The sequence below is a fragment of the Macaca fascicularis genome, chromosome 2 (assembly GCF_037993035.2).
Source record: "Macaca fascicularis isolate 582-1 chromosome 2, T2T-MFA8v1.1".
Classification (NCBI taxonomy): domain Eukaryota; kingdom Metazoa; phylum Chordata; class Mammalia; order Primates; family Cercopithecidae; genus Macaca; species Macaca fascicularis.
The window spans coordinates 191,416,269-191,560,447 of NC_088376.1; positions in this window are offsets into that span (position 1 = coordinate 191,416,269).

Below are 144,179 nucleotides of genomic sequence, written 5' to 3' on the forward strand. Positions count from 1 at the left end.
GGGATATTGGTCTAAAATTCTCTTTTTTTGTGGTGTCTCTGCCAGGCTTTGGTATCAGGATGATGTTGGCCTCATAAAATGAGTTAGGGAGGATTCCCTCTTTTTCTGTTGATTGGAATAGTTTCAGAAGGAATGGTACCAGCTCCTCCTTGTACCTCTGGTAGAATTCAGCTGTGAATCCATCTGGTCCTGGACTTTTTTTGGTTGGTAGGCTATTAATTATTGCCTCAATTTCAGAGCCTGCTATTGGTCTATTCAGGGATTCAGCTTCTTCCTGGTTTAGTCTTGGGAGAGTGTAAGTGTCCAGGAAATTATCCATTTCTTCTAGATTTTCTAGTTTATTTGTGTAGAGGTGTTTATAGTATTCTCTGATGGTAGTTTGTATTTCTGTGGGGTCGATGGTGATATCCCCTTTATCATTTTTAATTGCGTCCATTTGATTCTTCTCTCTTTTCTTCTTTATTAGTCTTGCTAGCGGTCTATCAATTTTGTTGATCTTTTCAAAAAACCAACTCCTGGATTCATTGATTTTTTGGAGGGTTTTTTGTGTCTCTATCTCCTTCAGTTCTGCTCTGATCTTAGTTATTTCTTGCCTTCTGCTAGCTTTTGAATGTGTTTGCTCTTGCTTCTCTAGTTCTTTTAATCGTGATGTTAGAGTGTCAATTTTAGATCTTTCCAGCTTTCTCTTGTGGGCATTTAGTGCTATAAATTTCCCTCTACATACTACTTTAAATGTGTCCCAGAGATTCCGGTATGTCGTATCTTTGTTCTCATTGGTTTCAAAGAACATCTTTATTTCTGCCTTCATTTCGTTGTGTACCCAGTAGTCATTCAGGAGCAGGTTATTCAGTTTCCATGTAGTTGAGCAGTTTTGACTGAGTTTCTTAGTCCTGAGTTCTAGTTTGATTGCACTGTGGTCTGAGAGACAGTTTGTTATAATTTCTGTTCTTATACATTTGCTGAGGAGTGCTTTACTTCCAATTACGTGGTCACTTTTGGAATAAGTGTGATGTGGTGCTGAGAAGAATGTATATTCTGTTGTTTTGAGGTGGAGAGTTCTGTAGATGTCTATTAGGTCTGCTTGCTGCAGAGATGAGTTCAATTCCTGGATATCCTTGTTAACTTTCTGTCTCGTTGATCTGTCTAATGTTGACAGTGGGGTGTTGAAGTCTCTCATTATTATTGTATGGGAGTCTATGTCTCTTTGTAAGTCTCTAAGGACTTGCTTTATGAATCTGGGTGCTCCTGTATTGGGTGCATATATATTTAGGATAGTTAGCTCTTCCTGTTGAATTGATCCCTTTACCATTATGTAATGGCCTTCTTTGTCTCTTGTGATCTTTGATGGTTTAAAGTCTGTTTTATCAGAGACTAGGATTGCAACCCCTGCTTTTTTTTGTTCTCCATTTGCTTGGTAGATCTTCCTCCATCCCTTTATTTTGAGACTATGTATGTCTCTGCATGTGAGATGGGTCTCCTGAATACAGCAGACTGATGGGTCTTGACTCTTTATCCAGTTTGCCAGTCTGTGTCTTTTTTTGGAGCATTTAGTCCATTTACATTTAAGGTTAAGATTGTTATGTGTGAACTTGATCCTGCCATTATGATATTAACTGGTTATTTTGCTCGTTAGTTGATGCAGTTTCTTCCTAGCCTCGATGGTCTTTACATTTTGGCATGTTTTTGCAATGGCTGGTACTGGTTGTTCCTTTCCACGTTTAGTGCTTCCTTCAGGGTCTCTTGTAAGGCAGGCCTGGTGGTGACATAATCTCTAAGCATTTGCTTATCTGTAAAGGATTTTATTTCTCCTTCACTTATGAAACTTAGTTTGGCTGGATATGAAATTCTGGGTTTAAAATTCTTTTCTTTAAGAATGTTGAATATTGGCCCCCACTCTCTTCTGGCTTGGAGAGTTTCTGCCGAGAGATCTGCTGTTAGTCTGATGGGCTTCCCTTTGTGGGTAACCTGACCTTTCTCTCTGGCTGCCCTTAAGATTTTTTCCTTCATTTCAACTTTGTTGAATCTGGCAATTATGTGTCTTGGAGTTGCTCTTCTTGAGGAGTATCTTTGTGGTATTTTCTGTATTTCCTGAATTTGAATGTTGGCCTGCCCTACTAGGTTGGGGAAGTTCTCCTGGATGATATCCTGAAGGGTGTTTTCCAACTTGGTTCCATTTTCCCCCTCACTTTCAGGCACCACAATCAGATGTAGATTTGGTCTTTTTACATAATCCCATACTTCTTGCAGGCTTTGTTCATTTCTTTTTCTTCTTTTTTCTTTAGATTTCTCTTCTCGCTTCATTTCATTCATTTGATCCTCAATCGCAGATACTCTTTCTTCCAGTTGATGGAGTCGGTTACTGAAGCTTGTACATTTGTCACGTAGTTCTCGTGTCATGGTTTTCATCTCCGTTCGTTTATGGCCTTCTCTGCATTAATTATTCTGGTTATCAATTCTTCCACTCTTTTTTCAAGATTTTTAGTTTCTTTGTGCTGGGTACGTAATTCCTCCTTTAGCGCTGAGAAGTTTGATGGACTGAAGCCTTCTTCTCTCATCTCGTCAAAGTCATCCTCCGTCCAGCTTTGATCCATTGCTGGCGATGAGCTGCATTCCTTTGGAGGGGGAGATGCACTCTTATTTTTTGAATTTCCAGCTTTTCTGCCCTGCTTTTTCCCCATCTTTGTGGTTTTATCTGCCTCTGGTTTTTGATGATGGTGACGTACTGATGGGGTTTTGGTGTGGGTGTCCTTCCTGTTTGTTAGTTTTTCTTCTAACAGTCAGGACCCTCAGCTGTAGGTCTGTTGGAGATTGCTTAAGGTCCACTGCAGACCCTGTTTGCCTGGGTGTCAGCAGCAGAGGCTGCAGAAGATAGAATACTGCTGAACAGCGAGTGTACCTGTCTGATTCTTGCTTTGGAAGCTTCCTCTCAGGGGTGTACTCCACCGTGTGTGTTGTGGGATGTCGGTCTGCCCCTAGTAGGGGATGTCTCCCAGTTAGGCTACTCAGGGGTCAGGGACCCACTTGAGCAGGCAGTCTGTCCCTTCTCAGATCTCAACCTCCATGTTGGGAGATCCACTATTCTCTTCAGAGCTGTCAGACAGAGTCGTTTGTGTCTGCAGAGGTTTCTGCTGCTTTTTTGTTGTTGTTGTTGCTGTTGTTGTTTAGCTGTGCCCTGTCCCCAGAGGTGGAGTCTACAGAGACTGGCAGGCCTCCTTGAACTGCTGTGAGCTCCACCTAGTTCGATCTTCCCAGGGCTTTGTTTACCTACTTAAGCCTCAGCAATGGTGGGTGCCCCTCCCCCAGCCTCACTGCTGCCTTGCGGTTAGATCACAGACTGCTGTGCTAGCAATGAGGAAGGCTCCGTGGGCGTGGGACCCTCCTGGCCAGGTGTGGGATATAATCTTCTGGTGTGCCCATTTGCTTAAAGCGCAGTATTGGGGTGGGAGTTACCCGATTTTCCAGGTGTTGTGTGTCTCAGTTCCCCTGGCTAGGAAAAGGGATTCCCTTCCCCCTTGCACTTCCCAGGTGAGGCGATGCCTCACCCTACTTCAGCTCTGGCTGGTCGGGCTGCAACAGCTGACCAGCACCGATTGTCTGGCACTCCCCAGTAAGATGAACCCAGTACCTCAGTTGATAATGCAGAAATCACCTGTCTTCTGTGTTGCTTGCGCTGGGAGCTGGAGACTGGAGCTGTTCTTATTTGGTCATCTTGCTCCGCCCCCCCCCAGAATCTCTAGGTTTTCATCAAACTACTCAATGTCTCATAAAATCTGAACCATCAGAACAGCCTGATTTTTCTTTAATTGCAATAACGCTTCTCAAACATAGAGTTTATTTTCTGTATTAAGGTTTACCTTTGTGTATTAGATTTTCTTCTGTGTACTTTTTCCTCAACTATCTAAATGCCTATAGTGGTTAAGGATCAGGATAGATCATATGTTAGGCCACAAAACAAGTCTTAACAAACTTAAAAAAATTGAAATCATATCAAGTCTCTGTTTAATCAACCACAATGGCATGAAACTAGAAATGAATAACAGTACAAATTTTAGAAAATGAATAGATACATGGAAATTAAATAACTGTTCCTGAACAATCAATGGGTCAATGAAGAAATTAAAAAGAAAATTTAAAAAAAAATTTGAGACAAATGAAAATGGAAAAAAATATACAAAAACTAAAGGTACGCAAAAATGGTTCTAAGAGAAAAATTTATAGCAATAAACATCTACATTATAAAAAAGGAAGATCTTAAATAAACATTCTAACATTATACACTTCAAGTAACTAAAAAATAGGAACAAATGATGCCCAATGTTAGCAGCAGAAAGGAAATAATAAAGATCAGAGCAGAAATAAATAAAATAGACACTAAAGAAATAATAGAAAAGATCAACAAAATGTTGTTTTCTAGAAAAGATAAATAAAAGTAATAAACATTTAGCTAGACTAGGAAAAAAGAGAGAAAACTCAAGTAACTAAAATCAGAAGTGAAGAGGAGACATTATAACTGATACTACAGAAATACAAAGAATCATTAGAGATCAAAATTGTATGCAAACAGAATCATTAGAGATCAAAATTATATGCAAAAAAAATGGGTACCCTAAAGAAATGGATAGATTCCTAGATACATATAAACTACAGGGTGAATCAGGAAGAAATAGAAAATCTGAATGACCAATAATAGGTAAGTAGATTGAATCTCTGATAAAAAGCCTTCCATCAGAGAAGTCCAGGACCTGATGTCTTCACTGCTCAATTCTTCCAAACATTTAAGAGTAATGAATACTAATAATCCTCAAACTCTTCCAAAAAGAATGAAGATAAGGGAATACTTTCAAACTCATTTTACAAGGCCAGCGTGATCCTGATACCAGATGAGGACATTACAAAAAAAAAATTACAGGCCAATAGCCCTTATGAACATAAATGCAGTTATTCTCTCAACAAAATACTATCAAACTGAATTTAACATTACATCAAAAGGAATATTCACCATGATCATGTGGAATTTATCACAGTAGTGCAAGGATGGTTTAACATATGAAATCTATAAACGTGATACACCACATTAACAGATGAAGAACAAAAACCATATGATCATCTCAATACAAACCATATGATCAACTCAATGTAGGAAAAAAGCATTTGATGAAATTCAACATACCTTTATGATAAAACCTCTCAATTAATTAGATATAGAAGAAATGTAACTCAACACGATAGAGGCCATATATACCAAACCTACAGCTAACATTATATTCAATAATGAAAAGGTGAAATCTCTTTTTTCCATGATTAGGAACAAGACAAGGATGTCTATCCTTGCCATTTCTATTTAGTATAGTACTGGAAATCCTAGACAAGCAATTACATGATGGAAAAAATAAAAGGCATCCAAATCAGAAGGGAAGAATTAAATTGTCCCTCTTTGCAGGTGACATAATCTTCCGTACTGAAAGCCCTAAAGACTACACAAAAACTATTACAAATAATAAACAAATACAGTGAATTTGCAGGGTACAAAATCATATAATGATCAGTAACATTTATATATACTACATATAAACTGTGTGAAAAAGATATTTAAAAATCTAAATAAATAAATAAATGAAAGGCTCTGGAATAAATTTAACCAAAGTTGTGAAAATATCTGTACACTGAAAATACAGATGAAAAAATTAAGAAGATAACAAATAAATGGAAAGATATCCTGTTTTCATAGACTGGAAGAATTATTGTTCTTAAAATGTTCATACTATGCAAAGTCATCTACAGAATCAATGCAAACCCTATCCAAATTCCAATGACATATTTCATAGAAATAGAAAAAGAATTCTAAAATGTATATAGAACAATGCATATTCTTTGAATAGCCAAAGAAATCTTGAGCAAAAAGAATGAAACTGGAGACATTATACTACCTAACTTCAAAATATACTACAAAGTTATAGTAATCAAAATAGCATGATACTACCATAAAAACAGACTCATAAACCAATGGAACAGAATAGAGAACCTAGAATAAACTCACACGTTTACATTCAATTGACTTTTGACAAAGATGCCAAGAACACACAATGGGGAAAGGATACCCTCTTCAATAAATGATGCTGGAAAAACTGAATATTCAGTTGCTGATGAATGAAATTGAACATTTATCTCATACTATTTACAAAAATCAACACCAAATGGATTAAAGACATAAATGCAAGACCTGAAGCTATAAAACTAACAAGAAAATAGGGAAAAAACTCCATGACTTTGGTCTGAGCAATAATTTTTTGGAAATGTACCCAGAAGTGAAGGCAAGAAATGCAAAAATAGACAAATGAGTTTGTATCAAACTAAAAAGCTTCTACAAAGGGGAAAAAATAGAGTGAAGAGATAATCTACATAATTGGAGAAAATATTTATAAACCATACTCGTGATAAGGGTTTATACCTAAAGTATATGAGAAACTCAAACAATCAATGACAATACAATAAATATCTTTATTACAAAAGGAGCCAAGGATCTGAATAGATATTTCTCAAAAGAAGGCAAACAAATATCCAGTAGGTATATAAAAATGCTCAAATCACTAATTATCAGATAAATGCAAACTAAAACCATATCACCTCATACACATTTGTTACAATGTCTACTGTATTAGTCCATTCTCACACTGCTATGAAGAAATATGCAAGGCTGGGTAATTTATGAAGAAAAGAGGTTTAATTGACTCACAGTTCTGCACAGCTGGGGAAGCCTAAGGACATCTACAATTATGGCATAAGGTGAAGGGGAAGAAAGAAGGAGAAGTGTTGAGCAAAGGTGGAAAGAGCCCCTTATAAAACCATCAGATCACCTGGGCACAGTGGCTCACATTTTTAATCCCAGCATTTTGGGATGCCAAGACAGGTGGATCACCTGAGGTCAGGAGTTCAAGAACAGACTGGCCAACGTGGTGAAACCCCATCTCTACTGAAAATGCAAAAATTAGCCAGGTGTGGTGGCAGGCACCTGTAATCCCAGCTTCCTGGGAGGCTGAGGCATGACAATTGCTTGAACCTGGGAGACAGAGGTTGCAGTAAGCCTAGATCAGCTACTGCACTCCAACCTGGTGACAGAGCAAGACTCTGTCTTAACAAACCAACCAACTAACAGACAAAAACCATCAGATCTCATGAGAACTCATTCACTGTCACAAGAACAGCATGGGGGTAACTGCTGCCATGATTCAATTAACTCCCATTGGGTCCCTCCCATGACATGTGGGGATTAAGGGCACTACAATTCAAGATGAGATTTGAGTGGGGACACAAAGCCTGACCATATCATTCCACCCCTGGTTCCTCCCAAGTCTCGTGTCCTCACATTTCAAAACACAATCATGCCTTTCCAACAGTCTCCCAAAATCTTAGCTCATTCCAGCATTAACCAAAAAATCCAAGTCCAAATTCTCATCTGAAACAAGGCAAGTCCCTTCCACCTATGAGCCTATAAAATCAAAAGCAAGTTAGTTACCTCCTAGATACAATGGGGGTTTACAAGCATTTAGTAAACACACCCATTCCAAATGGGAGAAATTGGCCAAAACAAAGAGGCTACAGGCCCCATGCAAATCCAGAATCCAACAGGGAAGCCATTAAACCATGAGTTCCCAAATATTCTCCTTTGACTCCATGTCTCACATACAAGTCACACTGATGCAAGAGATGGGCTCCCACAGCCATGGGATGCTCTACCCTTGTGGCTTTGCAAGGTACAGCCCCCATTCCTGGCTGCTTTCACAGGGTGACATTGAGTGTCTGTGGCTTTTCCAGGCACACAGTGCAAGTTGTTGGTGGGTCTACCATTCTAGGGGCTGGAGGATGGTGGTCGTCTTCTCACAGTTCCATTAGGCAGTACCCCAGTGGGGACTTTGTGTGGGGTCTTCAATCCTACATTTCCCTTCCACATTGCCCTAGCAGAGGTTCTCCATGAGGGCGCCACCCCTGCAACAAACTTCTGCCTGGACATCCAGGTATTTCCATACATCCTTGGAAATCTAGGTGGGGGTTCCCAAACTTTATTTCTTGAATTCTGTGAACTAGCAGACCCAACAGCACATGTAAGCTGCCAAGTCTTGGGGCTTGTACCCTCTGAAGCAATGGCCAGAGCTGTACCTTGCCCCTTTTAGCCACAGCTGGAGCTGAAGCAGCTTGGATTCAGGAAACATGTCCCAAGGCTGCACAGAGCAGGTGGGCCTGAGTCCCACCCACAATATTATTTTTCCCTTTTAGGCCTCCAGGCCTGTGATGGGAGTGGCAGGTGTGAAGGTCTCTGACATGCCCTAGAGCCATTTTCCCCCTTGTCTTGGCTATTAACATTTGGCTCCTGGTTACTTACTCAAATTTCTGCAGCCAGCTTGAATTTCTCCCTAGAAAATGGGTCTTTGCTTTCTATGGCATTAGCAGGCTGCAAAGTTTTCAGTTTATCCTCTGCTTCCTCTTGAATGCTTTGCCACTTAGAAATTTCTTCCACCAGATATCCTAACTCAGGATCTATCTCAATTTCAAAGTTTTAGAGATCTCTAAGGCAGGGGCAAAATGCCGCCAGTCTCTTTGCTAAACTATAGCAAGAGTCACCTTTATTCTAGTTCCCAATAAGTTTCTCATCTTCATCTGAGACCACCTCAGTCTGGACTTCATTATCCATATCATTATCAGAATTTTGGTAAAAGCCATTCAACAAGTCTCTAGGAAGTTCCAAACTTTCTCACATTTTCCTGTCTTCTTCTGAGCCCTCCAAACTGTTTCAACCTCTGCCTCTTACGCAGTTCCAAAGTCACTTCCACATTTTTGGGCACCTACAACAGTGCCTCACTACTCCTGTTACCAGTTTACCATATTAGTCCATTCTCATGCTGCTATGAAGAAATACCCAAGACTGGGTAATTTATTTAAAAAAAAAAAAAAAAAGCAATTTAATTGACTCATAGTTCAGCCTGGCTAGGAAGGCCTCAAGAAACTAGCAATCATGGCAGAAGGCAAAGGAGAATAAAAGAACTTTCTTCACAGGGCAGTAGGAAGGAGAAGTGCTCAGTGAAGTGGGAAAGAGTCCCTTATAAACCATCAAATCTCATGAGAACTCACTCACTATCACAAGAACAGTATGGGGGTAACTGCCCCCATGATTCAATTACCTCCCACTGGGTCCCTCCCATGTTATGTAGGGATTATGGGAACAACAATTCAAGATGAGATTTGGGTGGGGACACAAAGCCTAACTGTATCAGCTACTATAAACAAAATATATATGTAAATGTTGGATAGGATGTAGAGAAAGGGAACTTTTGCACACTGTAGCTGGGAATATAAATTTATACAGCCATTATGGAATACAGTGTGGAAGTTTCTAAAAAAATTAAAAATAGAGCTACTGTCCCAATTCTGTAATATATCCAAAGGAAATGAAGTCAGTAGGTCAATGAGATATCTGCACTTTCATGTTCATTGCAGCATTATTTGTAGTAGCCAATCTATGGAATAAACCTAAGTGTCTAACAACAGTTGAATGATAAATAAATGTGGCATACATAATCAATGGAATACTGTTTAGTCATAACAAAGAAGGAAATTCTGCCAAGTGTGACAGTGTGAATGACCCTGGAGGCCATTATGCTAAGTGAAATAAACCAGGCACAGGAAGACAAATACTTCATGATCTCCCTTACATATAGAATTTGAAAATGTGGAACTCATGTAAATAAGGAGCAGAATGCAGGTTACTAGGGGCTGGAGGAGTAGGGAGTTGGTGAGATGTTGGACAAAGGATATAAAATTTCAGTTAGATAGAAGGAATAAGTTTGCAAGACCTATTGTACAACATGGTGCCTATAGTTAACAAAATGTATTATATTCTTGAAAATTGCTAAGCAAGTAGATTTTAAGTGTTCTCACCATACCAAAACAAAATGATAGGCATGCAAGCTAATGCATATATTACTTAGATTGATTTAGCCATTTCACAATGTAAAAATATTTCATAACAAAATTTTCTACATAATAAGTATATAATTTTTGTCAGTTTAAATAAATGTTTATTGGAGAGCAAACAATTTCACAGGCATGAATTATGTGCAATCAAAAAGAAAAATCAATGGAAATTAGCAAAACAGTAAGGCTAAAGAATGAATGGAACTAGAGGATTTAGCAGTAAGATAATCAAGAAAATCAAGAATGCTAAAAAAAAAAAAAAAGAGAGAGAGAGAGAATATGAATGCAGCCCTTAGAAGTATACTCCTATAGCTATTAGGAAGGAAGCAAGTAATAGTGTATGACTCTGGCAGAACCAGACCAAAGTTTCCAGATATGCTTGGTGTTATGTTGGCGTAAAGTCATTGTGGGTAGAACATTGAATGCAGTTAAAATTTTAAAAGTACATAGCAATAATGTCTGTCTGATTGGCTTCAATGAAGTTTGACCAGAGCTTTTGCCCTCTGGAGCACTCGAGTTATTTCATGAGTCCAGAGACGGTGGGTGGATGCTTGAGCTAGGCAAAACTCTAGTAAGTAAGAATGCCATTATTACCAAGCAAAACTGTTGTTAATTCACTTATTTATTTATAACCCATCTAGTCCTAAAAGGCTGATTTAAGATACATTGATTATTCCTTTATTTACTGTGCTATATTCATTGTTTTACCTTTATTATAATTGTAAAAATTATAACTTTCTAATAGTTTCACTCACTTGTCAGATTCCCAATCTTATCTTTTTTACAAGATTTGAAGTATTTCAATTGCCTGAGAATTTTAGAAATATATCCAAAGTTAGCAGTAGAATACTATATCTGGCAATGTCTTTCATAAAGTACCAAACACATCAAATACTGTGAAGTACTGTCATTTATTAGAAATAAAAATAGAAATTCCAACATAAAAGCTATGTTTATTGAGAAGATCTCTAACTGCTTTCAGCTATACAATTCATGGAGAGTTCCAGTGTGGGGAATATTTGGAGATGCCCTTCTTTACTTTCAATGGGTAGCACAGCACTATGACATGAACATAGATGCTGGGCTTGGAGGCAGAAGTCCAGTGACACACTACATAATATGGCAGATAATAGTACCTGAAATAGGCATATGGTAATTCCAAAGCTTTCAAATATCTATTTTTATATCAATTTGGAAGCTAAATATAAAATGAGAAGGAAAGAAGTCTATTATGGGAGTTGGTCAATTTCTTAGATGACAATGCTCTTTAGAATTTTATTATATTTCTTCTTTACTCTGATATTGTCTGAGCCCCTAACAAGAAAATTTGTTTGATATAGCTTTGGTTGTTGATCCAAGAGCATTGATGTAAAGCAAACATTTTTCATTGGCTCAAATTTCTTGTTGAAGAAGCAGCACCTATTTTACAATAATGAAAAACAATGCCATTAAGGGTCCAGTTATGCCTAAATATAATTTCCCAGTAAAAGAGACTATGACTTTTTTAGATAAATGGCTGATTTTAGGGCTGGAGCAGGAAATATGCAAGATGAGACTGTAAAATACCATTTCAGAGAGCAAGAGATTATGCCCAAAGGATTCATATGAAGAGGCTTTCACTAAACACAAAGCAGACAATTAGATCATCAATAAAGTTAATTGCCAGAATAGATTGCATTGCATCAGATATGCTTAGATCTGTAGGTATGTAGTGATACTAAAATATTAACTAATAGTTCACTGTTAAACCAAGCGAGCAAACTGACCCATTAACTTCAAAAATGTAAAGAGAGAAAGAATCAAGCATATACAAATTGCTGTTAACATCACAAAAAGAGAGACAAACCAAATCTGTGTCCCTGGGTAGTAGAAGAGAACACTGCTTCTGAAGTAGTCGTTTTAAAAACGAAGAAAATTTAAACTGGGCATGAATTTAACATATTCAATAAACCCTAGATGATGAACAATTTCAAATGACTTATTACTCTATTTTTTAACAAATAAATTTCACAGGGAGAAAAGGAGACAGGGGACGTGCCACTAGACTAAAGAGGCTTAATCAGTTGCAATATGTGCACCTTTCAGGCTTGTGTAGGTTACATGATGTAGCACAGGTGAGGATGCTTCCTATTGTTCCTAGCACATAGAAAGGAGTCTACAATTATTATTTCTTCAGAGAGAAGAAGGGAAACTCTATTTTCAGCTTTTGAAGGATTGGAAGGTAACTGAATATTGTAAAATATTATTAACTAATTTTGTAGAAAGTATTTTTTAGAGTGTGTGAATATTGTTTGACTTTTCTCTAAAATTTGTTTTTAGTTCCTAACATTTTTGGGGTGTTGAAAATATTTTAGATAGACAGTATCCTGAATTCAGCAAAAGAGGTCACTTTTGTCTCAACAAACTGGAAGGAGTATGAAAATGGATTGCATCAGACTTTTCCTGAAGAAACTGTCTACAGATTCAAAGGTTAATCTCATTCAGAAACAGCTTCACAGACATACCCAGAATAATGTTTTAGCCAAATATCTGGATACTCCATGGTCCAATGAGGTTGACACATAAAATTAACCATCACATCTTCCTTGTTCTTTCCCATTTTCTTACACCTGGTGCTCCAGTGCCTCTTGAGCTACCTCATGTCTTTCCAATAAATGTAATTTTGGTTTAACATCATCACAAACACTTCCTTCATTACATTATTATTATTTATCTTATTATTTATCATCACCACAAGCTATGGGTCTAGGAGTTATTTCCAACTTTCAGTGGTTTATTGATGCCTAAGACATATATAAATCCTCCTGAGTAGTTTCTGCTGTCCATCACACAAAGATTTCTTGGTATGTGCAGATTTCAGATATGTGGCATCATTAAATAATTCACTTTAATTAGTCTACACATGAAAGTTGTAAGAAAGTGAGTCTTCAGTCAAGAGTTCATTCCCTTTATTTGCCCTGTGAAGGCCTGTTTTGAGAGGCTGTGTGTATATGATGCTGATAAAGACATACCTGAGACTGGGAAGAAAAAGAGGTTTAATTGGACTTACAGTTCCACATGGCTGGGGAAGCCTCAGAATCATGGTGGTAGATGAAAGACACTTCTTACATGGTGGCAGGCAAGAGAAAAATGAGAAAGAAGCAAAAGCAGAAACCCCTGATCAACTCATTAGCTCTTATGAGACTTATTCATAATAACAAAAATAGCATGGGAAAGACTGGCCGCTGTGATTCAATTACCTCCCCCTGGGTCCCTCCCACAAAACTTGGGAATTCTACGAGATACAATTCAAGTTGAGATTTGGCTGGGGACACAGCCAAACCATATCATACCACCCCTGGCCCCTCCAACTCTCATGTCCTCACATTTCAACTCCAATCATGTCTTCCCAAAAGTTCCCCAAAGTCCACAGTCCAAAGTCTCATCTGAGACAAGGCAAGTCCCTTCTGCCTATGAGCCTGCAACATCAAAAACAAGCTAGTTACTTCCTAGATACAATGGGGGTACAGGTTTTGAGTAAATACAGCCATTCCAAATGGGAGAAATTGGCCAAAACAAAGAGGTTACAGGGCCCATGCAACTCTGATATCCAGTGGGGCAGTCAAATTTTAAAACTCCAAAATGATCTCCTTTGACTACAGGTCTCATATCTAGGTTATGCTGATACAAAAGGTGGGTTTCTATGGTCTTGGGCAGCTTGACCCCAGTGGCTTTGCAGGGTACAGCCTTCCTACTGACTGCTATCAAGGGCTGGTGTTGAGTGCCTGCTGCTTTTCCAAGTGTGTAATGCAAGCTCTCAGTGGGTCTACCATTCTGGGGTCTGGAGGACAGTGGCCATCTTCTCACAGCTCCACTAGGCAGTGCCCCAGTAGGGACTCTCTGTGGGGGCTCCAGCCCTACATTTGCCTTCTGCAATGCCCCAGCAAAGATTCTCCATGAGGGCCCCGCCCCAGCAGCCAACTTTTGCCTGGGCATCCAGGCATTTCCATACATCTTCTGAAATCTAGATGGAGGTTCCCAAACCTCAATTCTTGACTTCTGTGCACCTGCAGCCTCAACACCACATGGAAGCTGCCAAGACTTGGGACTTCCACCCTCTGAAACCACAGCCCCGGCTCTATGTTGGCCCCTTTCAGCCATGGCTAGATCAACTGGGTCATAGGGCACCAAGTCCCTAGGCTGCACACAGCACAGGGACCCTGAGTCTGGCCCACTAAACCACTTTTTCCTCCTGGGTTTCTGGGCCTGTGATGGGAGGGGCTTCTGTGAAGTTCTCTGACGTAGCCTGGAGACGTTTTCCCCATGGTCTTGCAGATTAACATTAGGTTTCTTGCTACTTATGCAAATCGCTGCATCCAGTTTGAATTTCTCCCCAGAAAATGAATCTTTCTTTTCTATCACAAAGTCAGGCTGCAACTTTTCTGAACTTTTATGCTCTGTTTCCCTTTTTAAATGTAATGTTTTTAACAGTGCCCAAGTCACCTTTTGAATGCTTTGCTGCTTAGAAATTTCTTCTGCCAGATACCCTAAATTATCTATTTCAAGTTCAAAGTTCCACAAATCTCTAGGGCAAGGGCAAAATGCTGCCAGCCTCTTTGCTAAAGCATAACAATAGTCAACTTTGCTCCAGTTCTCAACAAATTCCTCATCTCCATTTGAGACTACCTCAGGCTGGACCTTATTATTCATATCACTATCAGCATTTTTGTCAAAGCCATTCAACAAATCTCTAGGAAGTTCCAAACTTTCCCACATTCCCCTGTCTTCTTCTGAGCCCTCTAAACTGTTCCAACCTCTGCCTTTTACCTAGTTCCAAAGTCACTTCCACATTTTTGGATATCTTTTTCGCAACACCCCACTCTACTATTACCAGCTTACTGTGTTAGTCTGTTTTCACATTGCTGATGAAGAATACCTGAGACTGGGAAGCAAAAGAGGTTCAATTGGACTTATAGTTCCACATGGCTGGGGAGGCCTCAGAATCATGGTGGGAGACAAGAAGCACTTCTTACATGGTGGCAGCAAGAGAAAAATGAGGAAGAAGCAAAAGTGTAAACTCCTGATAAACCCATTAGATCTCATGATACTTATTCACTATCATGAGAATAGCATGGGAAATACCAGTCTCCATCATTCAATTACCTTCCCATGGGTCCTTCCCACAACATGTGGGAATTCAGGGAGATACAGTTCAAGTTGAGATTTGGTTGGACACACAACCAAACAATATCACTGTGGCTTCATACCAACTCTCCAGAAGCATCTCATGTGAATACATAGCTAACCATGTATACTATGAAGCCATGGCCATCTCTGCAATACACAATCTTGTATTTATTTTCCCACTTTTTCTCTTTTTTACCCCATGTATCCTTATTTTGATGCTCTGTGACTATACTCTTCATCCTAATAAAGCATTTGCATGTAGGCTGTGCTTCAAGCTTGATTTCTCGGGAGCCAAAATTTAAAATATAGTGAATTGTTGTCTTTGCAAGATTATATTGGTAGTATCCATAGTTTACTTTAAACATATTTATATATCCAGGAATTTAGACCTCATAATGAGGTTGCATAATGAAACTCTTTGTGTATAAGAACTTTGATGTCTCAGCTTTAATTGAATAGCATTCTTGGGAAGAAAGGTGACATATTGGTCTTAAAATGAATTTTTATGTTAATTTAATAAAGAACTTTACCAAATTGGTAACATTAATGAAATACATACTGAATAAATATTAAATAAATATTTGTTTATTTTTAAATGTTTAGTTTCCAGTGTAATTTTGCACACCCTGCCTACAGAATTCTCTAGGATTCTTATTAGCTTGTATTGGTAACAGCAGGTGATATGCCAGTAAAAAGCTTAGTTCAAACATAATAAAACATTTCTCTCATTAGAACCATCATCTACAAATGAGAAGTAGGTTGGTTTATTTTATCTTAACATACCTGTTGCCAGTACTAGTATTTACTTCTATTAATAGTGTAAGTAAACAAATAAATATGTAGAAGCCCTAGACTTCATTAGATAGATAGGCCAAGGCTATGCACAATGGTGGAGGACCTATGATTTAACATAAAATTATACTACTAAAGAGAACAAACACAGTATAACCTTTCTGCAAAGCAATTTGGCTGTGTGTAGTAAGAGCTTAAACCTATTTATCTAATTTTTACTTTAAAATATTTGTCTACATTTCACTTCCAATGAAATAGCAAAATACTATAATAAAAATTATGTTCAAGTTTTATTTATAACTAAATGTCCTTGAAAATATTCTACACTTTCTATATATATATATTTTTTTGCAATAAGCCCACTATGGATTGAACTGTGTCTCCCCAAAAAGATATGTTGAAATCCTAACCTCCAGAACCTGTGATTGTGACTGTTTGGAAATGGGGTTTTGTGGAGGTAATCAGGTTGTGATGAAGATATGAAAGTGGGCCTTAATCTAATCTGACTGGTGTCCTTGTAAGAAGAGAAGTCAAAGAGGGTCCGAGGGGAGAGTGCCATGCGAAGACATGGCAGAGATTGGAGTTAGGCTGCCACAAGCCCAGAAATGTCCGAGGTTACCAGAAGCTGGGAGGGAGAAAGACTCATTCTCCCCCAGATGTTTCTGAGGGAGCCTGGCCCTCCATTGATTGATTGTGGACTTCCATAGTCTAGAACTGTGAGAAAATAAATTTCTATTGTTTTAAGCTACCCAGTTTGTGATAATTTTTATAGTAGGGAAAAAAAGAACCTTTAATAGTTTTTAAAAATCTGTTAACAAAAACTGTATCTGGGTTCCTTTGGTATGGTAGTTCTAGGTCTACGCCTATAAAAAGAGAATCTCAGTCAGATTCTTTTTTAATAACAAGTATTTTATAACTTCCTTTTTACTGCCCTAAAATGAGAATCATAAATAATGTAACTTACCTATGTAATTTCCAAAATACCGATAGTATATCATGATTGTAATCTAATCAGTATACAATATTAATTTTTAATAAAACTATATATATTTCAATCTAAATGTTTTGACAAGACTTCATTAGAAGACACGGTGCAAGAGTCCACTGTTTGCACCTACACATAGAATCACCTTAAGTGAAGCACGTAGGTTCACACAGGTTTCTTTTGATTGTTTTGTACAAACGAATCTAATACCCCAAGCTGTGTTACTGTTTGTATTATAATTTTCTGAAATAATTAACAACTTCTGTTGATTTCCAACAAAGTGCAATCATTCCTTAATTTTTTTTTTTTTTTTTTTTGGTAATTGCATCTTTTACTTGATGAAACCAGCAAAAGTATTAAACCTCTGATTAGTTGTCACCTTCTCCCTTGAAATCATTAACATTGAGTCACAATTATTCCTTTCTTATATTCCCTTATGTGTGAGTCTGTCCATTTTTATACGTGGGTACATATGTAAAGGTACAGGCTGATGCTGAAAGTGCTCTGGTAAAAAGGTATCCAGGGCATTTTGTTCAGTAATAGTGAGATCCCACTTTTGCAAATATGGCAGACCCCTGTTAGGTATGGGAGATGCGTAGGAATCAGGCCTCTGCCCTGGGGAGCTTTAAATTGATACAATTGACAAGGGGGTATTTTGTGAATTTGCATTATAAGTCTAGGGGTCTTCTGGGAAGAAAATAACCAATCTTCCTTGACATCATCTCCCTAGGACTTAGCATGAGAGTGATTCATGAGAAATGGGTGATTGGATTGTCCTAGCCAAAGCCCATTGGTAGGAAAAGGCCACGGAACATTAAAGATTAAGTAACCACAAACACAGAGAAAAACAAAATCAGTATGTTAAACATGGCATTGAATTAGAGAGAAAGAGAGCTGAATAGTATTTCGAATGGAGCAAATACCTCACATTACTCTCCTTCAGCCCTCCCAAGTTCATTTTATGCCCTGGGAAATAGCCGTGTTTTTGAACTCCAAAGTGATTTAGTAATTTAGCAGTCTCCAAAAGCTGTGATACATGAGGCCCCTTGTGTAAAAGGATTGCCCTGATGTCTAGGAGGATGTGTCTATCACAGCCTGAATCTCAGTGAAGGAACTGAGAAAATCTTAACTTTACGAATCCAGAACCTGGATCCATTTTCAGGGATCACTTTTCATCAGAGTAAGCCGAACCCTTTTGAAAAATTGTCAGCACCATTGTATTATGCTACTGGTAACACCAGTGGTCAGGATTTGAGCAATGAGTCAAGAACAACTTCTGTACAGGATACAGTCAACTCTCTGTAGTAAAACAAAATGAGACAGACGTTTCTCCCTATCCTGATTATTGATAACTACACAGGCAGGGGTGGGTGGAGGTTTCAGTACATATAAAGAGGATAAGAAATAAACTCTGGAGAGGTTAAGATTTCCAGCTAGTATCAAATGGTGGGATCCCTGGGACTTGATCAGTCCCTGTTTTTGTCAGTAAATTATCAATATCCCTATTTGTTTAGATCTTTAAATTCTAGTTCCCTTCTTTTGCCTTTTGTTTATTCCCACTTCCGTTTTTTACATTCTTTTGTATAAAAAAGGATGTTTAATTTTGTTTTAGTCTACGTAGTACTCAAACTTCCCCATTCCTCTCTTTTTAATTATTGTAACATCTGCATAACTTTAACGTTTTAGCAGCCAACAACAGTGTGCCAAACTTTGAAGTAATAGTAATAATACCTAGTATTTACTGAGCACTTAGTATGGAAAGGTGCTATGGTGAGTCCTTCACATAAGCCATCTCATTTCATCCTCATAAAAATGAAGAAGATGAGACTTAGAATGTTATACTTGCTCTTAGCAACAGTTGGTAGTGAAACCAGTATTAAACTCAGATATTTTCAATTCTGAAACCATACTTCCAATCATTTATATTGTACTGCTGACTTAAACTTAAAAATCTAATAGAAAGAATGAGAATGAAGTTGGAGAACAGAGTTCTAGTCCCAAACCTACTATTATTTAACACTGCTTCTTTAATGTTTTCATCGAAAGATGGGATGCCATGATTTTCACACCATGTTCATGAAAATCCTAGAATTTGTACAGTTCTCTGGAACTGGGGCTTTGGTGATGGAGAATGAAACAGACTGACACAGTGAAGTTCCGGGACTTTAAACTACTTTGCATATTAGGATTTCAAATAAGATTTTCTTCTATTCCTTAAAAGAGATTTGAAATCACTAGAAAAGCTGGAAATCCACATCGAGGTTAAATTATGAATTATGACTGCACAGTGGTTCTAGGTGGCCTTAGATAAATATTGCCGAACTAATACTTTATTTCCTTTAATGTTCTGGCTCCTCTCTTAAAAGCTTGTGATACTTAATTGCTTTCAAAAAGTTAGTTGGATTTAACTTTGGATGAGATAAAAGATTGTTTTTAATTAAGATGTTTAATCCTTACTAAGGGAAGCCAAGGCACTCACTTATCATTTCATACATTCAAAACTTTAATCACAGTTCCTTTTTTCTTTGTAAACATTTGCTAGAAGAGGTCAATGACTAATTGTCCTTGGGCATTTTACTTTTATTAACTTTCTGGTTAAACCATTAAGAAAACATAAGTATCGCCGGGCGCGGTGGCTCAAGCCTGTAATCCCAGCACTTTGGGAGGCCGAGACGGGCGGATCACGAGGTCAGGAGTTCGAGACCATCCTGGCTAACACGGTGAAACCCCGTCTCTACTAAAAAATACAAAAAACTAGCCGGGCGAGGTGGCGGGCGCCTGTAGTCCCAGCTACTCGGGAGGCTGAGGCAGGAGAATGGCGTAAAAACCCGGGAGGCAGAGCTTGCAGTGAGCTGAGATCCGGCCACTGCACTCCAACCTGGGCGACACAGCGAGACTCCGTCTCAAAAAAAAAAAAAAAAAAAAAGAAAGAAAACATAAGTATCAATTAAAAATTATGTTTGACTATTACCAGTTTCCAAAAATTTATTTAAAAATGTTTAAAGTGATTTGGTATTTTAAGACATCTTAATTTCTGATAAATTAATTAACAATTTACTATATTGTTTTATTTGACCAATCATTAGATCAATACTATTAGACTAATTCAGCAATAACCAAACTAATAATAAAAGAGTCAAACCTTGCTATTAACATGATTTCAATTTCTAACTAAGATGAGTAAACATTCATGATTTTTAAAAATGTAGTTTGGACATTTTACCATGTTCTGTTTTGTGGATCACCAAGTTTCCGTTTTCTTTAAAGAGTGAAAATAAATCTATACAGACACTACTTGATTTTTGCCAGAATTCCAGCTCTAATATAAATTAGGAACAGCTACATAATCGAAGTGTTCAGTATTTTAAGAGAGACTAAGAATCTTCAAATTATAAACTATCGCATTAGAAAAATCATACATTTTATGAGGCTTATATGATTTTGGAAGGATATCTAACATCTCCAGTTTATGAAACATAAGCCAGGAAAGAATATATTCTATTTAGGTCAATGGTTATAAAACTCAATAGCCTACAATAGTTTTGCAAGTCTTTTATTCCTATTTTCAATTTAAAAATAAGAAATTAAAAGAGTAAAGACACAGCAATAAATTTAACTTATAGAAAATTTACTAATTTGAAAAGCAATACCTCTATGAATCCATTTCCCTATATTAGAAACATATTTTTATTTTCAAGAAAGGAACACAGATGATGTAGAATAACTATCACATAAAATTTATTTTATAATTCATCATGCCAATAAAAAATAATGAAATGATGCTTAAGAAATCTGTGCTTTAAATCAGTAAGAGTTATTGGATTTAAAAAAATATATTACAGTTTTATTACTTGGTACTTAACATTATTAGAAGAACTGAGCAGGGCTGGGTAGTAATATTGTTATTTATTTTATTCACGCATTTTTAAATTTTAGTGTGCTTTGGGTCTGGAAATTATTTTTGAATTGTATTCTCAAGTTGATTTAACTGATTTAAAATATTATAGTATAATTTATGACTTTACTATTACCAGACTGTCTTTTGTCAATATATTTTGTTTTAACCAGTAGTAGGAATTATTTATAACTGAAAATTGAAATAATTAAAATACATTGGTGTGAAACTTAGAAATCTCAGATTTTAATAAAAAATAACATTTTCAGACTCTCTTTTGTCAATATATTTGGTTTTAACTAGTACTGAGAATTATAATTGGAATTTGAAATAATTAAAATACATTGGTGTGAAACTTAGAGATTTCAGTTTTCAATTTAAAAAATAACATTTTCAAATTTGTTATAAAATAAAGCTCTGAAAGTAATATGATTAAAAATATGATAATATATGTGAAATAATTAGTGTCATAGAAAGACTAAGGACAAAAACAAAATGGTACTATTAACAAGATTTTCAGCTATAACTTTTTGTTGTTGTTGTTGAGATAGGGCCTTGCTCTGTTGCCCAGGCTTGAGTGTAGAGGCACAATCACGGCTCACTGCAGCCTCAACCTCCTGGGTTCAAGCAATCCTCCCACCTCAGCCTCCTGAGCAGCTGGGATTACAGGTACACAACACCACACTGACTAATTTTTTATTATTTGTAGATATGGCATCTCACTATATTGTCCAGGCTGGTCTTTAATTCCTGGGCTCAGGGCCTCCTCCCACCTCACCCTCCCAAAGTGCTGGGATAGCAAGTGTGAGCCATCACATCTGGCCAGAGCTATAACTTTTATTCTTTAATTTTTGCCATTAAACTTGTATTATTTCAGCTATCTTAAAATATTTATTCCAAAATATTTACTGATATACTCCAGCCTGGGCAACACAGTGAGATTCTGTCTCTCTCTCTCTAGAGAGAGAAATTTGAAAGCAATTAGAAATTAAACATTTCCTTACTATTCCCCTAAAATTAAACAAAGATGCATGCGCTCTCTCTCTCTCTCTGTCTCTCGAGAGAGCATCTGCTCTGTGCTAGACATTGTTCTAATAATATTTAAGGAAATTGAAAATTCACTATCATTTATTTATACTAGAATTTATTTTTAAATTTATGAAAGTCAAATTTCATGCTACTTATGTTTGATTGAGTGATGTCATTTAAATGATGCCAAACCAAGTTACTATCTTCATTTCTTTTAATATCTTACATGTACTTATTTTATTGAAGTTTGGTAAGCTTCAAGAAAAAAGTAATTTTATTGTTTTTCACAATGTCCCCTTAAACTGACTGTTACCTCATTTTTGTCATGTATTGCAAGCAAATTAGTCTTTTTCCCTATTCTGAAAGATAAACAGTCTCACTTTCAGATAATGAGAAATGCACCTCATAAAAATATAAAAACTTCAGACTCTTATTCACCTCCAAATTTCTGCATCCCCCAGCTGCTGTAGGATACAGGCTAGAAAGGGTCAAACTTGGAAGGTTCTCCACCTTTTTCTGACCCCTTCTTCCCCGTCACAGGCCTGCTTCTGGTTCCACCACGTCTGCCTCAGAAAGTATGAGGAGGAAGAAGGGGAGAGGGCAAAATCCCATGAGGTTTTCATAGTCATCAGCTACTCTTGTTCCGTTCTGGGCTGTTGTTGATCGAAGCTCCCATGGAAGTACTCTTGTGGGTTTGTTTTGAAATGTTCTATAGTGTCCAGCATGAGGATAGGAGCTTCTCTGGGAATGCAGCTGCTTGCACAATGTGCCCTAATTCTTGCTTCTGGGTTGACCCCTATTTTGTGGTCACCCCTGGCATGCAGTTTTCATAGTTAACGTTTCTTTAAAATGATCTTAAGTCAACTTCTGTCCAGAAGATGCAAATATTACTTATAAACAACATGCCTATGCTTTTGCCCTATCAATCCCCAAAGTTGAGTCTTTTGCAAGAAAAGTCTTCATTTCTGTCACCAAGCAGGGAACTCCAGACAATCCTTCCTTTTATTTTGTTTTCAATGTTAGTGATTTATTAGTTCCCACATTTCGAACATTCCTAGAGACTAGAATGTTCGAGCTCTCTAAGAGATTCTCTTGAAAGCTCCACGTCCCTCCATTTGTTTAATTTTAGGGGAAGAGTAAGGACATGTTTAATTTCTAATTGCTTTCAAACTTCTAGAGAGTTCTTTACTTTTTCTTACGTAGTTGGAAATTACTGGCAGAATCAGTTACAAATTCCTGGATCTGGATAATGGAAGTTGTTAGTAAGTATTGGTTTTGTCCTGGTATCTTAACCAAACTGATATTAGAAAACTCTTTTTGTCATGTATCATACAGACACATACCACACGTGGACACAAAGAATCCCCATAACTTTACAGTAAAGTAGATAATTTTTAAATGAATAAATTAATAATAGACAGATGGTGACTTCACAGATTAATATATTAAAAGGTGGTTTTCATTCAGGCAAATGAATTGATTGTGAGGATGTGTAAATGCAGCATTTGGACTGCTAAGAAATTAGTGCAACCATATTTAGATCTGCTAGATAATAGTCATAAAGCAATAATTTAAAAAATTTAATAACTATGCTTAGCATATTCAAGACAGAGTTTGTAAAGTTGTTGGATAAACAAAAACTATACAAAACCCCTAATAATAGTGGAAGCCTTTGCATAACCTAAAATTTCTCAAAACATATTTTATTGGAGGTATCGGGAAGTGGTGAGTGGCATTGGGTACTGCGATATAGCAGTGGGAAATCACTTTTCTAATGAAGGCTATTAATCCACAGAAGAGAAGAATAGTGGAATATAAAGTTAAATTACACTTTGAGATTCACTGCCTTTTAGATACCAGAAATTACTTTCAACTACTCCCTTGTCACACTTACAGGAGTGCAAACCCAACATATTCATTAGATGAGAAATTCTTAAGATAAGGATAAAATATTGTCTGAGAATCTCATGTTTGTACAGAATACTTTTTTGTTCTATCACACTAATATACTTAAGTATATATAAACTTTATCTTATTTATTTTGTTTTTTTACATTTCATAAAGTCCATTGCACATAATAGATGCTGCATAAGTTCTCAGATTTGTCCACTGTCTAGTTCAGCCATCCATCCTGATAGAGCAGGAGCACCGTCATCTCGGACAAATACCGCCACTTTCAGTTCCAGCTCCCTTTCTAGCCTCATGCATTTCAACGAAATCACTTCTCTTCTGACTACAAGGAGCCCGAAGGAGCAGACCATAAATCACAGACAAGACAGCTCGGGCACCGAGAGAGGTGAGGGGAAAGTCTCTTGGGTAACTGCCAAATTTCACCCTCACGCAATGGGCCCCAGTAAAACAGTGGGCCGTAAGAAGCACATTCCTTTCCCTTCAGGTGCACTAACTCAGGGAAACTAAAAGCAGACTCCGGGGATATGCCTGTAGCTGCGGAAACATGTATGGGAACAGACACACAACTCTCCCGCCCAGATAAGCACAGCAAAGAGACGCAGAAGCAGTCCAAGCCTCTGATAAACTTTCCCACCCTAAAGTCTTAAAAACAGTCTGTTAAGAGGGTGTGGCTCTGACCTAACTCCACCAGCTGCCCGTCTCAGGTTTATTTAAAATAAACCTGTCTCTGTTGACTGAAAAGTCATCTTTCCTGTTTCTCTCCCCTTTAATTCTTACACATCCTTTGTTCAAATTCTATTCATTCCCTGACAAGTAATCCTCAAGTTTCATAAGCCTCAATCTATGTTCTGTGGGAAAACTTCCAAAGACATCACAAACACACAGCAAAGCCTCATGATCAATTAATTCTGCACATTCCATATGTTCTGCTTTTTTCTTGAAAATTCACAATATATAGCACATCAAAAACTGAGATCTCTTGAACAATACAATGTATTATATCTGCTTAGCCAAAGTTTTTCCAATTTATTTGGCCATGCGATCCTTTTTCAGATAATACTTTAAAAATCATATAAAACTGGTGTCTGCAGGAACACACTAGGGAAACATTGCTTTAGCCTGGTCAACATTTCAAGTCACAGGACATTCAGTAACTTCTTTTCCTTTTTCTTTTTTAGACAGGGTCTCGCTCTGCCACCCAGGCTAGAGTGTAGTGGCATGATCACGGCTCACTGTAGCCTCGACCTCCTGGGCTCAAGCCATCCTCCCACCTCAGCCTCCCAAGTAGCTGGAACCACATGCACATGCCGTCACGCCTGGCTTTTTTTGTTGTTGTTGTTGTTATTTTTTAAAAATTTATTTTTATTTTTTAAAGCAGCTTTATTGAGGAATAGTCTACATATTATAAAATTCATCCATAATTTCATGTATACAAGTCAATGGTTTTTATTAACTTTATTGAGTGGTACAGACATCACCATAACTAAATTTTAGAACATTTTTATCCTTTAATAAGATCCCTCATGCCTATTAACATTCAATCTTTCTTCTCATGCCCATTCCAAGGCAACCATTAATCTACATTCTGTCTTGATTAGCATGCTTTTTATGGACATTTTATATAGATGGAATCATACAATATGTGGTCTCTTGTATCTGGCTTATTTTACTTGGCATGAATTGAGATTCATCTACAATGTATCATATGTCAGAAGTTCAATCTTTTTTGTTGCTGAATAGTATCCTATCATATGTATATACCACAACTTTTTATCTATTCGTCAGTTGATGGATAAATAGATTTGGGTTGTTTCCACTTTTTGGATATTATAAATAACATTTCTATATTTGTATACAATTATCGTGTGTACATATGTTTTTAATTATATTGGGTATATATCTAGGAGTGATATTACTGGATCATACTCTCGCTTTAGCTTTTAGAGAAACTGCCAGACTGTTTTCAAAAGTGGCTATATTTAGAGATGTGGTTTCAACTTTGCCTAGGTTGGTCTGAAACTCCTGAGCTCAAGTGATCCACCAGCATCCACCTCCCAGATGTGAGCCACTGTGCCCAGCCAATAACTTTTCAGTCAGCTCAAATCATTCATATAAGGTTGTGTAGTGGCATGATCACTACACAACACAAAGTGGCATGATTGAAAATCTTCCTTAGGAAGGCCAAAAATTTAATTCCCAGTAAAGTTTGACTATCTTTCCATATATATCTCTTGAGCACATCCAATATAACTTATTATTTCAGGAAATTATGAAATATTGCAAACATCTAAAGAGTTTAGATAATAAGACTTTCTTATCATGAAAATGTAATGTACATTACTGTTTTGTCATTGTTTTCTTTAGATCAGTTTCAGGGTAGAAATTAAGAGAAGTAAAATTTTACTAATCTAGTTAAAAGCCACACTTAATCCAATCATTATTGCCAATCTCTTTACAGAAAGACCTAATATCTTGCAAAATATGTGTATTTGTATATAAGAGCATGCATTATTATTTGCATATTTTTGTATTAAAAATTCATATACATAGCGTCTTACTGTGCATATCACTTTTTTCCTTTCAGTATTATCTTTCCAAGTTGATACATTCAGATCATACATTTCAAAGGCTTCATTTATTCTATTTTATGTATCTAGCATAATTTATTTATTCATTTCTCAAATTTGGCTACTATAAACTGGCAATGTATATTCTTGGTTGTATCTCATTATGTGTATATATGGTAAATAATTTAAGGACTGGATGGACCCTAGAGGTATAGATAAGAAATGGTAAAATTTTACTAGGAGTCACATTTTCTGGGTATTTAAGAAAACAAAATATTTATTTATTTATTTATTTTAATTTATATAAAAGGTATATATTTATCATATACAACACATTTTCAAATATGTATACATTGTGGAATGGCTCAATTGAGATAATTAATGTGTAAGTTACTTCACATACTTATACTTTTTCATGATGAGAACACCTAAAATATACTCTCTTAACAATTTTCAAGAAAAAGTTATTAATAACCGTAGTCACCATATTGAAACCCCCATTTAATTGTAAGGAGTAGAGCAATAGAAGCCATAAATATAAGTAATAATTTCAAGAAATGGTTATATTAGCCAAAATGGTTCAATTAATACCTTTTTGCACATATAATGCTGAAGAATTTTTGTTCAGCCATAATGTGTTATTCTTTAGCAAAAACCTTGACACATGTAGTTACAGCCATAATTAGTAACAGCCTATTAAAATACCTTAAGCTAAGAAAGCAAGATAGTTATTTTTTTAATTTTAATCTTCTGCTTAGTATTTTCCTTTAACATTGATACTTCATTATAGACACAAGTGCTCTCCAAACATTAACAATGTATATAGTATGTTAGATCTACCATTCCTTTTCATAAAGAAGTATGGTCATTTAAATCAGAGTATTCACATACAGTTGAGTTTTAAAAAATAAAAATAAATTGCATTCTGGTAAATATAAACTTTCTTAGCATTTCTAATTTTACATTAAAAAGCCAAATAAGGAATTCTGTAATTTTTCAGGTAATAGGGATGCCTAATCAAGTTTTCTTAAATTATGTATACTGCGTATCTTAGCCCTTAATTTTCCATTAGCTGTTTTTAAACTATTTGCAATTACCATTAATCTAGCTTATGCGAAGTTAAAAAGACTTGTCAAAAATAAAAAGAAAATTCTGATATGGAAATCATAGTCCTTGAGTATACTGACTAAAAAACAAACTAAAACTATAATAAAATGTTAACAGAATATATCAATTTAAAAAATAACTGCCTTCAGAGAACATAGTGAGCCTTAGGCTCTCCAAGAATTGTTTGTGTCACCATCCATGGACCAATTTTAACTGCCAAATTAGGCCAAAATAAAGTGCAAATGATCTTTGCTGATTATTATCGGGCTTTGACTGTGATTATAATAGTGTTATATATGATAACAGAGCCAAAAATCTCACAGAGAGAACAGAAGTCTCCTGCATGAGACTATCAAAGTAATTTTAGATATTTTTTGACTTTGGGTTCTGATCTCCTAGAATTAGATCTTCACCTGTTTTGAATCCCGGTATCTGTACTACTAAATTTAATATGTGGCAGTGTGAAAATTGTGAAATCAAGTTCAAGGTCACCAATAGACAATACTGCTTATAAAACATAGTAAGTTAGCTTGTTCTGACCAAGGAATAGTCAAATGAAACAAAATGTTATCTTCACAACTTTTCTGTAAGTTGGAGCAGAACTTTATAAAGAATACCAATCTTCATCTGAGGCCTGAAAATTCCGAAACTGCTGTGTTTTTAATAAAATTGTCCCCATGTGATATTACTCTTTGGAAATCGCAAAACTAAGAATGATCTTGTTTTTCCTATCTGCCATGAATCACCAGAGATCTGTTTCATCTTAAAAATTTCACTCTCCAAAGTGAACATCCTTCCGTAACACACAAACTTGATTTGGAAAACAAACTTAATTGCAAAGCACCAATTTGTCTTCAGTATTCATTATCTGTGAGTGTTTATTACTGTCCTAGAAAATTATATAACAATTTTCTTTTAATTATCTTCCTGAGGATACACTTCATTTTCTGATGACAATTGGAAAACGTCCAAATGGCGACCAGCCATAATTATGATATGTTACTTAATCAGAAGCTTCAGTAGCTATTCACAGTCACTATGTTTATTAACTTCAGATTCAAATCATAACATTTTTCTAAACTTGTTCATAAAGTATTAAGGTATGCCATAGATATGTAAAATTTGATGAATTTAAGTGGTTTTGTAAAAAATTCTTTTGTAAAATTGTCTTTCATTGACTCCTGCGATGTGGAATAATTAATATATACATAAATTATACACATAGATATAAGGAAGGAGTCAGGTATTTTTATTCTTATAAAACATATTATGGTAAACAAACATGTAATTGGATCAAGAAGAAAGGCTTCCACCAGACACTGAAGATTTCTTTGACAGAAAAGAAATACAAAAGAAATGATAGAGAAGAAAAGCAATAGGACATTAAGAAAAAGAAAAGAAGGATTTCTCCTCTTTGAGAACCTGGAGATTCTGCATGTGATTGCGGTTTTGCAAGAAGGGAAAGAAGCCAACAAGCACTTTTCAAGTGTTAGAGCATCAAACCACGTTGTTTCTTAGGTTTGTGTATTAGTACATGTGGCGTGGTCAAGGAGAAGCCTAGACAGAATTATACTCACATCTCCGGGAGTCATAAGAAATATTTCATCGTGCACAAGAGAAAAGGGACATTTTATTATCATTTTCTTATACCAAACCCATTTATTGAGTAAGCACTTAATAAATGTGAGCGAGTGGTTCTATTAATGGTGATGTTACTGAAAAGATTGCTGGATTAAGTGCAGCTACTGGATGCTTCCAGCAGGGGGAAGCAGACCTCTTCATAGTTGGAGTGACTGATTTCAAAGGTGGCCCATCTGCAACTAACAATGACCAAGGAAATGGTTTGTTGATATTCCAGAGTTGAAATCACCAAAACATTGACGATGCTAGTCTATCTCCTTAATCATCCTTCATCTGTAAACATTTATTCCTTCAAACTGCATTTTTTAAAGTAAATCTGATGAAGGCAATAAATATTTTAGAATTAGCACATGAAGATACACAAAGTATTTTATATATTATATACACTGGTAAATGGATTTCTCTCCTCTAGTCCGTAACACAACTTCAATTAATAATTTATATTCTGGACTCCATATTGAATCTGGAGCCTAGAATCATAGACTACTAGGCAGGAATCTTCAAAATTTGAGCATAGTTGCAGACAGGTTGGAGGTGCAAGCCACGACTTCACAACTTTGCCATTCCTACTTAGTTAGCTATGACTATGCCCTTGATTTTTCTATGTCCTGTCCAGCTGCAATGAAGAGAGCTAGCAAAGGTTTCCTAATAATATTTAATCAGAATTCTAAGCTTATCAACATGCCCACTCAGACAATTGAAACTGCTCCTACGCACATGCCCTTGTCTTGCTCTGCTTGTCTGAGTTTCTTGCAAGGTAAACTGAGAGCAGCCAGAATTGCTGGGTTTCTCCCAGAAACTCAGTTTCTTTGCTTCCAAGTCTGACATCCCAGCTTGAAGTTAGAATTATGAATAAATAAATATTAGTAGCACCTTTTGGAGTCATGATGAACTCATAATACAAAACTTGAGCCCTCAAAATTCATTACTTTGTAGTTTCCCAGGTACCTTTCTGTGAACAACGCCTATCATAAATCATTTATATTACAGAAAATGTTTGTCATTATAACTGTTTTGCTTGCTAATTTGTCCTTTTTGGTCTATAAGGCTGAACGTTTGGACTCTATTTGAAGAGCAAACAAAAACAGTGAACAACTCTTTAGGAATAGTGGATATGCTATTGATATGGAATTTTAAGTTTTATGTGTGTGTGTAAGAGACACACACAGAGAGAGAATGTGATATATGGATATACATATATGTATAGTGGTGTGTGTGTGTATATATGTGTGTGTGTATATATACATATATATAATCTTTTGATACCACCAAGTTCAGAGCAAAAACTTTTAGACTGCAGTCAATGGTTTAGGTGTCTAAAGGGAGGTAGCATGTCCATATTTGGATGGGAGGTGAGATAGACATGCTTGAAGATGCAGGGATGATGCATAGCAATACAGGAGAGGGGATCACACAAAAGCTGAGAGAGGAGGTTTGAGATGAAAGCTGCTGCACCACTATGTACAGATATGCACAATGTCCATTGTACAATTCTGGGAGGAAAGTAAATACCAATTCCAGTGGAATCTTTGTGAGTCGTGCCCTTGGAATTGTGCAGTAGACAATACACAAATCTATTGACCGTGTATGGTAGTCTTACACATGACAAGTGACAAAGAACACAAGAAACTCCTTACAAATATTTACGTGGTTGCTGGATTATGTAACATTATGCCTAATAAGAAGCTGAAATATTTAGTTTAGATAAAAACAGAAAGGATGACCACAGAATACTGGAAATTTCAGAGTGGAGAGATACCATTATAGTTTAAACAAATATTTGCTAAAAACCACCCAAAACTTACTTTGCTTATTGTCCTATCAACTAAGCTTTTCCCTTTGTATGCTACTTTGCAATTCTGTGATCAGAACTAATCTTAATTTTCCATTCCCTTGATGAAAAAAATAACCTATTAGTTTCATATGTATCTGTTCCTATTGTCTTTGGATTTCTATGCCATATTCATTTTGCTGTTCACTTGAAATAATTTTACATTTTTTATCTTGTCGCCTCACAGCTGAGCTTCTTTCAAGCTATCCCTGTTCTCCATCCTAGAGTTTAATCCCATTAAACGTAGATCTATTGTTACAAATAGTGCATAGAGAGATGTATACTCTCAATAAGCACTCTTCCCTGAGTGGTCATGGCTTCGATACAAGTTTTTTATCTCTCTTTTATATTGAACAAGAAAATCAGGGCTATTTTTTTCTCATTGAACTAATTTAAGAGTATTATGCTTCAGCTGCTGAATGACGAGATCAGTCTATGAGATATGATTTAAAAGGAGCCAGAATCACTCAAATCTATGTAAAATGATTAATATATACACCAGTAGTTGGCAGGTTATCTGGTTTTACAAAGTCTCCTAGGTTTCGCGACCGAGAAGGGACAATTCATTGGGAAAATTGATTTTACTAATGTATCACATGTTCCTGGATTATTGAATTCCTACTTATCTGTCAAGACATCGCTGAGACACCACCTATTCTTTGAAGGAAAACACGTTAATTACTTCCTTCTTTCATATGTGAACTTCTGTACATATGGATGTCTTCTCAGGGCTCACACCACCTGTTTTGGAAATAAATGTTTACGACACTGTCTGTAAATGACTGGAGGGCAGCAAACTGAGGTTACTCACCACAAGGCTCAGCAAACTCCCAGCAGGTAGAAGATAGGCAATCACTGTTTTCTGAATCAGACTGAGAAGGGACTAAAGAGAAAAGTTGAAGGGAGAAGCAATTACTGACTATTTTCTGCATGACACTCCTCTGCCAGGTTTTCTTTTGTGGTTATCTTTTAAACTTTCCTGTAATTTTCCAACAATTCTGCTAAGAGAATGCCATCCAGAATGGTTCAGAGAGAGAACAATTGGAAACAGTCTTTTTCATTACCCAACATGTCTTGTTTTCCAGTATTGTTCAAAATTAGGTCACTGGTGAAATAAGCTAATATTTGCATCTCAGCTGACTCACTTAAAACAAATGTTACTGCAAGTAGAAAGGAGAAGAGGAGTAGTAAAGGAATTTTAGAGCACATCATGAAAAGATTATGAACACTTTATATCCTTCACAAGAAAAGCTAACACTGGCAATATTTACATAGACATTTTCTTATTGGACTTAAAATTATACAAGTGGTTACTTTAAAAAAAAATACTTTGTAACTTTCTCTATTAGAAATATTTAGTTTAGGCTATTTTAAAGCACCATTAGCACGAGTTGATGGGAGAAAGACTGTGTAATATATACTATAGCTAAACTTAAAGATAACACTATTTAAGACTTAATAATAGAAAAAGTATTTTATGACTTTCCCTAGAGGAGATCTCATTACCGCAGTTCCCTGGCACCTCAAATGTGTTATACTTTATAAGAACCAGCATTCATGATTTTCATATAAGTGTAGGTAGATGTTTGTATATTATAAACAGTGAATATATTTCAAAAATAAAATCTGGCAATGCTAATGAAGTTTGAGTTGTTACATAGAAATAGACACTTGCCATTTGTGGCTACCCAAAACATTTTAAATTATTTTCCCCCTTGTTGTAACATAGTTCCCCACATTCTCAGGTCGTTAATTATCTTTCCCAAGATAAAATAAAATAAAAATTTTTATTGCCAGTGTATGCACATGTAACTTAAGTCCCACCCAATAAACATACCCATGCAAGAGTTTGAATTGGAGGTGAGTTTTATGGGGAATCAGTGAGATCTTGCTTCTTGCTCCTGGTGTGGGCGGAGGTGGAACTGGGTACCTCTGCGCTCAGTGGCTGCAGCAGCAGCAGCAGTTTCCTTATCGGGCCAGCTCTGCAATGTTGTTTGAGGACTATTTCTGCAATCTCACCCTTCAGTGTTCCTATAATACTGTGAAGTTTCAAACATCGTTTAATAAATCTATTTGAGCTCAAACTAGGTACAGTAAATTATTCTGTTGTCTGCAAATAAAAATGCATATCTTATTTTAAAGATTCTACACCTGATGCCCTCATAAACCCAAAAATTCATTTTTAACTTAACTCATGGAAGATCCTTGAAAAACATTTGTTGATGATGACGGTGGTAGCAAGCATTTGCCAAAACATAATTTAATGGGATATATTTTACTCACAATTTGTACTCACTTTCTCTTTTCCTCAATAAGAATGTCCATGTTATGTACTTGAATGGCATAAATCTCTATATTGTCAAGAAAGAAGATGCATGAATTATGAAGGCCATTTCTTAAAATTCTGATTTGAAATCCTAACTTAGATATGCTAAGAAACATGTTTTCTGAAACCTCTGTAAAAATAATAATTACACACTCACACACATACACACACATACATATATGAGAAACTTTCATTTTCCTATATATCTTTTGGAACTAGTTCAGAGACATTTCTGCAGCCAAATACATCTGTCAGTTTCTTTACCATAAAAAGCAAAATTGCTGAATTTCAGCAAATCATCACCAGTTAAATGAAAGAAAATAGAGTAACGTGAAGCAGTATAAAAAATATTTCTTATCATCTGTGAATGCTCCAAGTGTTTTCAGTTTTGCACATCTACCCTTAAAAATTACTGTTTAAAGTTTTCTTTTTTCTATAATATCTGAGAGGGAGATGTATGACAAAATCAATATTTAATATAACTTTATTCATGTCCTAACAAACTAAACTGCTTAAATCGTATTCTTTGATGTTCTGCAATATTAGAATCATAAAGGGTTTAGATTTTATTGGTTTATGAGCAAGCTTGAAATACTTTCCTAACCTTTTTCCCCTTTATACCTCAAGGGCACATAATTAAATTGATTACAACCCTTGCTCATGACTCGTTCTCATCACAGATCCATGTTCAACCCTCTTTTAAATATTGCTTCCTCTTTTGGTTTTCTAATTATATAACGCATATCTGTGGCACTTTTTGCCTATGGTTTCTGTTTTCCATATTTTTCCAGCATGCACTCTTTGCGGAATACCAAACTACTACAGAAGATACAACAGAAATGGGAAACCTAGCCTCAATCCTTTAGTAAATGACTCAAAATCTTTTATGGGGAAAAAACACACTCATCATTAAACAGCAATTTGTAATAAAAATAAGAGTTAGCATATGACTTCTAGGTAAAGTTATTGCTTTCACAAATTAGAACTGCTGGAAGCTTCGAAGAACATTAAATGAACAGATACACTATTTGAAACCAAGGCTCAATTAACTTGTACAACTCATGGCTGTCCTATTAGCTATATGTTAACATGTTGTGCTTTTTATAGATGCCACATCAAATCCAAACTAGCAGATGAATGAGAGATGAATACCATGTTGCTCATTTATTTCCAAGTATGATTTAGTTGTAGGTCACTCTCTGGACTTCTTAAGTGACATTTAGTAAATAAGGAAACCTGAACTCTGTAACAAAAACCAAACTAAATATTCTTCTAGCAAATACATTATGTGGAATTAAAATAAACTCACACTTTACCTTCTAGGATTCAGCACTGTGACATATTCTACAATTATATTGGTCGTATGCATATTTTTCATATATGCCCCATTGACTCATCTTCTTTACATATAGATAGTTATGAACTATTCTTAAGCTAGAAGATTTTTTTATGGGAGAGCTCATGTGGTTGAAGAAATGCCAGATTTCGATGACTAACATTTGGAGTCCTGTTACGGAGGTAAAAAATGGAGTGACGGAAGAACAGATAAAGCAAAGATTAAATATGAGGGATCCTCATGTTAATAACCAGCTGAAATTAAAAGTAGTTAAATGTTTTAAAAGAAAGTGTGTATATGTGTGATGGCTTTCAAAGACTAACCAAAGGCAAATAGGCATCATTTTTTATTATTCCAGTATTTGTCTTCTAGGGCTGCCAAAACGTAATACCTCAGACTGGGTGGCTTCAACTGCAGAAATTGATTTTCTCACAGTCCAGAGGCTAAAATCCAACACAAAGTGTCTTCAGATTTGGTTTCTTCTGAGGCCACTCTCCTTAGCTTGCAGATGGCTGTCTTATTGCTATGTCCTCACATAGCATCTGTGTGGGCGCATGTGCACTCCTGCTTTCTCTCTGCATCAGGTTGGATTAGGATATACCCTCATAATGGCTTCATTTTAATATAATTATCTTTTTCTTTTTTCTTCTCTTTTTTTTTTTTTTTTTTTTCTGAGACAGAGTTTTGCTCTTTTTGCCTGGGCTGGAGTGCAACAGCGCAATCTCGGCTCACCGGAACCTCCACCTCCCGGGTTCTAGCGATTCTCCTGCCTCAGCCTCCCAAGTAGCTGGGATTACAGGCATGTGCCACCATGCCCAGCTAATTTTGTATTTTTAGTAGAGACGGGATTTCACCATGTCCCTCAGTCTGTCTTGAACTCCCGACCTCAAGTGATTTGCCCACCTTGGCTTCCCAAAGTGCTGGGATTACAGATGTGAGCCACCGCACCCAGCCTAATCAACTCTTTTAAGGACCTATATCACAAAATAGTCACATTCTGAAGTACTAGGAGTTAAGCTTCAACACATACATTGTTTTTCCTGGTGTCGGGGGAAGCAATTCAGCTCATATTAAACACCCTACCTTGAATATCACCCAGATATGTTATGAGACCTATATTTTAATAGAATTGGAAAAACTCAATTTTCCTAAACAAGCCAGTATTTTATTGCCTTCTCACTTTTGGAAAATATATTCTTTCTCCGTTTTTCTTTGTCATAATTTTACTCATCCTTTAAGAGTCCATTGCTTCATCTGAGGGCATTTTTTACCTACTTGTCTAGAAGTAACCACTTCCCTTGACTTCCATTAGTCTTTTGTTTGTTCCACTCTTTTAGAACTTTTATCAAATGACATCTTCCATCAAAATTGATGTACACCTTATTTGCACATTCATGCTGGAAGGTATTTTACAGAACTATTGTCTTATTTTTTTAATGCCTGGCATACAGTGGATACAAATATGGTTTGTTGACTGGTTAAAATTGAATGATGTAAACATATTAGTTATATTTTTTCTCCAGTCTGTTAACAGTTTTTCCTAATGTTTTCAATTTTATCCAAGTATGATTTGCCATAAAACTCCCCAAGAATTCACAGTTCACTTTTAAAAATTGCTTTGTTTATAATATTTTAGGAATATCCAAAAATATTTCTCTCAGTATTTGTTAGAGAGACCAAAAAAGCAACAATGACAGGCAAGATTGTAAGAACCAATTAGCAAGCTCGATCTAATTCGTTTACATGAAACACATCACCTCAACATATAGGTACACATTCTTTTGAATCACAAACATAGACCACACGCTGGCCTATAAAGCAAATCCCAACAGATTTCACAGGATTGGTAGCATGCAACTAATTTTTCTAGCCACAAATAAATTAAGTCTGATATAAATAATAAAAATAAATGTAATACCTAAATTGCTAGAAAATTATAATTTATCAAAACAGATCATAGAAGAAATGCAAGGTTAAATAGTTTTTAAAGCATTATAAAATTTTTAAATGTCATCTATTCTTATTTTTTATAACTTGAAGTGTTCTTCTTGCTCCCAAACACAGTATCTCTAATTCAGCCTCTAGAATAGAGGGTCATAAATACCTTAAAGGCTCATTACACATAGTACTCTATGGAAGAATTGTCAACACTATGAAAAAGAATGCTAACAGAACATCATGAAAGTCTGGAAGAATTACATCACTGAAGATGATGTCATTGTTACAGAAAAAGCCTTGAAAGCTTTTCATCATGCCTGAAACAATAAATTCCTGCTGGAGAAAACTGTGTTTAGATGTGCATGACTTCATAGAATGATGACAGAGCAAATCAAAGAAATTAGGAAAGAGGTTGTGAATATGCAAAAAAAAAAAGAAAAAAAAAGTGGGGGTTGGTGGGTTAAAAGATATGAATCTTAGAAGAACATCAAGTGCTGATAGACACTATACCAAAGGAATAAACAGAAGACAGTTTCATGTAAATCAGTACTTCTGAACCAGTGTCAGACAATGAGGATGAAGGCATCGAAGAATCAGTGCCAGAAGACAAACCGACTTGAGTCAATCTGGGAAGGGTTCTAATTATTTATGGATTATTTACAATTATTTTATGACATGTACCCTTCAGTAAATGGTGGGAGAAGGATTGGTATTGTATAGAGGCATTTTTAGAGAAATGAAAACACAAAAAAGCCAGACAGAAATTACAATGTATTTCTGTACATTTTCACTCTGGGTGCCTGCCTCTCCTGCCTCCTTTTCCGCCTCCTTCACTTTGCCCACCTCTGCCACCCCTGAGACAGCAAGACCAACTCCTCCTTTTCCTCCTCCTACTCAATGTGAAGACGGCAAGGATGAAAACCTTTATGATGATCCAGTTCCACTCAATCAATAGTAAATATCTTTTCACTTTCTTATGATTTTCTTAGTAACATTTTCTTACAGTATATCATACATATAACATATAAACTATGTATTAAAAGACTATGTTATCAGTAAGGCTTCTGGTCAACAGTAGACTATTAGTAGTTATCAGTAAGGCTTCTGGTCAACAGTAGACTATTAGTAGTTAACTCTTTGGTGAGTCAAAATTTATATGTAAATTTTCAACTACCCAGGGAGTCAGCACTGCTAACTCCTGCATTGTTTAAGGTTCAACTGTATTTTTACTGTTTTATAAAAAACTATTTTTACTGTTTTATAAAAAACTATAGAAGTTTTTAATAGTTTTGTAGTGATGTAATATTGTAGTTTTAATCTTTATTTCCCTACTAGGTAATGATGTTGAACATCTTTTCACGTGTTCATTTTCCATTTGTATATCCTAGTCTGTGAAATATCTCTTTATGTCTTTTGTTCATGTTCCAATTAGATTTTTTATTGTTGAGTTTTGAAAATTTTGTTTTTCTTTTCTAGATACCAATCATTTGTTAGATATGTTGCTTGCATTATTTTACAGCTTTTCATATCATCACCTTAAGTAGATCTTTCACAGATAATTTATAAATTTTTGATGAAATGCAATTTATTAATTTTTTCTTTTATGGATTATGCTCTTGGTATAAAGTCTTAAAAACTCTCACCTAGCCCTAAATCCCAAATATTTTCTCATGGTTTTTTTCTAGAAGTTTTGTATTTTACAACTAAGCCTGTGATCCAGTTTGTATTGACTCTTGTGTAAGATCAAAGTTCTTAGGTCAAAGTTCTCTTTCTTTTTCTTTCTCTTCCCTCTTCTCCCTCTATCTTCCCTTCCTTTTTTCTTCCTTCTTTCTCTCTCTCCATCCTCCCTTCTTTCCCCCCTCCCCATTCTTCTTTCCTTTCTTTCTTTCTTCTTTCTCTTTTCTTTCTTTCTTTCTTTCTTTTTCTTTCTTTCTTTTTCTTTCTTTCTTTCTTTTCTCTTTATTTTTCTCTTTCTTTCTTTCTGTCTCTTTCTCTCTTTCTTTCTCTCTCTCTCTTTCTTTCTCTCTCTCTCTTTCTCTTTCTTTCTTTCTTTCTTTCTTTCTTTTTCTTTCTTTCTTTCTTTCTTTCTTTCTTTCTTTCTTTCTTTCTTTCTTTCTTTCTTTCTTTCTTTCTTTCTTTCTTTCTTTCTTTCCCTCCCTCCCTCCTTCCCTCCCTCCTTCCTTCCTTCCTTCCTTTCTTCTTCTCTTTCCTTCCTTCTTCTCTTTCCTAGATATGTCCAGCTACTCCAGTTGCACGTATTGAAAAGGCCATCTTTCCTCCATTAAATGGCTTCTGTATCTTTATTTAAAAACCAGTTGGTAACATTTGTACAGGCCTATTTCTGTGTTTCATATTGTGTTCTATTGATCTATGTTTATATCCTCCTGTCAATATCACATAGCTTTATAATAAGTCTTAAAATCATGTAAACAGATTCTTCCAAATTTATTTTTCTTTGTCATGATCATTTATATCTATTTTGTTTCCTTTGTCTCTCTTCATATAAATTTGTGTATAACATTATCTATATCTATAAGAAATCGTACGGACTTCAAAAACAATTGTGCTAAACATTTTTCCATCTGGGGAAAAGTAAAATCTTTATTATTTTGACTTTTTCAATCTATAAGCATAGTCTGTCTCTGCATTTATTTAGATTTCTTTGATTTGTGTTTCACAATTTTCAGCATATAAGTCCTATCTATGTTGTTGACAGCTATTGCATTTTTTTAGATATTGAAAATGGTATTTTATTTTAAATTTTGTCTTTCACAGGGTCATTGCTAACATATAAAAATAAAAATAATTTGTATATTTTTTCTTATATCTTGTGACTTGGCTGAACTCACATATTTTGAGGATTTTTTTTTTGGTAGATTCATTTCAATTTTCTATGTAGGCAGTCTTGTCACCTACAAATAAAGACAGTTTTACTTATATTCCAGTTTGTATGCCTTTTATTTCATTTTCTTGCATTATTGTACTCACTAGACTTTTCAGAGATGTGTTAAGAATGCTGAGAGTACACATCCTTGTCTTTTTCCATAACTTAGGAGGAAAACTTTCAGTTTTTTGAAGTGTTTTACTTGTCCCCAAACACAAATAACTTCATAAATCAATAAATTTGACATTGAAATTGGAAGTGTGATTCATCTAAAAGCACTATAAATAAAGTAGAAAGTCAAAACACAAACTGGAAACAAATACATCTCTATAACTGGGAAACAATAAATAAACAATGCTTGGTATCAATCAAATCAGCAAAAAGGAGAGCAAGCAACTCAAAAGGAAAAACATAAACAAGCACTTCATTAAAGAGGAAAACTAAAAGATGAATAAAAAATGAAAAACCAAACAACATAACACCCCTAATCTTATTAGTAATAAAGGGTAAAGCAAAATAAAAATCATTAATTCTTCACTCATGAGATTTGTAAAATTTTGAAAGTTGGATAGTACCAAGTATTTCTAAAGATACAGTACAGCCGGCATGTGTATTGAAAGTGGGTGTATCCATTGTTTCAACAACTATGGAAAATAATTTGGAATGTTTTAGTGTAGTAGGTTTGTCATTCTGAGAAATAAATGCAGAGATTAACAAATAGAAGTGGAAGTGCAGTAGAGCAGAGAGGCAGCTGTCGTCTTGCAATAGAGACATGACAAAGTCTCTGCAAGTGCAACAGAAACTCTGAAGCAAGGATTGCCCATTAAAAGTTTTGCTGCTGGTGGAAATGTCGGGAACCTTTTCCGTACTCTGCTCAGTTATTATCCAGCAGCCACTCTGAGAAAACCTTAACTCAAAGACTAGAAAAGACGTTGAAATTAGTAAATCACATTACTCAAAGTTGGATAGCAAGTCTTTTCTCAAGGAGAATCTGAGTAGTCCTTCTCCATGTTGGCCACATCTAGGAAAGTGGATGATGTGTATACTCTATGACTCAACAACTTTGCTCCCAAGATATACAGGTTGAGTACCCCTTGTCTGAAATGCTTAGAAGTGTTTTACATTTCAGATTATTTTGGGGGGATTTTGGAATATTTGCATATATATAATGAGATATCTTGGGGATGGGACCCAAGTCTAAACACAAAATTCATTTATGTTTCACATATTCCTTATACACATAGTCAAAAGGTAATTTTATACAATATTTTAAATGATTTTATGCATGAAACAAAGTTTGTGTTGAGTATTTATGTGTGAAATTTTCCATTTGTGTTGCCATGTCAGCACTTGAAAAGATTTGAGTTTTGGAGCAATATGAATTTCAGATTTTTAGATCAAAGATGGCCAATTGCGTATTTTAGAAACACGTTTGCACATGTGCACCAGGAACAAGTTCTTGGCAGTACCGTTTTAATTCCAAAATATTGGAAACAACTGAAAATGCTCATAAATAATAGAATGGATTGGTAAATTTTGTTATACTGATGCATTGCTGTTGGACATTAGTAAAAATAAGTGTCACAGCTAGACACACTGTTATATACAATAGCATAAATAGGTCTCCAGAACATAATATAAAAAATAATGTTTCTGAAGACCACACACAGTTTTGTCCAATTCATGTAAAGCTCAAATACTTGCAAAACTAAACAGGATATTCTTTATGGACGCAATTGTGTTAAAAAATATGACGAGGCCAGGTGCTGTGGCTCATGCCTGTAATCCCAACACTTTAGGAGGCTGAAGTTCCAGACCAGTTTGGCCAACATGGTGAAATCCCATCTCTACTACAAATATAAAAGTTAGCCAGGCTTGGTGGGGCACGTCAGTAATCCCAGCTGAGGCATGAGAATTGCTTGAACCCAGGAGGCAGAGGTTGCAGCAAGCCGAGATTGCACCACTGCGCTACAACTTGGGTGACAGAGCAAGACTCTGTCTCAAAAAAAAAATTAAAAGACAAAACAAAATAAAATAAAAAGACCAAACCAAACCAAAAAAAAAAACACACACACACACACACACAAAAAAAACAAAAAACAAACAAACAAACAAACAAACAAAAACTGATGCTAAGCAAGTAAATAGCAACCACACAAACCTTTGTGGAGAAGAGAGAAAAGGGGATCAAGGAGGACCACACAAATAATTTCAAAGATAAGTCCACATTATAATGTCTTCAACTAAAGGCAGGTACATAGGGTTTTGTTGTTTATGCACTGGTTTTATTTATGTTTTAAACATAATTTTTAAATATTATTTTATATTAATGCCACATTTAATCAAAGCAATTAGTTGAAATGTCTCAATGGTATTGCTCTAACTGAAGAAGCTGGACTTAACTATGACTGTTTTTACTGGAGGTAGTTTGGAAGTTAATGTAGCTGGACATCTAAATAGTTGGGCAATTTACTGACCACAGGCATCTTTGTGTTTCTATCTATGTAAAAATGGGTACAAGATGCAAACTAGTAAAATACACTGTACATGTCAGGATTCCTGCGCTACACACACCTCTTTTTAAAATAATTTGTCTCACCCACACCTTATTCTGGGAAGCTGATGTTTTTTTGTTTGTTTGGTTTTTGTTTCATTTTTAAATTTAATTTCTACCTTCTTTTCCATGATTAAATGAGGAGTGGGGTTTTGTTGTTTTTGTTTGTTTTATGTCAAACTAGCCCACTTATGGGCCAGCTAGTGCTATATGGTCATTAGCTGGTATAAAAAGACACATTCTTTCAGTGATCTGATTTTCTGGAAAACGCACAAAGACCATGGCAGCTGACAGCAGGATGGTAGGAAATGAAGGGGTAGAAGAAGCCCAAAAGTTTTATCAGATGAAATCGGGTAGAGAGACCAAGTGACACAACAGTAATAAGATAGCAACATCTATAACTCAGGAGAGGAATTAATACGCGAGGCAATGAAAATAAACTCAGAGAAACAACCACCATAGTAAAAACAACCTGAGATGTCATGAGAAAGTACAAAAGTGTGTTATGACCGAGTGCAGAGTAGCAGTCCTTGGTGCCTGACAATTTTCCAGTCCACATTAATTCCTCTTTTCCTTGAAATAGCTCCAATGAGACACTGTTCCTTGCAAAGAAAAAAAAGCCAGATAAAATTAAAGGTTGTTATGCATGGAATGTAATTTTGTATGACTTTTACTGACACTTTCATTTTATTTTGCTTCCCCCCCCCCAATTTTCCCTTCCTATTTTCTTACAAATGTGAAATTGTGTTTTCTTGCTGTATTTAAGGTTTCCTTCTAAGCCACCTGTAACCGTTCAGCATATTGTTTTGTACAAAAATAAACTTCCTTAGGCAGAACAAAGGTGTAATGAAATCTCTACAAAACGGTCTGGAAACTCACGATTAATTACTTATTGGAAATAGTGCAAAAAATATGTTTTGAAGGCACTTTTGGAACAGAAAGAGAGTACTATGAAGGAAACACACAGAGAAGAGGAACATTTATAGCATGTCTACCTCAGGAAGATAAAAGTAGGGGACAAATGTGGCTTTCCTTTTCTGTTTGGAGAGAGTAAAAAACTATAGGGCAAGAGCCTTAAAAAATGTGTAACATTCTCCTACTTTTTATTTGTAATCTTCTATTTTCCCGAAGAGATCTGAGGCAAAACCAATAAAGTAAAAAATCCTACGATTTTGTCTTTGGGAAGAGCAAGGCAAGGAGCTGGGGTTTGATGGTGTCAGTGCTTTGTGAAGTGTGACCATTTTCCCAGGTGGGTTTTGGGAGAAATGGATGGTCTCAGCTCTTGAGAAATAAGAAAGATCCTCTATTTTGGGGGCTAACTCTGAGAAACAGAGAAGACAAGTTTGAGTCCTGGAGGGGTATGGTACTTTTTAATGCCACATTAGGTGGGGTTCCCACAGACAGACACACAGGTTTTTTGTTTTTTTTTTTCTTTCCCTGATGGTAAGAAAAGGAGCTTTTCTACATGTTTTAGTCTTTGGCAACCCACCCAGGAGGCTGGTCTTTGAACTCCTCCACATCCATTCCCACAGACACTAAATTTATCTAGAGCAGACTTTGGCTCTAAACTCAGAACAGATGGAGAGAAAGATGCTGTCTAAGAAAAGCAGAAATGACGAAATTGCATTCTGGTTTGAATGTTCTTCATTAAGAGTGTTTATTGTGTTAATGCTGTGACTACATCATCCTACTCTAAGGGTAAGCGGCCACTGGTCTGAGTATGGCCAGAATGATGAGTAATATGATTCCAGTTTTGTGTGTGTGTGTGTGTGAGCCAACAATAAAGTGAAGGATAAAATGAAGAGAGGAAAATAAGACAGAAAAGAAAGATCAGTCTTTCCCTAGAGAGTCGTGCTCATTAGGTCTACGTAGTGGCAGGCACTGGTCTGGAGAAGTGCATGTGGAAATCTGTATATGTAAACTTAGGTCAGTCTTATTAGCAGATAAATAGGAAGAGCATTGCCCAAATTCTCTTTCCTTCCTGTGAGGTCATGGAGACTAAAACCCAAAATCTGCCAAAAATCACATGAAGAAGTATAGGAAAAATAAATGGACCTGTATTAAATTTCTAAAAACAATTTAAGAAAATATATGATTTTCAAGGATGTAGCTCTGAGAGATCTAGGTTAGATCAGAGTTTATTTCTGCAATTAAAACTGAACAGTGATAAATCCAATTGGTGGGTCAATTCTGACGATTTCAAGGATGTTCCTAAGACCTTCATGAATGAGTAGGTTTCTTGATGGCCCAGAATACATTCCAAATATCCAGAATATCCCGCACATTCTCTGACATTACTTCTCAGTATTTGTGGAAATGGTATACTGAGCTGGTAAAAATTAAGAACCTATTTTTCATGAAAATTATGGCAAAATAAAGTGTAATTCTCACTTCCTATATTTTGCATCATGCATGAAACCTTTTACACCATGTGATGAGACTGGATACAGCCAATCCAGTTCTTGTCTTAAGTCAGTGAGTGTTTTTTAAATTTGAATGTGATACTTATTCACTTGGGAAACATCTATACAATTCTGATTTGATTCACTAAATCTGGGCTGGGTTTCTGAATTTCTACCAAGTTCCCAGGTTATGCTGTTGTTGCTGGCTCCAAAACTACACTTTAAGCGGCAAGGAACAGGTGACAAAAAGATGCACTTCTTGTACCAAATAGTTCCCTAATGAATTTTTATACAATTCTATATTTTCAGTAATTACTCTTGGAGAACATTTAAAACAATTAAAATTCTTAAGTTAGGAGAGAAATACTGGATGTAATACCTGTGCTGTATTTTAATTTTTATTGGTAGAGATGGCAATGGTATATCAGAAGAAAACTCATGTGAAGACACCAAGCATATGTAAATAAAAATATTTTTGTACATAAATATGTAATTAGTTTGATTTAATGTTAATCATTTAAGTCAGTCTCAATAGTCTTTTCCTCAGACATCAACTTATTTACGAATATGTAACAGAGCTCCTGTCCTATTTTGGCACTCATTAAATATTTGCTAAATGAATGAGTAAGTGAGGATTGTGTTTAGAAGTTTTATGCTTTATGGCAATTATATATCATAAGTAATCCTTATAAATATCTGTAAATGATAAACTCATCTTTGGGAAGAGAACTAACCCTTTCCTTTTGTCTATTTTCCCAGGACCCCTTTTATGCACATTTACACACATTTATACATCTTGCACACCACATACTATGATCTGATGGAAAGTACTCTGTCCTATTCTTTGTCCCCAACACTACTTTAGAAGCTACCATATAGATTCACTGATATAAAACAGTTGGAAGTATTGTAGGAGATCTGATCAACCTTTGTGCCTAAGATAAGAAATTTTGATTTTTATGGGAAAAGAAAAAACCTAATAATTGAGAGACGGAAGGAGGAGAAGCAGGGAAATATTGACAAAAGAAGAAACAGGAATACTTGATATGATTTGACTATGTCCCCACTTAAATCTCATCTTGAATTGTAGCTCCTATAATCCTCATGTGTTGTGGGAGGGACCCAGTGGGAGGTAATTGAATCATGGAGGCAGTTTCCCTCATGCTATTCTCATGATAGTGAGTAAGCTTTCCCTAGATCTGACGGTTTTATAAGGGGCTTTCCCCTTCACTCGGCTCTCATTCTTCTCCTTCCTGCCACCATATGAAGAAGGATGTGCTTGCTTCCCCTTCCGCCATGATTGTAAGTTTCCTGAGGCCTCCCCAGTCCTGCAGAACTGTGAGTCAATTAATCTCTGTCCTTTATAAATTACCCAGTCTTAGGTATGTCTTATATAGCAGTGTGAGAACAGACTAATACAATAGTGTACATCAGTTGTGGGCTAGATTAATAACATAGCAGCAAAAGCGTCAAGGTGAGACATCACGGAATATATGGATAAATTATGGGATGTAAGAAATTTAATTCCTTAATTTAAATTGGATATGAATTATGCTTACTTTGAAATGTTACCTAAGGCAGCCCTAAATTTTTCCCTCTTCAAAAAGCAAAAACTTAACAAAATCTGTTACACCTGCCCATCACAAGTCAGCAACAGGTGGTTCTCATTCTGAAACCAAGAAATATTGGTCTCTCATGTAGCCATTTTGCATCCATGCCCAAATGCTAGAACATAAATCTCCTCTATGTCAAAGTCAACCTCTCTTGTCTTCCAGGTTTCAGAGAACACTTCCCATTTTCTCTACCTCCTAAAGCTTCTTGACCACAATGTGCTGCTTAATTTTAGTTCTAATGCCACAATTTATCCCTATACTTACCATATTGATTATTAGTTGTCTCATCAGTAAAGTGTGTGTGTTAATAAGATAATTTATGTGTTAACAAAGGGACACCTGATTGAAAGCTAGACAACTCAGGTTCTCCTCTCAGCTTTTCCATTCTTTCCGTGTGTCACCTTGAGGAAGCCACTTGATATTTCTTGGTTTCAGAATGGCAGTGGGTGGACTCCATCAGTCTCTCCGAACCTGAATCTCTAAATTTGAACCCCTTGAAGATTTTTTTTTTTATAAAGTCGTCTCATTTAAAGTAACCAAAGTAACTGTACTACAGAGTAAAAGTCACAGACATTTGGCATCTCTAATTTCTGTTGAAAAAATCTTTACAGGACCCTTTCATTTGATGGTGCTAATATATACTTGGCATAATCAAAGTTGAGTTTGAATATAATGTCGTTGAAAAGAGTGAGAGTTTCTGTAAAGAGGAATCTGACTTTGTATCATGTTTTAACACAATTTTTTAAAGAACTATGAGTTATACGCAGGATGTATTTTATTAAATTCTTGGGCACTGAAGTAAAAATTAAGGCAGAGGTAAATTGTATTGTATGGTGTTAACATTTTCTACAATAGATGTATCTTTAAAGTAATCTTAAAATTCTATGAGACACGTATTCGATATGCCTATATTTGTTTGACATTTGTTTTAATATAAATACCCAAGTCTTTAAGAGAAAATTCAAACTCAAATTATCTTCTTTTATGATTTTTCAACCTTTGGCTGAAAATTTATTATGTAACACTAAATTCTAGTCACATGTACAGTTTAGAAGGGTGGGCAACTGTAAAACAAAGGGAACTAGAATTAGATTTCATCGTGGATTTTGGTTTGTTTGGAGTGATAGCAGATATGTGCACAGAGGGAATCAGTGTCAGTTGAGTACAGAAAATCCTAGATCAGGCTTATGTTTTTTAAGATAGGGTCTCACTCTGTCGCCCAGGCTGGAGAGCAGTGTCACGATCATAGCTCACTCCCGTCTCAAAATGCTGACCAAGTTCATTAATACGTTACCTTTGGGAATGGAAGAAGAAAAAAATGTGGATAGTTTTGAACCTCATATAAGAAGTATTTGACAACCTTTCTTTCAGAGAAAACTTTATTTATTTTAATATTTTTAACTACTTTACTGGTGTTTATGTATTATTCATCTTTTTTCCAACAATTCTGAAATATTGGGATATTTCTGAAGGGTTTGTATGTTTTGAATCACTTCAATATAAACAAAGGTCAGAAGAAAATTTGGGTTTAATGTATAACAGTTAAAATATGATAGAGCAATTAGTGTATGTGAAAGTATATGTGTATGTGCATTTGTTTATTTATATTTATTTCTCTGACTATAAAAGCCAAAACTAAATCAGTACAATTTTCAAGTACCTCTATGAAGACCATATTTTTGCCACTTAGAAAACTTAGCCCTATAAACTCTGGGAAAAAAATCCAAGAGCCTCAAGTACTGTGAAGTAAAAGAGAAGTAAACTCACACATAACTAGAATTGCCTTGAACGATCTTTGAGTCTTCATATATCTGAAGATGACACTAAGAAGGACGTATTTCTTTAAAAATCTTCTTGAGGATTATTTTCACTGTTCATTGTAAAACAATCTCAAATTTTTGAAATACGGATTATAAAAGATTTTCATAGCACTGCATCAATTGAAGGAATAATTGGCCTTAAATCTCAATGACAAGTCACTTTAGTGAAAAAATTATAATCTAATTTGTAGATATGTTTTGGAAATAAAATTAATCCCAGTTAATGTTAACTAACTGAATATGTAGCATTAGTGATCATAACATTTTTGTGTATTAATTCAAAAAATTATTAGTGCATAAACAAATTAATAAAGTTATTTCAAGAGTCTCTACAAAAATTAGCAAAGGAAATTAGTGAGATGATCGAACATACGATTTTGTCAAAAGCTATTTAAACTACTTGGGAGGCTGAGGCAGAAAGATTGTTTGAGGCCAGGAGTATGAGACCAGCCTGGGTAGATAGTGAGACCTCATCTCTACAAAGATTTAAAAGGCCTTAGTCAGGCATGGTTACTCATGCCTGTACAGCTACATGGCAGACTGAGGCAGGAGGATCATTTGAGCCCAGGAGTTCCAGGCTGCAGTGGGTTATGATCATGCCACTGCACTCCAGCTTGGGAAACAGGACAAGACTCCATCTCTCTAAAAAAGAAAAAACAGCTATTTATAAAACGTGATACAATATGTAATTTTTACTGATTAATTGGTATTTCCTGAAACATGAAGAATAACAGCTGTTAAAATTTACTACTAATCTAAATATTATAACTTTTATAATATAATCATCAATATAATTAGTGATAGTCTAACATTTCCCATTTTATTCTTCCTTTGTAGTGAAACTCCTTCACAGTTATTTGTAGAAATTCAATGTAACTCCTAATACTTATAGCAGATTATTACCAGTTATGCAAATCAAGCACTTTTCTCTGCAGCTCCCAGTAATTTTTAATGTCAAAAGTGCTTTGATTTTGTTCAGCAAAGGTAGGCCCAGTTTTGCTCTGGATCTTTTTTTCAAGAAGTTCCATGGAGTCCCAGACATTTAGCTATTTACTATCTAATTTAGTTGACTGTTTTTGATGTCTGGCCTTTAGCAAAAATGTAACAACAGTTATCTTGTTCGTAAAATTAGGTATACAAGGGAGTCTAGAAGTTCTTGCATAATGGAGGTAATTAAAAATATTCTGAAAATCAAGATTAATAAAGTTTACAAGGACATAAAATGGATTATCTAAATGATCTACTTGAACATTTCAAGAACAAATGAGAACTTTAATTGGTGTTTGTAAAGACTTTTGCCATCTATTTGACTAAAACCCATTCTGTTTCTAATTTCATTTTTTGTTGTTGTTTGTTTCACCTTGAGAATGATTTAAAAACTTTAGTAATAGGATTTTGCTTTATCAAAATTTAAATTCAAATTTCCTTTTGGATTTAATTCATCTACACATAAAAAATGGAGAAATTCTTTTTTTTTTTTTTTTTTTTTTTTTTTAATTTATTTATTATTATTATACTTTAAGTTGTAGGGTACATGTGCATAACGTGCAGGTTTGTTACATATGTATACTTGTGCCATGTTGCTGTACTGCACCCATCAACTCGTTATTTACATCAGGTATAACTTCCAATGCAATCCCTCCCCCCTCCCCCCTCCCCATGATAGGCCCCCGTGTGTGATGTTCCCCTTCCTGAGTCCGAGTGATCTCACTGTTCAGTTCCCACCTATGAGTGAGAACATGCGGTGTTTGGTTTTCTGTTCTTGCGATAGTTTGCTAAGAATGATGGATTCCAGCTGCATCCAAGTCCCTACAAAGGACTCAAACTCATCCTTTTTTATGGCTGCATAGTATTCCATGGTGTATATGTGCCACATTTTCTTAATCCAATCTGTCACTGACACATGAAAAAATGCTCATCATCACTGGCCATCAGAGAAATGCAAATCAAAACCACAATGAGATACCATCTCACACCAGTTAGAATGGCAATCATTAAAAAGTCAGGAAACAACAGGTGCTGGAGAGGATGTGGAGAAATAGGAACACTTTTACACTGTTGGTGGGATTGTAAACTAGTTCAACCATTATGGAAAACAGTATGGCGATTCCTCAAGGATCTAGAACTAGAGAAATTCTTTAGAATACACTGATGATCAGATTTCCATTGTCTTTGTACCTTGGCAACATGTATATTTTGATTATGAAAGTTAAATCATATAACTTTTTATCTCCTTTTCTATTTCAAATGCAGGAAGAAAAGTAGTGCAAACATAAGACCTTTTACAATGAACATGCTATACTTCTTTTGGATGTTTGATTTATAAAATAATCAGCCGTGTCTAAGAGAACTGTTAATTTTTCCTCTTTTTCCTAGAAGAGAAGAATTTCCCAAGGGAAGAAAAGGCAAGAAAGCACACTTCCCTTCCAAAGAGTTAGCTTCACACAACTAGAGTCATTGAGAAATGGGATTGCAAGTGAAGTGGTGGGAGTCGGAATTCCTAAATGTCAACATTACTCACTTTTTTGGGAAAGGCACAATATAGGTTGCAGGATAACTGGTGTTCCTACTGAAAATTCTAACCCCACTCAGTGGAGATGGCATCTTGCTGGTGGATTCTGGTAAATCTTACATGGGGTTCTCAGATCAAATAATACTCTGGAAGTCTAACTTCTCTTCCCAGACAGTGTCAACTTCGTATCCACACATCATTAAGGGACTGATTGATTAAATTGAGTTAGTGTGACATTAATAATAAGCTGTTGAAAAGAATCCTTTAAGAAGTAGAATAGAAAGGTTTATTTGTTTCTTATCCTACATATATGATTCTATCAAAAGAATTGTGTATCTCATTGATATCTAGTGCCATGTAAAGTAGGCATGGGTACATTCCATTTCATGATTCAAATAACATTTTTTTTAGTGATACTACCTCAAAAAGAGCACACTATGTTTAATTCATACTATGTTGTAACTGATCAGTGTCAAATCCTTTCCTTAGAGCAGCTTTAGCTTTGACAAGAATGGAAGGGAGAGAGCAAGGCTGCTCTGTGTCTGGGAAGAGGAGGAATAGGAAAACATTGCCTAAATGTTTTATTAAACAGAACTTCTGCCCCTACATAACTAAAATGTGACAACACTCCTACAGATGGTCTTTACTTCACTCCAAACCACTCAGTTACTCTACTCACTATCCTAAACATATTTAACATTACAACACATTAGCAAATAATGATATTTTAATGAGATTTTATATAGACGGAGAATAGCAATATTATACTATGTATCCAAGTGCAAAACTTAATCTGCTTTCTCAGGATTATGGATTTTTTTGGCTCAAGTTCTCTAGACATCTCATTTCTCCTTCTTCCTCCCTCATGTGTAATCTAAACTTATTTCTCTGGCTTTGAATAATTCTCCTTTCATTTCACCTTATAGTATCCATTCAAGTGATGGATTGGCTTATCAATTGTCACTTCATCTGGGGGCATCAATGGTCACTTAAGAGTGCCTCTTGGATCTCTGATATACTACGCACATGGCTTATCCAAATTTCTGTTTAGCAGAAATACCTTCTTCCTGTGTGGAGGATGGGGACTTAGATTGGCTGAGAAAAAGTTATCGGTAAGCAAAAAAGTTTTATATACTTTTCTACATATGTTTTGCATATGTTTGTGTGTATATGTGTGTGTACACACAAGTGATAAAGATTTAACAATAAAGATGTGTGTGTATATATGTATACATGTACACTATACACATGTATACTATATACAGTTTTTATATAGCTATACACATACACACACATATATAACTGTGTGTGTATATACACACACACACACACACGCATATATCTTTATTGTTAAACCTTCATCACTTTCTTTCCCAGTCTGGTGAGCAGGATTGGACAACTTAAATCCATAGGGCTCCTTTATCTCATTCCCTTGACATAGGATAAATATATATCAACTGTATTAGTCCATTCTCACAGTGCCATAAAGGACTACTTGAGACTGGGTAATTCATGAAGAAAAGAGGTTTACTTGACTAATACTTCTGCATGGCTGAAGAAGCCTCAGGAAACTGATAATCATGGTGGAAGACAAAGGGGAAGCAGGTACATTTTTACATGGTGATGGGAGAGAGAGAAAGCAAAGGCGGAAGTATTACACACTTTGAAACAAGTAGATCTGGTAGTAATTCACTATCACGATAACAACAGGGGAAATTTGCCTCCATAATCTAATCACCTCCCTCCAGGTCCCTCCCCCAGTATTGGGGATTACATTTTTTTTTTTTTTTTTTTTTTTTTTTTTGAGACGGAGTCTCGCTCTGTGGCCCAGGCTGGAGTGAGCGGCGCGATCTCGGCTCACTGCAAGCTCCGCCTCCCGGGTTCCCGCCATTCTCCTGCCTCAGCCTCCTGAGTAGCTGGGACTACAGGCGCCCGCCACCACGCCCGGCTAATTTTTTGTATTTTTCAGTAGAGACGGGGTTTCACCGTGTTAGCCAGGATGGTCTCGATCCCCTGACCTTGTGATCCGCCCGTCTCGGCCTCCCAAAGTGCTGGGATTACAGGCTTGAGCCACCGCGCCCGGCCGGGGATTACATTCTAACATGAGATTTGGGTGGGGACACAGGGCCAAACCATATCAGCAACTTACTTTCTTCTTCTATTGTACCCCGACATTTGCTAAATGAAAGCAACTGCCTAAATTCAAAGTCTCACCACAAAATATCCCTCATACCATGTTCTTTGGCTCTCCATCATTTTTAGTTCCTTTTTCCTTCATTCAGGGTTTCATCCCGAGTTCCAAAATGACTAACTTTAAAATGGTGAAGAGCAGAAGGAAAAGGATCTGTGTTCCTCTATCAATGGAGTAGAATGGCATTACATGTCCTCCTTATCTTTTTCTGTCAGTGTTTAAATACAGTAGATTTTGGTGTGCACAGAGGCTCATGCCCATAATCCCAGCACTTTGGGAAGCCACGGTGAGTGGATCACTTGAGGCCAGGAGTTTGAGACCAGCTTGGCCTACATGGTGAAACCAGATCTCTACTAAAAACACAAAAAATAGCCAGGCAAGCTGACACATGCCTGCAATTCCAGCTGCTCGGTAGGCTGAATCATGAGAATCACTTGAGCCTGTGAGGCAGAGTTTGCAGTGACCCAAGATTATACTACTGCACTTCAGACTGAGTGACAAAGTGAGACTCTCTAAATAATAAATACATTTAGTAGATTGAAGTTCAGAAGCATCACAGTTTTTCCTGATTGTGGTAGTTATCTTTAAGGCATGGAATACACAGATTTTGTTTTTGTTTTTGTTTTGACTTTTTTTTTTTTTTTACTCTTTTGGAAATATATTGATGTTACACAGTAACATCACAGAAAAAAAATAGACCTAAAAAGACTCCATAATTTCTTAAGTATGTTTACTGTATCTTCAATTTTAATTTTCTATCATATTTCCACTGGCGATATTTTCTTTTCTTTCTTTAGGGTATTCAAAATGTGAATGTAGGGGGCACATTGTATTAAATGTAAAGCAAGTTTTTACCTGAAGTCTTTTTTTCTTGTGTAACACTTAAATCACTGATCAAATGAAAGAAAATGCTGTTTAATACCTAGTTGACTACATCCAGTTCTGACCCTAAGGAAACAGCATAATTTCATGGTCTATTAAATTTTTAAGAGCTCCAAATTTTCTTCTTTTTCGAGATGTTTTAATGTTACATTAGGTTATAGTAGGTTATAATGCAGGAAGATATAAAGACAAGATCTCACGCCAAGACTACACTTACTCAGTGAAACATTCATTATTGCCAGTTGCTCTTGTGGGCTCATGTTTGATTTCTAGAAAACAAGCAGTGCATATCAAAGATGGCCATTCCTCCATATGCTGCTACACAGTGAAACTTTGACACTAAACTGAACAGTTATTTGAAGGTTGGGAAAAGTCTCCAGCTACTTGTTTTTTCAGGCCAGTTTACTGTGGTCCATCACATTTCTCTTGAATAAGCCCCACTCATGAGTGAAGTACCACTTTAGTTGTATCCACATCATATTCCAGTACTACTGAGGATATCTTTAATATTATCTCGTCACACTATCCAGCAAATAACTCCAAAGTGATACAAAATTTAATATGCCCTTTGCATTTTCTATTCATCTTTCTTTTTATTGAAATTATTATTTTCAAAGTGACATATTTTTAAAAAATACAAAAGCATTTAAAATGAAGAACAAAAAAAAAAAATTTTACTCATTTTTTAAGAAATTTTCCCGCAGCCTGAATTTCACTACCAAAAAGTAAAGACCTTCAGCAGTTTCCTGTATATCCTTCCAGAAAACTTACATAAATATATTTATATTACACATATTGATTGTACCTTGCTTTTTGTTTTACTTCATTTTTATTACAGCCCTACTTTCCTTTGTTTTTCCTGCTATATCTATAGTAATCTATGCCTTCAATGAGTTACATTATAAAAAATTTCCCAATGTATAATATTTCTAGTTTCTGTAGGCTTCCCAAATAATGCCACTTTGAATATAACATCCATTACTTAGATATTATATAGTGGCCAATTATTTCAGTAAAAAGACAGTCAAGGTATTTTATTTTTATTATTTAACGTATAGATTTTATTAAATATGCTTAATGCCATTTTATTTTAAACATTTGCTAGTTTTTAAGTATTTTTATGTTGTAAAACTGATTTTCTTCTCTTTTGCCTGATTTACAAATAATTATTTTTTTTAAATGTAAATGAGTATTTTTATGATAATAAATGTTAAGTATTTTCTCAAAAGAATGTTTTACCTTTCCATTTGTCTAAATATTATGATCTTTGAAATGACTTGTATAGAAGGTCATGGCATTTTAAAAAATGTCTTTAAAATGGGCGCGGTGGCTCAAGCCTGTAATCCCAGCACTTTGGGAGGCCGAGATGGGCGGATCACGAGGTCAGAAGATCGAGACCATCCTGGCTAACACGGTGAAACCCCGTCTCTGCTAAACATACAAAAACTAGCCGGGCGTGGTGGCGGCGCCTGTGGTCCCAGCTACTCGGGAGGCTGAGGCAGGAGAATGGCCTAAACCCGGAGGCGGAGCTTGCAGTGAGCTGAGATCGCGCCACTGCACTTCAGCCCGGGCGACAGAGCCAGACTCTGTCTCAAAAAAAAAAAAAAAAATCTCATTTTCATTTTGTTGTTAATGTGATTAAAACACTTATTTCTTTGTTATAGAATGTATGTATATATTTATTTACTCAGTTCCACAAATTTCTCATTCTCTTTATCTTTATTCTTTCCTGTATTCTACTTTTCCATCAGAATAATTTTCCTTTTGCAATAACAGCTCCTTGTAACGTTGCTCTCAGTACAGGTCTGATGATAATGAAGTCTCTCAGCTTTTTGTTTGCCTAAAAATATCACTTTGGAGGAAATTTCTCTTTACTCTGCTTAGAGAATGGAGGTATTTTCTGTCAATCTGCAGTTAACTAACACTGTCTTCTAGAGTAACCCATCTATAAATTCTCAATTTGAGATACCGTATTTTTGGAAGGAAGACTGATGATAATTCATTCCTTTCATCTATTTCATTACACGATTCGCTCATAGTTATTTCAAAGCTTTTGTCTGCTAATGTCAATGTCTAAATCATCCATGCCTTCGTTTCTTTTCCTTTTTTGGTTTTTGGTCATATGGCACTGTCTCTTAACATGCCCAGTAATTTTTGAATGCATGTGAGAAGTAGTGTCTGAAAATTATAGAAGCTCAAGAAGATGTTATTTTCTGCAAGAGAGGGTTTCTTCTCCTTTCTTCTCCTAGACAGAGTGGAGGCTGAATATCTCAAAACGAAGGATATCTGAATTGGGTTGAGTTACTGTTTAGACAAAGGTCAGTCAACCTCTGCCCTCCATTTCTGAAATGCAGTCTGCTTCTTTGGGTTTTTAGTTGAGAGGCTAAAGTATTCTACAGGGTGTGTTCTCATTGGAGGTCTTGAATTTGATCCATTTTCTCAGCAGAAAACTGTTCTGATTTTCAGAGGTTATGATAAGCCAAAATACTGTACCCCCAAAGATGTCCATATTCTAATCACCAGAACTCATTAATATGTTATGTTATGTGGCAAGAAGGAATTGTGTTTGTTAATCAGCTGAATTTAAGATAAGGAGATTATCCTGGATTGTTCAAATGGGCCCAATATAATCACAAGCGTCCTCAATTAGAAAAGAGGAAGGCAGAAGAGTCAGAACCTGAGTGATACCATTGTGAGACTCAAGCAGTCATTGCTGGGTTTTGAGACGGAAGGGCTTTATGAGCCAAAAAATGTAGATAGCCCCTAGAAACTGGATAGAAATGAAAACACATTCTCTTCTGAATCTGCAAGGAATGTATGCATCCCTGCTACTTTGAATTTAATCTAGTGAGACCCCTTTATAAACTTCTGAGCTCCAAAACTGTAAGATAATAAATTTGTATTGTTTTAACACACTAAATTTGTGCTGGTTTTATAGCATCAATAGTAAATGAACACAGAGGTTTGTGGTTTATTTCTTTAGTTTCACACACACACACACCTTCAGCATTTATAAATTATTTTGATAAGAAAACAGACATGGGTATGAAGCACCTGAAGTCTCATATTCCCATTTTGCAAGACTATGTTTTGCTGGTTTCTTTCCTCCTTATGGGGAACCTTCTACTCATTAAAAGCCCACATTCTTGATCTCTTGCCAGTGTTCAGAACAAGAAGATATCCTGAGAGAAAGCAGATAGCAAAGGTCATTTCATTTGGAATCAGCACTTTTAGTCTTCCTTGCCTCATTAGCTGTCCAGTAACTTTACATATGTGATGTTTGTATTGTATTGACTTCTAAATTGTTTCAGTTGAGTATTTGTTGCAATCTACTCCATTGTATTAGTTCATTTTCACACTGCTATGAAGAAATACCCAGGACAGGGTAAATTACAAAGGAAAGAGGTTTGATTGATTCACAGTTCTGCATTCCTTCGGAGGCTTCAGGAAACTTACAATCATGGTGGAAGGCAAAGGAGAAACAGGCACCTTCTTCACAGGGTGGTAAAATGGAGTGAATGCAAGCAAGGGAAATGCACGATGCTTATAAAACCATCAGACCTTGTGAGACTCACTTATTATCACAAGAACAACATGGGGAAAACTGATCCAATTACCTCCACCTGGCCCTGCACTTGACACTTGGGTATTCTGGGGATTACAATTCAAGGTGAGATTTGAGTGGGGACACAGGGCTAAACCATATCATTCTGCCCCTGGAGCCTCCCAAATCTCATATCCTTACATTTCAAAACCAATCATGCTCTTCCAATAGTTCCCCAAAGTCTTAACTCATTCCAGCATTAACTCAAAAGTTCAGAGTCAAAAGTCTCATCTGAGACAAGGCAAGTCCCTTCAATCTATGGGCCTATATAATCAAAAGCAAGTTAGTTACTTCCAAGATATGATGGGGGTACAGGCATTGGATAAATTACAAATGGGATAAATTGGCCAAAACAAAGGGGACATAGGCCACATGCAAGTCCAAAATCTAATAGGGCCATCATTAAACCTTAAAGTTCCAATATGATCTCCTTTGACTCTCTGTCTCACATTCAGGGCATGCAAATGCAAGGGGTGGGCTCCCATGGCGTTGGGAAGCTCTGCATTGCTTTCACAGGCTGGTGTTAAGTGTCTGTGGCTTTTCCAGGCACATGGTGCAAGCTTTTGGTGGATCAGCCATTCTGGGGTCTGGAGGATGGTGGCCCTTTTTCACATAGCTCCACTAGGGCAGTACCCTAGTGGGGACTCTATGTGAGGCTCCAACCTCACATTTCCCTTCTCCACTGCGCTGGTAGGGGTTCTCCATGAGGGCTCAGTTCCTGCAGAAAACTTCTTATCCTCTGAAATCTAGGCAGAGTTTCTCAAACCTCAATTGTTGACTTACATGCACCCACAGGTCTAATACCATGTGGAAACTGCCAAGGCTTGGGGCTTGCACCCTCTGAGGCAATGGCTTGAGCTATACATTGGCACCTTTTGGCCATGGCTGGAGCTGAAGCAGCTGGGGTGCAGGGCACCATGTCCCAATGCTGCACAGAGCTTGGGGGCCCTGGACACAGCCCATTAAATCATTTTCCCCTCCTAGTCCTCTGGGCCTGTGATGGGAGGGGCTATTACAAATGTCTCTACATGCCCTGGAGACATTTTCCCCCTTGTACTGGTGATTAGCATTCAGCTCCTCGTTACTTATGCAAGTTTCTATAGCCAGCTTGAATGTCTCTTTTCTACAGTATTGTCTGACTGCAAATTTTCCAAACTTTTATGCTCTGTCACCTCTTGAACAGTTTGCTGCTTAGACATTTCTTCCACCAGATGTCCTAAATCATCCCTCTCAAGTTCAACGTTTTACAGATCTCTAGGGCAGGGGCAAAATGCCACCAATCTCTTTGCTAAAGCACAGCAAGAGTCACATTTGTCCTGGTTCTCAAGAAGTTCCTCATCTCCATCTGAGACCACCTCAGCCTGGACTTCATTATCCATATCACTATCAGCATTTTGGTGAAAACCATTCAACGAATCTCTGAGACGTTCCAAACTTTCCCACATTATTCTGTCTTCTTCTGAGCCCTCCAAACTGTTCCAACCTCTGTCTGTTAGACAGTTCCAAAGTTGCTTCTACATTGTGAGGTATCTTTATAGCAACGGCCCACTACCTCGGTACCAATTTACTGTATTAGTCTGCTCTCACACTGCTATGAGGAAATACCTGAGACTGGATAATTTATAAAGGAAAGAGGTTTAATTGACTCACAGTTCCTCACTGCTGGGGAGGCCTCAGGGAACTTATAATCATGGCAGAAAGCAAAGGAGAAGCAGGCACCCTCTTCACAGGGTGGTTGGACAGAGTGAACACAAGCAGGGAAAATGATCAGGTCTTGTGAGATTCACTCATTATCATGAGAACACATGGGGGAAACCACCCCCATGACCCAATTACCCCCACCTGCTCTTGTGGGGATTATAAGGATTACAATTTAAGGTGAGATTTTGGTGGAGACACAGAGCCAAACCATATCATCCATTTACTGTCTGGAGGCAAAAATTCCCGTCTGAGCCTTTTTGTCTCATATTTTCACCTTAAATGTGTTTTCCTCTATTATATCTTAGAATATACTTCTATTTTTTCTTGTTATTTCATCAAAAGCATTATTTTCTTCATCATTGGCATATTTTATACCATTTATCATTGTTTTTTAATTCTAGAAGAATTTCTAACTTTGTCCCCTACAACACTGTTAGTTTCTTCAATAGCATCATTTTCTTTTTATTGTTTAAAGTGTAAAATTTAAATCTTCTATTGCACTATTATGTTTCTTCAAAAGAAGTGTAAAATTTGGGATAAGTATGGAGTGTGAGTGCAATGCTGGACATTAGAGGATTGTTAGATTATGGACATGTCTTGTACTATCGTCAAGTAGGGGATTGAAGTTGAAATGGTTGTAATATTTATGTATCTTTTTCTTATTTGGCTTCAGCATTCTACTTTCAAGGACCCATGTCTACTTTGCTTGATAAATTATTTTAAGCATTTAGCAATCTTATAGCATCAATTTACTTAAACAATGATTATTATGTAACCATAAACCCAGATTTTGTAATCACATTGATTTACCTACCTAGTGATTCTTATAAAGCTATGAACAAGCTAAAATTCTCAATTCAATTGTTAGGCATGTTCATTTGAATGTTTTACCCCACACCACTCCATTCTATAAGCTTCTCTTCCCCAGATTTATTTAGAATTTTAGGTAGAGTAGGAAAGGTCACAGGAATTATTTCAGTAAGCATTGAACATTCTGACAAAGTTCTGAAAGTGCTAGTATGTTTTGTTTTTTTTTTCAGATGGAGTTTCACTCTGTCACCCAGGCTGGAGTTCAGTGGCATAATCTTGGCTCACTGCAACCTCCGCGTCCTGGGTTCAAGTGATTCTCCTGCCTCAGCCTCCTGAGCAGATGGAATTACAGGCACGTACTACCACGCATGGATAATTGTTTTTGTAATTTTAGTAGAGATGGGGTTTCACCATATTGGTCAGGCTAGATTCGACTCATATTTTTTTTGAATATTGTATGATACAACTTAGACAAGGTTTTTTGGTCTTTAATGCACATTAAACAAGATGTACCCTAAAATTGCTTTGACAGGCACAACTCACATTAATTGAAAATGGTTAAAGTTATTGTAGGGTGAAATAATACTGAATAGGAAAATAGCTATAATTTCCATTGTAAGTCTTCTAATTTGGCTGCATCATCTTTTAAAACCACACCCAAAGTGCCCTTTTATTGTAGTTTATAATCTCTCGGATATGTTTTTGGTGCTTGGTTTTAGAGTAATTTACTGAAGTTTAATTATTTCTCACAGCAGAGGATTAATGTTACCACCTAACTGTAGCAGGCTTAGGTGTTCCATACAAGGTTTTATTAGTTGGTAGAGAGGATTATGCATATTTTCATTCAAGGTGAACACAGTACAAGTGATTTAATTATTTTGGCCACAACTTCATAGCGTTGCATTGCCTACAGTGCTTTTTTCTTTCTTTCTTTCTTTTAAAATTATAAAACTCTGTTGTGTAATTCAGTCAGCTGACTTAGTTTGTAAATATGCATCAGTCTTCTGGCACTAAAATAGCAAAATAATATCATAATTTGACTACATGATAGATTTTACACTGGTGAAGATAAAGACTCACAAAGTCCAGAGATCCAGCTGAGAGAGTTTGCCACTCATTGCTTTGACGGAAAAGACTGTCAGGTCACCTCTGTAAAATTCTCTGCACCATAGAAATCTAACAGGTATCCTCCCCCCACCAAAAAAAAAGATACCTTTATTCCTGGAGTCCTATACCAAATTCCGACTTTATCTCTTAACACCTTTCATTTTTTCAGCAACTTCAAGAATAGCTAATGGCATAACGTCATCAGTTATAGTCATTTTTTGCTAAATATTATAGTACTAAATCTCTTGGATAACAATGAATATTTTTTAAGTTATAGATATTTGTGTGGTGTTCAGATTTTTTTTTACAAAATGAAGGATTGTAATGAAATAATAATTTATAAAATCTCACTGTAAGTAAAAACGTGATTATTCCTTAAAGCTGTATTAAAAACATTCCTCATTTTACTTTCAATGTTTTATGGTAATTTTCCAAAACTGTTTTTTTTTTTCCTCACTCTCCTCTACAGAATAACTTTAAACTCCCAGCTATGTTAAGATTTTCTGCCACATTTTATTCTTCCAAGTTATTTTGATTAATTCTGTTATCTATGCATTTTTATTTCAGTGTGGTAGATCTATTTAAATTCTAAAGTAAAATCAAATACCATAAAAATAAAATTCCTTTACTAGAAGAAAAATAATAATGGGAAGATTTTAGCCTAAGTGTCCCATTATCATTTCAATCCCAAAATACAGTAGGGAAGCCTCATTCACAATGAGACAAATGACCAGTAGTAGCATCTTAGGATATTGAAGAGGAGAAAATGTTTTTCCAATAGATTATTATCTCCTTTTCACATGAGTAGAAACTTATTGGGCTTCATTGAAAGTCTTCCCAACATAGTTGTGTTATCGGCTTAAGATGTGAGTCCTCTTTTTGGGCTCTTCTCATACTTCCCCTTAGTATAACCAATGACAGTCTTTATTCTAAATTATGAAGACTCCCTTTCTTGGATGGGAAGAGAGAGGGAGAGGCTTTTGCAAGAGTATGCACATTTCTCTCCTGAGATTGATCCCACTTGCCTACTTCCAGGGTTCCAAAATAAAACAACCAAAGTAAAAACAAAACAAACAACAAAAAAAAACAGAAATTGCTGTATGTGATCCCTTCACCTTTCTCTAAATAGATGTTGTAAATTGGTCTTCATAGAAACATAGGAAATCATTCTCTTTAACGTTTTCCAATGTCATGGTGTGGCAGCTTTTTTGCTCCTGTTGTTCAGTGGGTGGGAGGGAGTGTTACAGCTCTTTTACTCACACTGCAGGCGAGCTCTAATTCCTGTCCCATGACCAAGAAGAATAAGGCACACAGATACCAGAAAGTGAGTAAGTAATATTTGAATTTATTAAGCAACAAAAAAGCTCTCAGCAAAGAGAGGGGGGCTAAAAGAGGGTTGCTAGCTGTGGGGCTAAGTTCAGAAATTTTGTGCACTCTGAAGGGGCAGGAGTGTGCTGACTGGTCTGTGGGCTGTCTTGAAGAAAGCAGTGTAAAGGACCTTTTGGGGGCTGAAGTGAAGGCATGGCCTGGGACACTGGCCTGGGAGTAATCAAGGGCTGAGGTGAAGGCTTGCCCCAGACCTTGACCCAGGGCCAGTCAGGGTCTGAAGTGAAGGAGCTGAAGTGAAGTAGTTTTGCTGGTGTGGGCCCTTTCTTATCTGGGGTCTACAGCTTGATTTTCAGGCTGTTCTTGGTTTGAAAGTGTTTTAATGAGGGCCTACCCTGCCTGTCTGGTTTCTTCCTTCCTTCTCTGTCAATGAGTTACTTATACTCCTAATACAATTCATTAAACTATTAGTATGGGCTCCCTGAATCTGTCAATAGAGACACTACACACCAGTAACTGAACAAACTATTGACCTGCGAGAAGTTTAACTAACTCAATCTGATACCATTGTGGCTGTAAAACTCTCCCATAAATAGGCAGATGAAAGTCACAGGACACTGAATGTAAGGGCAGCAGCTTTACATAATTTTCCATAAGAGTGTTGATAGAGCAGAGAAAATAGCAAGGTTTGTCAATAACTAAGATTAACTGTAGATACCTGACTTTTATATCCTTGTGACCTTTCATTTAGTCTCTTTAAATCTACCTTCTTTAAAAAAGAAAAAAAAAAACTCAGAAGACTGGCTGGTTGTTTTCCTTTTTTGGAATTCTAGGTGAAAATTAGAACTTCTTGTCTTCATGGAAAGGGCTGAAATCCCAGTCCTTAGCAACCATGAGTCAGGGATAGAAGAACTTGTACTCACAAGATTTAGTGCCTTCGTCATAAATAAGGAGTCAGAGTCTGTATTTAACTTCTGGGTAGTCAGCCCAGTGTATCCGTGACAAAGACCTCTGATATACCTAAGAACATAAACTGGTCTCACTCAAGCTGGGACTTAGCTATTCCCCTCTTAGGATTTTGGTAAATCATTACACTTCTTTTCAGCAGAGACCCTGTAACTGCCTGAGCAGAGCCACATTCCAGCATAGACACTATCAGAATCTGCTCAGAAGGGGTCACAGCCAACCTCCTCCACCTACCAGGAAAACTATGGATGTGGATGACCAGCACCCAAGGGACAGCAAGGGACATTGACAAGTCTCCTATCAAAGTTCACAGTAACTGTCTACTACCTACAGACATGCCATCCATAAAACTGGCTCCTCTCTATGGCAACTACTTGATAAGGTTGTAGTGAAAATTATATGGCAATACACTTTGGAAATCATTTAGTGTCAGGTACATGAAAAATGAAGGTAAACTCATTATTCCTGTGCCTGGTATATATTAAATATTCACAAACTGTTTCCATGTGTTTGTTGGTCGTGATATTACTCTTGCACACAACTGGTGAAAATGTATTATCTCTTTCCCTAGAATATCTTCTTCCCAGAATCCTTTTCCATTTCTTATGCAAGTAGATCACTGAAAATAACATTCACTGGACAATTGAACCTTGGGATGAAATCAACTTACATTCTCAAATGAAAACACCTGTTAGGTCAGTCAACTTCTGAGTGTCCTCACTTCCTCTTTATAGAGTGGAAATAAAAATAGCTGCCTTCTGGCGGGATATTGTGCTGGAAAGTCATTTCTTGTCCTATTCATTCTTTTACATACTTTAAGCAAACATTTTCTGAAAGAATATAATGGGCCAAATTCTAGGCTGGGAAGCAGGAAGAAAAAAAACTAGACTCAGTGCTTCCCCTCCAATGGGCAACAGGTATGAATGCAACATGAAAGTCATAATAATCTGCAAATATGAGGCACAAAGTAGTATCGTAGTGAGGTACTTTGGTAGTGATGACCTCAAATATCTTGAATATGGTGGTTAATTTTCAATTCTTATGTAAAAATGGGTTAATAATATGTTGTTCAAATAATCCGAATTTCCTATGAACACATGTCATTTTAAGTATAGGAGTATGTAGAATAGGATTTTATGTTATACCTAAGTGTTTTTTGTACAATTTACATATTTTAATAATAATAAAATTCATCTAAAAGTAATTTGCATTTGGTATAATATATATTTAAAGAAACTGTGGATGCAAATATTTTGAATTATTTCTTTTTAACTTTTAAGTTAAGGGGTACTTGTGCAGTTTTGTTATATAGATAAATCCATGTCATGGGGATTTGTTGTACATATTGTTTCATCACCGGATATTAAGCCCAGTTTCCCATTAGTTATATTTCCTGATTCTTTCCCTCCTCCCAACCTCCAACCTGTACTATCTGGGAGGCCCCAGCATCTGTTGTTCCCCTCTGTGTCCATGTATTCTCATCATTTATCTCTCACAAGTGAGAACATGCAGTATTTGGTTTTCTGTTTCTTCATTAAATTCCTTATAGCACATTGACTAGCATTCACTGCATGAGAAAGCATAATTAAAAAAAAAATTTAATTGTTATGGGTACATAATAAGTGTGCATACTTATGGAGTACATGTGATATTTTGATATAAGCATACAATGTGTAATAATTATATCAGGGTAGTTGGGATATCCATCGCTTCAAGTATTTATCATTTATTTGTGGTAGAAACATTCAAATCATACTGTTTAGTTATTTTAAAGTTACAATAAATGTTGACTATCATCACCCTGTTGTGATATGAAATACTAGATCTTATTCATTCTATCTAACTATATTTTTTTACCCACTAACCATCTCTACTTTATCCCCCACCACATTACTCTATCTCCATGAATTCAGTCATTTTAAATATAGTTACCACATATGTGAAATTTGTCTTTCAGTACTTGGCTTACCTCACTTAATGTAATGTCCTCCATTTCCATCCATGTTGTTGCAAATGATGGGATTTCATTCTTTTTTATGTCTCACTAACACTCCATTCTACATTTTCTTTATCTGTTTTTCTGTTGATGAACACTAAGATTGATTTCAAATCTTGACTATTGTGACTAGCGCTGCAATATACATGGGCATGCAGACAATCTCTTCAATATATGATTTCCTCTTAAAATAGATATCTATCTATCTAACAGTGAGATTGCTGGATCATATGGTAATTCTGTTTTTAGTTTCTTGAGGAACCTCATGTTGTTCTCATACCTTACACTTCATACTGTAAACTAGTACATAGTGGCAGTACTAATTTTTATCCCCGTCAACAGTGTATGAGGGTTCCACTTACTCCACATCCTCATCAGTATTCATTATTGCTTGTCTTTTGGATAATAAGCCATTTTAACAGGGGTGAGAGGATATCTCATTGTAATTTTGATTTTCATTTCTCTGACAATGAATGATGTTGAGCACCTTTTCATATACCTGTTTGCCATTTGTATGTCTTCTTTTGAAAAATGTCTATTCAGATATTTTGCCCATTTTAAAATTGGATTATGAGATCCTTTTCTATTGAGTTGTCTGAGCTATTTATATATTCTTGTTATTAATCCATTGCCAGAGGGGTAGTTTGCAAATATTTTCTCCCATTATATGGGTTGTCTCTTCACTTTGTTGATTGTATCCTTTGCTGTACAGAGCTTTTCAAATTGATGTGGCCCCATTTGTTCATTTTTGCTTTATTTGCCTATGCTTTTGGAGTATTACTCAAGAAACCCTTGCCTAGGCTAATGTCCTAAAGAGTTTCCCCAATATGTTTTTAGTCATTTCATAGTTCTAGGTATTAGATTTAAGTCTTTAATCCATTTTGAATAGATTTTTGTATATAGTAAGAGAAAGAGATAGGGGTCTATTCAGCTGCACATGGATATATAGTTTTCCCAGCACCATTTATTGAAGAGATCATCCTTTTCCTAATGTATGTACTTGGCACTTCAATCAAAAATGAGTTCACTGTAGATGTTTGAAAGTAATTTCTGGGTTCTCTATTCTGTTTCATTAGTCTGTCTGTTTTTATGCTATTACCATGCTGTTTTGATAACAATAATTTTGTAGTATAATCAGAAGTCAGGTAATGCAATTCCTCTGGTTTTCTTCTTCTTATTCAGAATAACTTTGGATATTCTCAGTCTTTTGTGGTTCTACATAAATTTTAGGATTTTTTTGGTATTTCCACGAAGAATGTCATTGATATTTTGGTGGGGATTACATTGAATCTACAGATTCCTTTGGGTAGTATGGACATTTTAACAACATAGAATCTTCCAATGCATAAACACAAAATATCTTTCCATTTCTTTTGTGTTCCCTTGAATTTCTTGCATCAATGTTTTATAGCTTTAATTTTAGAAATCTTTCACTTCTTTGGTTAGGTTCATTCTGAGGTATTTTATTTTATTTGTAGCTATTGTTAATGGAATTACTTTTTTTCTTTATTTTTCCTATTGCTTGCCATTAACATATAGAAATGCTACTGATTTTTGTACATTGATTTTGTATCCTGCAACTTTACTGAATTTGCTAGTCAGTTCTGATAGTTTTTTTGGTGGAGGCTTTAGGTTTCAATAAGTATGTAACATTATGTTGTCTGCCAACAAGGATAATTTGACTTCTTCCTTTCTAATTTGGGCGCCCTTTATATCTTTCTCTTGTCTGGGTCCATCAGTTAGGACTTCCAGTAATATGCTGAATAACAGTGGTGAAAGTGGGCAACATTGTCTCTTTCTAAATCCTAGAGAAAATGTTTTCGAGTTTTATCCTTTCAGTATAATACTTGCTGTGGGTCTGTTGTATATGGCTTTTATCATGTTGAGGCAAACTCCTTCTATACCCAGTTTTTTGAGAGTTTGTATCATGAAGAGATGTTGAATTATATCAAACAAATTTTCAGTATCAATTTAAATAATCATATAGTTTTTATCCTTCATTCTGTTGTTATCATGTATCACATTGATGGATTTGCATATGTTGCACCATCCTCATATCCCTAGGATGAATCTAATCTGATCATGATGAATAATCTTTTTAATGTGATGCTGAATTCAGTTTCCCAGTATTTTGTTTAGAATTTTTGCCTCTATATTCATCACCTATATTGACCTGTCATGTTCTTTTTTTATGTTATTGTTGTGTCTTTTTATGTGGTATCAGAGTAATATTGGCCTATTAGAATCAATTTGAAAGTATTCCATCCTCCTTAATCTTTTGGAACAGTGTGAATAGGTTTAGTAATATTTCTTTAAATGTTTGATAGAATTCAGTAGTGAAGCCATCAGGTCCTGGGTTCTTCATTGATGGAAGACTTTTTATTAGTACTTCTATCCCATTACTTGTTATTTGTCTATTTAGGTTTTGGATTTCTTCATGCTTCAATCTCAGTAGGTTGTATGTGTTTAAGAATTTGTCTATTACTTCCAAATTTCCAATTTATTGGCACACACTTGTTCCATAATGCCTCTAATGATCTTTTGAGTTTCTATGGTATCAGTTTTAATGTCTTCTTTTGGGTTTCTGGTTTTATCTATTTGCATCTTCTCTCTTTTGTTCTTAGTCAATTTTTTAAAATCTTTTCAAACACCAACCTTTCATCCTGTTATTTTGTATTTTTTGTTTCGATTTCATTTATTTCTGTTCTGATCTTTGTAATTTTTTTTCTTCTACCAATTTTGGGTTGATTTCCTCCTGCTTTTGTAGTTCCTTAAAATGCATCACTAGGTTGTTATTTGAAGTTTTTCTACTTTTTTGATGTAGGCAATTATTGCTGTAAACTTTCCTCTTAATATTTCTTTTCCTATATACTATAAGTTTGGATATGTTGCATTTCCATTTCCATTTGTTTCAATAAATTATTCAATTTTCTTATTAATTTCTTAATTGACTCACTGGTCATTCAGGATCATATTGTTTAATTTCCATTTGTTTGTATAGTTTCTAAAGTTCCTCTTGTTTTTGATTTCTAGTTTCATTGCATTGTAGTCAGAGAAATACTTCAGAGAATTTCAATTAAAAAAAAAATTAAGTCTTGTTTTTTTGACCTAACATCTGATCTATCCTTGAGGGTGATCCATGTGCTGAGGAGAAGAATTTATATTCTGCAGAATCAGATGAAATGTTCTATAAATGTCTATTATATTTGGCCTATAGTGTAGATTTAGTCCAACTTTTTTTGTTGATTTTCTGTCTTGATGATCTGCCCAGTGCAGAAAATGGAGTTTTGTGGTCTCAAGCTATTATTTTATTGGGGTCTATCTCTCTCTTGTGTTATGTACCTGGGTGATCCCATGTTTGGTGCATATTTATTTGTAAATGTTATATATTATTGCTTAATTGACCTCTTTATCATTGTATAATGATTTTCTCTGCCTCTTTTTATATTTTCATCTTGTAATAGATTTTATCTGATATAAGTATGGCTACTCCTGCTCTTTTGTGATTTCTATTTTGATGAAATATCACCTTCCATTCCTTTATTTTCAGCCTATGTGTGTGTTTATAGGTGAGGTAAATATCTTGCAGACAACATATAGGCGGGAATTCTTTCTTATCCATTCAGCCGCTCTATATGTTTTGATTGCAGTGTTTAGGCCAATGACATACAAGGTTATTATTGATAGGTAAGGATGTACTCTTGCCATTTTCTTACTTGTTTTCCAGTTGTTTTGTAATCCTTCTTCTTTCTTTTTTCCTTCTTATCTTCCTTTGTGTAAAAGTGATTTTTTACTGGTAGTACCTTATTATATCTTGCTTTTTTTTTCTGTGTATCTATTGTAGGCTTCTTGTATTGAAGTTGCCATAGGCTTGTAAATAACATTTTATAATCAATTGGTTTAAATTGATGACAGTTTAACTCTGATTAAAAAACAACCACAACAACATACAAACAAATCAGCAAGGAGAAAACTAAAAAAAAACCTCTACATTTTAACTCTATTCCACATTTTGACTTCTTGGGGTTTCCATCTTTTTACACTATCTATCTCTTGATAATTTGTTGTGGTTATTATTTTTGTAGATTTGTCTTTTTGTCTTTCTATTCAAGATATGAGTGGTTTATATACCACATTTATACCATTTAAGTATTCTGTATTTGTCTTCATACTAACTGTTACCAGTGAATTTTATACTTTCAGGAGATTCTTTATTGTTTATTAACAACATTTTCTTTCAGACTGAAAAAGCTCCATTTAGCATTTCTTGTAGGATAGGTTTGGCATTGACAAATCCTTCAAGTTTCATTTGTCTTGGAAAGTCTTTCGATCACCATCATGTTTGAAGGATATTTTTGCCAGATACGATATTTTTTGGTTGTAATTCTTTTTCCCTCAACACTGTGAATATATCATGCCACTATCTCCTGGCCTGTGAGGTTTCCTCTGAGAAGTCTGCTGCCAGACATATTGTAACTCTTTTATGTGTCATTTATTTTATCTTTCTGCTTTAAGGATCCTTTCTTTATGTTTGACCTTTGGGAGTTGGGTTATTAAATGCCTTGAGGCAGTCTTATTTAGGTGAAATCTGCTTGGTGCTCTATAACTTCTTGTACTTGAATATGCATGTCTTTCTCTAAGTTTTGAAAGGTCTCCGTTATTATCTTTTGGAATAAACTTTCTATCCTGGTCCCTGTCTCTCTAGTTCCTCTTTAAGGCCAATATTTCATATATGCCCTTTGCAGGCTGTTTTCTAGAACTTGTAAGCATACTTCCCTCTTTTGCATTCTTCTTTCTTTTGATTCTTCTGACCAAGTATTTTCTGATACACTGTCTTTAAGCTCATTAATTCTTTCTTCTGCTTGATCAATTATGTTGTTGGGGGGTCTAATAAACTCGTCACATTGTCAATTAAATTTTTCAGCTCTAGAATTTCTGCTTGATTCTTTGTAATTATTATTTTTTCTTCCATTTGTATTTTAAGTTCAGGGGTACATGTACAGGATATGCGGGTTTGTTAAACATGTAAGCATGTATCAATTGCTAAATTTCTCTAATCAGAGTCTGCATTCCTTCTCTGTGTTATCTTGGACTTCATTAAGCTTCCTCATAACAGTTATCTTAAATTATCTATCTGAAAAACCACATATCTCTCTCATTTGAATTGCTCACTGGTTCCTTATTTAGGTCATTTGGTGAGGTCATGTTTCCATGAATGATTTTGATGTTTGTAGATGTTCATTGATGTCTGGGCATTGAAGAGTTAGGTCTGTTCTAATCTTCGCAATCTAGGCTTGTTTGTACTGTCTTTTTGAGAAGGCATTCCAAGTATTCATAGGGAATTGAGTGTGGTGATCTAAGTCTCTGGTCACTGCAACCATATGTTCATTTCAGGGACACCCCAAGCCTGGAAATGCTGTGACCCTTGACGACTCATTGAGATACTGCCGTGGTAGTCTTCGGTGAAGTCCCAGAGAATTCCCCCTGAATTGCCAGGCACAGTCTCTTGTTCTCTTTCCTTATTTTCCCCCAAACAAATGGAGTCTCTCTGTCTGGCTGAGCTGCCTGGAGTAGGGGAGGGGTGATGCAAGCACTCCTGTGGCACCGCTGCTGGGACTGTTCTGGGTTACACCTGAAGCCAGCACCACACTGCGTCTCACCCAAGGCCTGTGGCAACTATTTCCTAGATACCACTGCTGTTTTTTCAAGGTCCAAGAGCTCATTAGTCATCAGCTGATGAATCCTGCCAGAATTGTGCCTTTCTATTCAGAACATCAGGTTCCCCTCTGGCCCAGGATGGGACCAGAAATGTTGTCCAGGAGTTAGGACCTGGAAACAGGGCCTCAGGAATTTCTGTGATCCTTTATTTTACTCTGGCTAAGCTGCTACTTCAGTCTCAAGCCAATGTTCTCTGTCCTCTTCCCTCTGTTTTCCTCAATCAGAAGGAGTCTGTATCTGCGCTGCTTTAAGTTGCAAGAGGAGTGACACAGGCACTCCCTTGGCTGCCACCACAGCTTGGTGTCCCACTGCTCTTTAAGTCCACTGGCTCTGAGCTCATTGCAGCACCAGGTGTTGCTCAAAGACTGCAGCCATTGTTGCCTGTCTTCCAGATTCATTCAGGACCCTAGGCCACTTTAGTCAGCCAATCATAAAACTAGTCAAATCTCTAGTTTTCTCCACGGAGGCAGAGGATTTCTCTCTACCCAGGATAAGTCTAAATGCTCCCCCCATGTGCACAGTCAGAATAGTGCCCTGGGTTGTGTCCTGCTGTGAGAAAGCAACACTGAGTTCCAATTCAAAGTCCTACAATTACTTTTCTCTCCCTTTCCTAAGCACACAGATGATCTCTCCTCACCAAATGGCACTGTTGGGGCATGGGAGAGGGTGTTGTAGACAATGCAAGAATGTCTTCATTGCCCCTTCAATGCCCTCTCAATGCAGCATAAATTGAGTTTGTGATGAGAAAAAACTAGTCAAAACTAGTTACTGTGATCACTCAGTTGATTTCTGACTCTTATGAAGGTGCTTTCTTGTATGAATAGTTGTTCAATTTAGCGCTCATGTAAGGGAACAATTGCTGGAGCATTCTCTTTGGTCATCTTGCTCTACCTCCTCTCCCAGAAAGCATGATCATTAGGGTGTATTTTTAGGGTATTTGACCTGAAGTATTTGAAATAAGTTTTTCAACCATGCAATTACATACTTGCCTAAACAAAGGCCCCCCCAATAAAATCTTGCATTGTAATGCCTGATAATTTAATATCAATATTAAAATTATCTTTAATATGCATCTAATCAAAAATTGAATTCCCATCACAAAGTCAAGTTAACTATTCCAGTAAGTATATAGAGTAGTGTATGACCTCCCTCGAAATTGTTAAGTGTATGGTTCCTATAAGTTGTAACTGCTTATAAAATGACTTCAAGACACTCTTGTTTGTATATCTTGGACCTTTACATGAACAGGAAAACATAACCTATATTTAGACTTAATGGTACTTAAAAGATAACGTTTTGAAATATATGTTAGGCACATAGACTATATGTTCATTAATTTAATAAATAGTAATCAAATTTCAAATGTGAATAGCAAACATTAATTTAGTGACTTGATTTTTAAATTTTAGAGTGAAATATATTGGTCTGAAATAATTGATTATTTCAAAATCAGTACTTTTACTAAAATGCTGAAACTTCGGTAGATCAATGATTTTCTCAGATGTGTCCATAAAGTGCTTTTTAGGAATTTAAGCAGTCATCTTGTCCAACTTCCATTTCTGTATCTTCCTTCAACTTCAGAGCCCTCTCAATGCAGCATAAATTGAGTTTGTGATGAGAAAAAAATAAGCAATAATAACTTACACTTTGAAATATTTTAAAACTGCCAACATATTTTTCTAATTAAAGATGATTAAACTTACATTTTAAAATGTTATTGTTTTAGTTAAATCCAATTCATCAAGAATTTGTTGAGACCACACTAAATTCTCAGAATTGTGTTGGCTGTTGTTAGAAGGAAAATGACATATGAAGTAAAACACCAGTAATGGGGAATAATCATTCCTTTATACAATTTTAAGTTTTGCACCAGTCTTGAACTTGAGATAGATACTTATGAACCACTCTTTCCTTTTGCCTTGAATTATTTCATCCTTCAAGAGACCCAGTCTTTTCTCCAGCTCTCACTTTAACAGTCGTTAATGGAGCCACTCTTGGCTTTGTATTTCATAGCCATTGTTTGATTTGTTGGCCCTAATGATCTCATCTACTTTTCATTGTTCATGTGTTTCTCGTTTTCTCATTGGGTACTTTACTTGTCATACTAGGTCGGATTGGAGAGACATCAAGAATATGTGATTTCAAAAATATGTAAAAGAAAGACTATTATCACATCACTTTTGGTGGGTTAGATATCTCTATAAAGATTCATCACTACGAAAGCACTTCTTCAAAACATAATATATCTGGATACTTTGTGGTTTATGCTCACACCACTGAAAAAAATAGATATGCTGCTAAACACCTTTGTTTCCAAGTCATACTATACTGACTTAAATCACAAAGAAAGGGACTCACTAAAACACTTTGGCTAAGCATTCTTTTTCTTAAAAAACTCTTAAAAAAACCCTTCAAAATTTAATCATTAAAGTTCAGTCTAGCAATCATGTGTTTGAATTCTCTTTTACCATAATTTGAAATTGGCCTAAATAAATACAGATTTTATTTATTTATTTATTTTAGACTGGGTCTCACTGTCACCTAGGTTGAAGTGCAAAGACATGATCATTGCTCACTGCAGTCTTGATCTCCCAGGCTCAAGTGATCCTTCCACCTCAGCCTCCTAAGCAGTTGGGACTACAGGCACATGCCACTATGCCTGGCTAATTTTTAAATTTTTTTGTAGAGACAAGGTCTCACTGTGTTGCCCATACTGGTCTCAAACCCCAAAACTTAAGTGATCCTCCTGCCTCATCTTCTCAAAGTGCTGAGGTTGCAAGTATGAGCCACTGTGCCTGGATACATATAGATACTTCTAAAATGAAAATCACATGATGCAGAGTGGCTGTTTTACAGAATTTCTCTTAGCTCTTTGTAGGTAATTTAGAAATGAATCTATATCAGCTCTTATTAATATCAAAATGTTTCTTATGTTTGTATTAAACCATCTCCATTACTTCACTCTATGGAAAATAAGCTCTGATAAGGTGAGCAAGTCTTCCAAAAAATTAAATTGTGATTGCTGATAATTAAATTTTTTTGATAATTTACTTTTTCATGTGTGAAATAGTTTTCACTTTTGCCTGAGTAGATTCTGCAAATTATTGTTTTGCTCTATTAATATAGAAAATATAAGATTATTATAAGTCTAAAAGGAAGACAGCATTAAGTTAAAAATTTAAAATATTCAGTAAATATGAACCCTTTGCCAACTAATTTGAAGCATTACTTTTGTAATTCATTGTGCAATCATTGAACACCTTGCTACATGGCTGATATCATTTATCCTTAGTTGCTATACTTCCTGCCAACCTAACATGGTAAACTCTAAAATTCACAGATATTACTCAGGGGCAACATTTGCACTGAGGTTTTCCTCTATTCTGTGTGGCCTCTCTGAATTTAGAAAGAACTATTACTATTTTTCACACAAATTCCCATCCACAAATCTCAGTTCTCCTGCTAACAATAAGTGTCCTGGAACATAAATGAAGAAGGGGAGGTCGTGGTGCTGTCCAACCAGGCTTTCCAATACTTTTTATAATTATATGGAAATAATTTCAAGTAATATTAGTTACCTATTGGCTTTTCTAACCTCAAAAAATACAACTTGTTTTTGAGTCCCTGTTCTACGTACAGTACAGCGATAAGATCTGTGAGGTGTATATGTATCCTACTAGAAGCATTATATCAGTCTTCAGCAAACTTAAGCTGGTAATTCAGAGGAATAAAGAATACGTGTTAAATAAGTGAATATAGAGGAGGACCTTTAGGCAGTGCTATAAGAATTTAAACATGATTTGAAAATATTAATTTGGTAATGGCAGTAGTAATTTTGCTGGATTATTCAAGGAAAAGTTCATATAGGAGACTAGATTAATAAAATATTAGAAGTAGGACCAAAGACAGATGCAGTCTAATCTGAGCATACCTTTTTTTTTTCTTTTTTTGAGAGAGTCTTGCTCTGTCACCCAGGCTGGAATACAGTGGCACAATCTCGGCTCACTGCAACCTCCACCTCCCAAGTTCAAGAGATTCTCCTGCCTCAGCCTCCCAAGCGGCTGGGGATATGCCACCATGCCCAGCTAACTTTTGTATTTTTAGGAGAGATGGGGTTTCACCATGTTGGCAAGGCTGGTCTCTAACTCTTGACCTCAGGTGATCCACTCGCCTCAACCTCCCATAGTGTTGGAATTACAGGTGTGAGCCACCACGCCTGACTAGAGTATACCATTTTTAAAATGAGGAAACAAGACCGAGTAAAATAATGTACTAAGATGGCACAGAAGAGAACATTGACTTTGTCTTTGAGGATATATTCTTTTGTTTTTGTAGTTTGTAATGTTTCTTAAAATGTCTTTAATGCCAACAATACACAAAGATGGCCTCATTCCTGAACCAGTGCCATTTTATTTGCATATTTTGACTAATAACTATTGTTTAAACATAAGAAAAGGAAAAGGATATGAAAGAAAAGGTTGAGGACTTTGGTAAAATCAAAGATGGAAATAGGAAAGTGCCTGATGTTTGTAGTAACATGTAAAGAAAAAAATATATTGGAGCACAGAAAAATGTGTCCTGCAAAGTTGACGGAAAAGAGAAAGATCTGTCATCATAAATTGTGAAAGATTATAAGATAAAACACAAAATCTGTCTTACGGGCACTAAGACAAAAATTTTTCAAGTGGGAGAAGGAGGAGGAAAATGTGATTTGTGAATAATAACTTGATAATGGAAGTCAGGAAGTTGAAGAAATTAAAAAATGAAGACAAGGAGTATTGTTAGCATAGGTTACTGGGTAATCCAAGCCTCAAACAATAAAAGCTCTGCAACAGTATGTTTTAAAAAAACAATCCATGGAAATGTAATGGATGTGTGAAGGAAGAGCAAGAGCAAAGTGTCAACAATGCTGCTGAGCTTTAAATCACAAATTAAACTACACTTAAAAACACATACACACATACATAAAATCAGAAAAAAATATTGTTGTTTTTGCTTTTTTACTTCCCTTGGATGGAGTGAAGGCTCAGAGCATTACATTACCTCTAAAAATACTGGTCTTGTGCCAAACTGAACAGAATTGAGACCCAAAAATCCATAAAAAGAATCAATGAAACTAAAGGATAAACAAGATAAATAGACTGCTAGTTGGATTAAGAATGCAGAAAGAGAAGAGAACCAAATAAGCACAATCAGAAACGATAAAGATGACATTGCAATTGACCCTACAGAAATGCAAAACATCCTCAGAGGCTGTCATGAACACTTCTACACATAAAAACTAGAAAATCTAGAGACAAAGCATAAACTCCTGGAAAAACACAACCTCCCAAGATTGCAAGACTAAACAGACCAATGTCAAGTTCTGAAATTGAATCAGAAAAAAAAAATCTTGCCAATGAGAAAAGCTCTGGACCAGATGAATTCATGGCCAAATTCTGCCAGACATACAAGTAAAATTCTACTAAAATTATTCCCAAAAATTGAATAGGAGGGACACCTGCCTAACTCATTCTACGAAGCCAGCATTGCCCTGATATGAAAAGCTGGCAAAGACACAGTGAGGGAAAGAAAACTACAAGCCAATATACTTGCTGAACATAGACCCGAAAATCCTTAACAAAATGCTAACAAATCAAATTCAACAGCACACATCAAAGTTAACTCACCATGATAAAGTAGGCTTCATTCCTGGGATATAAGTTTGATTCAACATACACAAGTCAATAAATGTGATTCACCACACACACACAATTAAAAACAAAGATTGTATGACCATCTCTACAGATGTGAAAAAAGATTTCAATATAATCCAACATCCTTTCATGATTAAAAAAAAAAAAAAAAAACCCAACAAACTAGACACCAAAGGAACAAACCTCAAAATAATAAGAACCATCTATGAAAACCCACAGGCAACATGTTACTGAATGGGAAAAAGCTGGAAGTATTTCCCTTGAGAACTGCAACAAGACAAGGATTCTCATGCTCACCACTCCTAGTCAACATAGTACTGGAAGTGCTAGTCAGAGAAATCAGTCAAGAGAAAGAAACAAAAGGCATCTAAATAAAAAAAAAGGAAAGAAGTTAAATTTTCTGTTTTCACTAAGAATATGATTCGGCACCCAGAGAAGCCTATCAACTCTGCCAAAAAGCTCCTAGAACTAATAAAACAACTTTATTAAAGTTTCAGGATACAAACTCAATGCATACAAAAATCAGTAACATTTCTATACACCAATAACATTCAAGCTCAGTGCCAAAGCAATAATGCAATCCCATTTGTAATAGCCATACACACAAAAATAAAATCCCCAGAAATACATCTAACCAAGGAGATGAAAGATCTCTACAAGGAGAATGACAAAACACTGTTAAAAGAAATTGCAGATGACACACACAAATATTCTATGATTATGTTTTGGCAGAATCAATATTGTTACAATGACCATACTGTCTAGGGCAATATACAGATTCAGTGCTATTCCTATCAAAATACCAATGTCATTTTTCACAGAATTGAAAAAAAATCTAAAATTCATATGAAACACTTTAAAAAGTCAGAATAGCCAAAACAATTCTAAGCCCAAAGAGCAAATCTAAAGGCAGTGTTTGGGGGGGAAAAAAAAAATTTGCAAACGATGCATCTGAAAAAGGTCTAATAACCAGAATTTATAAAGAACTTCATGATAAAGGAAAAAACAAATAACCTCATTAAAAATAGGCCAAATACATAAAAAGATACTTCTCAAAAGAAAACATACAAGCAGCCAACAAACATATGAAAAAAAATGCTCCCCATCACTAATCATCAGAGAAGTACCAATCAAAACCATAATGAGACTCTATCTCACACCAGTCAGAGAGGCTATTGTTATTATTAAAGATTTAAATGTAAAACCCAAAACTATAAAAACCCTAGAAGAAAATCTAGGCAATACCATTTAAGACATAGGCATAAGCAACAATTTTATGACAAAATCACCAAAAGTAATTGCAACAAAAGCAAAACTTGACAAATGGGATCTAATTAAACTAAGGAGCTTCTACACAGCAAAATAAATTGTCATCAGACTGAACAGGCAACCTACAGAGTGTGAGAAAATTTTTGCAATCTATCCATCTGACAAAGGTCTAATATCTAGAATAATAATCTACAAGGAACTTAAATAAATTTACAAGAAAAAAACAAATAACTCCATTTAAAAAAGGGGCAAAGGACATGAAGTGTCACTTTCCTAAAGAAGACATTCATGTGGCCAACAAACATATGAAAAAAAGGTCAACATCACTGATCATTAGAGAAATGCGAATCAGAACCACAATGAGACACTATCTCATGCCAATCAGAATGGCAATTTTTAAAAAGTCAAAAAACAACAGAGGCTGGCAAGGTTACAGAGAAATAGGAAAACTTTTACACTGTCAGTGGGAATGTAAATTGGTTCCACCATTGTTGAAGAAGGTGTGGCAGTTCCTAACAGATCTAGAACCAAAAATACCATTTATCTCAGCAATCCCATTACTGGGCATATACCCAAAGAAATATAAAATCATTATATTTCAAAGATACATGCTTATGTGCATTCATTGCCGCACTATTCACAATAGCAAAGACTTGGAATCAACCCAAATGCCCATCAATGATAGGCTAGATAAAGAAAATGTGGCACATACACACAATGGAATACTATGCGACCTTTAAAGGAGCAAGATCATGTCATTTGCAGAGACTTGGATGGAGCTAGAAGCCATTATCCTCAGCAAACTAACGCAGGAACAGGAAACCAAACACCGCATGTTCTCACTTATAAGTGGGATCTGAACAATGAGAACAATAGACACAGGAAGGGGAACAACACACACTGGTGCCTGTCAGAGGCTGAGGTAGGGGGAGAAAGAGCATTAGGAAAAATAGCTAAGGTATGCTGGGTTTAATACCCAGGTGAGGGGTTGATAGGTGCAGCAAACCACCATGGCACATATTTACCTATGTAACAAACCTGCACATTCTGCACATGGATCCCAGAACTTAAAAATAAACATGAACATTTAAAAAGTCAAAAAACAGATGCTGATGATGGTGTGGAGAAAGGGGAACCTTTATATGCTGTTGGTGGATGTGTAAATTAATTCAGCCACCGGGGAGACCACTTTCGAGATTTCTCAAAGAACTTAGAACTACCATTCGATCCAGCAACTTCGTAATGGGTATATTTCCAAAAGAAAACAAATCATTCTATCAAAAATGAAGATGCCCTTGCATGTCCATGGCAGCACTATTCACAATAGCAAAGACATGATATCAACTTAGATGCCCATCAACAGTGGATTGGATAAAAGAAATGTGGTACATATACACCATGGGATACTATGCAGTCATAAAAAAGAATGAAATTATGTTCTTTGCAGCAGCATGGATGTAGCTGGAGACCATTATCCTAAGCCAAATAAGACAGGAATAAAAAATTAAATGCCATATGTTCTTACTTGTAAGTGGAAACTAAATATAGGGTTCTTGTGGGTATAAAGATGGCAAAAATAGACCGTAGGGACTACTAGAAGCGGGAAGGAGAGAGGAAATGGCTGAAAAACTGTCTGGTACTATGCTTGGTCCTGGAGATTGGATCATTTGTACCTAACCTCAGCATCACACAATACAACCAGGGTTGTTGTGATAATTAAGTTAAATAATCCTTGTCAAGCATGTAAGACAGAATTTCTTTTCTCTACTGAGAAGCATGTGCTATGGTGGGAAGAACAGCTAATTGAGCATTGATGAGTCCAGAGCTTCCAGCAAAATAAAACAGAAACTTCTATTCATCAGAACCACCGACAAAGTAAGATGACAACTTCTACCTACACACTTGTTGGATAGGTGGACACTTTTAACCTCTTCTCCTGATACAACCCCACAAGACAGAAATGGCAAAGAATACTCTTCAAAGAATGGCATAAAAAGGGTAGGCAATCAAAATTACTCTATATTATGAGGTTTACATGTGTAATTATAGAATATATCTGGCAACATGCTGGGAAGGAAACTTTTTCTTAATAGAAAATAAATATAAAGCAAAAGGAAATACTGACAGCACAATTAATTTCTGGAAACTTTTTGATATAGAAGTTGCCTTTTAACTAAGAATTTGTTTTTAGTGGGAACTGCATTATTTATACAGCTTTAGATTTTACAGTGTAAGTCTAAACAACGATTGCTAAATGAGATGTTTAAAATTTGTCCTGTTGACACAGAGAAGCTCAAAGGCAAAAAGAACAAAAGAACCGAGGCACAGATTCAGAACATCTTATATATGGTATTGTGACAGGGAATTTGTGACCTGCAGCTCATCACCTACCTCAAGGGAATAAATGGAAAACTAATTGATACAGAAGTTTCCTAGAGAAAGATTTTATGTGCTTTGTGGCTGCCTCCTCCCTCAACTGAGTCAAGTGAAGGAGCTTCAATCATCATTTAGAACGGTTGACATGTCTGCCATGAAAAGCAGGCATTTGCTAAGGGCAAGAGACTATGGAAAGGCCAGGAAAGCAGTGACTAGAGGAACAGCAATAAAGTAAATTGAGTCAAATGTGTGGATTTCTCATGGTTCAATCCATCAGTTAAACCAGGTACAGAGGAAAGAATATAATTCTTGTTTTTCTTTCTTCTTAGATGCAAATATTTTTCTTGTAGTTCCAGCAATTCGATAGAATTATAAGTCCATGAACTTACAAGTGAACAAAAATAAGGATTAATTTTTAAAATTTAAACTTGGAGTGAGATAAAAAAATAAACTTGGATAAGAAGAAAGCCATATATATGACTTTCAGGATATATTGAGCATATGGAAATTAGTAGAGGGTCATAAAACTAGAACTTTAGGTGAATCTTTCATTTGTCACTAATATTACTTACTAATTTGTTTGTTACATGAGAATGACCTTATCTCTTCGTGTTAATTAAGGCAAAGCCATTCTATGGAATTTAATAGCCATAGGAACTTTTGGTTTAGTATTTTCTAGCATTAATTGTTTCTCTTTTCTACATTAAGTGTGTTCACTCTTCTACTGAGCAACATATTTATTTCAATAACTCAATCTTTTCCAAATACTCAGCATCTTCTTTAATTTTTCTTATCCTTTTGCTTTATCCAGGTAATGTCTTCAATATAGGAAAATGTATGCTGCTCTCTTTTGAGTGAAATTGTTTATATTTTTATCTTTTCTTTCCCTAAAATGTGAGAAAGAAAATGAAAGGGAAGGAAAAGAAGAGGAAAAAAAAATCTTAATATATCCCAGATTCCTAGTTGTGTAAAGTCTGTTGTAAACCCTTCAGAAGTATTTGCTTGAAAAGCCCACAAATAATTAAAACTTGTAAGAGCAACATAAGTTCATGATGCAATGATGATCTATCATCAATAAAATATAAAATTTACCGAGTCTTTCACATGTATTTCCTTATGTGTATTTCACAATAAGGTGAAGTAGATTAGGTAGGAATTGTTACTTTTATTTCACATAAATGGAATCTAGGTTCAGAGAAGCTCAGTGGCTTGCTTGGGGCCATGTCACATTTTAAAAGCTCAAAATATTGCTTTTTGAAGCCATAGGCTGGGCTCCTTCTGCTTTACCTACTGAATATTATCTATGTAATTTTTTATACTGTTCTTTAGAGTTTGGAATAATTTGAAGTATTGTGTCTTCCCAAAGCTTAAATATTTTTACTTCACATCAACATATATTCGGCTTCAAATAAAATTTCCATAAAACAGTTTCAAAATATTTTTTTGTTGTTGTTGTTGGGGAGAACTGCATGTTCTCTTATCCATAGCTTCCAAAACTGCATAGTAAATTCTGTCTTTACTCCCAAACTTGAGGATTCAAGGAATGTGAAAATATTAGAAAACCTGTTGTTATTGGCACTGAGACCTGATTTCTGTGACAGTAGCTTGACAGTCCCACTATTCACCATAAACAATATTTTAATCAAAGAAAATATTCTAAAAACATCATCTTTAATTTTTATTCTTATAGAAATATACATCTGAAAAGCTAAATTATTAATTTGGGAGTCTTTATGCCATTTTCAAGCCTTAACATTGCTTCTCCCATGCTCATCCAAAATTTATCTCAAATTTTCTGATAGGTGTTCAATGGAAGAGATGCAAGGAATAACAAGTAATATAGTCCCTGGCCTAGGGCATCAAAGTATTTTTATTCCTTGCCAAACCGATGTAGAATATATTTGTATGAATAAATTCCAAAATAATGTACCTTGAAATGACTTTGATTTGATCTATGCTTTCTTTTTCTCCCCTGAAAGTTACATTATCAAACAAAATCCCCATCTCCTGACTTACTGCTATCACATCGACAATTGGTTTATTTATTAACTGTAACATAAACAAACATAGAACCATAACAAAGAGGCCTCTGGATTATTATAGTTTATATTTTAATTTGTTTCATTTTAAAATTCACAAGACGACAGCATGACTGATGACAATTAACAGATAATTAACTGTTTTCATACCTTTTAATATAGTTGGGTCTAAAATAACCGTATTGTGATTTGAAAAGAAGGCTCCAAAAGCATGTGCTTCTTTTACAGGTATCAAAATAATAAAACTATGTTTTGTTTTAAGTAATGTCTCTTAATTGCACCATCTTTATGAGATGATTTTAAAAGGACATTTTTAAAGATAAAAACTAGTTAATTGTGGAGGATAGAAGAAATCACTTTTTAAAGATAAGGATATTCTTAATAATAAAATGATTAATTTGTATGTGGAAATCATCAAAATGCAAACCAATATTTAACATTTGGAAGCAAATATTTTACTGTTGTATTGATGTGTAATCATAGGATGATTCTCATATCTTTAAATAATATTTTCAATATAGCAAATAATTAAATTTTAAATGAGAGTTTTAAGATCAACTTAATAATCATGGAATTTACCAAAATTTGTGAATATAAATCAGTGGACAACTTAATGTTTGATCTTGGAAGGTTATTATGATTCCAGAATTCATCATGATGACATGGCACTTGAAAAGAGATCTTTACTAAAACTCTGAACCTATTATTGTGATTTATTTTTAATCTAGGTATCAGAGATAGTGATTATAATTCACATGAAAAGTACCTACTAACAGTTATGTTAACGTAAAATTGAGATTATTTCTCTTGAAAGAGATATTTATGTTTGAATTTTATACATGTACAAGAATATAGAGATAGAGTTATTTCTCTGTTTTGGTCAAGACCCCCAAAGCTTTATTGCCACAAGATAGTGAGTTGAGCTCATAAGCTCTCATTTCAGCAAGGGGACAAAAGGCTTAGGTTGAAACGTACAGATTTGAGACTGTGATGGAAATCCATGCTGTTCTTTGGTAGGTGCTGCCGTTCTTACCTCTGCATTTCCAGTTTTGCCCCTTCTGAATTCAGTTGTAATGTAAGAGACTTATTGTGATCTTTGAACTGTAAGACTGCATTTACTGCTCTCGACTCAGCCAAGGGACTCAGTCGTTGCCTTCAGTCTTTGATCTTGGCAGTCATCCTTATCTAAAACCTCTGCCCGTCTGCTCATTTGTTTGTTAGTTCTACATACTACTCCACCAGAGAACTAAGAAATTTCTAGACCCCTACAGAGCACATGTGAGAGGAATACTCAATCAGGGTTATTTATCCAGATTGGCAGTCTTTCTTAAAATATAATCCAAACCACAAATATTAACTATGTATGCTATTTTACACTTTCTAGGAGCCACATTAAACAAAGAGATAGAGCAGGTGGAGGAAGATGGGTGAACAGAAGCCTCCAGTAATTGTTCCTCACACAGAAACACCAAATTGAACAACTATCTACACAAGAAATTGCCTTCAAAAGAAACTAAAATGAGATGAGCAATGACACTTGATTTGTAACATCACATCAACCAAAGAGGCATGGAAGAAGGTAGGAAAGAGTCTTGAATTGCTGACACCACCATTCCCCGATCCTCCAACAGTGGTACCTGTCATGTGGGGAGAGATAATCTGAGTACTTGGGAGAGGAAGAGTAGAGTGATTTTGGGGACTTTGCATTGAAACTCTGTGCTGTCCTGTCACAGCAGAAAGCAACACAGAGCAGAGTTCAACCAGGGCCCATGGAAGGAGAATTTAGACCAGCTCTAGCCAGAGGGGTATTGTTCATCCCAGTGGCTGGAATCTGAGTTCTGGCTAGCCCCATCACTGTAGGCTAAAGTGCCCTGGAGTTCTAAATAAGACTGAAAAGCAGTCTATGCCACAAGGACTGCAATTTCTGAGCAAGCCCTGGTATTGTGCTGGGCTGAGACCCACTGGACTTGGGGTGGACGTGACCCAGTGAAATATCAGTTAAGGTGGTCAAGGGAGTGCTTGTGCTATCCCTCCTCCAACTCTGGTAGTGCTGCTCACAGGTCTGGGAAGAGAGGGAAGAGTAAAAAGGACTGTATCTTGCAACCTGGATAACAGCTCAGTCACAGTAAAATAAAACACTAAATAAACATTCAAAGTCTTCAGTTCCAAGTCTTAACTCCTGGAAACCACTTTTATGCCCATCTTGGACCAGAAGGGATCCCACTGCCCTGAAGGGACGGACCCAGGCTTGGCAGGACTCATTACCTGCTAAATAAGCAGCCCTTGGGTCTTGAAATGTCAGTAGTAGCTAGGCTATAGTTGCCATGGGCCTGGGGTGGTGGTGAACATGGGCAGAGATTGGTTCTGCTTGAAGAAAGGAGAGGGAAAAGTAAAGAAGATTTGTCTTGCTACCTAGGTGCCAGTTCAGCCCCAGTAAAATAAAGTACCAAACAGATTTCTAAAGCCCCTAATCCCAAGCCTTAACTCAGGGACAGCATTGCTAGACTCATCCTGGGCAAAAGGGAACCTGCCTTCCAGAAGGAAAAGAACCAGTACTGGCAGGATTTATCACCTGCTAATTAAGAGTCCCTGGGCAAAGGAGACCCAAAGGAGACTGGTTTCAGGTGTAATCCAGCAGAATCCCAGTAGTAGTGGCCACCAGAGTGCTTGCATCACCCGTCTGCCAATTGCAGACAGCTCAGCACAGAGACAGACAGACTCTTGTTTATTTGGGGGAAAATAAAGAAAGAGAACAAGAGACTCTGCCTGGTAATCCAGGGAATTCTCCTGGATTTTACCCAAGATCACATAGACAGTACCTCTATGAATCTGTAAGAGTCACAGCATTACTGGGCTTGGGGTGCCCCCTAATGCACACATGTCTGCAGTGACCAAAGACTTAGATCACAACACTCGATTCCCTTCAAATACTTATAAAGGCTTCTCAAGGATGGATACAAACAAGTCCAGACTGCAAAGATTGGAATAAATACCTAACTCTTCAATACCCGGACATTGAGAAACATCTACAAACATTAAGCCCATCCAGGAAAACATGAGCTCACCAAACAAATTAAATAAAGAACTAGTGATCAATTCTGGAATAAGGCCTTTCAGACAGAGAATTCAAAATAACTGTTTTGAGAACGCTCAACCAAATCCAGGGGAATACACAGAAGCAATTCAGAATCCTTTCACATAAATTTAACAAATAGATTGCAATAATTAAAAAGAATAAAGCAGAAATTCTGGAGCTAAAAATTCAATTGACAAACTGAAGAATGTATCAGAATCTTACAATAGCAGAATTGATCAAGCAGAAGAAAGAATTAGAGAACTTGAAGACACTGTATTTGAAAATACATAGTCAGCAGAGTCAAAAAAAAAATGAATAAAAAAGAGTGAAGCACATCTACAAGTTCTTGAAAAAAACCTCCAAATGGCATATATAAAAGACATTGGCCTTAAAGAGGAGGCAGAGAAAGAGATCATGATAGAAAATTTTTCAAAGATAGAAGCACACCTACAAGTTCTTAAAAAGTCTCCAAATGGCATATATAAAAGATATTGGCCTTAAAGAGGAAGTAGAGAAAGAGATCACAGCAGAAATTTTTTCAAAGATAGAAGCACACCTACCAGTTCTTTAAAAAAGCTTCCAAATGGTGTATATAAGAGATATTGCCCTTAAAGAGTAAGTTAGAGAAAGATATTAAGATATCAAGATACAAAGCTTTTCAAAGAGATATTAACAAAATTTTTAAACCTAGAGAAAGATACCGATATTCAAGTACAAAAAGGTTATAGAGCACCAAGCAGATTAACCCAAATAAGACTACCTGAAGGTGTTTAATAATTAAACACCCAAAGGTCAAGGATAAAGAAAGGATCCTAAAAGCAGCAAGAGAAATAAAATAAAAAGAAACAAACAAAAAACATATAAAGGAGTTCCAATATGTCTAGCAGTAGATTGCTCCCGGGAAACATTGCAGGCCGGTAGAGAGTGGTGTGACATACTTAAAGGGCTAAAGGGAAAAAAAGATTTTATTCTAGAATATTATATCCAGTGAAAATATTCTTCAAACATGAAAGAGAAATACTTTCCCAGAGAAAGAAAAGCTGAGGGACTTCTGTCAACACCAGACCTATGCTACAAGAAATGCCAAAGAAGTTCTTTAGTCTGAAAGGAAAGGATGTTAATGAGCCATAAGAATTCATCTGAAGGTACAAAACTCACTGGTCACAGTAAGTGAACAGACTAATACAGAACATTATAACACTGTAAATGTGGTGTGTAAACTAATCATAACAAGTAGGAAGACTAGGAGATAAACTGATCAAAAATAGTAAGTATAATATAACATCTTTTTAAGATATAGTATAATTGGATATAAATAGAAATGAGTTAAAAAGCAAGTGTGATGCAGTTAATATGTATAGCTTTAATTAATTTTCCCTTTTCTTGTTTGTAAGGTTGTTTGTTTTTGCAATCAGAGTTGTCATAAGTTTAAAATAATGTGTTATAAGATGTTATTTGCAAGCCTCATGGTAATCTTAAATTTTAAAAAAGCCTACAAAAGATACACAAAAAATGTAAAGAAAAAGGTTAAAACACACCACCAGATAAAATCATTTTCACAAAAAGAAAAAACAAGAAGGAAGGAAGGGAAGACCTCAAAACCAGAAAATAAACTTGAAAATGGCAATAGCAAGTCCATTCCTTATCAATAATAACATGGAACATAAATAGAGAGGCTAAATGGATAAAAAACAAGACCCAACAATCTGTTGCCTACAGAAACACACTTTGCATATAAAGACACACTTAGGGGATGGAAAAAGATATTTCATGAAAATAAAAACCAGAAAAGAACATAAGTACCTATACTTACATCAAATATAATATATTTCAAGACAAAAACTATAAAAGAAGGTCATTATACCTGTAATTCCAGCACTTTGGGAGGCCGAAGCGGGTAGATCACGAGGTCAGGAAATCGAGACCATCCTGGTTAACACTGTGAAACCATTTCTCTACTAAAGATACAAAAAAAAAAAAAAAAAAAAAAAACTAGCCAGGCGTTGTGGCGGCGCCTGTAGTCCCAGCTACTCGGGAGGCTGAGGCAGGAGAATGGCGGCAACCCCGGGGGCGGAGCTTGCAGTGAGCCGAGATCGCGCCACTCACTCCAGCTTGGGCGACAGAGCGAGACTCTGTCTCAAAATAAATAAATAAATAAAAATAATAATAAAAAAAAGAAGGTCATCATATAATGATAAAGGGGTCAATTCTGCAGGAGGATGTAGCAACCATAAATATCTAAACACCCAATACTGTAAAACACAGATATATAATACAAATCTTACTGGGGCTAAAAAAAAAAGATAGATCCAAATACAATAATAGTTGGAGACTTCAACATCCCACCTTCAGCACTGGACAGATCACCCAGACATAAATCAACTAAGAAACATTGGATTTAATCAGTACTATAGACCAAATGGACATAATAGATATTTAGAAAATAATTTCATGCAATGGCTGCAAAATACGCACTCTACTCCTCAGCACATGATCATTCTCAAGGATAGATACTAACAAAACAATACAATAATTAAGAAAGATGAGTTGTAATTATCACTTTTGTTTTAATATAGTTTGTTAGTTGTAAATTCATTGAATTTAATTTTAACTTATTTATTTATATTTTTATTTATTTATTTTTTTTTGAGACAGAGTCTCCCTCTGTCTCCTGAGGGAGAAGTGCAGTGGCAGGAGAGCTCGACTTACTGCAACTTCCACCTCCTGGGTTCAAGCGCTTCTCATGCCTCAGCCTTCGAGTAACTGGGACTACAGGGGCACGCCACCATGCCTGGCTAATTTTTGTATTTTTAGTAGAGATGGGGTTTCTCGCCATGTTGACCAGACTGGTCTCGAACTCCTGGCCTCAAGTGATCCGCCTACCCTGACTTTCCAAAGTACTGGGATTACAGGTGTCAGCCACCGCAACCAGCCAGAATTTAATTTTTAATATGCCTCCATTTAACAACCAGTTTGCAAGATTTCTGAAAATTTAATCACCAGATCTCCCAAGCCAGCTCTGAGAAAACACTTGCTCTGAATCACTAGAGAAAAAGGATACGTAAAGAAATGTGAATGAGAAAACACAGTAATATATTTCAAAAAAAGTAGTCCCTATTACACAAACACTGAACTTAATAAGAGAAGCTGTTAAAAAAAAAAGAAAAAAGAAAAAACCAAAACCAAACAAACAAAAAACCTCACTCCTTGAAGTTAAAGTGTACTCTGCTCTAGTGTAGAAGAAGCCTAAGAAAAATGAAAAAGAACCTCGTGTCTTCTGGAAGCAACGGTATGCAAAAACACCACTGAGGTCTATCGGTTCACGATTTCGACTTCAGTCTTGTGATTTATTAGATTATTTACAAGGTCCGAGTCTCGGGTTTCTACTTAGAAAATGAGTATAAATAATTCATTAACAGTGGCTGTAAAGATATAACAAACTTAATCATGAAAAATGAGGAGTGTTATTATTGTGAAGTTAATGCAAGCCCTTACTTTTCACTTGGGCTAAGCTGTCTCAGCAAACACAGAAAAGAATACAGTGAAACACATTATACAGAAGGTATAGTAAATGAAACAGGAATATCCCCGGATTACTAGGAAGCAGTCTCTTGATCATTCTGCTCCACAAAATCACATAAGGACTTTACTCTCTTCAAGCACTTTTTTCTAACTTCATCAATGCAGAATACAATCTGTATAATTCTCACATTGCTCAAAGGTGCCTCTCCAAGGATGTTGTAACAATTAATCAACATCCAATTTGATTATCCCTAAAAGTGTTCGCAATAATATATATTAATATATCAGGCAACGAATTCACTGAATAGTAAACAATATGATGTTTGGCCCGTTCAATAGAATTATGCACTTCAAAAGATTATTTAACCTAGTAAATCATTTACCAGTTGTGATTCAAATAAAATTTTTTATTAGCTTAATATTTCTGAGCATGAAATATTAAAAATTACCTGAGGGCAGATTCTATAAATAGTAATTAAAATTTAAGTTCAGTAGACTCTTAGTTGTCCTCAATGTCTATTCTTTCATTTTCCCCTCTTACTAGAAACTCTGGCTTGTATCTGAACATACAGACATCCAATTTAAGAACATTGCTCAGTCTCCCTTTGCCTCCAGATCGCTCCATGTGACTAATTTCTATCAAAGGAATTTGAAATTTTATGTGGGAGATTTAGGAATCTTCCTTAAAAGGAAGTTACACCATGACAATTTTTTTCTTGTCTTATTCTGCTGCAAGAAATTCAGAAACCATCTTAGAATATTACTTATTCAGACATAAATAAACTTCTGTTATTAAGGCACGCCATGATTTAAGTTGTTACTTGCAGTCATTCTTTATCTTAAATAATACAGCATGTTTCTGATATCAGCTTATATTTTTATCTTATCTTTTATATATCTTATTTTTATCTTGAACATTTCATTTGATTAAAAATTTTGTGAACTTAGCTACCAAATAATTTGACTTACTATACTTCAAAAACTACTATATTAAAATGGAACCACATATTTATGAGTCATACTACTTATGTTTACTTATGCCAATCCAATTAGACCTCTAAATATTTTAAGGGAAAAATGAATTTTTACATTCTAAAGATACCTACATTTATATCTGCATGTATAGCACATATAGTGATTTTAATGATACCCTGTTCTACTATGGAATAGTTACCAATACTTAGTTCTGTAATTTTTTTTAATAAACATGCATTTCCCAAGTATGGCATGATTGTAGTGAAGATATTTATTGTAATATATTCCCAGGAACTGGAAAGACTAAACATAAGTAATTAACTTAAGGCTAATACTTTCAAAATTGTACTTATGTAATGCATATATTTTTATTAAATATTTAAGAGTCATTAAACAGATAATCACTTACATCAAGTCAAAAGAAAGTAAATCAGACTCCTTATTTAAAGTATTTAGCTCATCAATGTTTAAGGGAAAATAAGCAAGACAGCATTTGCAAACAAGACATTTTGGAACAGTTTAGTCTCTGAGCTGTGCAGGTACCATTTGTAAGTGGGGATAATGGAAATCTAAGTGGTGCACAACAAAGTAATGCTAGTGGTTTGGTAAATGGGGCTTGAAGAAGTGAAAACTCTTGAGTTATTGTTTTTTCCTTTGACATTTTGTAACTACTATTGAGTGGGTGTATGGAAAAGCATCTTTCCAGTCTATATTTTCTGGCTACCTCTTGTGAAATTAAGAAAATCTGTTAGGACAAAGTGGCAGCTCCATCTGTTAGCCTCCTTCATAAAATAAAACCTGCAGACACAGGATCATGATGTCTAAGCAGTGCTAATATTATTTGAGTAGATATCCAGAAAAAAACTTGTATGGAACATTTCAAAATATTATTTTTGGATTTTCATGAGACAGACATTATCTATAAATATTTCTTATTACTCTCAAGAAGAACATTTCTCTGAGAAAATATTTCTCTTTCTCTTCCTGGTTAAGGTTTCCTAAAATATATTGTTGCATGCTTTGGATCAGTTTTGAACCTAGTGGAAGATGTAAATCATCACCTTGACAGAAAAAATATCAATTACATCAGTGTACTTATTTATCATCATGCAGATAACATTTTATTGTCTGGAAAAATTTGTTGTCTAATCTTCATTCATATATTATTTGCCATAGTAAATATTTAGATATATAGTTCACTGTAGCTGATTTGTAAAGGAAGTACTATATTAACTTACTGTTGGTATTGAGTGCTCTGATGAGCTAATTACCACTCAAAACAGTGATTCCAAACAAGATGCTTACCAAGAGAACAGGAATCTTTACTAAAAGAAAAGAAGTGCCATCAACAGTTAATTTGGTGAAAATAGGCAGAGACCTAGAAGTAAGGCCAAGAAGAGTGAGAAATACATGAAAGGAATAGAAATCTGCTTTTCTCGTTACTACATCCCAGCATTTTAAAAAGTGAAAATTGGCAATGGCTAATGGCCATGAAAGACAGGACCCAGAAAAAGGACATCGTAGAAACTGTGGTTGGCATGAAGGCAGGGTTTTCAAAGATCATTCAATTTTAAGAGGAGGATAAAAGTTTATGACTGGAATGGCTTTATTATCACAGTACTCGTATGTGTGGTTAAAGACTTTGTAAAATTAGACTGTTGGCTTGTAACTAGCCCCAGTCCCTTCCTGCAGCTAGATGAGAGCAATAAGTTCTATTGTTTTGTAGCACTCTAGGGTGAATCTGGCTAACGATAATTGAGTGTGTGTTTTCAAAAAGCTAAAAGAGGATATTGAATATTCACAGCAGTAAGAAATGATAATAGTTTGAGGTGATAAAGATGATAATTACCTTGATTTGTTCATTACATATTGCAGACATATATTGAAATATCACTCTTTATCCCATAAATATGTACAATTATGATGTGTCAACTGAAAAGGACAAAAGTTAACAGCACATTAAATTTTAATTCCTTCACTAATGCTATCCTACTGTTCCCTACTCAGCCTGATCTTCCTTATAGAGCCTACAGAGAAAGGCTTTGTAGCCTTTCTCAACTAGCGGCCTTATTTTTACCTCTTGGCTAACTGAAGTTGATTGAATTGAATGGAAGATAAATGTCTGGCTTAAAGTTCTGGTGCATTTTTTTCTTTCCATTAAACATAAATATAAAACTTTTAATGAAGCTCCCCAGAGACAAGAGTAAGGAGGTGAAAGATTTATTTGCGAGAAGTCGATGAGGTGAAGCAGGCATAGGTGAGCTGGCAATGAGAGGACAGTCTACTTCAACTGGCACTTACTGAATTCTTAGAATGGAAATGACATTGTTCACAGTGCCAGGGCTTCAAGAATGTCTGCCTTTAAGGAGCTGACAATTCACTGAAAGGAGAGATGTAGAAAGAAAATGTTAAATGCAATAAGGTAAGCATTACATAAGCTGAAGAAATGAATAAATAAACAGAGCTGACCTGGCCAGGATTCCCCTGAAAGTCCACAAAGGGGATATAGAAAGCCTCCCCTCTGTGAAAGAGAATTACACCTAGGCTGAAACTTAATGGGAGAGTAATAATCAATGAAAGGAAGACTTGGGAAAGAATTAGGAAATGGATATTCCAGGCAGAGGTAATAAAATAACACAGATAATGTGTATTTAGAGGAGGAATTCTAGAGTTGGCAAGTTGAGTGAGGAAGTATTGCAGTAATCTAGGTAGGATAACATTGAGAACCAGAGCTAGGGTCTTGTTAATTTGGATAAAGAAGACACACTAGATATGAGAAATTTTGTTTAAATAAAATTATAAGGTCTTATAAATTGATCAATGTAAACAATAAGAAGCAGTTATCTAAGATGACTTGTATATTTTGTGTAACAATGTAGATGATAGTGCCAACATATGAGATAATATTCAAGTATATAAATCGGGAGGATAAGATGAAGTGAACTTGTGGAACTGGAAGTATCTGGAGAACTTCCAGAAAGATATGTCCATTAAGCACTTTCATCTGAAGATATGAAATCCAGATGCGAGATTAAAATTAGACACATAGATATGAATGTGACTAGCCTATAGTCTTTGTTAAAAATATGACAGTAAAAAGCATCACCCAGAAGAGAAAGGAAGATTTAAAAACAACAAAGACTCAGTGAGCAGAAATGAGAATCATGGAAATCAGTACTACGTAATGGGTGCAGGAAGAAAAAAGTTCACAAAGCAAACCAAGAATAAAGATCAAATGGATTGAAAGACAAATCAGAAAAATGTTGTATCACAGAAGAAAAGGGTGTAACTTTCCAGAGTAAGAAAAGATCAGTACTGTGAAATGCAATGAGATCATTGCAGAATGAGTACCGAAAAGTGTCCAATGAATACCAAGATATGAAGATTAATGGTGCAGGTTACCAGAGGAGTTTCAGTGAAACGATGGGAGAGTGTTGGTAATGAATTGCAAAAAAAAAAAAAAAAAAAAAAAAAAAAGAGAGAGAGAGAGAGAGAGACTGAATATTGTCACCATTTTCAAGATCGTTGGCTGAGACAGAAAGGAAAACAAGGACAAATAATCCTGTTACATAGGATACATTCTGCTAGAAGGCTTTACTAGAACCCCTGAACTCATTGGCAATAATCATTCTCATTTTCATTTTATGAGCGAAATATTTTCATGTTAGTGAACTACGTATTTTCATGCTAGTGAACTTCATGTTAGTGAACATAAAGTTTCTGGATGAATTTTATTAGTTTTTGATACTACTATCTTCCCAATATTAATGTATCATTTTTTGTGTCTTTATAATAGAATCAGCTCAGTTGTACTAATTTAACTGATGCACTACTTAGCTTGGAAATAGTAACTTAAAACATGCTCTTATTTAAGCACATTAACTGATGAAGAACGGCATAATTTCAGTAAAGATGTTTATTGTATTGTATATGCACAAAATGCAAGGATGAAGAATATAGCAATTAAGACATGGGATTTTCTGATTTGTCCTTATAAAATATGCAAATCATATTGTAAAAGCACATCATAGATGATATAGAAAGAAATAAAAACACCATTAATTACATGAATCTCAAAGCAAGCAATAATATAATTTTATTCATAATAATACCTAATCAATTTTGGAATGGAAGCAAGCAAGAGATAAACTGTCCAGAAAAGACACTTAGCAAATTATATAGAATGTCCAATCTTGTCCAGGTAAGCATTTATAAAAGCAGATAAAAATTTTGCAGGAGGAAAGTATTTTACTAACCCTTTTGAGGGTTTTCCTGTATCTAGTTATCCTCCCCATCTATGCACAGAAAGAACAGCGCTTTAAAACTCCCTAGCGGATGAACAAGGACCTTTGACTAATTCTGTCTGGTCTATGCGGTGGTTACAGATTTGATGTCTGTCGGTTGTGAGCTGAGACAGTGACGAATTCATGATGAATTTTCCAGTCTCTGTCTGTATGCCTGCTATGGTAATGGTGGAGGAAACAATATATTGAGACGGTGAGTACAAAGGGTGAAACCAACATGAACTGAGTTGCTTCACAGGGTCTGTTGTTCTGAAGTCATGACAAACTATACAGACTTTGTGTGAGCAAAAAACAAACACCTGAGGTGCTGAGCCACTGAGTTTTGGAGATTGTTATTGCATTGCAACCTACCCTCTTCTGACCCTAAAACATTCAGAACATCCTTTTGTATCTAAAGCGAAGCCTGTCACCTAGCTACATTTTCCTTTTGGTTATTATCTATAAAGTACAGTTGGGGAAAAAAGGCATAAAGAGAGGAGAGAGAAAGTAAGTGGGATGGAACCTACAGGAGATGTTAGTAAAATCCTCAAGATAATAATTCAATAGACTATAATTATTCATTAGGTTTTTTAATAATCATATTAAACTTACAGATATTTTCCCTCCTTGCCCTCTCCAAATCAGTGAGGAAATAACTTGACATAGTTGTTAGAGAAAATTTCTTACCCAGGTCTAATGAGGTTGCTGCTTTGACAGTTCAGCTCTCTCGTTCACATTCCTTTGTTCGTGTGTTGTTAAAAAAAAAAAAAATCAGTATAAATCACTGCATTCCTTTCTACTTGCAAATCTCTGCTATGTGATTTTTTGTTGCAAATGAAGATATTTATCATGACTACATTTTCCCTCTTCCTTTTGTACATGCGGCGTGTATCTTACTGATAAGTATGACAATAAGTGGAAAAATGAGTTTTTTCCAAGGATTTATGAGATCCAACAACCAGGATTCTATGACATTAAAGAGTGGACTTTTATTTTGTAAAGGAACTAACAGAGTAAAAAATGAAATGAGAAGCTTTAAAAAAATAGTGTGACACTCCTGTCGTAATATGGCTTTTTTCCACCTAGAGAGTTTTGAATGGTGAGGCAAATACCAATACTAGCTGTTTAGGTAAATGCTATATTCTCCTATACAATGTATTCCCTTAAAGCATTAAGCTAACATGATTCCTTAAGGTAACTACTTCTGCCTATTTATTATTATTATTTCTAACTAAAGTGCCATTCTAATTCTAAAAAATATGCTTGGGCACACTGGCATCATCTCCGTGTTCACTCAGGTAGCATAACAGTCCTGACTGCTTTTGGCACCACGCTGCTGGCTCTCGCCATGGTAGTTCAGCCCAGCAATCTGTTCACTCTTTCAGTACTGCTGCTTTTCAAGTCTATTATTCCAGACCCTATTAGTGGATACTTAGGATGTTTTGTACATCCTGAAGCCCATAAGCATGCTTAGCTTCGAAATACTGTTTATCATGAGCCCATTTATATGGAGGTGATACTGCCTAATGAACTGGGTCCCACTTGCGGTTCATTGTTTTGCATTTTGCTCTTCATCCATTAGCCAGTATCATGGCAAGCATTCCTTCACTAACAGAGAGCCGCAGATGTGCCAAGCTCCATCATCCTCTCTTTTCTTTGCTTTATGAAGCATGCTGGGACCAGACGGTATTCTAAATAGAGCTTTTAATAAGAGCTTTCAACACGTTGTGTTTCAGGAGGTAGTTTCCCCTCTTTTAGTGAATAGGTGATTTCTTATGGGGTTTGAGCCCCCTGTTCTTTATCATTTCTTCTTTTTAAAATAGACTCCTCACTCATGTTCATGAAGGAAAGAAAAAGGAAAGTGTATCTACTCCAAACCTTGAAGCATAATGATTAAAAAATAGTTATGTTCAACAGACCTTTTTTTTTTTTTGAGATGGAGTCTCGCTCTGTCGCCCAGGCTGGAGTGAGTGGCGCGATCTCGGCTCCCTGCAAGCTCCGCCCCCCGGGTTCCCGCCATTCTCCTGCCTCAGCCTCCCGAGGAGCTGGGACTACAGGCGCCGCCAACTCGCCCGGCTAATTTTTTGTATTTTTAGTAGAGACGGGGTTTCACCGTGTTAGCCAGGATGGTCTCGATCTTATGACCTCGTGATTCGCCCATCTCGGCCTCCCAAAGTGCTGGGATTACAGGTTTGAGCCACCCCTCCGGCCTCAACAGGCTTTTATATAACGTTATCGCTTTTTAGTTTTATAACAACTCGAGATATGATAGAAAAATTATCTTCATTAAAAACCTGAGAACCAGAGATTAAGTTCCTTGACTGGTCTCACAAAGAAAGTTAACGACAGAACTAATATAACAGTCCCAATGTTCATTATTGTATTTCTTACTCTTTCCAAAATACTAATGACTGTGATGTAAAAGTCTCAAATAATCACTGCTTGCTGAGAATAGAGCAAAGAAGAATATGTAAATCCATTTTTTTCTGTTTATTTTAATTTCATTTTTCCAAACCAAGATCAAGGTGCATGTAACAATGTATGATTTATTGATAATGAGGGAATAATGAGTATTCTGGACATAAGTTCCCAACACTTGACAATGATTAGGAGAAAAAAAATACATAGAAAACTAGTTCTGCACATAGCTTGCACTATGTATTCAAATGAAAATTAAAAGTTTAATATATCCAGCCAGCCATTTTTTTTATTTGATGGGTTCTCTTTTCAAAACAAGTATAAAATTAACTAAGTTAATCATTAAATCATTTGATCAAGGTCTGGTTAATGTATTTGGTAGATAATGATTTTTGATGGACTTGGTAGATATTAATATTTCCTTCTGGACTTTTTCACACTGTCAGATTTATTTTTGATTTCTATAAAGGGGATCTACATTTTTACTCATAGCTACAGATATTAAATGGGTTTAATCAATGCCTGTAACACCAACAAATTTTGTCTGTTTTTAATGGATTTGATTTAAGGAGAAAAAAGAAAATCTGTAATTAAAACTCTAAATATGGTACAAAAGTAAACTGCATTTTTGCCATTCCAAACTTAGCCAACTGAAATATAATAAAAAATCATTAAAAAGCTAATCATTATACAATATTTTAAAATGCATTGTAATATTCATAAAAAGATTATTTTAAGAATGAGTGAAAATTTCTAGAATTTTAAGAATATTTTACATGTCTTTAGTGAGTTTATTTTGTCATCATATACTATTGAATATAACATGCTGCTTTCCAATTGTATGTGTGTTAAAATGTCCCAATTTATGAAAAGTTTCTTTAAGTTTAATGGGAAAAAATCTTAAATTAGGTTTCTTTTTATTTTTTTTAATTTTAAATGGAGGGTTTATTTTGAGGGATATAAATTAGGCCAGATCTAGAAATAATTAGGTGAAATGCTAGTTTGCCATCATCATTTTTCCACCACTAAAGTTTATTTTTTTCTTATTCCTTTTATTAGCCCTTTTAACTCTGCAAATATCAGAACACCATATTAGTCACCTACTCCTTAGGTGATACACTACCAAGGACAAGAGAGCCTAACCAGGCAGTGACTCTACTCACCGGTCCTATAATGTTTCCTCCCAAATAAAATTAATTTTATTAATGTTTTTGTTACTTATTTTTGTTTGTTTGTTTGTTTGTTTTCTTGAGACAGGGTCTCACTTTATTGCCCAGGTTGGAGTGCAGTGGTGTAGTCACAGCTCACTACAGCCTGCAACTCCCGGGATCAAGCAATCCTCCTACCTCAGCCTCCCTAGCAGCTGGGACCACAGATTATTATTTATTTTAAGCAAAAAGTTACATTCTAAAGCCATGGATAAATCACATTTCCATGTGTTAAAACCCAAAATATGCATTTTCATGGGGCAAAGACTTAACTACAGTTCACTAACCTCCCTAATAGCACAGTTGCAGCAAGGCCATAAAATATTTGGCACTCTTCTTCCCCCTCAAATTATAGTTTTCTAGATCTGATTTCTCACCACATAACTCCCTGTAACATCCTTAAAGAACGATAAGCCTACAATGCCTTGGGAGCAGGAAAAGATAAATGTAATTACTTCTAATGTATTGATATATAAAATATTTACTCCTATTATACATAAAGTTTTGGTGCCGCAAAAGAAATAGCACTTGAATATAAAATTTTCTTTTAATTCTCAGCAAGGCAAGATACTTCTATAGAAGGGTGCGCCCTTACAGATGGAACAATAGTGAGAGCACGCTTGGACAAGGGAGGGGAAGGGGTTCTCATGCCTGACGCACGTGGCCCCTACTGCTGTGTCATTCCCCTATTGGCTAGGGTTAGAATGCATGGGTTAAACTAAATCTGATTGGCTAATTTAAAGAGAGTGATGGGGTGAGTTGTTTGGTGGGAAAAATGGTTATGACAGAGCAGGTAATCAGAATAAGTCAGGGTGGAGCAGGTAATCGGAATGAGTCAGGGTGGAGCAGGTAATCGGAATGAGTCAGGGTGGAGCAGGTCATCGGAATGAGTCAGGGTGGAGCAGGTAATCGGAATGAGTCAGGGTGGAGCAGGTAATCGGAATGAGTCAGGGTGGAGCAGGTCATCGGAATGAGTCAGGGTGGAGAAGGTATTTGGAATGAGTCAGGGTGGAGAAGGCAATTGCAAAAGGTTGCTTTATGAGGAACTTGTTTAAAAGTAGAAGGCAAAGAATTGAACATACTGATATATTGATTCTTTGAAAAGAAATTTAGAACTCATATCTAACACTCTTCTAAGACAAGCACATAAACATATGACTTTAGTTCAATAGATTTATACTCTTAATCAACAAATGTATGTTTTGGACTTTCAGCATTCTATATATTGTGAAGCCTATAGTCAATTGCATTTAGTGATAAAAAACAAATTCCCACATTTTATTTAACTTATATTTCCTGTAATAGAAGAATACTTTTCAAGTATTGGCTAAATGTACCCCTGGTTAACAGGTGATCTTTGATGTGGTGAAACAGGAACCCCGGGAATTGAAATATTTGGTTCCCCAATTTCTAGGACATCCTCTGTGTATAGCCAGTCAGATGGGAATTTGGAACATGGAAAAATCCCACTACCAGAGTATAGGTCCTACCCTGGAAATGATGCACATCATTTCTGTTCATATTCATTTGGCAAAAATAACTGCATGCAAGGGGAGCTGGGAATGAGAAAACAACTTCCAATGGAGGCTCACTATAGAAAATAGCGAATAACACATATCTATACAGGGGTAAGGACTGGACAAGATGATCTGAAAACAAAGAAAGTCATGATACATCTTGGAAATAATTATTGCATAATTTAATCAAAAGATATTAGTGAAGCAATCTTGAAACCCATGTGAAGTGTATGCATCTTCTAAAATTGTCAATATCTTCTTCACCTTTACCACTTTTTTTTTTTTTTTTTTTTTTTTTTTTTGGGGGGGACGAAGTCTCGCTCTGTCACCCAGGCTGGAGTGCAGTGGTGTGAACTTGGCTCACTGCCACCTCTGTCTCCTGGGTTCAAGCGATTCTCCTGCCTCAATCTCCCAAGTAACTGGGACTACAGGCGTGTCCCAACATGCCCAGCTAATTTTTGTATTTTTATTAGAGACAGGGTTTCACCATGTTGGCCAGGATGGTCTCGATTTCTTGACCTTGTCATCTGCCTGCCTCAGCCTCCCAAAGTGCTGGGATTACAGGCGTGAGCCACTGCACCCAGCCTGACTCTTGATCAGGGCATGTACTTGTGAATATTTTAGGTCTGCAAGCCACAGAAAGTATCTAAAACTAGCTTCAAAACAGGGATTTATTTTGAGAATTTTGGAGTGTGTCCACAAAAGTTAAGAGCAGAAGCACAGCAGCACTGGGATCAGGGACAGATAGACTCTGAGGCTTTAATGTTCCCTTGTCTCTAATATTTTTGGTATACCTTCTCTTTCTGAAGACCAACTCTCAAATTCTCAGAACACAGGCAGTTGCAAGATGCCTATTCTGTAGTTTTCAGATGTGTGCTTCCTACATTCTGGAAAACTAGATGAGTTAGGATCTCTTCATCTCAATTCAAAATTCTAGAAGAAAACAACAAATTGGCTCATCTTGGACCAGTTTTCTACTTCTAGACTAATTTCACTATGGGAAGACACACTGCACAAATCTAAGCTTAGTTGTTTCTGTCTGAAATTTATCGTAGTGATCTTTGCAATATTTGGTACAGCTCAAGTAAGCTACTAAAATGCTCTCACCTATCAGCTGTAAGAACTAGTTCAAGAGGATGCATAGATGAGAGTGGAAATAGATGAAAATGAGATAGATGGAATTGGAGTGATTATAAAGAGACAGAATATCACACTAATTGCAAAGGCATGATAGCATAATCAGAATGATGATTGGGAAACATCATTTTTAGAGTATTGCAGAACTTGAAATGAGAAAGTATTATGAAATTTCAGTGGGCATTGTCGAAGTAGTGTTGAAGAGAACTATGGCTATTTCAAATGTAATAATCAGAATACGACTAATCAATGCATTTCAACCAGTTTATTCCATTTATTTCTGGTTTTTCTTTCATGCATAGTTTTAATTAATTGAAGAAAACATTTTAGGTATATTTAGAGATTTATTTAGCCACATTATATTAATTACAATACTGAAAATAAAGTCATGATGAACATTATTTACAATATAGTACATTTCCTGGTTATGTTAGTAGATAAAGTATTTTCTGCAGACCGTGTGCGGTGACTCACGCCTGTAATCCCAGCACTTTGGGAGGCCGAGACAGGCGGATCACGAGGTCAGGAGATGGAGACCATCCTGGCTAATACGGTGAAATCCTGTCTCTACTAAAAAATACAAAAAACTAGCCAGGCGAGGTGGTGGATGCCTGTAGTCCCAACTACTTGGGAGGCTGAGCCAGGAGAATGGTGTGAACCTGGGAGGCGGAGCTTGCAGTGAGCTGAGATCCGGCCACTGCACTTCAGCCTGGGCGACAGAGTGAGACTCTGCCTCAAAAAAAAAAAAAAAAATTTCTGCAACACATTTCCCCAACACGCAGTTACCTTGATAAATCCATACTATTAATCTAAGTTTTCATTATTTAACTATTGTACATTTCTAGGACATTCAACACCCATTTTATACTTCTAAATTTAGAAGGTTAGAAACTATGGGCATATGTAAATAAATACATCAAAATATACAAAATTCATATACATTTCTGATATTTTGAAGTAGAATGTTTTATCTGCCTTTTCCCCCATCTTTCCACAATAGAAATAGTGCAATCACAAAAGTGACAACCTTTTCAAATATTAAACTTATATGATTTTTAATTCCTCTATACACTATATTTTATTTCAGCCCTACTATTAAGGCTAAACCATGAAATTTTTTACCTCAGGAAGAAAGGGAAAATTATGCCGTAAGAAAGTTATTCAGCGTAACCCGGCAGGTGGAGCTTGCAGTGAGCTGAGATCCGGCCACTGCACTCCAGCCTGGGCGACAGAGCGAAACTCTGTCTCAAAAATAAAAAATAAAAAAAATAAAAGTTATTGATCAGCTCTTAGTCTCAAAGCTCACTTTCTTAAAACCATGGTATATATTTTTCCAAATTTTAAAAAGTCTTACTATATGCTATATGTTCTATGTTATGCATATACTAATTCTGGTAACAGGAAGCTGAAGAGCAGTGTTGCATTTGGTTTAGAAGAGAGAGCCTACGGAAAGAAATACAGAACAAAGGAAAGGGCAAGTGGCCAGACAGGATAAGGGTATGTGCCGGGCAGGGGAGAGTAATATTACTCTTCTCACCACCCAGATTAAATGCAGGAATGAGAGAGGAAAAGAAATAGAAACTCAAGAAAAATCAAACAAGCAAGAATGCTTTTGTTCTGTTTTCTCTTTTGAACACTGAGATGATACAAACTTATGGAAGTGGTTGAGGACATAGAGTTTTGGAGAAAACTTCAGCTTAAATAGAAATGAATGTGATGTCTATTAGGTACAGAGGGGACCAGGCCAAGTTCTATGGAGGTCACTTAGGCCTGTGCAGAGGTCAGTCAGAACTTCCACCATGTTCCCTACAGGAGAAGTGAGAAGAAGCCAAGAGAAAAACATCTATGGGTCTGCTTTGGGTTAGCATGGTGATAACTAGTGGACAGAGCAAAGGCATGAGAGAGGACACCACAAACTTGGGGACAGATGAAGAACACAGCTGAGATTTAGAAGTCCGGAGGCAGTGATGTGCTTGGGAATGGTTACCAACTGGCTAGCCAGAAGAGAAAAAAAAAAGCCTTGATTTGCAATAACTTACCAATTTCTGTGGTGGGATACTCCCACTGTGAAGGACTTCAGGTCACAGGAGGCCCAGCATGGATTTAGAAAGAGATATAAACAGTTGGTTCTCACCAGCCAGCACAAGCTTCCTTTAGCACACCACGTTTCAAACACATTGTGGAGTCCCTCCCATCCTGCACCTTCTACCCTACACATACATTTAGGAGACCAAAAACAAACCAAGAGAGTCACTGAGCTGCATGTTTTCTGAAGCTTTGTTAGTAGGATGAGATACTGGGCCAAAGAATGAAAAATATATTCAAGAGAAGATGGAGCATGGAACAGGGTTAGGGGCCTTCAATTACTTGACCATGGAGCTTCCTAACCCCAGTGATGCCTAAATTGATTACAAACGCAACAACACATTGAAGCCCTGAGTCCATGGGGCAGCAAGAAGGACTGTGTTGGCCAAAGACCCAGGCCATGATCTTCAGCTTGTAAGCACTCTGGGGACATGCTGTATTAATCCCGTCTGTTTGTCACCATGTGAGTAAGTTTGGGAGCATCTCTTCTACGGTGCTAGTTCCCTCTCTACCCCAACTCTGAAAGATCTTCTCTGAATGTTAGGCACCTGTATGGGTCAGGGGGTAACGCCTACTAGTTTTCTGGTGGTCAGAGGGTCATGGAAACCTGAAGAATCCCACCCAAGGCCTCTGGGGCCAATGGCTCTGATATTCTGTGTTACTCTGCTCCTGAAGACACTGAGCGAGGCAGAATAGGGAACTTTAGACCAGGCCCAGATCCCTATGGATTGTTGTGGAAAATGGTGGTGGTTTTTACATACAGAAGGATATATAATGTTTAATTTTTAGAATTCTACTTTTTAAACTCAACAGTTAGGAACAGAAAACTGATGACAGGAATGTTTGCCCTTCTGACAAAAATAAATGCTTAGATGCATAGAAAATTATTTGGAGGCCTTGAATTAATGTCCCAAGATTACTGGAAGCCAAACTTGAGAAGCCAAACAGGCTTCATCAGACATAAAAATAAACAAAACAGCAACAACAACAAAACTGGAAGCAATAGGTAAAGGCCTGGAAATTTCTTTACCTCGACTTAAACTATAGACTTTTAGAAAAATAACTGAAATAAGAGAAATCTAAAGTATTAGAACAAGTTGTGTTGATGGTAGAGGTAACAAAGAGCGTACATTCATTAAAAGATACATCTAAACACTTCCAATTTCAAAAAAGCTGCAACCAAAGCAAACTACGTCAAACTACATCACGAGAATAAAGAACAGCTTCATACAGCGCTAATATACACTTTTGATGAAAATTCTCATCCTCAGAGAAAGATAACACTGCTTTCACAAGAAGCAGAAGGATGGAAAATAAGAATGAGTGAATTTAAAGTTGTATAGAACAAGTTCTAAAAGACAAAGCCAGATTAAGTCTCTGAGTAAACACATGCTGTTTTTGAAGAAGACATAATGGTTTGGAACATGGAATCTAATACAACAAATGCATCAGAATGTAGACACCTGTTAGAAGACATTTTAAAGAAACTCATTAGGATGAGTAAAATAGTTACTGTGGTAGGCTGAATACTAACCTTTCCTTAAAGATCCTGATCCCAGAACCTGTGACTATGTTACCTTACCTTACACGGACAAGGGGACTTTGCCGATGTGATTGAGTTAAGAATCTTCAGATAGAGAGATTATCTTGGGTTATTTGAATGAGTCTAAAGTAATCACAAGGGCTCTTATAAGAGCAAGGCAGGAAGGTCAGAATCAGAAGAAAATGTGATCACAGAAGCAGAGGTTAGTGATGTTGTCACAAGCCAAGAAATGTAGGCAGCCTCTAAAAGCTGAGAAGAAAAAGAAACACACAAAAAACACAAGAAATGAATTCTCCCCTAGGGCCTCCAGCAGGAATGTAGCCTTGCTATGCTTATTTTAGCCCAAGGAAACTGATTTCAGACTTCTTATATTTAAAACATCAAGATGATAAATTTGAATTGTTTCAACCTACTAAACTAAGAAATTGTTTTAACAACGGGAAACAAATATACTTGCTTAAAAACCTTTAGAGGTAAATAAAACCAAATAGATACCAAATCAGCTGAAAGATAACATAAGTGATGCACTCTGAGGTCATAGTAAAGTTTCCAAAGTAAGAAACCTTTTCTACAGTCAGAAAAAAACAAAACAAACAACAAAAAAACCACAAAACCAATTAGAAAATGAGATGAAAAGTACCAGGAAAAACTCCCAGTCTGAACCACATTGAGAAAAGAAATTAAATTTTTACCAAATGTTTAATTTAGAGGAAATTTTCCAGAAAAACAGAAAATTTCCAAAGCAGTTTATTAGCCACACATCTGAAGAGTTGAAGACTTATAAAATATAACTCAGTATTTTCTAAAAAATTGAAAATAATCACTGGCAATTATCAATGTCGGCTTGTTTTCTATGGAAGAAAAGCTCGCAGTAAAAGGTTGAGAGTGCTACAAGAATCTTTGATTTTTTTAAACAAAAGTAATCTGAAGACAAATATTAATTGAGGAAAAATTTAAATGTGAATGGTTCAAAGTGTATTCTTATGATTCAGTTATGTCCTAGATGTTCAAAGTGTGACATTTGACAGAAGCCTGAGAAGATCACGAGGTAACCTCCAGATGAACAGATTCTTGAGGAAGAAGTGAAATCAGGCTGTGTGGGGATCCAGGGTTTGGTGTCCAACATACAGATGCCACCCAATGGCATCATGACCCTGGAAGATGACCCTGCTATTAGGCCAACTTCATCCAGATGTAGTGAGTCCTGCATGAAACAGAGCTTGTCCTGATGCTCCTGGCACTGGAAAATCCTTGGGGTCTCATTTTAACTCAGTTATCCCACAATAATAGGGAGTCACTGCCCAGGCTTTGGTTCTTTACGTATTCTGGTGTCAGATGTTGTATGTTACAGAGGGGTCCCTGACAAGAGGACTCCTGTCTTCCCTCTTCTAGATGGCAAGGACAAATCTTTCCTGGAATCCTCTACAAGGAACTTCCCTAGCCTATCACTTCCTCACTGACAACAAGAAATATTGCTACACTAAGGACTGCATTTGGTTTTGTAGTCACACAATCTGCAACAGACATGAGTCATTCTCCCTGTTTATCCCTCCTTCTAATGAGCCTACTCACAAAACCATACCAACATGCTGTTTTTTTCTTTCTGTACTAAAGTTAGTTTGATATTTTTTCTCTTTTCATTTCACTCTATTGCTTTTTTTAAAGTACCATTTACTCAAATGGAAGACTAGCAAAATTATAATTTGTAAGATGATTTTTTGCAACTGTGGATTGTTTCATTGTGAAGCTATGGTTTAATTACTTTCATTTAATTCCATTTACGTTTTGTGTATTTATAATATTTATGTTGTTAACAAACCATTAAAAGATATACAAACACAGGAAGAATTAATATATGGTTTGGTTCTGTGTCCCCACCCAAATCTCATGTCAAATTGTAATCCTCAGTGTTGGAGGAGGGGCCTGGTAGGCCATGACTGGATCATGGGGGTAGACTTCTCCCTTGCTGATCTCATTGTAATGAGTGAACTCAATGAGATCTGGTTGTTTAAAAGTGTGTAGCACTTCCCTCTACACACACTCTCTCTCCCTTTCCTGCCCCACCATGTGAATATGTGTCTGCTTCCTGTTCCCCTTATGCCATGATTGTAAGTTTCATGAGGCCTCCCCAGCCATGTTTCCAGTACAGCCTGAAGAATCATGAGTCAATTAAACCCCTTTTCTTCACAAATTGCCCAGTCTTAGGTAGTTCCTTATAGCAATGTGAGAATGGACTAATACAAATTCTTTCTGTCTTCTAAAATAATTTTGAACTTTTTCTGTTATGGTGTTGTTGCTGTTATTTAAGTAGTTATATAATAGCTGAAATGGAAGCATCATAGTATTATACATCAGAATAGCTTTAAAAATAAATCTACAGCACACAAATTTAGATCTTATTTGTAAATTATTTGCATTTTATTTGATTTCTTTCTGGTTTACATATACCATTTTTGTTGTTGCTATAACAGGCCTCTTCCCTATATCCACATATTTTTGTCTCTATTCTAAAGCATGAATTTTCTCATTTGGTTTTGCTGCTAAGTTAAGTGACTATACAATTGTTCAAATGGAAATGCAACCAGAATTATGATTCAGAAGATAGTGTTTTCTAAGTGTAGTTTATTTAGAAGCAAATTTTATGAGTAAAATGTTTCCTTGTCTTCTATTTCTAGAGAGTGTAAGTATGTCGTTTGTTGACATTTAACAAATTCCTGATACAACAATATGAATAGTAATGAGTTTTACATGACCAGTCTCACATTTGGAGACATTTGAAGCTTAAAAATTCATATGAGTGCACTAAAACGCCTGTAATCCCAGCTACTCAGGAGCCTGAGGCAGGAGAATCGCTTGAACTTGGGAGACAGAGATTGCAGTGAGCTGAGATCACACCACTGCACTCCAGCCCGGGCAACAGTGCAAGATTCTGTCTTAAAAAAAAAAAAAAAAAAGAAAGAAAGAAAGAAAGTAAAGAAAAACTCTCTGATGGCTCTCACTGTGCTGAGCATCAAATTTAAACCCCAGCTTCTTGCTGTGGACCATATGCTGCAAAAAGAGACAGTCTCAAATGCATAATTTTATGGTAGATTTGAGACCAAGACTGCTATGGAGATTCATAAACAACTGCCTCATCACAAAGGATCAAGCCAGGGGAAGCACAGAGAAATGGAACGGGACCATTAAGCTAAATTAGTCCTGAACCCCACTCTATGTTTCCAGTTATGTGAAGTCAACATGTTTCCTTAATGTTCGACTCAGTTTGAGTTGGGTGCTTTGTTACTTGCAGCCAAATTCATACTAACTGTTACTGTCTCCTAACACCATTTCAAACTAAAACAATATTAAATAAGGTATTTTACATATTTCAATAAGATCGAAATTATTGTAGAGAACTCGTGTGATAAATTCACTATTTTATGAAATTATTTCTCAATAACTTTTTATATTCTGGATTTGGCAGATGATTTGATGTGCCATGCAGAATCCTCTTTAGGAATAAATGATTTAGCTCCCCATCACATCCTGCCTGCTGAGAGTGCTGAAACAACAGCCTTCAGGGGACAGTCGCTATGGGATTTCCTCAGCTGAGAAGAGTCACTTTGCTCAGGTTATACCCTCCTTCCCAGGACAGCCTGCATCCAGTAAGTGATTGAGGAGAAGGTATAAAGTCTGGCCCCTCTTGGGCCCTCTCGCATCAATTCAAGCAAACTCTGAAGTCTTACCTTAGCTTCAGAGCACCCTGTGGTTTGGCTGAAGCTCCTGTTAAGACTTCAGATTTCACTTCTTCCTCTGCCTAATCCTGCAGCCTTCCAGGTTTTCATCCCAAGAGCCTCCAGAATAAGCTTTCCACAGCTAACCTCCATCAAATAATCTGTTTCCCAGGGAACTCGACCTGCAGTAACTGGTGATGTTCTGATTCACAAAATCAAAAATGGTAACAAGAATTAACACTTTCCTCCTAAATCATACCGATAAAGCAGAATACTATGTGAAAAATCTGAATTCTTGCATCGTTGATTGACTTGTCAATTCACTAGAATGAATGCCTGCTTGCCCTGCCCCGAGGACCTCTCACCACACTCCCAAATTGTGTTAATTATCAAGATGTCATGGCAATGAAGGGTTACAAGAGTTGTACAATTTTACTTCCATATTGAAACGAAAGAAGAAAAATGTAGGGTTTTATTTTAATGATCTGAATCTTAAACTAACAAATGCCCTAAATTGATGTTAATTTTGCTTGGTTGGTAAGGTGATGCTCTAGGAGGTTTCCATGGTATAGATAGTATTTTGCTTTCTGGATTATAGAATCGAATTTCCAGTCTGTTTCCTGATGACTCTCTCTGTATTCTTATTACAGGATCACCTCTTTACTATGCCCTTCCCCAACTTACGTTTAGGAATCACGATTTCTATAGTCCATACGTCTCTTATGTGCTGTTCTTCCCTTCAATGTATCCTTTCTTCTCGGTTTAGTCTCCTGGAGATAATAATTTATTATCATTACTTTAATCTAACTTGCCACAATAATACCCTCGGATACTAACTACTGCATAGAACACATCAGTATCTTTGAAAATGGCTAAAAACAGAGTTTCTTTTCAAACACAGTCAAGCATGCAATTTTGTAGATCACATCAAGGTGAACGGGAGCCTGCCAAGAGTGTGCCCTGTGTTCTGGGATTAAAACAACATGGCAATGTGCACAACAAAATGTGCCTTAAAGAGAAAAATTTGTGTGCATTGTAACAACTTAGAGAAAGTTGGCCCAGAACTTATGTGTCTGACTTAAATCTTATCTTTCAAATGCTCACATTTATTCTGCATCCACCAGAAAATTGGCAGCGTTATCCTTCTGTCACCATTTGCATTTCCAAGATTTCCAAGCCATCTTTCCACAACAGACTATGTTTACATTGAACCTGGAAAACTATGAAGTCAGCCACATTGTTTATAAGAAGGTATTTTTACAATCCGTTAAAGATAAAATACCACCAAGGAAAAGGCCAAGTTTTGGCAATATTTTCATGCCAAAACCTTTGAATGCAAAATGGTCAGACTTCTCCTTTCAATTCTATTTTTCTTTTTGAACCTTAAAGATTATCATCAACCTAGGATGTCTCAAGTTATCAGGGTACAGTATCTTATGAAACATATGATCTCTAAGAAGATTATTAATTTGCTCTTCGCCTATCATAAATCATCTTTGAAAATGCATAGCGTAGAAAGGAAATAATCAAAGGACTTAATCACAAATGATAGCATTGTCAGTACCAAGCAAACATGGAAAATTTATATTTGTTTGAAGAGTTAAAATGCTCAGATACCCTAAATTGGTATTATTTTTGCTTGGTAAGGTAATGATCTTAGAGATTCCCTGGGTAAAATGTTTTGTCTTCCAAATTTGCCTTTAAACTAAATTCAGAAGCTTTTTAATGTATTGAATCATAAACAAGGAATGTGTCAGTTAATCTTAACTTCCTAAAGTGGAGGAGCATAAAAAGCTATCAATTTGGGCTTTTAGAGTACATATTTTACTGAAAAATGACTAAAACTCTATTTTGTCTAGATGAAATTTATTTATCTTTTATAGTTCCTCAAACACCTCCAATAACATTGAAAATGAAATGAAAGTTATGTAAACTTAATTAAATGGACACTAAAATATTAATGAGAATAGTGACATATTAATCCAATGCAAAAATGTGAAGAGCCTTTATTAAAGAATGATGAAAAGAGATAAAGATTATAGAGGATAATTACATGTATCAGAAATTGAAATACTAAAGTGAGCATCACAAAATGACTGAAAGGTGAGTGATAAACTGATGTCTAGAATTAGTCTTTCTTACTGAAGCAACCGGAGCTTTATAACCACATAATAATCTCCCCATGCCCAAGAGTGGCACCATCAGATGGTTACCATGGCTATGGGACAGGGATCACAGGGTGCTATTAAGAATCTCATTGCTGCTGAACAAAACCCTCCCATGAATATGTGAACAAGAGAATGGTTTCTCACACACACACACACACACACACACACACACACATTTTTTTTCAAGACAGCTTAATAAATTTATCTCCAAATTAATTAAAATAACCAAGCACAATGGAAAATCATCATGGAGAAAAATAACTTCTTCCAAAATTTAATGTGATAGATGGTATTACAAGCCATCATGAAAACCTTTAATACATATTGAGCATTTTCCCTATTCTAGTTAATTACAAATTAATGACAAAAAGCAACAATAAAAAAGTGTTTTTGAGTGTTGAAGGAAAAAGGTGATTTCAAGATGCCTTTGGATATGTGTATACTTAGTTTTTGAAAGATAAAGATAAGAAAGTCATGCATGTTTACTGAAAGAATTTTTATATTAAAAAAACTATAGATGTAAGTTAAGTGCATCTTAATTGCTAGGCATGTCCTCCCTAAAGACCTCTTATGGAAATAATACCCCTTTTCAATGAAATACAGTTCAGATTTTTTTATCAAAAGAGATAGAGGGAAAGCGGAAAAAGATATGTTCTTTGCTTGCCCATTCTGTGGAAAGTACTTTTGGAATTATTAACCCATTGAAAACAGTGCATCTGCTTGATTCACTATGGTGATAGTGTTCAGTGCATCAGTTAATTCTACTGAAAAAAATCAAGAAATGTGTAAAGTTAAACCAACTTCATAAAATGCATGGGATATACACCTTTTTGACTTACTATTTAATTTTAAAATTAAAGTCTTTTTTTTATATTTATGAACAAAAACATTTTGAATTAATTTGACATGTATGTAACATGTATTCATAGAGCCCTTTCCTCCCCCTCTTCCAAGGGACAATATCTGTAATCTAGACTAGAGTAACAGAGAGGCTTGAAATTACTACTTTTATTCTATTTCTCCTTTTTCTCTTTCTCAAGAAAGTGAGCTCACTCCTATCTTCATGGATCTTTCTCAAGGACTTCTGATTCTCCCAATCATCAAAAAAAGTTTCAAAGCAAAGTCTACACCCTTCCTGGAACCTCTCATTTCTTGGAATTGGGAATGTGTTTTGATTAAACCTAGTACCCTATCCCTTGACAGAATTTACAGTAACTGTGAAGGAACACACAAATTTTTGACTGAAGAAATAATAATAATTTCAAACAATGACTACTTCTGGGAGGGAGGCTCTTAAGTATTCTGCCACCTGAATGATCCCTCGGGTCACAGAAGACTGTTCCTAAGGAGAGGGGCTCCCAGTGGGCATTTCCTTTATTCCAACTTTTGGGTTCAAGTGTCCTGCCCCCTATCTTTAGTCAATATCTGTGTCTTCAAGTAGCCCCATTCAAAATGCCATACCCTCCCTATTTCCTGCAATAATAGAAAACACCCCTTCTACTTCAGGAGAGTATTTCTAAATATTTTTTTCCAGGCTCCCCCTAAACTAAGTCAAACTGAAAGTCAGTGGCAGCAGTCAATAGCTAAGCCATGTCTTTTCTCAAGTAGTGGTTCTTAAACCTAGTTATACACTGGAATAACATGAAGAAAAAAATGTAGAATACCTATTATCCAGCACTCTCGGTCTTCATCCCAAAGACTCTTATTTGATTGGCATCATCAGTATTGGGAAAACATGGGTTTAAACACCAACTACAACCCCATGATCAGTTGCAGAAGAAAAGATTGTAAGAATGACTAGTATTTTTTCTTTATTTGGATATAAACATTGCTACATGCTGACGGCTAATTTTATATGTCAACTTGTCTGAGCATGGAGCCCAGATATTTGGGCAAAGATTATACAGGATGTTTCTGTGATGGGTTTATAGATGAGATCAACATTTAAATTAGCTTACTTTGAGTAGAATACAGTGGCCTCCATAATGTGGTGAATAGATCCAATCATTTAAAACCCTGAATAGAACAAAAGACTCACCTCCTTTAGGCAAGAGGAAATTCTGCAGCAGATGGCCTTTGAACTTGACCTGCAATATCAACTCTTTCCAAGTCTCCAGCCTGCTGGCATACCTTGCCCATTGTGAACATTCCAACCTCTATAATCACATGAGCCAATTTCTTAAAATAAATCTCTTTCTGCGTACATGCATATCTTATTCTGTTTCTGGGCAGAAACCTGACTAATAACAATTTTGGCACCATGAAGTGGGATGCCAACTCTAACAAATAACTAAAAATGTGGTAGTGGTTTTTTAACTTGGTTGTTGGCAGAGGTTAAAAGAGGTGTTTTGTTGTTGTTGTTGTTGTTGTTGTTGTTGTTGCTTTTGATAGAGTCTTGCTCTGTTACCCAGACTGGAGTGCAGTGGTGTGATCTCGGTTCACTGCAACCCCTGCCTCCCAGGTTCAAGCGATTCTCCTGCCTCAGTCTCCCGAGTAGCTGGGAGTACAGGTGTGTGCCACTACGCCTGGCTAATTTTTGTATTTTTTAGTAGAGACAGGGTTTTGCCATGTTGGCCAGACTGGTCTTGAACTTCTAACCTCAAGTAGTCCACCCGCCTTAGCCTCCCAAAGTGCTGGGATTGCAGGTGTGAGGCACCATGCCCAGCTAAGGCTGGAAGAGTTTTGAGGTTCATGCTAGAAGAAGCCTAGATTGCCTTGAGGAGACTGTTGGTAAGAATATGGACATTAAAGTTGTTATGGTCTCAGACAAACATGTAATTTATAGCTAGGTTGGGAAAACGCTGAGCTTGATACAAGTTTTATATCTTCATGGAGCAAGGTATAAAACTGAGGTTTCCTTATACCGTCACCCACCATACTGATTTCTATGTCTGCCAGTTCCCTTACTACATTTAGTGTATCTCCTAAGAAGAGAAAGCAGCATTCCAATCACAGTACAGTGTAAATACCTACAGAGAAAATAAATGTTGTGTTAATTAGCCAGGTTTTCACTCTGCTCTTGGAGCCCATGGGCTGTAGTACTGAGCAAAGAAATATCATTTTCTAATGGTCAGAGTTGCCACTGGAACAAAGGTATGCTATGCCAACCTTAATAGCCACTCCATTTTCTACTCCCGGAAAGGGCAAAGTCTTCATTAAATAATTTTGATTCAGCAAGTCTGCTTCTGAAGGACAATAAGAACTTGTTGTTCCAGGAACTTGTTTAAGTCAAATTTATTTTGTTCCAGGAATGAATTTAAGGACTTTATATACATATTAATGTTCTTTAATGCTCACTGTGGTTTGGTGAGATAGGCGTATTGTGGTCTCCACTTTATAGATGAGTTTATTGAGGCTCAAACTGTTGAGTAATTTACCCAAGGTCAAATCAGTGACAGAGCCAGGATGCAAACCCAGACAATCAGACTCTAAAGTTCATGCTCCTCGTCATTTTGTTACACCACCCGGTAAAGAAGAGAAGAAAATTCCTATCCTATGCCTGATTTCATTTTTTAAATTTGGTTTATATTTTATTTGTTTTTCAATTCAACAAATATTTGTTGAGGAACTATTATGTGCAGTTGCTATTTTGAACTCTGGGAATACAGTGATGAGCAAAACAGATTACACAATTCTTCCGTCATGGAACTTTCATTCTACTTCAGTGAAACAAAAATAAAGTCACAAAATATATGATGTTTTAGATGGTGAAAAGTACTTGGCACAAGGAAAAGCAAGTAAAGGGAAGGGCATAAAGCTGACATATTCAAACACCGGAAGTTCCACTGTGAGTAGGACTGAGTGAGTGAATGTTTCAAATTGCAGACGAAATGGTCAGGGCATGGGATTGTGTGGGCTCTGGGACCATTGTAAGGACTTTGAGAGAGAGAGAAATAATCAAAGGATCTTGGAGTGGCATAATTTGATTTATATTTTAAAATAATTCTTCTGGATATTGTGAATAACAGACTGGAGTGACACAGGAAAAATAAGGGCTGATGGAAGAAATCTACTTTGAAAGCTATTGTAATAATCAGCATGAAAGATGATGGTGCTTTGGACATGAAAGATAACACCAAGAGTGGCAAAAAATCATCAAAGTGTGAAAGTAGGTTGAGGAAATACCTGATGAAGCTTACAACTGGATTAAATATGTGGTATAAGATAAATAATGGACTTGGGTATGTCTTCAAGGTTTTTAGTTTTGGCATTAGAAGAGTGGAATTGTCATTTGCCAAAATGGTATTGCTGCTAGAAGTACAAATTTGAGGGGATTATCCTAAGCTTGTTTAGAACACACTAAACTTGAGATAAATTCTACACATTTAAGTAGAGTGGTCAAGTAGGCAGCTGGATACAAGTCTGCACTTCAGGAGAAAGTTCTGGTCTTTAGATGTATTAAAACCACAATTACTTTTGCTCCAACCTAATACAATTTAGAGACTTGCATATGTGCTTAGTTTATTAGTCAGGGGTCTCCAAAGAAACAGAATCAATAGGAGAAATATATATATATATATATATACACCTTATATATAATATATATGTATAATTTTCTATTCTATATCTGTGTATCTCTCTCTGTCTCTATCATCTCTGCCTCACTCCACCCCACCCACTTCTTAAATAAAATGTATTACAAGAAATTGGCCTACACAATTAAAGAGACTGAGAAACAATCTGCTCCCTTCAGGTTAAAGGCTCAGGAAAGTCAAGCGTAAATTCCAATCTGTGACTGAAGTCCTGAGAACCAAGAACACCAATGTTTAAGTTCCGGTGTGAGGTCAGGAAACAACTCATGTTACAGCTCAAGCCATCAGGCAGAGAGAGATAATTAATCTTCTTCCACATTTTGTTCTATTTAAGCCCTAATGTATTAAATGATGTGCACCCATATTGGGGAGAAAAATCTCTTTTATTCAGTCCACCAATTCAAATGTTATTCCCTTCCAGAAACATCCTTACAGATAAACACAGAAGCAAGGTTTAACCAGATATCTAGTCATCCCATGGCCCAGTCAAGTTGACATGTGAAAGCAACCATCACAGCTGGTATTTGAAGCCATGATCTGGATGGAATCACCTAGAGCACTGAGTCTCAAAGTGTGGTGCCAGAACCAGCAGCAGCAGCATCACTTGGGAATTTGATACAAAGACAAGGTTTGGGGCCCTACAGTTAGGCCTACTGAATCAGCAACTGCAGAGATAGAGTCCAACATTTTACCTTCTGCATGTCTTCCAGGTACTACTGAATGATGCATTGTATCATTTGGCTGCCATAACAAAATACCACAGACTTGATAGCTTAAATAACAGAAATTTATTTTCTCACAGTTCTAGAAGCTAGAAGTCTGAGATCAAACTGCCAGCATGGTTGGTATCAGTGAAGGCCTTTCTTCCTGGTTTATAGATGGCCACCTTCTTGCTATGTCTCTACATGGCCTTTTCTCTGTGCCCAGAAAGAATCTACAGATTCATTTCTATTTCCATTAAATCACCAACTCATTATGCACAGCATTAGAAAAAGCTATGCACACCCTGGAAACCAGCTTATTCAATAATGAACTGGTTACATTTAGCAGTAGTGCATTTGTGACCTGCAAGGAAACATTAGAGCTTTAACCACAGGGACTCAGAATATTCTTTCAATTCAGAGAATTTCAGAAATTCAGAATGTTATATCAAACTTCTTTGGTTCATTTGTGGTATGAAGAGGATATTTGGGGAGTGACTGGGGTCACTGAAAATCCTCAGACTGTATGTAGTCTTTGTCAAACCATCTGGATAGCTCTTTTGTATATTTAACTTTTTTCAACCTCCTGAAAATTCTCATTTTCCAGTTTTAGGGTTAAGACTGTGTCTTTGATACAATTAAACAGGATTGAGTGCCTGTACTAAGTACTTGGAATATTACCATCTCTTCCTAATGTTTTCAAGGAAGCTTGGAGGGGATGGGCTTAAATTATATTTTTCTGGGTCATCTCTATCTCCAGTGCCCTGCTTCAGTTGGCAGAACACTTTTCCTCTCCTAATACAACTTTTTTTTTATTGTACAAGACATTTACTGAAGTCATGGATTAAGGCATAGCAAAGTACAGACAATAATTTAAAATTGAATGTTATAAATTTTCTTAAAGACCAATATTTAGTTATTTCTCATGGATATCTTATTTCTCAAAGCTCTACCTGCTCTGTTGTTACCTACTCTTCACTATACTTTTGCAATCATTCCCCATATTTTCTTAGTCTGAATTCTGTCTATACCTGTAATTCATTATTTGGACATGGGATATGTCTACTTGGATATATGATTTTATGCAAAAATACCAGTTAATATATTTACTTATCTAAAATAATTAGAGCTCAAAATTACTGTTAAGTTAGTTTGTGTAAATGCAGATATTTTAAATTTGAAGCAACTTTAACAAATTCTAATAATTCCTGGGAAAGTGTAATCTATCACTTACTTAGTTTTAAATAATTATTTTGTGTTTTTTCCTGGAATTTAAGAATGTATATATATATGTGTGTATATATGTATATGATTTTATGTGTCTATTTAAAAATTTTAAACAGTATTACTTTTACTCTAAATTTTCTCTTTGGTATTAAGTGTTCTCTAACTACGCTATAACTTCTATTTTTAATAAATTAACTATTATATCTCTTTATAGCTGCCTAAGCATAAAATCAGGAACATGATATGCACCCAGTAATTTTTAAAGAAATCTCATTGAATACTATAACGGTATACCGGGACTTCAAAAGTACTTAAAAACAAAACACCCATCTACAATAAGGCTGATTATATACACACACTTTTGTTTGGGGAAGATACTTCTTCACCATTTTTGGTGGCATAGTTTTTACAGAGTGAAGTGCACTGATCTTAAATTTAATGAGGTTTGATAAATGTATATATTCGCGTAATCTACAACACCCTGCTTGTTTTCTACCATTAGGTAGATATGTATCTAATGGATATATCTAAGATATGTATAAAATACATATTTCCGGCCGGATGCAGTGGCTTACGCCTGTAATCCCAGCACTTTGGGAGGCCGAGGTGGGCGGATCATCTGAGGTCAGGAGTTCAAGACCAGTCTGGCCAATATGGCGAAACCCTGTCTCTACTAAAAACATGGAAATTAGCCTAGGTGTGGTGGTGTGCGCCTGCAATCCCTGCTACTCAGGAGGTTGAGACAGAAGAATCACTTGAACCCAGGAGGCAGAGGTTGCAGTTAGCCAAGATCATGCCACTGCACTCCAGCTTGGGCGACAGAGTGAGACTCTGTTTCAAAAAGATATTTTTATATATATATGTATTTCCAAAATTCCAGCTAATTATACACCATCCCGTTTCCCCCACCACTGGAGGTAACTACTATTCTTATTTTAATCACCATTTTACTGTTTACATTTGACTGTTCTAGAACTTTATAAACTCAGAATTCTACAATATGTGTCTGCCTTCTCTTACTCAGTGTAGTGTGTGTTGAGATTCATCCTGCTCTTGTGTGTTAACAGTAATTTACTCCATTTTATTGCTGAGAAGTAGTCCATCACATAAATGTACTACATTTTGCTTATCCATTCTCTTATTAATGTTAATTTGGGCCTTCCAGTTTAGGGCTATTGAGAATAATGTTGGTAGGAACATTTTGTATATGTTATATTTGGACATAATATTTTATTTGTCTAAGATACCCTAAGTATCCTAGATATACCTAGAAAGAAATGGCTGTATCATAGTAAAAATATTTTAACTTCATAAGAAACCACTAAACAGCTTGTAACTCGGTTACCGTTTTATGTTTCTAAAGCAACATGCAAGGATTTGAGCTGCTCAACATCCTAACATTCAATGTTGTCAGCCCTTGTAACTTAGCCATTCTTGTGAGTGTGTACCAGAATCTCATAGTAGTTTTAATTTGACTTTTCCTGATGACTAATGCCAGATATTTTCATACACTAATTGTTCACTTTCACATTTTCATTCCATATGTCGGTGACTATTTAAATATCCTCCTTTATAAACTATATTCAAATCTAATGCCATTTTTCTGTTTTGAGGTTTTTTTTTTTAAACTGACTTGTATGAATGCCCGTACTTTCTGGAGACAAGTTCCTCTTTAGATAGATGTTGTGCAAACCTTTCATCACACTCTGTGAGTTGTCTTTTCACCTTGTTAATGTGTCTTTTCTTGAACAGAACTTAATTTTATGTAGTATCATTCTATTCTTTCATGATTAGTGCTTTTTGTCATCGTCATGAAATCTTTGCCCATGCCTAGATCCTGAATGATATTGCCTAGGTTGTCTTCCAGGGTTTTTATAGTTTGGGGTTTTACATTTAAGTCTTTAATCCATATTGAGTTAATTTTGTTTCAGTCTTCTGCATGTGGTTTTAGTTGGCATTTCTGTTCTTCAAGAAATCTTTGCTTATGGTCATGAAGAGCTGCTTCTAGGTTTTACCCTAAAAGGCTTTTGTTTGTATCTATTCCCCATATGGATCTTCCATCTGATATCTATTATTTTATTTTTTTTTTTGTACAGGGTGATGTACGAGTCAAGAGTAATTGTTTTCCACATGGATATCTTTCCTATTTTTCCTACTGTATGAACATTATTTGTTGAAGGATTATCCATTTTCCTCCACACTTCACCAACACCTTGCTAAGTCAGGTGACAATAGATATTTGGATCCATTTCTGGGCTCCCCCTTCTGTATTGTTGGTGATTTTGCCTTTTGCTGTTTTAATCATTTGAATGTTATTGTCTGATGGTATAAGTCTTCTTACTCTGTGTCTCCTTTTTCAAACTTCTCTAAGTATTTTTACCTTTTATATCTTTATAAATCTTCAGAATCATTCTTTCAATTTCTAAGAACCAAAAACAAAAAAAACAAAAACTTGTTAGGACCCTCACTTGTAATGTATTGAAACTAGAGGTTTTTGAAGAAAACTGACATTTTTTTTACTGAACCTTCCAGTCCATGAATGGAATCAGCTAAAAACAATGCTACATAAAAACCTCAAACTCAGAGGTTTAAAAAAAGGAAAACAATCGTTCATTTCTACAGATCTGTTTGTCTGTAAAGAGGCTATGGTGGCCGGTATGGCTCATCGCCACAATAGTCTGCAACACACCATCCATCTTCCTGAGGCTGCTGCATGTTCCTCTCATTCTCCTTGGACCAGTAGGTAGACCAGACATGTCCTTCTCATAGCAATGACAAAATTCCAAGGGGCCAGACCAGTTTCAGTGTGTTGCAAGCTACTGCTTGATATATCTGCTATAATTACAGCTCTACATAATGCATACACACACACACACATTATGGTGCAAAACTGATGAGACAATGGATAAATTTGTCTCAATTATTTATTTGATAGTGTCAAAATAATCTTTTTACAATAAATAATATTCAGAATAAATACCACATTATCTTCCACAATGGCTGAGCTAATTTATGCTCCCCTCAACAGTGTATAAGCATTTATTTTTCTCTACAACCTCGCCAGCATGTTATTTTTTGACTTTTTTATAGTAACCATCTGACTGATATGAAATAATATCTCATTGTGGTTTTGATTTGCATTTCTCTAATGATCAGTGATGTTGAGCTTTTTTTCATATGACTGCTGGCGGCATGTATGTCTTCTTTTGAAAAGTGTTGGCCGGGCACGGTGGCTCAAGCCTGTAATCCCAGCACTTTGGGAGGCCGAGACGGGCGGATCATGAGGTCAGGAGATCGAGACCATCCTGGCTAACACGGTGAAACCCCATCTCTACTAAAAAATACAAAAAACTAGCCGGGCGAGGTGGCGGGCGCCTGTAGTCCCAGCTACTTGGGAGGCTGAGGCAGGAGAATGGCGTGTACCCGGGAGGCGGAGCTTGCAGTGAGCTGAGACTCCGTCTCAAAAAAAAAAAAAAAAAGAAAAGTGTCTGTTCGTGTCTTTTGCCCACTTTTTGATTGGGTAATTTTTTTCTTGTAAATTTGTTTAAGTTCCTTATAGATGCTGGATCTTAGACCTTTGTCAGATACATAGCTTGCAAAAATTTTCTCGCATTCTGTAGGTTGTCTGTTTACTCTGTTGATAGTTTCTTTTGCTGTGCAGAAGCTCTTTAACATTTGTCAATTTTTGCTTTTGTTGCAATTACTTTTGTTGTCTTCATCATGAAATCTTTGCCCAGTCCTAGATCGTGAATGATTTTGCCTAGGTTGTCTTCCAGGGTTTTTATAGTTTGGGGTTCTACATTTAAGTCATTAATCCATACTGAGTTAATTTTTGTACATGGCATAAGGAAGGAGTCCAGTTTCAATCTTCTGTGTATGGCTAGCCCGTTCTCCCAATGACATTTATTGAATGCGGAATCATTTCCCCATTGCTTGTTTTTGTCGGGTTTGTCAAAGATCAGATAGCTGTAGGTGTGTGCTCTTATTTCTGGCTTCTCTATTTTATTCCATTGTTCTATGTGTCTGTTCTTATACCAGTACCATGCTGTTTTGGTTATGGTAGCCCTGTAGGATAGTTTAAAGTCAGGTAGCATGATGCCTCCAGCATATTTCTTTTTTGCTTAAGATTGCTTGGCTATTCGGGTTCCTTTTTGGTTCCATATGAATTTTAAAATTCTGTGAAGAATGTCAGTGGTAGATTTATGGGAATAACATTAAATCTTTAAATTGTTTTGGGTAATATGGCTACTTTAATGATATTGATTCTTTCTATCCATGAGTATAGAATGTTTTTCCATTTGTTTGTGTCTTCTCTGATTTCTTTAAGAAGTGGTTTGTAGCTGTCCTTGTAGAGATCTTTCACCTTTCTTGTTAGTTGTATCCCTAGGTATTTTATTCTTTTTGTGGCAGTTGTGAATGGGAGTTCGTTTCTGATTTGGGTCTCGGCTTGCCTGTTATTTGTATATAGAAAAGATGGTGATTTTTGAACATTGATTTTGTATCCTGAGATTTTGCTGAAGTTGCTTATCAACTTAAGAAGCTTTGGGGCTGAGTCTGTGGGGTTTTTTAGATACAGGATTATGTCATCTACAAACAGGGATAAATTTGATTTCCTCTCTTTCTATTTGAATGCCCTTTATTTCTTTCTCTTGCCTGATTGCCCTGGCCAAAACTTTGAATACAATGTTGAATAGGAGTGGTGAGAGAGGGCATCCTTGTCTTCTAGTTTTCAAGGAGAATGCTTCCAGCTTTTTCCCATTTAGTATGCTGTTGGCTATGAGTTTGTCATTTGTGGTTTTTATTATTTTGAGGTATGTTTCTTCAATAGCTAGTTTATTGAGAGTTTTTAACATGAAGCAATGTTGAATTTTATTGAAGGCATTTTCTGCATCTATTGAGATGATTATGTGGTTTTGTCTTTAGCTCTTTTAATATGATGAATCACATTTATTGATTTTTGTATGTTGAACCAACCTTGCATCCTGGAGATGAAGCCTATTTGATTGTGGTGGATAAGCTTTTTTGATGTGCTGCTGAATTTGGGTTGCCAGTATTTTGTTATTTTTGCATTGATATTCATAAAGGATATTGGCCTGATATTTTCTTTGTTTTTGTATCTCTGCCAGGTTTCTGGATCAGGATGATGTTGGCTTCATAGAGTCAGTTAGGGAGGAATCCCTCCTCCTCAATATTTTTGAATAGCTTCAGCAGGAATGGTGCCAGCTTTTCTTTGTCCATCTGATAGAATTCACCTGTGAATTCTTGTGGTCCTGGGCTTTTTTTTTTTCTTCTTCTTCTTTTTTTTTTTCTTTTTTTTTTGTTGTTGTTGGTAGGCTGTTTATTACTACCTCAGTTTCTGAACTCTTTATTAGTCTGTTCAGAGATTCAATTTCTTCCTACTTCAGTCTTGGGAGGGTGTATGTGTCCAGCAATTTATCACTTTCTTCTAGATTTGCTAGTTTATGTGCATAGAGGTGCTCATAATATTCTTTGATTGTTGTTTGTTTTTTCTGCGAGGTCAGTGGTAATATCCCCTTATCATTTCTGATTGTGTTTATTTGAATCTTCTCTCTTTTCTTCTTTATTAGTCTAGCTAGTGGTCTATTTTACTAATTTTTTCTAAAGGAAAAAAAAAACAGCTCCTGGATTCATTGATCTTTTGAATGATTTTTTGTGTCTCTATCTCCTTCAGTTCTGCTCTAATTTTGGTTATTTCTTGTCTTCTGCTAGCTTTGGGGTTGATTTGTTCTTGCTTGTCTAATTCTTTCAGTTGTGATGCTAGATTGTTAATTCGAGATCTTTCTAACTCTTTGATGTGGGCTTTTAGTGCAATAAATTCCCTTCTTAACACTGCCCTAGGTGTGTCCCAGAGATTCTGGTACATTTTATCTTTGTTCTCATTAGTTTTAAAGAACTCCTTGATTTCTGCCTTAATTTCATTATTTACCCAAAAGTCATTCAGGAACAGGTTATTTAATTTCCATGTAATTGTACATATGGCTATGAGTGAATTTCTTAGTCTGGATTTCTAATTTGATTGTGCTGTGGTCCAAGAGACTGTTACAATTTCACTTGCTGAGGAGTGTTTTACTTCTGATTGTGTGATTGATTTTAGAGTAAGTGTCATATGGCAATGAGAAGAATCTATATTCTATTGTTTCTGGGTGGAAAGTTCTGTAGATATCTATCAGGTCCATTTGATCCATTGCTGAGTTTAGCTCTTGAATATCTTTGTTAATTTTCTTATTCGATGATCTGTCCGATATTGTCAGAAGGGTATTACAGTCTCCCACTATTTCTGTGTCTCTTTGAAGTTCTCTAAGAACTTCTTTATTAATCTTGTTGCTCCTGTGTTTGGTGCATATATATTTAGGATATTTCAGACCTTCTTGTTGAATTGAACCAAATATTTGGCTTAAATATTTAGCTAATTATCCTCCAAGTTTTAATTTTCTTAGCTAATATCCCAATACTCTTCTTTGTCTTTTTGCTAATCTTCATTGGTTTAGTGTCTGTTTTGTCAGAAACTTGAATTGCAATCCTTGTTTTTTGTGTTTTCCATTTTCTTGATGGAGTTCCCTCCGTCCCTTTATTTTGAGCCTATGTGTGTCATTGCATGTGAGATGGGTCTTTTGAAGACAGCATACGAATGTGTCTTGTTTCTTTATCCAGCTTGCCACTCTGTGTTTTTTAACTGGAGTATTTATCCCATTTACATTTAAATTTAGTTTTGATATGTGTGGATTTGATCCTGTCATCATGATGATAACTGGTTATTTCGCAGATTTGTTTATATGGTTGCTTTATAGTGTCACTGGTCTGTGTACTTCAGTGTGTTTTTGTAGTGCTGGTAACAGTCTTTAATTTCCATATTTAGTGCTTCCTTCAGGAACTCTTGTAAGGCAGGTCTGTAACAAATTCCCTCAACAATTGCTTGTCTGAAAAGGACATTATTTTTCCTTTGCTTGTGAAGCATATTTTGGGTGCACATGTAATTCTGGGTTGGAATTTCTTTTCTTTAAGAATGTTGAATACTGGCCCTCAATGTCTTCTGGCCTGTAAGGTTTCCACGGAGAGGTCCTCGACTTTGTATTCTACTGATTGAAGATTGGCTCAAATATTTAGCGAATTATTCTCCAAGCTTTAATTTTCTTGTAAAATCACACACAGTTTTAGTTTTAAATACAATAGTACTTAAACCAGGTGTGGGAGCTGACGCCTGTAATCTCAGCACTTTGGGAGGCCGAGGCAGGCAGATCGCTTGAGGTTAGAAGTTCAAGGCCAGCCTAACCAACATAGGAAAAACTCATCTCTACTAAAAAAATACAAAAATTACCCAGTTGTGGTGGTGTGTGCCTATAGTCCCAGCTACTTGGGAGGCTGCAGCAGGATAGTTGCTTGAACCTGGGAGGCAGAGGCTGCAGCGAGCCAAGATGGAGCCACTGCAATCCAGCCTGGGTGACAGAGTGAGAGACTCTGTCTCCAAAACAAAACAAAACAAAGCAAAAATAAATAAATACATAAATAAAAATAAATACAGTAGTACTTTATCAATAAGGACTGCTGAGATATTCTATATAAGTGACATTTTCCAAATACTTGAGGCGTATGCACTTTAGTGTCCGCATTTATTCTGTATTTTATCTGTGTTGAGTTAAAATGTTTATAAAACATTTTATACTCTTTGTTGTATCCTTAGAATGAGAATACTAAACACATTTTCTTGGTGATTTCACATGATTATTTAAGCATTCAAAGGTTGCATTGTGTAGATTAGTAATTCTGTTCTGCTTTTTAATTTTATTCTCTATTCTGTTAGTCAGGTTGCCATTTGTCACTTTTGGTGTAATTGTTGCTAATTGTATCCAGGACTACTTGTTTCCTCTTCTGTTTGCTAATAATTTACTTTGGAATGAAGAGACAGATACAAAATCTCATTAGTTATACCTAAGTATGGCACTGATTGAGAAGAACTTAAGAAGTAAATACCAGGCCAGATGCAGTGGTTCATGCCTGTAACCCCAGCACTTTGGGAGGCCAAGGCAGTTGGATCACTTGAGACCAGAATTTTGACACCAGCCTGGCCAACATGGTGAAACCCCATTTATACTAAAAATACACAAATTAGCCAGGAATGGTGACAGATGTCTGTAGTCCCAGTTACTTGGGAGGTTGAGGCAGGAGAATCGCTTGAACCTGGGAGGTGGAGGTTGCAGTGAGCTGAGATCAGGCCACTGCACTCCAGCCTGGACAACAGAGAGAAACTCTGTCAAAAATAAATAAATAAATAAATATCATAAGATATTTGTACACCAAATCTATAGTATACTATGATTGTAAAATACTTTTTCAATTGACTCTAGCCCACATCTGATGCATTTTCCTCTGTTCTTGCCCCAACAACTTTAGAAGTAAGATGTTAACAATATAAATAAGTTCACTCCATCAAGTTACTGACTTGATAATATTGTGACTTTAGCAAATAGAAAGTATTCCTTAAATTTATTTAGTACAATAATAATATTGGTTTTAAAGCATAGTTGTGAAGAATTTAAATATGCCTTATATAGTAAAACATCAGAAACATAAATATGATTTCTTTTTTTATATTCAGTCAATTATTTCAAGCAACATCTTTTATTTGCTATTAAGCCAAATAGTAGACTGGGATTTTTCTCATTCAGACAATAAGATTGATTCACTCACTAAACTATTACAACATGTTTCTTTTAACTTGAAAATACTTCACATAACAATTTAGAATGTTCTAAATCTTTTACATATTAAAAAAAATAGTGAAAAGAAAATGTGTGAATAGGAAACACCGAATAGATTATCATCTCATTAGTATGTAAATAAGTCATTATTGTAGATGTAGATGTTTACTGTCTTTCACCAAATAATGGCTTCTGCATAGATGTCTAGGGCTTCAACAGAAGAGTGAGGAAATTGGTCGACTTTCTCAGGTACTCCAAAGTGAGCACCACAGCTTTAAAACTAGCTCCTTTGTATTTAAAACACTGTCCTATGGCTGAAAACTGGAGGGTCAAAGACGTAGCAAAGAATGACTTCATATCAATGAACTCTGGTGCTAAGTCCAGAGTATGATTACATTTGAGCAACTGTGTTTATTTTCAGTAGCTCCTCTTCTCTCTAGTTACCCTGGAATCCACCAAAAAATCCAGGAAAATCCTCAGACTGATTTAATGACCTTAGTATCTCCACTGCTGAGTCCCACCTGGCCTGGACTCATCTTCTGCCGACACTTCAGAGCTGGAGGTATTTCCTTTTATCCTCTCCTTCACTCTTAACCTACTCGTAGCTCATCATCTTAGTTAAGGATATTAAAACGAAGCAGCATGAGGTAATACATGAATTTCCTGAAATAATATTTAATTCTATGTGTGTGTGTGGTGTCTGTGAATGTGTTCATAATTCTAAGAAACTGTTGATACTATTTATCAGATTTTCAAAGAAAACCATAATCACAAAATGATTGAGCAATACCTCTTAGGTCATAGCTGACTATCATGTGAATATAGAAAACAACAAACAGACATTTAACAAGGGCCTTGCAGACGAAATCTTTTAATTGTGAAATATCTAATAAGCCATAAATGTGCAGATGCTCTTCCCATTTGAGTACATTTACTACTTATCCATTGCTTTGATTCTACTAATGTAGAATGCATAAAACCCATTACCAATGATGGAGTGCAATGCTAAACAAGGTATGGTGAAATTATGTGTTTTCCTGGAGGCTTTTTTTTGTTTGTTTTTTGAATGGGAATTTGGCAGTGCACTTAAAGGGATTAAAACAAAGTTTATACCATTTATCCCTTTGACTTCTGGAAATGTCCTCTAAAGAATAACTCAGATACAAAAGAAAAAAAAAAACTATTTATAAGAATATGTTCATTTAGGCATTATTCATCATAGAAAACATAGAAATAAATATACAATAAAAGGGCAGTGTTTAATAATAAAGAAATCTGATCATTATAAGATAGTAAAATGTATTACAATAATAACTATGAGAACTTCAGAGTAACATGAAGATTTTGAGATAAATGTGAGAATTTAGTAAATTAATCTTATCATTCTCTTCTGTTAGCCTCTCATTGCTAATACAATCATCTCAGCCCCAACCTATGGTCTTTGAATCCTCCCTGCATTTTTTACTATTCCATGGTGGTAGCAGTTTGGACCCCCCAAACCTGGACTTAAAAGGGCACTTTATTCTAGGTGATCCTAAGTGACAGCTTTATTACTTATCCGATTTTCTTAATATTGTCTGGATTCCTTCTTAGATCAGACCAGATATGCTTCACACTGAAAACACAAATACAGGTAAAAGTCTTACATACACAGCCTCAACAAATTTGAATTTGCTAACATCCATGAATAACAAAGATAAATGTAAACTAAAACATAAACCAGTACATTTTACCAATAGCATCAATGCCAAAAACCTCAAAAAAAGCATCACCCCTGAAGAATGCATAAGGAAATTCTTAAAGGTATCTTTGTGATTTGTTCTTCCTGAGAAATAAGGAAAGGCAAACAAAGTTTCTTTCTTAGGGACTGAAAGCACCACAGTGAGAAAACATTGCTGATCTGACAACAAAAATGGTTTGGATTCTGGTTACCAAACATTGTCTCACAAACAAGATAAATAGGTAAGCAAATAACAATTAGAATCTGACTTCTAATCAATGTGTATAAAGAATAAATGAAGCAGAAAAATATAATGTGAACTATTTGCTCTGACAACCTTGGTGAGATGGACCAAGTGCTACAGAATAGTTGCCAGAAGTGCAATGGGATGAGGGAGGAGGCAGGATGAAGAACTGATAAGCAGGGAATCTCTACTAAATTGGATCCCCTCACCTAGCTTACCCTTTAGCTTTCTATGGACTATCCCAGATATACAGAAATAAAAATGTAATAGAGGCAACACTTTTTTTTTTTTTTTTTTTTTTTTTTTTTTTTTTTTTTTTTTTTGGTAGCATCTTGTTCTGTCTCCCAGGCTGGAGTGTAGTGGCATGATCATGGCTACTGCAGCCTAGAACTCCTGGGATCAAGTGATCCTCCTACCTCAGCCTCCAAAGAAGCTGGGACTATAGGTGCACAATCACACAACCAGTTAATTTAAAAAAAAACAAAACAAAAAGCTTTGTAGATATGGGGTCTCACTGTGTTGCCCAGGCTCAAACTCCTAGGCTCAAGGGATTCTCCTGTCTAGGCCTCCCAAAGTGCTGGGATTACAGATGTGAGCTACCATGCCTGGCCAGGGTAACACTTAAACTGCACTTACCACCACCAACTCCCTCTTTAGAGAGAATACCTGGTACTCGAGACTTATGTCTAGGGATAGACTCTTGGAACCATTAAATATTCCTCTTTCTTCTCGTATCTCTTTACTTTTTAAGGAGTGACTTTTTAAAAATGTTCAAACAAGTGGGAATGCTGAGAAATGATTGAGTTAAGTGGTTTCTTATGTCCTCAATTCCTCTAGCTATTGATAAATGTGAGTTTTATGTCTATAATAGCTTTTCCTTAGCTCTATCATCCCCCAGTTAAATTACAATTTTTCTTCTCCAATAAGTCCAGGTTAGCCATACATAAGAACAGCTGCTACACAAAAAGCATTTATCACTCTCAGAGCTGAGGTGAACAGTTCAATCCTATTCAAGGTTTTTGTGTGTGTGTGTGTGTGTGTGCGTGTGTGTATCTTTATTGAGCCCCTGAACCTCCTGCCTCTAGATATTTTATTATATGTGAAAAATAATCTCTACTGGATGAAGTCACTTAAACACATTTTTTGTTACTTGCATTCAAATACAGTACTATCAGATTAATAAACTCTATTCTTACAACATGTTAAAAAAAAAAAAAAAAAAAAAAAAAAGCTTTCCCATTTTCAGGTCTTACATTGGAAAAATTTACCACGGAGAGAACTCCAAGCCTGCCATGACTCCCTCTGCAGGAGGTCCACCAACGAGAAAATGACATTCTCTGAAGCCAAACATTTTAAGTTAGCAATAAATATATATGTAAACATACAATACTTTATGTATTTATATAGAGCAATTATATATTATACAGCATATAACATGTTATATATAACATAATATATTATATGAAATGTACATACACAAAATAAACGTGTTAAGAAAGCATTGAGATTGTGGCAATAGCCACAGACAAAGAGAACTAAAGGTCACCGCCCTTAGTATCATAACTAAGTGAAAACCTGAGGAAGCACACACCAAAATGGTATTTTCTGCTCACAATTGCAGATAATCACAGAGCCTGTAAATTGGTACATGGCAGCAAAGAAAATCTTGATGCAATCAATTTAGTACAGAAGGCATTCCTTAGAATTCTCCTCAGGGGAAAGAAAAGGATGCATAAAACTTAAAACTCTTTTCTTGGAAAAGGTACGCTTTTGTTTTTTTGTGTTTTTTTTGTTGTTTTTATTTTATTTTATTTTTATTTTTTATTTTATTATTATACTTTAAGTTCTAGGGTACATGTGCATAACGTGCAGGTTTGTTACATATGTATACTTGTGCCATGTTGGTATGCTGCACCCATCAACTCGTCAGCACCCATCAGCTCGTCATTTACATCAGGTATAACTCCCAGTGCAATCCCTCCCCCCTCCCCCCTCCCTATGATAGGCCCCGGTGTGTGATGTTCCCCTTCCCGAGTCTAAGTGATCTCATTGTTCAGTTCCCACCTATGAGTGAGAACATGTGGTGTTTGGTTTTCTGTTCTTGCGACAGTTTGCTGAGAATGATGGTTTTCCAGCTGCATCCATGTCCCTACAAAGGACACAAACTCATCCTTTTTGATGGCTGCGTAGTATTCCATGGTGTATATGTGCCACATTTTCTTAATCCAATCTGTCACTGATGGACATTTGGGTTGATTCCAAGTCTTTGCTATTGTGAATAGTGTTGCCAAAAACATACGTGTGCATGTGTCTTTAGAGCAGCATGATTTATAATCCTTTGGGTATATACCCAGTAATGGGATGGCTGGGTCATATGGTACTTCTAGTTCTAGATCCTTGAGGAATCGCCATACTGTTTTCCGTAATGGTTGAACTAGTTTACAATCCCACCAACAGTGTAAAAGTGTTCCTATTTCTCCACATCCTCTCCAGCACCTGTTGTTTCCTGACTTTTTAATGATCGCCATTCTAACTGGTGTGAGATGGTATCTCATTGTGGTTTTGATTTGCATTTCTCTGATGGCCAGTGATGATGAGCATTTTTTCATGTGTCTGTTGGCTGTATGAATGTCTTCTTTTGAGAAATGTCTGTTCATATCCTTTGCCCACTTTTTGATGGGGTTGTTTGTTTTTTTCTTGTAAATTTGTTTGAGTTCTTTGTAGGTTCTGGATATTAGCCCTTTGTCAGATGAATAGATTGCAAAAATTTTCTCCCATTCTGTAGGTTGCCTGTTCACTCTGATGGTAGTTTCTTTTGCTGTGCAGAAGCTCTTTAGTTTAATGAGATCCCATTTGTCAATTTTGGCTTTTGTTGCCATTGCTTTTGGTGTTTTAGACATGAATTCCTTGCCCATGCCTATGTCCTGAATGGTATTACCTAGGTTTTCTTCTAGGGTTTTTATGGTATTAGGTCTAACATTTAAGTCTCTAATCCATCTTGAATTAATTTTCGTATAAGGAGTAAGGAAAGGATCCAGTTTCAGCTTTCTACTTATGGCTAGCCAATTTTCCCAGCACCATTTATTAAATAGGGAATCCTTTTCCCATTTCTTGTTTTTCTCAGGTTTATCAAAGATCAGATGGCTATAGATGTGTGGTATTATTTCTGAGGACTCTGTTCTGTTCCATTGGTCTATATCTCTGTTTTGGTACCAGTACCATGCTGTTTTGGTTACTGTAGCTTTGTAGTATAGTTTGAAGTCAGGTAGTGTGATGCCTCCAGCTTTGTTCTTTTGACTTAGGATTGTCTTGGCAATGTGGGGTCTTTTTTGGTTCCATATGAACTTTAAAGCAGTTTTTCCCAATTCTGTGAAGAAAGTCATTGGTAGCTTAGTGGGGATGGCACTGAATCTATAAATTACCTTGGGCAGTATGGCCACTTTCACGATATTGATTCTTCCTATCCATGAGCATGGTATGTTCTTCCATTTGTTTGTGCCCTCTTTTATTTCACTGAGCAGTGGTTTGTAGTTCTCCTTGAAGAGGTCCTTTACATCCCTTGTAAGTTGGATTCCTAGGTATTTTATTCTCTTTGAAGCAATTGTGAGTGGAAGTTCATTCATGATTTGGCTCTCTATTTGTCTGTAACTGGTGTATAAGAAGGCTTGTGATTTTTGCACATTAATTTTGTATCCTGAGACTTTGCTGAAGTTGCTTATCAGCTTAAGGAGATTTTGGGCTGAGACAATGGGGTTTTCTAAATATACAATCATGTCATCTGCAAACAGGGACAATTTGACTTCTTCTTTTCCTAACTGAATACCCTTTATTTCTTTCTCTTGCCTGATTGCCCCAGCCAGAACTTCCAATACTATGTTGAATAGGAGTGGTGAGAGAGGGCATCCCCGTCTTGTGCCAGTTTTCAAAGGGAATTTTTCCAGTTTTTGCCCATTCAGTATGATATTGGCTATGGGTTTGTCATAAATAGCTCTTATTATTTTGAGATACGTTCCATCAATACCAAATTTATTAAGCGTTTTAAGCATGAAGGGCTGTTGAATTTTGTCAAAGGCCTTTTCTGCATCTATTGAGATAATCATGTGGTTTTTGTCTTTGGTTCTGTTTATATGCTGGATTACGTTTATTGATTTGTGTATGTTGAACCAGCCTTGCATCCCAGGGATGAAGCCCACTTGATCATGGTGGATAAGCTTTTTGATGTGCTGCTGGATCCGGTTTGCCAGTATTTTATTGAGGATTTTTGCATCGATGTTTATCAGGGATATTGGTCTAAAATTCTCTTTTTTTGTTGTGTCTCTGCCAGGCTTTGGTATCAGGATGATGTTGGCCTCATAAAATGAGTTAAGGAGGATTCCCTCTTTTTCTATTGATTGGAATAGTTTCAGAAGGAATGGTACCAGCTCCTCTTTGTACCTCTGGTAGAATTCAGCTGTGAATCCATCTGGTCCTGGACTTTTTTTGGTTGGTAGGCTGTTAATTATTGCCTCAATTTCAGAGCCTGCTATTGGTCTATTCAGGGATTTAGCTTCTTCCTGGTTTAGTCTTGGGAGAGTCTCAGTGTCCAGGAAATTATCCATTTCTTCTAGATTTTCTAGTTTATTTGCATAGAGGTGTTTATAGTATTCTCTGACAGTAGTTTGTATTTCTGTGGGGTCGGTGGTGATATCCCCTTTATCATTTTTTATTGCGTCCATTTGATTCTTCTCTCTTTTCTTCTTTATTAGTCTTGCTAGCAGTCTATTAATTTTGTTGATCTTTTCAAAAAACCAACTCCTGGATTCATTGATTTTTTGGAGGGTTTTTTGTGTCTCTATCTCCTTCAATTCTGCTCTGATCTTAGTTATTTCTTGCCTTCTGCTAGCTTTTGAATGTGTTTGCTCTTGCTTCTCTAGTTCTTTTAATTGTGATGTTAGAGTGTCAATTTTAGATCTTTCCAGCTTTCTCTTGTGGGCATTTAGTGCTATAAATTTCCCTCTACACACTGCTTTAAATGTGTCCCAGAGATTCTGGTATGTTGTATCCTTGTTCTCATTGGTTTCAAAGAACATCTTTATTTCTGCCTTCATTTCGTTATGTACCTAGTAGTCATTCAGGAACAGGTTATTCAGTTTCCATGTAGTTGAGAGGTTTTGATTGAGTTTCTTAGTCCTGAGTTCTAGTTTGATTGCACTGTGGTCTGAGAGACAGTTTGTTATAATTTCTGTTCTTGTACATTTGCTGAGGAGTGCTTTACTTCCAAATATGTGGTCAATTTTGGAATAAGTGTGATGTGGTGCTGAGAAGAATGTATATTCTGTTGATTTGGGGTGGAGAGTGCTGTAGATGTCTATTAGGTCTGCTTGCTGCAGAGATGAGTTCAATTCCTGGATATCCTTGTTAACTTTCTGTCTCGTTGATCTGTCTAATGTTGACAGTGGGGTGTTGAAGTCTCCCATTATTATTGTATGGGAGTCTAAGTCTCTTTGTAAGTCTCTAAGGAGTAGCTTTATGAATCTGGGTGCTCCTGTATTGGGTGCATATATATTTAGGATAGTTAGCTCTTCCTGTTGAATTGATCCCTTTACCATTATGTAATGGCCTTCTTTGTGTCTTTTGATCTTTGATGGTTTAAACTCTGTTTTATCAGAGACTAGGATTGCAACCCCTGCTTTTTTTTTTGTTCTCCATTTGCTTGGTAGATCTTCCTCCATCCCTTTATTTTGAGCCTATGTATGTCTCTGCATGTGAGATGGGTCTCCTGAATACAGCAGACTGATGGGTCTTGACTCTTTATCCAGTTTGCCAGTCTGTGTCTTTTAATTGGAGCATTTATTCCATTTACATTTAAGGTTAATATTGTTATGTGTGAACTTGATCCTACCATTATGCTATTAACTGGTTATTTTGCTCGTTAGTTGATGCAGTTTCTTCCTAGCCTCGATGGTGTTTACATTTTGGCATGTTTTTGCAATGGCTGGTACTGGTTGTTCCTTTCCATGTTTAGTGCTTCCTTCAGGGTCTCTTGTAAGGCAGGCCTAGTGGTGACAAAATCTCTAAGCATTTGCTTATCTGTAAAGGATTTTATTTCTCCTTCACTTATGAATCTTAGTTTGGCTGGATATGAAATTCTGGGTTGAAAATTCTTTTCTTTAAGAATGTTGAATATTGGCCCCCACTCTCTTCTGGCTTGTAGAGTTTCTGCCGAGAGATCTGCTGTTAGTCTGATGGGCTTCCCTTTGTGGGTAACCTGACCTTTCTCTCTGGCTGCCCTTAAGATTTTTTCCTTCATTTCAACTTTGGTGAATCTGGCAATTGTGTGTCTTGGAGTTGCTCTTCTCGAGGAGTATCTTTGTGGCATTCTCTGTATTTCCTGAATTTGAATGTTGGCCTGCCCTACTAGGTTGGGGAAGTTCTCCTGGATGATATCCTGAAGGGTGTTTTCCAACTTGGTTCCATTTTCCCCCTCACTTTCAGGCATCCCAATCAGATGTAGATTTGGTCTTTTTACATAATCCCATACTTCTTGCAGGCTTTGTTCATTTCTTTTTCTTCTTTTTTCTTAGATTTCTCTTCTCGCTTCATTTCATTCATTTGATCCTCAATCGCTGATACTCTTTCTTCCAGTTGATCGAGTCAGTTACTGAAGCTTGTGCATTTGTCACGTATTTCTCATGTCATGGTTTTCATCTCTGTCTGTCCGTTTACGGCCTTCTCTGCGTTAATTATTCTGGTTATCAATTCTTCCACTCTTTTTTCAAGATTTTTAGTTTCTTTGTGCTGGGTATGTAATTCCTCCTTTAGCTCTGAGAATTTTCATGGACTGAAGCCTTCTTCTCTCATCTCATCAAAGTTATTCTCTGTCCAGCTTTGATCTGTTGCTGGCAATGAGCTGCGTTCCTTTGGAGGGGGAGATGTGCTCTTATTTTTTGAATTTCCAGCTTTTCTGCCCTGCTTTTTCCCCATCTTTGTGGTTTTATCTGCCTCTGGTCTTTGATGATGGTGACGTACTGATGGGGTTTTGGTGTGGGTGTCCTTCCTGTTTGTTAGTTTTCCTTCTAACAGTCAGGACCCTCAGCTGTAGGTCTGTTGGAGATTGCTTGAGGTCCACTCCAGAACCTGTTTGCCTGGGTGTCAGCAGCAGAGGCTGCAGAAGATAGAATACTGCTGAATAGCGAGTGTACCTGTCTGATTCTTGCTTTGGAAGCTTCCTCTCAGGGGTGTACTCCACCGTGTGAGGTGTGGGGTGTCAGACTGCCCCTAGTGGGGGATGTCTCCCAGTTAGGCTACTCAGGGGTCAGAGACCCACTTGAGCAGGCAGTCTGTCCGTTCTCAGATCTCAACCTCTGTGTTGGGAGATCCACTGCTCTCTTCAAAGCTGTCAGACAGAGTCGTTTGTGTCTGCAGAGGTTTCTGCTGCTTTTTTGTTGTTATTGTTATTGTTTAGCTGTGCCCTGTTCCCAGAGGTGGAGTCTACAGAGACTGGCAGGCCTCCTTGAGCTGCTATGAGCTCCACCCAGTTCGATCTTCCCAGGGCTTTGTTTACCTACATAAGCCTCAGCAATGGCAGGCGCCCCTCCCCCAGCCTCGCTGTTGCCTTGTCAGTAGATCGCAGACTGCTGTGCTAGCAATGAGGAAGGCTCTGTGGGCGTGGGATCCTCACGGCCAGGTGTGGGATATAATCTCCTGGTGTGCCCGTTTGCTTAAAACGCAGTATTGGGGTGGGAGTTACCCGATTTTCCAGGTGTTGTGTGTCTCAGTTCCCCTGGCTAGGAAAAGGGATTCCCTTCCCCCTTGCACTTCCCAGGTGAGGCAATGCCTTGCCCTGCTTCAGCTCTTGCTGGTCGGGCTGCAGCAACTGACCAGCACCGATTGTTCTGCATTTCCTAGTGAGATGAACCCAGTACCTCAGTTGAAAATGCAGAAATCACCTGTCTTCTGTGTCGCTCACGCTGGGAGCTGGGGGCTGGAGCTGTTCCTATTCGTCCATCTTCAAAGGTACGCTTTTGAAATGACAATTCTATGACAGTGCTTTTGAACACCACAGGCTGGAGAAGATTGTTCTTGGAATTAAAATTTAAAAATAAAATCAAAAGGGACACAATTCAGATTCTTTTCATGTTCATTTATGCTAAATTCTGAAATCTTGAAAATATTACAAGGATTTTTAAATGATTTTTTATTCTATTTTCCAAAGTAAAGATAGTTAAAACTTCCCCTATAGTCTAGAGGAAAGAGTATAATGTTTAAGCTATCATCTTTTTAATTTGCAAAATCACATTTTATTAAAGACCTTGCCTTTTTGCATCAACAAATGAGAAAAAAAAAATCATGCTGAAGTATCATATGGTGGATATAGTTTGACCAAAAGAGAAACTGTCCAATATGTAAAGACGCCAGTGATATCTGCATATTCATGTCAGCAAGATAAAATCCTGCTTGGTATTAGTGGAGTAGCAAAAATCTTCATATTTTAAAGGTTTGCTACCCTAATACTGATTACTTACCATCCATTTACTTTCATCAGATATTAATGTTACCTGATTTCCTGATTGTTGTAACATCAAAATGTTAGGAAAAAAAGTACTTAAAAAAATGTGGTTTAAAAAACTTGAAAGACCAGTCCAATAATAACACAGAATCCTGCAATTTAGACAGGATATTGAATGCACCATGTAACTGAATGTCTATCCTACTAATACCTCTTGCACCATTGTGTTGGCACAAAGCATGAGAAATTTTCTGTGACCATAATTTGAAAGAGTCAATGGTAAAACAACATCACAATTGATCACATCTTTTAAAGGATTCATAACTCAGTGTAAATTTAAGTTGAGCAATAAATACAATGCTTCTATTAAGACCATGTGAAATAAATCTGTGGGTAAGAAAACTTACAAATGAAATACTCTGGATGCTGTTAGACATTATTATTTATTATTTTAATCATAAATTCTAGAGTAAAATATATCATAACCAAGAAATGGCAGCATTGGAAAATATCTGTGGATTAAAATTGAAATCTACACAAAACTGAATTGATCAAAGAAAGTTGTAATTAAACATATGCTTGAAGACAATTTAAATATGAAGCAACAGATAGCCCTTTTTTCTTTTTTCTAAAGAGATCTTTCAATGCTTTTATATATTAAGTCAACAACAAGTACTATTAGCCTTTTTTCTCTAACATTAATTTTAATCACTAATAAAATGTATTAACAGTAGAAAAATAGAAAATATAAATAAGCTAAAAGAAAACAATCCCCCCATTCAGAGAGAAAATCTAATGTTATCAATATTGATATTTGCTGTATTTCCTAACTTATTTATTTTGTTTTAAAGAAAAATATTTTAAACGTTAAAAATATTGAATTTTTTCGCTGCTCGCGGTGGCTCACACCTGTAATCCCAGCACTTTGGGAGGCCGATATGGGCAGATCACAAGGTCAGGAGATCAAGACCACCATGGCTAACACCGTGAAACCCCGTCTCTACTAAAAATACAAAAAAATTAGCCGGGCGTGGTGGCCGGCACTGTAGTCCCAGCTACTCGGGAGGCTGAGGCAGGAGAATGGAGGGAACCCAGGAGGCAGAGCTTGCAGTGAGCCAAGATGGCGCCGCTCACTCCAGCCTGGGCGACAGAGTGAGACTCCGTCTCAAAATAAACAAGCAAACAAAAACAAAAATTAAATTTTTTCTTTATGTTTTCTCAATGTGCTTTGAAAGAACTTTTTGGTTCCAAAATATATCTTTATGTACTTTTAGTATTCTTTCTGTATTATTACACTTAAATATTAAACTCATTAGAAATTTATATGAGTGAGAATATTTTCTCCCAAAGTCATATGTGTACACTTAAATTTATTTCATGGTTTTCTATCGTTTTCATTGATCAAAGATTAGTATCTCACCGTTTTATTTATTTATCTATTTTTATATTTTTATTATTATTTTTTTATTTCCATAGGTTATTGGGGAACAGGTGGTGTTTGGTTATATGAGTAAGTTCTTTAGCGTGATTTAGGTGGTGTTTGGTTACATGAGTATGTTCTTTAGTGCTGATTTAGGTGGTGTTTGGCTATATGAGTAAGTTCTTTAGCACTGATTTGTGAGATGTTGGTGCACCATCACCAGAACAGTATACACTGCACCCTATTTGTAGTCTCTCACTCCCTTCCTGCCCTTTCCCCCTGAGTCTCCAAAGTCCATTGTATCATGCTTATGTCTTTGCATCCTCATAGCTTAGCTCCTACTTATGAGTGAGAACATAAGATGTTTGGTTTTCCATTCCTGAGTTACTTCACGTAGAGTAATAGTCTCCAATCTCATCCAGGTCCCTGCTAATGCCATCAATTCATTACTTTTTATCACTAAGTAATGTTCCATCATGTATATATGTATATACATATATATGTGGTATATATATACACACACATATATATGTGGTGTGTGTATATAGATAGATATACACACACACACCACATATGTAATTGTGGTATGCATATATATATATATATACACACACACCACAATTTCTTTATCTACTCATTGATTAATGGGTATTTAGGTTGGTTCCATGGTTTTGCAATTGCGAATTGTGCTACTATAAACATACATGTGCAAGTATCTTTTATATAATGACTTCTCTTCCCCTGGGTAGATACCCAGTGGTGGGGTTGCTTTTAGTTTTTAAAGGAATCTCCACCCTGTTTTCCATAATGGTTGTACTAGTTTAGATTCACACCAGCAGTGTAGAAGTGTTCCCTCTTCACCACATCCATGCCAACATCTATTATTTTTTTGATTTTTTGATTATGGCCATTCTTGCAAGAGTAAGGTGGTATCACATTGTGGTTTTGATTTGCATTTCCCTGATCATTAGTGATGTTGGGCATTTTTTTTCACATGTTTATTGGCCATTTGTATATCTCCTTTTGAGAATTGTCTATTCTTGTCCTTAGCCTACTTTTTCATGGGATTGTTTGTTTTTGTCTTGCTGATTTGTTTGAGTTCATTGTAGGTTCTGGGTATTAGTTCTTTGTCCGGTGTATAGATTGTAAAGATTTTCTCTCACTCTGTGAGTTGTCTGTTTATTTTGCTAACTGTTCCTTCCTCATTGGTTTAGTTAGATCCCAACTATTTATCTTTGTTTTTATTGCTTTTTGTTTTGGGTTATTGATCATGAAATATTTGCCTAAGCCAATGTCTAGAAGGGTTTTTCCAAAGTTATCATCTAGAATTTTTATAGTTTCAGGTCTTAGATTTAAGTCTTTAATCCAACTTGAGTTGATTTTTGTATAAGGTGAGAGATGAGGATCCAGTTTTATTCTCCTACATGTGGCTAGCCAATTATCCCAGCACCATTTGTTGAAAGGAGTGTCCTTTTCCCCATTTTATGTTTTTGTTTGCTTTGTCAAAGCTCAGTTGGTTATAAGCACTTGGGTTTATTTCTGGGTTCTCTATGCTGTTCCATTTGTCTATGCGCATATTTTTATACAAGTGCCATGCTGTTTTGGTGACTATGGCCTTATAGTATAGTTTGAAATCAGGTAATGTGATGCCTCCAGATTTGCTCCTTTTGCTTAGTCTTGCTTTGGCTATGCAGACCCTTTTTTGGTTCCATATGAATTTGAGGATTTTTTTTGTAATTCTCCGAAGAATGATGATGGTATTTTGATGGGAATTGCATTGAATTTGTAGATTGCTTTTGGCAGTGTGGTCATTTTCACAATATTGATTCTACCCACCCATGAGCATGGGTTGTGTTTCCATTTGTGTCATCTATGATTTCTTTCAGCAGTGTTTTGTAGTTTTTCTTGTAGAGGTCTTTCACCTTCCTGATTAGGTATATACATAAGTATTTTTTGCAGCTATTGTAAAAGGGGTTGAGGTCTTGATTTGATTCTCAGTTTGGTCACTGTTGGTGTGAGCTACTGATTTGTGTACATTAATTTTGTATCTGGAAATTTTGCTGAATTATCAGTTCTAGGAGCTTTCTGGAGAAGTCTTTAGGGTTTTTAGGTAAACAATCATACCATCAGCAAACAGCAACAGTTTGACTTCCACTTTTCTGGTCTGGATACCCTTTATTCTTTCTCTTGCCTGATTACTCTGGCTAGGACTTCAAGTACTATGTTGAAGAGGAGTGGCGAGAGTAGGCATCCTTGCCTTGTGCCAGTTTCCAGAGGGAATGCTTTTAACTATTCCCCATTCAAGATTATGTTGGTTCTGGGTTTGATAATAAAGCAATGCTGGATTTTGTTGAATGCTTTTTCTGCATCTGTATAGATGATCATGTTATTTTTGGTTTTGATTCTGTTTATGTGGTGCATCACATTCATTGACTTGTGTATGTTAAACCATCCCTCCATCCCTGGTGTGAAACCCACTTGATCATAGTGGATTATGTTTTTGATATGTTGTTGGATTCAGTTAGCTAGTATTTTGTTAAAGATTTTAGCATCTATATTCATCAAGGTTATTTGTCTGTAGTTTTCTTTTTTAGTTATGTCCTTTCCTGGTTTTCATATTTGGGTGATACTGACTACAAAGAATGATTCAGAGAGGGTTCCCTCTTTTTCTGTCTTATGTGATAGTGTCAATAGGACTGGTGCAAATTCTTTGAAGGTCTGGTAGAATTCTGCTGTGAATCCGTCTGGTCTCAGACTTTTTTTTTTTTTTTTTTTTTTTTTTGGTATTTCTATTACCATTTCAATCTCGCTGCTTGTGTTTGGTCTGTTCAGAGTATCTAATTCTTCCTGATTTAAGCTAGGAAGGTTGTATATTTCCAGGAATTTATCTATCTCTCTAGGTTTTCTACTTTATGTGCATAAAGGTGTTCATAGTAGCCTTGAATGATCTTTTGTATTTCTGTGGTGTCAGTTGTAATATCTCCCATTTTGTTTCTAATTGAGCTTATTTGGATTTTCTCTCTTCTTTTCTTGGTTAATCTAACTAGTGTTCTATCAATTTTATTTATCTTTTCAAAGAACCAGCTTTTTGTTTCATTTATCTTTTAAATTTTTTGTTGTCATTTTAATTTCCTTTAATTCTGTATTGATATTGGTTATTACTTTCTTCTGCTGGGTTTGGGTTTGGTTTGTCCATGTTTCTCTAGTTCCTTGAAGTGTGACCTTAGTTTGTCTGTTTGTGCTCTTTCAGACTTTTTGATGTAGACATTTAAGGCTATGAACTTTCCTCTTGACACTACTTTTGCTATATCCCAGAGATTTTGATAGGTTGTGTCACTATTGTTCAGTTTGAAGAATTTTTTAATTTCCATCGTGTTTCATTGTTGACCCAGTGATCATTCAGGAGAAGATTATTTAATTTCCATGTATTTGCATGGTTTGAAGTTTCCTTTTGGAGTTGATTTGCAGTTTTATTCCACTGCGGCCTGAGAGAGTGCTTGATATAATTTGAATTTTCTTGAATTTATTGAGACCCATTTTGTGGCCTATCATATAGTTTATCTTGGAGGAAGTTCCATGTGCTGTTGAACAGAATGTCTATTCTGCTGGTGTTGGGTAGAATGTTCTGTAAATATCTGTCAGGTCCTTTTGTTCCAGGGTGTAGTTTAAAGAACAAATTGTTTCTTTATTGACTTTCTGTCTTGATAACCTGTCTAGTGCTGCCAGTGGAGTATCGAAGACCTCCACTATTATTGTGTTGCTTTCTATCTCATTTCTTAGGTCTATTAGTAATTGTTTTATACATTTGGGAGCTCTGGTGTTACGTGCATATATATTTAGGACTGTGATATTTTCCTGTTGGACAAGGCCTTTTATCATTGTATAATGTCCCTCTTTGTCTTTTTTAACTGCTGTTGCTTTAAAGTTTGTTTTATCTGATATAAGAATAGCTACCCATGCTCCTTTTGGTGTCCATTTGCATGAAAAGTCTTCTTCCATCCCTTTACCTTAAGTTTATGTGAGTCCTTGTGTGTTAGGTGTGTCTTTGAAGGCAGAAGATAGTTGGTTGGTAGATTCTTACCCATTCTGCGGTTGTATATCTTTTAAGTAAAGCATCTAGGCCATTTCCAATCAATGTTATTATTGAGATGTACCATTCCATTCATCATGCTGTTTGTTGCACATATACCTTGTTTTTTTGTTTTCAAAATGTAGTTTGTTTGATAGGTCCTGTGAGATTTATGCTTTAAAAACTTTCTGTTTTGATGTTTTTCCAGGATTTGTTTCAAGATTTAGAGCTTTTTTTTTTTAGCAGTTCTTGTAGTGCTGGCTTGGTAGTGGCAAATTCTCTCAGCATTTGTTTGTCTGAAAAAGACTGTATCTTTCCTTCATTTGTGATGTTTAATTTTGCTGGCTGCAAAATTCTTAGCTGATAAATTTTTTGTTTGAGGAGGCTGAAGATAGGGCCCCAATCCCTTCTAGCTTGTAGGGTTTCTGCTGAGAAATCTGCTGTTAAACTGATAGTTTTTCCTTTATAGTTTACATGGTGCTTTTGCCTCATAGTTCTTAAGATTCTTTCCTTCATCTTAACTTTAGATAACTTGTTGACAATGTGCCTAGGTGATGATCTTTTTGTGATAAATTTCCCAGGTGTTCTTTGAGCTTCTTGTATTTGCATGTCTAGTTCTCTAACACAGCTGGGAAAGTTTTCTTCAATTATTCCTCCAAACATATTTTACAAAATTTTGATATCTCTTCTTTCTCAGGAACATTGATTATTCTTAGGTTTGGTTGTTTAACATAATCCCAGACTTCTTGGATGCTTTGTTTATATTTTCTTATTCTTCTTTGTCTTCATTGGATTTGGTTAATTCGAAGACCTTATTGTCAAGCTCTGAATTTCTTTCTTCTACTTGTCCTAGTCTATTGCTGAGACTTTCCAGAGCATTTTGCATTACTAAAAGTGTGTCCATTTATTCCTGAGGTTTTGATTGTTTTTCATTAATGCTATCTATTTCATTTAATATTTCTCCCTTCACTTCTTGTATCTTTTTTTTTTTTTTTTTTTTTTTTTTTTTTTTTTTTTGGATTTCCCTACATTGGGCTTCACCTTTCTCTCGTGCCTTCCTGATTAGCTTAATAACCAACCTCCTGAATTCTTTTTCAGGTATATCAGGGATTTCTTCTTGGTTTGGGTCCATTGTTAGTGAGCTAGTGTTATTTTTGGAGGGTGTTAAAGAACCTTGTTTTGTCATATTACCAGAGCTGTTTTTCTAGTTGCTTTTCATTTGGGTACACTCTGTCAGAGGGAAGGTCTAGGCCTGAAGGCTGTTGTTCAAATTCTTTTGTCCCAGGAGTGTTCCCTTGATGTAGTACTTTCCCGCTTTTCCCATGGAGGTGGTTTCCTGAGAGCCAAGCTGTAGTGATTGTTATCTCTCTTCTGGATCTAGCCTCTCTCTGGGCTGGTACTGGGGGTTATCTGCACAGAGTCCTGTGATGTGAACCGCCTGTGGCTCTCTTAGTCATGGATACCAGCAACTGTTCTGGTAGAGGTGGCAGTGGGATAAAATGGACTTTGTGAGGGTTCTTAGCTCTGGTGGTATAATGCACTATTTTTGTGCTGGTTGGTCCTCTGCTGGGAGTGGTGCTTTCCAGAGAGCATCAGCTGTAATATGGTGAGGAACAGGTGGTGTGCAGGACTCTAGAACTCCCAAGAGTATATGCCCTTTGTCTTCAGTTACCAGGGTGGGTAGAGAAGGTCCACTGGGTGAGGGCAGGGCTAGGCATGTCTGAGTTCAGACTCTCCTTTGGTGGGTCTTGATGTGGCTGCTGTGGGAGATGAGGATGAGGTTCCCAGATCAATGAAGTTATGTTCCTAGGAGGATTATGGCTGTCGCTACTGTGTCATGCAGGGTTGTCAGGGAAGTGGGAGAAAGCCAGCAGTCACAGGCCTCACCATACTCCTATGCAATTCAAAGGGCCAGTGTCACTCCCACCCTGCCCCTCCAACAGCACCAGACTGTTTCCAGGCAATGGGCAAGCAGGGCTGAGAATGTGCCCCAGGCTACCTGCCTCCCAGCTGCAAAAGCAAGTATGACTTTCCTTCTTTCCCAGACTTTGGAGTCTGCACACCAGACTCACGCCCTCCCCTGAGTTCTGGTCAGGAGACTTCTTGATCAGTTCAAATTGTTATGAAGTTCAGCTGGAGATTCCCTTTTCCCTCTGGTCTTTTCCCAGTGCCTCTGGCTGCCCTCCCAAAGGACCCCTGTGAAGCCAGGCAGAAATGGTTAAAGCCCTAAAGATGTCCAGGGCCAAATTTCTACCCAGTAGATTAGAAAACTGACAAAAGAGGTATCTAAAGAGAGCAAGAAAATCAGAGATGATTCCAGATAAGATATTTTAGGGATTAGCAGCATTATTTCCAGTTATTTCTGAAGTCCAGCATTATTGCTACCTTTGGGCCAAGTGAGCATCCTTATAACACTTCTTTATTTTCTGAAAATGTTTCTAGTTTGTTTTTGCCCTTTACAATCAACAAAGTGTTCTCTAAGATATCTACCCTTGAGGAGATAAAAAGCTAACCAAGAAGACAGAAATTCAATTGTGAACTAAACAATTTGGTTGCTAGTAAGCAATCATTTCATCAGCTTAGCCTGGGGAAATTAGGAAAGGTTGGACAGAAAAAGTAGGATTTGCTAAACATTCCCAATTAGAGTTTCAATCAATGAATTAATAACCCAAACAATTATAACATGTGGTCCTTTTACTTAGGGATCTAGTAATTTGGTTGTTAGGAAATAGAAATATAATACTATAATTAGAACAAAAAATATGCTTATGATTACACATGTGATTCAGACTAAGAATTTAGAGAAGGAAGAGGTGGCTATGAGTTAGGGTAGTTAGAGAAGCTGCATGAAAATTGTGGTCACGTAACACCTTGAAAGATATTCAGAATCCAGTTTATTTATCCACAGCATCTCCTGGGTAATTGCTAATACACCAGAGATGGTCATAAAGATTAGTGATATAACAATGAAGGCAAGAATAATAAACAAAACAAGGACCTTGCCCTTGAAAAGGCCTTAGTAGACTGGCAAAGATAAGTCTGTAAAAAAATTCAAAAATTAGACAATAAATGGGTCACATCCCTTGGATAAATCAAAAATGCTTCTTTTCATCAGTATGCAAAGTAATCACAAACTTGCCTCTTTAAAGCAGATTTGAAATTTCTTTTTCTAGTCATAGCTTCTCTCATCTGGCTTTTTGCTATCATGTGAAACTGAAGATGGCTAAAATGGGTTTTCATAAGTCAAATGAATGAAGTCCATTCCTTTAAAATGTATAGAATTTTTTTAAAGAATAAGAATTAAGTATACTGTTTCTCAGCACGTTTTTTTCATGAATTGTGTAAATAATTTTAAAAATGTAGTATAGAGTATTTGAAATGTTTAAGAAAAGTGTTTAGGTACACATAAATATTTCAAGTCACTTAAGACTGTCTTAAATTAAAGAAAAGAATCTAGGAG